The following is a 101,406-nucleotide window of genomic DNA, read 5'->3' on the forward strand; positions in this document are numbered from 1 at the left end:
CTGTTCGGCATAGATTCTATGCCGAATAGAATAGGTGGTGTAGTCCGTTTTAAATCGCCATGTATACACTTATTCCGCATAGATTGGGGTTTAACTTAGAGCAGCCGCAGTAGTTCGCAATTCCACTAAGCTCCGTCGGTACTTTTAAGCACACCGAACTTCACCGCTGTCAAGGAAAGTGGATTTATTGCCTGATTCACGTCTTTGTTATCACTCCGTAAAAATAGTCCGGTAAGCGTGTCCGGTTGCTAAGCGACGGGACATGGGTGTTTATTAATGAAGTGTCCGCGCACGTCCGAGATAACTGTAAATGAGTAGGCTACTACTAGTACTTTTGCAGGCTGAACGTTAAAATACTTCTTAACTTAGAGAGATGGCAGCTGCAGTAGTGCGCAATTGGACCTTCGAGGATTCCTGGTCACTAAGGCCCCGTTCACACGAAGCCGAAACGGGCGAAACCGTTACGGTTTCGATCTATCCGGTTTCAAAGTATCTCCGTAAAGACGAAGCCAAGCGAAACCGGGTAGATCTGTAGAAACGCTGTAGTACACATTCCAGGCCCAAAAGGGGCGCCTCTTCTGGTACAGAAATCCAGAAGAAATGAAATAAGAAGAAGAGGCGAGCATGCGCATAAAGGCTGCCCTTATGCGCATGCTCGCATGTGATTTCTGAGACTCCGCGGGCTTAAGAGCCATTTGCTAGAAGGTCGAGGGGTGGGGAAGGTCGACGTCATGGTTTGCGGTTTCAGTCGGTTTCAGGCGTACACACGAATCCAAAACGAAACCGGGTAGATTTGAAACCACCTCCGAGGGTGGTTTCAGAAGTTTGCGGTTTCGGTCAGCGGATTCGCCGGCTTCGTGTGTACGGAAGGCCGAACCGTACAAGACCTTTGCGGTTTCGCCATGAAATCGGCTTCGTGTGAACGGGGCCTAAATTCCCGTAAGACCATTCTCTCCCACCAGTCTTGGCTGCGGACTCGCATCCAAATTCCTCTTGTTTGCGGCGGAGCATAGGGTAAATATAAAGATCTGACAAGAAATTGACGTTGCTGCGCTGTCCTCCTCCTTCTTAATTGAAGGAGCAGGCAGAGAAAAGCTCTCTCCTGCTGTGCTTTCATCAAAATCAAATTTAAAATCCCCGATAGTGATAAGACATCCATTATGTCGCCGCCGGTCCAGAGACGTGTCAGGTGTGCGCGAGAGACATAACGGACACTTTTGTTACTGCCATGTATACAGTACATTCGGAACACATTTTAGGAACAGATCTATGCCGCATAGAAATCTATGCGGCATAGATCTGCCATGTAAACGCGGCTACTGTTGTTTTTCTTTTGTCGTCATGAAAAAAACCACAAGGGGTAAAGCTGTAGTTTTTTATTGGTTGTCTTGAAAAAAACATAAGGGGTAACATTGTTTTTTATCAGTCGTCATGAAAAAAACATAAGGGGTAACACTGTCGATATTTATCCATTAAAACATCGGGGGTAACACTGTCGTTTTTATCAAATGAAACATGTCGTTTTTCTTTGGTCGTCATGAAAATAACCATAAGGGGTAACACTGTTATTTTTTTTATTGTTCGTCATGAAAAAAAACATAAGGGGTAACACTGTTGTTTTTTAATTGGTCGTCATGAAAAAAAACATAAGGGGTAGCACTGGTTTTTTTTATTGGTCGTCATGAAAAAAAACATAAGTGGTAACACTGTTGTTTTTTATTGGTCGTCATGAAAAAAAACATAAGGGGTAACACTGTTGTCTTTGTCAAATAAAATATAATGGGTAACACTGTTGTTTTTTAATTGGTCGTCATGAAAAAAAACATAAGGGGTAACACTGTTGTTTTTCTTTGGTCGTCATGAAAAAAGACATAAGGGGTAACACTGTCGTTTTAATCAAATGAAGTATAGAATAGAATAGACTTTATTTGTCATTGTGCATTGGATACACAACGAAATTTGTTTGTGCAACCACTAACAAAAGTGCAGTTGTGCTGGGTGGAGGGTAGGAGTGTAGTGTGATTATTAAGTTCTGTGATGGCCCTGGGGATGAAACTGTTCTGCAGTCTGGAGGTGCGGGCTGTAGTGGCCCGGTAGCGCCTGCCAGAGGGTAGCAGGGTGAAGAGATGGTTTGCGGGGTGAGTCTCATCCTTTAAAATGCCACATGCTCGGCGGAGGCAGCGCGTCCTAAAGATGTCATCCAGGGGAGGCAGTGGAAGTCCTACTATTCTCTCAGCAGACCTTATGACCCGACTGAGGGATTTCCTGTCCTTTTCTGTGCAGTTGACGTACCATGCAGTGATACAGTAAGTGATCACACTTTCAATGCAGCAGTGGTAAAAAGTCTTAAGCAGCTCGGGAGACAGGTTGTTTTTCCTCAATATTCTCAAGAAGTAGAGCCGCTGTTGTGCTTTCCTTACTGTGGCAGTTGTGTTCATCACCCATTTCAGGTCCTCTGAGAGCATAACCCCCAGGAACTTAAAGCAGGAGGTCCTCTCTACTTCCTCACCATTGATGATGAGGGGTTGAGGGTTCGCCTTTTGCCGCCTGAAGTCGACTATGATTTCTTTTGTCTTTCTGACATTCAGGGTCAGGTTGTTTTTTTGACACCATTCTGTCAGTCTGTCAACTTCGTCTCTGTAGGCACTTTCATTCACATGGGTGATTTGTCCTACCACAGTGGTGTCATCTGCAAATTTGATCACAGTATTTGAAGGATGGGTGTTGGTGCAGTCATATGTGTATACGGAGTACAGCAGGGGACTCAATACACAGCCTTGTGGAGCTCCAGTGCTGAGGGACAGGCTCGAGGATTGGTGGGGACCCAGTCTCACTGTCTGCGGGCGATCTGTTAGGAAATCCTTAATCCACATACACAGGCTGTAGCTGAGGCCCAGATCAAGAAGTTTGGTGATCAGCCGGTTGGGGACGATGGTATTAAAAGCCGAGCTGTAATCTATAAAGAGTAGTCTTACATATGTCTCCTTCTTGTCCAGGTGTGTCAGCGTTGAATGGAGGGCTGTGACGATAGCGTCCTCAGTGGACCTGTTTTCCCTGTAAGCATACTGATGCTGGTCCAGGGAGCGAGGGAGGAAAGCCTTAACGCGCTTCGCCACCAGCCTCTCAAAGCACTTGGCGATGATGGGAGTGAGCGCCACAGGTCTATAGTCATTTAAGGTGCTGATGTTACTTTGCTTGGGCACAGGTATAATAGTGGCTGTTTTAAAACAGGTTGGTACGACCGCTTTGGCTAAAGACATATTAAAAATGTCCGTAAAGACATCTGCAAGCTGGTATACGCATTCTTTGAGCACTCTTCCTGGAATGCCATCTGGTCCCTCTGCCTTCCTTGTGTTCACAGACCTGAGGATGAGTCTTACCTCCTCTGCTGTTACCATGGCTGTGTGGTCTGTGCCAGCAGGTGGGGGAGCAGCTCCATTATCTAGCCCAGGTGTCTCGAAGCGGGCATAGAAGTGGTTGAGCTCCTCTGCTAAGGAGGCATTGATGTTTGTCGGTGGGTTGCGGCTTCCCCTGTAGTTCGTGATCTGTTGTATGCCTTGCCACACTTGTGTTGGGTCTCTGTTGGTGAAGTGGCCCTCAATCTTCTCCCTGTAAATGGCTTTGGCCTGCTTGATGCCTTTTTTCAGGTTGTGCCTGGCTATGCTGTACTGTGCTCTGTCACCTGATTTGAAAGCTGCGTTGCGCTCCCTCAGAAGGGCCTGTACCTCCCCAGTCATCCAGGGTTTCCTGTTAGGGGGAATCCTGCTGCGGGTGATGGTGGTGATATTTTCAATGCAGGTCCTGATGTAACAGAGGACAGCGAAGGCATACTCATTTACATCCTGATTAAAAAACAAGGTCCAGTTTGTTCTTTCAAAGCAGTCCTGGAGCTGTAGAGATGCATCTTCAGGCCACTTCCTAAACGTTTTAATGGTAGCTTCTTGTTTTTTAATGATGGGGCGATATGCGGGAATCAGGGATAGTGACAGGTGATCAGACTGGCCCAGGTGTGCGAGGGGTGAGGCCCTGTATCCCTTTCTAATATTTGAATACACACAGTCCAGAATATTTTTTCCTCAAGTTGCGCACTTTACGTGTTGATCAAAGCAAGGCAGCACCGTCTTGAGGTTGACATGGTTAAAGTCACCAGCCACGATAAAAACGCCCTCTGGATAAGTGGTCTGCTGTTTGTTTATAGCTGCTAGTAGATAGCCAAGTGCTGCATTAACGTTGGCATCTGGTGTGATGTATACAGCGGTTACCACGGTAACGGAGAATTCGCGTGGTAAATAAAATGGTCTGCATTTGACTGCTAGCATCTCTAGATCAGGTGAACAATGCTGATCAATGACAGTGGAGTTTGTACACCAGTCCTTATTTACATATGTACATAGTCCTCCTCCACGGCTTTTACCAGAAGCCTCTGTTCTATCGCTGCGATGAAGTGAGCGACCTGCCAGCTCCACTGCTGCATCTGAGATCCCCGAGTGTAGCCAGCTTTCCGTGATAACGATGATGGAGCTGTCTCGTATGGTTGACCGCGTCGATATATCTAGATGAAGCTCGTCCATCTTATTTCCTAGAGACCTGACATTTGCGACGTAAAGACTGGGCAGTGGTGGTCTGTTTGGAGCCCTTTTTAGCCTAGCCAAGTCGCCAGACTGCAACCCCGCTTCTGTTTACGTTCCCTCCTCCGTCTTCGGGGTATGCCGCTCGGTGTATCTATCCATGGAGACGCCGGTGTTCTAGCTATTCCCGGAGGAATCCCATGCGAGTGTTGAAAGGCACTCGTTATCGGAATTTGGCATTTTCTACCGAAGTGAAATAAATCCTCTCTGTTGTAGACAATATTTGACGATTGATTTGGTTTCATTTGACTGATTTCACTGCATTGTTTTTGCATTGTTTTTGGGAGCACTGAGCCGCTGCGACTATGCGCGCCGCCATGGCAACGAAGATGACATGTATGAGGGGTAACACTGTCGTTTTTATCAAAAAAAACATATGGGGTAACACTGTTGTTTTTCTTTGGTCGTCATGAAAAAAACCACAAGGGGTAAAGCTGTCGTTTTTTATTGGCTGTCTTGAAAAAAAACATGAGGGGTAACACTGTTGTTTTTCTTTGGTCGTCATGAAAGAAAACATAAGGGGTAACATTGTTTTTTATCGGTCGTCATGAAAAAAACATAAGGGGTAACACTGTCGATATTTATCCATTAAAACATCGGGGGTAACACTGTCGTTTTTATCAAATGAAACATGAGGGGTGACACTGTCGTTTTTCTTTGGTCGTCATGAAAATAACCATAAGGGGTAACACTGTTATTTTTTTTATTGGTCGTCATGAAAAAAAACATAAGGCGTAACGCTGTTGTTTTTTAATTGGTCGTCATGAAAAAAAACATAAGGGGTAGCACTGGTTTTTTTTATTGGTCGTCATGAAAAAAAACATAAGGGGTAACACTGTTGTTTTTTATTGGTCGTCATGAAAAAAAATATAAGGGAAAAACATAAGGGGTAACACTGTTGTTTTTCTTTGGTCGTAATGAAAAAGACATAAGGGGTAACACTGTTGTTTTTGAATTGGTCGTCATGAAAAAAAACATAAGGGGTAGCACTGTTTTTTTTTATTGGTTGTCATGAAAAAAAACATAAGGGGAAACACTGTTGTTTTTTATTGGTCGTCATGAAAAAAAACATAAGGGGTAACACTGTTGTCTTTGTCAAATAAAATATAATGTGTAACACTGTTGTTTTTTAATTGGTCGTCATGAAAAAAAACATAGGGGGTAACACTGTCGTTTTTCTTTGGTCGTCATAAAAAAAGACATAAGGGGTAACACTGTCGTTTTAATCAAATGAAGTATGAGGGGTAACACTGTCGTTTTTATAAAAAAAAACACAAGGGGTAACACTGTTGTCTTTGTCAAATGAAACATGAGGGGTAACACTGTCGTTTTTATCAAAAAAAACATAAGGGGTAACACTGTTGTTTTTCTTTGGTCGTCATGAAAAAAACTGCAAGGGGTAAAGCTGTAGTTTTTTATTGGTTGTCTTGAAAAAAACATAAGGGGTAACATTGTTTTTTATCGGTCGTCATGAAAAAAACATAAGGGATAACACTGTCGATATTTATCCATTAAAACATCGGGGGTAACACTGTCGTTTTTATCAAATGAAACATGTCGTTTTTCTTTGGTTGTCATGAAAATAACCATAAGGGGTAACACTGTTATTTTTTTTATTGGTCGTCATGAAAAAAAACATAAGGGGTAACACTGTTGTTTTTTAATTGGTCGTCATGAAAAAAACCACAAGGGGTAAAGCTGTCGTTTTTTATTGGTTGTCTTGAAAAAAAACATGAGGGGTAACACTGTTGTTTTTCTTTGGTCGTCATGAAAAAAACTTAAGGGGTAACATTGTTTTTTATCGGTCGTCATGAAAAAAACATAAGGGGTAACACTGTCGATATTTATCCATTAAAACATCGGGGGTAACACTGTCGTTTTTATCAAATGAAACATGAGGGGTGACACTGTCGTTTTTCTTTGGTCGTCATGAAAATAACCATAAGGGGTAACACTGTTATTTTTTTTATTGGTCGTCATGAAAAAAAACATAAGGCGTAACGCTGTTGTTTTTTAATTGGTCGTCATGAAAAAAAACATAAGGGGTAGCACTGGTTTTTTTTATTGGTCGTCATGAAAAAAAACATAAGGGGTAACACTGTTGTTTTTTATTGGTCGTCATAAAAATAACCATAAGGGGTAACACTGTTATTTTTTTTATTGGTCGTCATGAAAAAAAACATAAGGGAAAAACATAAGGGGTAACACTGTTGTTTTTCTTTGGTCGTCATGAAAAAGACATAAGGGGTAACATTGTTGTTTTTTATCGGTCGTCATGAAAAAAACATGACGACCGATAAAATGTTCAGCCTCCACTGTTGTTTTTTATTTGGTCGTCATGAAAAAAAACATAAGGGGTAGCACTGTTTTTTTTTATTGGTCGTCATGAAAAAAAACATAAGGGGTAACACTGTTGTTTTTTATTGGTCGGCTCTGAAAAAAAACATAGGGGGTAACACTGTTGTCTGTGTCAAATAAAATATAATGGGTAACACTGTTGTTTTTTAATTGGTCGTCATGAAAAAAAACATGAGGGGTAACACTGTTGTTTTTTATTGGTCGTCATGAAAAAAAACAGAGGGGTTAACACTGTTGTTTTTTGGTCGTCATGAAAAAAACCACAAGGTGTCGTTTTTTATTGGTTTTCATGAAAAAAAACATAAGGGGTAACACTGTCGATATTTATCCATTAAAACATAGGGGGTAACACTGTCGTTTTTATCAAATGAAAAATGAGGGTTGACACTGTCGTTTTTCTTTGGTCGTCATGAAAATAACCATAAGGGGTAACACTGTTGATTTTTTTATTGGTTGTCATGAAAAAAAGCATAAGGGGTAACACTGTTGTTTTTGAATTGGTCGTCATGAAAAAAAACATAAGGGGTAGCACTTTTTTTTTTTATTGGTCGTCATGAAAAAAAACATAAGGGGTAACACTGTTGTTTTTCATCAGTCATCATGGGAAAAAAACATAAGGGGTAACACTGTCGTTTTTTATCTGTCGTCATGAAAAACCCATAAGGGGTGACACTGTCGAAATATATTGAATAAAACATAATTGTTTATAAACTATTAATAAACAATTAATAAACAATTATCATTACGAATTAAATCAACAAAAATACATAGCGTTTATCCTTGATTAATTGTGTGATAAACCCATAAGGGGTGAGACTGTCGAAATATATTGAATAAAACATAATTGTTTATAAACTATTAATAAACAATTAATAAACAATTATCATTACGAATTAAATCAACAAAAATACATAGCCCCTCTTGCCCCTCCAGACGACTCAGCCGGAAGAAGCAAGCCAGGGTCGACTAAAAATTAAATAAAAGCGCCGAACTTATTATTTTATAGTACTTTCTGGGGAGATTATTTTTTTAAAGATAAAATATATATTATATTTTTGATATATATTTTTTTTCCATTTTCATTTTCTTTTCTTTTTTTCTTGTGAGAAGGTGGGGCCGAGCCCCACTTGCCCCTAATGACCAGTCGCCACTGATGAATAGTAGTTCTCCACCCTTCAGATGAACAGTGTTATTCAGCTTCCCTGATGATGTTAAGAAACATGAAAATAAACCCTTTCCTTTACAAAAATAAAGGGATTTGATGGGAAAGGGATTCTCTTTCAACCGCTGCTTTGAATATTTGACTCTGCGTAGTCTCAGAAGAAACGCAGGAGCTTGCAGCCTCTTCAGTCTGCTGTGTATTTGCATTAATCAGAGACTAAGGTGTAGGCCTACCAAATTGAAGGGTGAACATCTTCTTTAAACCGCAGTCTTTTAAACACTAGTGAGCACAGCCCCCGTTTGGCGTTGGAAAGGCCGTGAAATATTCAGATAACTTTGTTTCGTCCTTCAGAAAGAACACATTAACCGTGGCCTGTTGCCATCCCTCAAGACCGTGTCCAAAGTCTGAGTTAATTAAAAATGTTTTCCGGTTGCTGCAGCCTCCTATGTTCAGCGGTGTTCTGTCATGGCTTTCTATCTTTCTCCCATTCCTCGCTCTTCTGCTCTCAGTCTGTCTGTCACACTCATCCTCCCGCTCACCTTCTATTTCTCCCTCTCATTTGCTCCCTCTTTTTGCCCAATGTGTTTTATCGCCACCTTTCTCTGTCTCTGTCGCTCATTCTAGCACATATAATCTCTGTCTCTCTGGATCACACACACACACACACACACACAAACAAGCATGCACACAGTCACACACACACACACACAAGCTTGCAAACAGTCACAATCACACACACACATACACACACACACACACACAAATAAGTGCACAATCTCTGCCTCAATCACTGCTCTCTCACCCCATCTCTATTTCTATCCATCATTCCTTCCCTCTCTATCTCTATCCATCTCAATCTGTCTCAATCTGTCTCTATCTGTCTCTATCTGTCTCTATCTGTCTCTTTACACACAACCGCATGCCACAACCACATGAGTCACACATGATCTGTCTCTATTCGGCTCCTTCTCCCGCTGAACCAGGCATAGAGACAAAGAAACAGACAGACACACAGAGTCACGCACAAACTGTCTGAACCACTGTCTCTCCCTATATAACTCTCTCTCAATCAATGGCTTTCTATCTCGTATGTCTCTGGCTCACTTTCTTTCAAACACACACACACACACACACACACACGGCATTCTCTGAGGAAGCAGTGAGCAATTTAGGGTCTCCAATTAGCTTGACCTGTCGTGACCTTTGTCGGAGGGAAAGCATAGCAGCGTTGGTCGGCGAAGTAGCGGGAACAGACAGTCTAGCGGTGCCTGACACGGACGTTACACCCAATTAGACGGCTGCGCCTGGAGCCTCTGCCCCCAGGGCCCCGTCTTACTTCCTGGTCTTATAGCCGCGGCCGACGCTACGCCATCCGGTCATTATGCCGACGCTCACGTTTATGGTTCAAAAGTTGCCAGAAGCCAATCAATGGCGTGAGCTCCTCAACTGAACGTTTTTCCAGGAGAGACGGGCGTACCCTACGGCGACGTCCTCCGATGGCCCCGGGGGTGATGGTGGAGACCCACAGTGCCCCTAGGGGTGCTGTTCGACACAGAGGTATCATTAGGCTTTGAAGGCCTGATGAAAGGTACAACCAAATCTGTTGTGGCGTGTTTTGACTGCCGTCCAACATGAGGCGATTTGGACGGAGCATAATATAGTCAGTGTGATGTATGGGCTGTTTGATTCACGAGTCGCCGTGGGAAGGGACAGGCCCAAGAGGGAAACGGCCCCGATCGTCCAAGAGGTGTTGTTGAACAATCGGAAGCAGCGCTACAATGGGGGAAAAGTTTGAATGCGGTTTGCCATTTTGTGTCGGCCAAAATAGCCACCTTCAATTTTTTTCAAGTGTATAGGAACATTGTCTGTGTTTATGTTTCTTGCTCAATGTAATATCACCCTGGATGTTTAATGAGACAGGGATTGGTAAATATTTGACTCTTTGTTTCAATGGATTTCAAATAAAGTGATTTGAGTCAACAGCTCCTGTGTTATCACTCTGCAATTAAATGACGACCAAGGTGCCTGAAAGCAAGATTGTTTTGTGTTCTTTAAGGAAGACACCTTCCTCACCTCTCGTAGTACAGAAAAAAGATTGTTTGTTTGGCATCAGAGGGGAAGATGACACTAACAATATGTAGATGTTTGTCTACTTTCCCCTCTCTTACTGTGAGACGAATTTGTGAAAATAACGAACCAAAACAAAACATATATATTATTTGTTGTTCAGCGTGATGGGAAAGCCTTGTGCACAGGGAACTGCTCGACGAGAAGAACATGGGTCAGTGGCTCGATTACCGTTGATTCCCACCCATGCTGAGGGAACGATTAACTCACGGTGTATTGAGACAATTTGTAAAAAAGCGACCTCTAAATGGCGTACATTATGTTATTTCTAAAAAGGATTTCTACAGATGGCATTATTTTGTCAGCGATGGATCTGCTTCTGTCTCCGGAGCCAGCCTCATGCTTCGGGTGGAAGGTTTTATTTTCTCTATGCGTTTGATTTTAATCACCCTTTTTATCTCACCAGCTTCTCTGGTTTTGTGAAAGGCACTCCAAATGATAGTTGTCATAGTTAGTGCTTTGTGTTCGGAGCACATACTAATGAATTTTCACTTTTGTGCAACCTGGGAAATCTGATCGTCCCCCATTTCAAAATGCATGAATCACAAGATTACACTATTACATACAAACAAATTTCCCACGTCGTTACCATAACAAACTCTGTGCATCTTAGAGCAGATACAGTAGGACAGAATCCACCTGCTAAAACCAGTTGTATTTATCACCTAATACTTATTTAATTATAATGTAAATCTCCTAATAATGTCAGAACAACGATTGTTACCTCTACTGTCAATAATCGTAACATTTACATTATGCATTTTCTACTGCTCATATTTTTTGTGATTCTTTACATATTCTTATTTTGTTTACAGACACCTGAATTCCCATCTGGTATTCATAAAGTTGATGCTTATCCCAACAACACTATACACAATACAACACAATACATTTGCTAAATCCCTAAAACCGCCTCTTTATCGCTAAGCACCTCCAAGTGACCGGAGGAGGTCTAGCCAAGCCCGACGCCTCCCAGCGCTGTTGGAACCCATCCTCCTCTCTGGCAGGGTTTGAGGTAATTAGGCATCCTCCGAAAAGCAACGCCACGAAGCGTTGTGTGGTGTTCTGGTGGGCGCCCGGGAAAGAGAGCGAGAGAATCAAACATGTAATTAATAGGACTGTTTTCTCAGCCTCAGCGGATATCTGGCAGAGAGAGGCGGTGGGGGGAGACTGCAGAGCTGTGGACGCGTCTGCCGGGGTACCCCGAGGAGGACTGAGGTTCAGTTTAGAGCAGAGAACCCGACGGACAAGGGGAGAGGAAGTTAAGCTTGGTTGTTTTCATTCTCATGGAATGGAAGAGGTTTTTTTGGTTGAAGAGCAATGCAGGAATGAAGGTGGAGATGTGGAGATCCAGCTGTCCATCCTTCATGCATCCATCCTTTAATCAGTTATGCACCCATCCATCGTTCATCCATCAATCATCATCCATCTGTAATCCATTCATCCATCAGTCCATTATGAACCCATCCATCCATCCACCCATCCATCTGACATCCATCCATCCAGACACTTATCCATCCATCTGGCCATGAACAATCAAAATAATGTATGTAATACGGATTAAATACAATCCCTTCATTACGTTCTCTTTTGTCCTCCACACCGTCCATAGCTTTATGTACATCAGCATGTATTTTCTTAAACAGTTTGCTGAAAGGAGACCTCATTCTTCTTTCAGCAAACAAAATAAGAATATGTAAAGAATCACTCTTTCTTTGCCGCAGCGGCTTTTCAAATCCTATTCAGGTAAACATCGGAGTAGCACCACTACATTTTGTAAATGTTGTATAAAGGAATTTGTGTGCAGTGAAATTATATTTATCAGCACAATAGTACAACCATGGAACTTGCTGGAACAGATAACACAAAAGGTGAGATTGCTTGCCACAAACAAAAATGTTCTACACATAAACTCTGGCGATGACAGCTTTAATGGAACCTGAACGCCCTTGTGGTCGGACACTCTTAGGTGCATTTGTGTGGTAATGAAGGGATAAAGGAAGAGTGGATAGTCTTGTTTTCCCTTCGGAAATCCGGCCTTCTAATTGCCAGCAGCATGTTCTTCGTCATTAGTTTTCCCTCCCAAGGTATTCACACCAACGAGGCTACAACAGACAACAACCTGGAACCGCAGACCCAATCTGAACGTCAGCTTGTATTCTGCCCTCTAAATTTGTTTATTTATTGAAACTTTATTTATTTAGAATGTGCCGTTGAGTTCAGGAATGTCTTTTGCAGAAAGACCTGGGAGCAGCAGAGTCGCATGAAACCTTGAGTCGCATGCGACTCAAGGTCGGCCTTCGTATTTGAAGGCCTTCAAATAAAGATGAAGGCCTTCAAGGCTATTCATTATTACTTTGTGTCTTCAAAATAAATAATAGCAATAATAATAATAGTGGGTGAAAGGTCTGTAAGTGTCTACCCGTGTCCCCGTAGGCTCTGCGTATCCAGCTCTTTCTGGCCATGCATTTATGTATTAACCTATTTTGTCTGTCTTTCCCCATGTTGGTGTCTGTAAGTAGGTCCATCTGTGTCATAGATTGTGTGTGCCTAGGCATCACGGTGAAATTAACGGGGCCTCGGGACATTTTCTTTTTAACTTAAAAATTCCCCTCTAAATTGGGATGACCAGGCTTTTAAACATCTTTATTTGTCTTATTCGTAAAGCGTGTCATGGTGGACTGTCATGCAACACAAAACAATCCAAGGTATTTCCCATCATATGATCAAATTTCCCTGGGAAATAAGAACGAAACGTGTAACAAGTATGGCATATAACTTCCATGTAAAAGGGAAGTTAATTTCCTTCCCTGATGTGCATACCTGTGTGCTGTATTCTGGAAAAGGGTTTTGTCATGTCCCTTCATGCACATTTAAAGAGTCTCCATGTCTCTGTCGCCTCATGTTTACCGTGTTTTACCAGACCCAGTGCTGACTTTCTTATCCTCTATGACTCTATGACTAGAGAATGAGGAGAATGAAGTGGAATGTAGACTTTGGAGACTGATTCTCTTTAGAGAGGCTTGGGAGGGAACACAGCAACAGGAAAACACACTTAGATCACAGACAGAAGCCTCGTCCAGTTTCTTGAAACAGCTTCATCGTAAAGTAAATGAAGATTTATCTGACAGCAGAGAATGGGGTTCACATTGAGTCTGTTCTGTAACCCTTTGTGTAGTTTAACAGGCCGTTTAAAGTCCCTCCTTAAATCCCCATGTTGACGAACATGGTGTGGACAGCTCATTTTACTTATGATGTTTAGGAATAGGCAAACCTTGACCTTAATGATGTAGTTAGCTTGAATGTAGAAAGCCACATGTCTTGTCGCTTTTGAGGAGCATTGAGATTGTACAATCAGATAAACAGAGGCCGTTCCTATTTGCTCCATCAGAGAGTGAAATACTCGATTAAATAGTTAAAGAATGAGAACAAGCTTCCTGTCTGGTATCCCTGGATACCAATACCCAACATGTCGAGTCTTTAGTGCTAGATCTTCAGAGGAAAGGATCAGGACAACCTCTGTCCCCTCCTGAATGGCTACCTTGACTTCAACCTTTCACAATCTTTCTTTAATTGCAGAGATTTTTTTTAAAATCTGATGTACACTTGATTCAGTTTAGTTTAAATGCATTTTATAAGCACCATGCTCGCTTCAATGAGACTTGGGTTATCAGTCTTCCACTTCCGCTGTGTCTGGAGAGCAGACTTAGAGACTTAGGGCCCTATTTGAAAGGTCTGAAACGCAAGTGAGAAGTGCCAAACGCAAGTAGCTTTGTGGGCAGTTCTATGGCGATGTTGCTGTTATGCCGCCGGGTAAATGACTTTTGCGCCCGACGCAAATCTAAAAATGGTTGCCCTGAAATAGCCTATTTACCCGCTGTAGGCGTAACTTGCAATAAACCAATGAGAGTGCCATCTCCCATCCCCTTTAAGAGCCATGAGCGCATTTGAACCTGACGAGTTGACAAATTGTTGACAAATTGCTCCTTTTATGGCCAAATAATATGGCCTAACACATGGAATAGTGTTTTCTTCTGCAACTTCAAAAGTAATGAGTCGTAATTTAAATTTCGGCAAAGAAAACTTAACACAAACAGTATTGCCAAGCGGTCCTTTGGCCGCAACTGTGAGTATATTTAATGATATGCAGAAATACATTAACAAACATCGTTTCTTACAAGTATTGTATACATTATCGTCATTGACTTTTGTTCCTAATATGCATGCCCCCCGTTAATATACATTGCAATGAACAATTGTTTGATTAATGTTTTGGTCACCTGTCCCAAATGGTCTAGGCGAGGCTCTCTGCCGGTCTCCACTGGCGCTTGTTCAAATCCTTGCAGTAGAAGTCATCAGACCTTCTGGGTAAGTAATTTTGCAGGGGTGAGTAGGAAAGGATCCTCTGGTTCTGTACACAATAGTGTTAGAGGTCTTCAATTCACAAAGGTCCACTGCTCAAGCTTTGTTGATCTCCTTATCTGTTGGACTCGGTTATTCCCAAAGACAGACCTCCGCAGCCCAATGTCGCATTGCTATCTGTGAGGAAGTGGATGTTGTCGAGGTGGATATATAATTCAACAGTGATGAGCTTTGTAAGTTCACAGCCAACGCAGCAACACACTCCTCATCTGGTCGGGGGAGCTTACTTGTTTTTTCCTAGAATTAAGCTTTTGTGTCTACTTACATCTGCTTCTAGGATCTTCAGATAAGCCACCACCCCTTTCTCTGTGTGGGCTTACTCTACAGCCCTGCACAGGCTGTAGAGTAACCCTAACCCTAACCCTAACCCAGTGCAAAGGGATAGAGCTTTGACTGGAGAGTGTGATGGCCCTTACACACCCAAAGACTTCATCGACATCAAAACGTCATCAACGTAGAATTCTCTCTACACAAAGCTCCTCATCGTGTCCTTCCTTTTGTGCATTCAGACCTGCTGAGGATCAGCTTTCTTGTTGTTTCATTGAAAACAACAAGAAAGCTGTTGTTTATGGCAGTTTCCTCCTTAAAGCAACACGCCTGACCAAGATGTTCAGGACAACTCGTTTTACACTTAGAACACACCTAATAATGTGTATAATATACATATAATACACTTAGAATACACCTAATAATACCCATTAATACCTATAATATACGTATAATGCACTTAGGATACACCTATAATTATTTCCATAAATTGATATGATATACTTATAATACATAATAATACCTGTTAATACATATAACATACCTAAAATATGTTTAGAATAAATAATAATACCTGCTCATACCCATGGTGAGAGAAAAATAGATGCGTATTCATTATAAATCATAAGGGGATTACCACCAGAAGAGCATTCAAACTTATTAGATGGTGAAAGAAATAAAGAAAATTCAAATCCATAAAAAAACCATACTGAATTCCCACTGAATTCTATCCTGCTACAACCTCCCTACATAAACATAGTGTGTTGTCTCCATGCTGTAATGGAAGATATTGAAGATGGATGGTGTATGTCGTAATAATGCAAGGCATGCAGCCAAGGTTCATTACAATAGAACAAGTGTCCGCCTGTGATAGAGGACAAAAACATTTCATCATTTACAAAACCTCTTCTTTTTTTCCCACACTCGCGACGTATTTGATCCACAGCGTCATGACGACAGCTTAGCGTTCACGATCATTAAGCTAACTCACACGCTCATCCTACGCTGTACGATTCCGATGTTCAAAAAAATCGTATTACCTTTTTTCTTCTACCTGTTTTCCTGAATGAATATAAAGGGCGGGTCAGCTGGTCGGGCGTTGGACGCTACGTCATCCAGAACACTTCCTGTAGGGAGGAGGGGCCCGAGCCGAGGTCAGGTTCTAGAACCCTCCCTCACGCCTCAGGTCCCTCCCCCCTACATCAATGTACTTCCTGTAGGGAGGAGGAGGGGCCTGAGCCGAGCTTGGCTTCTAGAACCCTCCCTCTCGAACCCTCCCTCAGCACCCCTTCCTCTCCCTCCCACCCTGAAGGTAACTGTGTAGAGGAGGGGTTCCAAATCAACGGTGCATGTTCCCTAGTGGGGTAGCTTTAGCTTTTTATGCCTTTAAAACAACAAACATGACTCTAGTTTGAATGTCGTTGATTGTTGCTGAACCAAGTTTTGCGTAGCCGCCGCCATTTGAAACGCCTCTGGGCCAAAACAGTTGTAATAATGAGGCTGAATGATAATAGCATAGTATTAATTCGAAGTTCACAGGGCACTTCAGCATTTATACTGGTGCTAATGATAATAGTATAATAGTAGCTCCTAGGGCCCTAAAGTAATTTATACTGGTGCTATAATAACATTAGTAAGTATGACAACTTTTGTGGATGGGTGGTGTCAATGAAGAGGTTTTTGAAGAGTGCACAAGACTAGACAGGTCGGGAACAAAACACTGTGGCATAGAAGAGAGAAATGTAGAAGAGTGATTTACTGCCACCCCCGCTTGCACGCTCATATGCAAATTAACCTCCCCCCTTGATTACATAAACGTTGCTGAATTCCGAAGGTTTTTTTCCCTTTCTTCTCCAGAATCGTTCTTGTTACACGGCGACCGAGATTGGAGAAATGAGCCCTGGAGATTAAGGAAGACAGTTGTGGGTTTATTTATATTCACATGTTTGCTTTTATTTATTTTTTGCATTTCAATTCCACTTGTTTAAGTTGTTGTGTAAGTTAATTACAAATTAAGGATGTACACAAAGGACAGAGTCATTTGTGTGTGATATAGCACATTTGCGGTGAGACGTGAAGGCATTTGAATGAAGAGATGTTTTTCTCTGTACCCAAACGACAAAACAGGATAAAAAACAAACCCCTTTCAGGCACACAGTCTGTGATTGATTTAAAACCAAATTAACAAGTCTTTGCCACTTCAATAAAACCACACATTCTTCATATCCTATTCATGTTAGAGTCCAGCCCAAGTCCCCCGGAGTTTAGTCTTATACTGGAATTTACATAAAGGTTTGAACTGTAGCATATGGAATAACTGATGTTGATAACCAAAACAATTACAACAATAGCGCCAACAATGGGGGTCTTTCCACGAAAACGTCAAAAGAATTATCATAAAAAAAATATTCTGGCAGGTAGTTATTTGGAGACAGAGAGGGCTCTGTTTATTAATTATATGTCATGAAGAAGTGCAGGACAGTGTCAGGCTGGGTTAAGGGCTTGGCCTCCAAGCTGAATGGCACTGGGTTTGATCCCCAGGGTTTTAGCCTACCAGTAGGAATCGCTGTGTAAAATGTCCTAAGACCTACATCTTTATAATGACATCTGGATTCAATGCGGCTGTGATGAAAATGCCTGCTAAATAACAAATAAACTAGTTGTACAAGTTATGTGTTTAATCAATGGTGTCAAGTGAATATTCACTGCTCCAACTATGATTCTGTGTTTTGATTTCTAATCCGTTCTGTCAGTGTTGTTTTGTCTCAGCTCATCCAGTAGGCCTACTGAAAACGATTTGCTTAATTGTGTGCAAAACTTTTTAATCAAGAAAGTGATTAGAATTTTTGAAATAGAATGTTAAAGTTACAGTTAAAATAGTACATTCAAAACATATTTTCATGTTGGATGATTTTATAACATTTAATTCATAAAAATAACCAAAATAACCAGACACTTTGTAACCAAAACGACATAAAATAAATATATAAATCAGTCCACTTATCATATTAAGGATCCTAACCCTGTCATTTTATCCCTTAGCAACAATTGAGTGACATTTATGAATTTACTTTGTAGCTTAAACTGCTCTTTCAGTGAGTGAGTAGTGTATTTTTTTCCTTTCAGTTCACAGCTCTCCGGGGATGACCTGGGAAAGTGGGGACTGTCTGAACCTTTTATTTAACACAGACATTGAAGAAATATTCGCCCTCGCCCCATATATAACTTGGCTGTTTGCTGCTTTGTTTTGTTTTATGGGCCAGTTCAGAGCTAGCGCTGGCAGCTGCATAGCAGACTGCTAATTCTCAAACCGGCAGCATCCAGGCTGAGTTTGTGAAACACTACATTTTGTGTTGAGTAAGTTGCACTTATTTTTTGGTTAAATTATTATTAAATGAATTTGATACATTGCTGCTCTTTCTATAACAAATCGTAATGGTATATATTGTATCGTGCGTCTTTATTTGGCTTGCCCGTATATGTTCTTACTTTATGTTATTTTATGTTATTTATGTTATTCCTGACGCCGTTCCTTCTCTGTTATCATTTCTTGCCATCATACTTTGGTCAAAGTACTCAAAGTTCACTTCATGGTTTCCTCAAAGCGAGTATGTTCTGGTGCTGTCAATAATTCAAAGTGTCCTCGAGGTTCACAGTACAAATGAAAATCTAGACATAAATCCAATCCAGGGAGAAAACCACGAGACATGTTATGAGTCTTGTCAAAGGATTTTCAACAACCATTGTAAGTATGTTCATCAGAAAATCCAATTATTTCAGCTTTCACCAGAAAGAACCTTGAAATGCCATAGTCTGTTATTTTCTGTGTTTAGTTCCTCCGTGTGGCCACCGGATGTTCTCAGGCTTTTCCCCTACGTCACGTATCCTGCCAGACCCATGCAGTCCTTCTCAATCCACCCCCCCCCCAACCCTGCACCTAATTTCCCCATTAGGTTCTCCCCATACAAACACAAGTTCACTTCCTTTGTCATGTCCCATTGTCCTTGTGGTTCTCTTGTTTCGGGTGTTTTTCTGCCTTTTCTGAGTGTTTTTCTGGGATTTTTGCGTTTCTTTGTTAAAAGCCTTTTTATCCAGTTTTCTCAGTACTTGTCTCGTTAGGATCGTATCCATTTGTTCCTGCTACCCCGCCAGCACAGGTAAAAAAAGCAGTACAAAAATCAAAATATCATTGCGGAGAACCTAGAAAATGTGTATCCAATCTTGATGTATTACCTTTAACAAATCATGTTTGTTTTCTGTTTACTCTGCACCAGAATGTCATGAATCCATTGATCTGTAATGTGTAGGCCTACTTGATTGTTTGAAATGAATGCATTTCTGAGTAAAAATGGAAATGTCTGGGGTTCTCAGCTGTGTTGTGGCTGCTTGATCTCCCAATGGGATGCAGAACACCCACAGAGGTAACATTTAATCTTATCCTGTGACAGTATTTCCCTGAAAATAAAACGGATGAATGTCACGGACACTGTTTTGTTTTTTCTTTCCCGCCAGCTTAATTGTAACCTGTTTTACTGTGATGTTCTATCACACACATCTAGCGTTATGAGACTGTACACACAACAAATCCTTGTTGATTTGGGTCTTTCCACTCAAAACCACGGTCACAGCAACACACACGCGCACACACACACCAACGCCGTTGTCAATTTTCAATTCAAACTAGATTGGGGTTCAGCGCTTTGCCCAAGGGCATCTTAAAACAAGGAACCGGCAACCGCATTTCCAAATTGCTCCTACTGCCACCTTGCTAGCACGCTAACCTTCGGGTTGTTTTGTTTAACATTGAAATGCTTGGCTTGTCAGAGAACAATGAAAAATGAAGCATGCAGATGTGGATAATGCATCCCTATAGGTTCAGAAGACCTGACGAGTTTCCCTAGGTTAAAAACTGCCTTCATTTATAACTGCATTCAGACATTTTTCTAAAATATACTCTATTAAAGTTTGCCACTAGCGATTTGAAAAGGACAGTTTGACATGTTTGGATTTCTATCTTTTATTTATTTCACTTTACATTGTTCCCTTCGTCTAGCTTTATGTGAGGGAACACCGAAGATGTTGTCAAAGTTAAGACAGAATAGCGACATAACGAATACAATGGCATGAAAATAATATTACACCTTCTGTTATCTTCGAAGGAAAGCTCCCCCTCTCCATCTCGCTGGAATTTTTACTTGGACAGCGATGTGCCTTGTCTGCATTTTTCTTGATTTAGGCATAGCTTATCACAAGCTTATGGAGATGTCAGCAAAAGTCCCATTTTAATAGCACACGGGGCCTTAATTCATTACCAAATGTAAACTTTGCTGCAGCGGAGAGGGGATTCTACTCTGCTAATGCCTCATTATTCAGTTTTCTCCAGAGAAAGGGGACCAAAAAATACACTACACCATTCATTAAATCCATCCAAGTCACAGTGTGTAGTTCCACTAAATATTTCTAATACCATTTAGTAAATCATGTTTCCTTTAAAGCTGAAAGACATTTTTTGCTCCTTGCTTCTGTCCGTAAAAAAGCAGCGTAGTTATTCTTAAAAGAAAATATAGAAAATAGTAGGTGAAAAACAGCCAGAGGAAGAGCAAACTTATTACGCTGTGTGACACAAATATGAATTGGCCATTATGATGGCCATGATGAACAGGCACACATGAGGCAGTTTAATGCTGCAGGAGCCCTGCTGCTGGTGTTATGATCGCAGATGTCGATGCCTACGGGAAATGCCATGCAAGCATTACTGCAATAACTAGAGGCGACCATCTTGGTTCTAAATACTAGCTAAGTGGAGGGAACAGAATGCTGAAATCTGCATGCAGCTCCCCCACCCGGTAAGCATTAAGAACCAAGATGGCTGCTACGGGAATAAGGCCTATACTTGTGATACAAAGCCACTGCGAACAGTGTGACAAACTGTCGCCGCATGAGTATCTAACTGCTGGTGGAAGTGTCGTTTAAAACACTCCTCCCTTTATTAAATCTATCCAAGTCACCTTGTAATTCACTTTAATATTTCTAACACCATTAAAGGGGTAGTTCGGAATTTTGGACATAGGGCCTGATTCCCAAGTGAGCATTGGTATTCTAACATTGGAGACAGTTTTCAACACCTTTCATTCAGTCCTTCTAGTTACAGAGTTCGCTCGTGCTAGGCTAGCGCACGTCAACGGGCAATGCTAGCCTGCTATTAAAAACAGTGTTACCCACTCCACAGTACACCCGAGGTAAATCAATTATAACGACAGACTATAAATTTAAATGTCTGTTTATAGAATAATGTTAGAAATAAAACCAACCTTGCATTGCATTGCATTTTGAGGGAATTGCTGGGTCACAGCAGCAGTGTTATATTCCTGGTAGTACGCTACGGAAGCGGCGGACTGATACCTAGGTTACCGGCTCTAGTTTGTTTACCTGCCGCTGTCATTGCTACAAACGCAGAGTACAATGAACGAAGGAATTCTATTAGCGTATTCAATTAACAAGATATGGCCACGTTTGGAGGACTTAGCGATGCATCTGCTTTTGAAGACGATTATGAGGAATTTGTTGTATTCAACGAACAGTACATGTACGAGCCGGTGTTTTGATGTCCAAGCCAGCAGCAACAAGCCACAGTTGAGTCCTTTCTGGATCTCGCACTGGAAATTGGTGGAAACTTTGTGGTGCCCCTCTGTAGCGTATATTTCTACAATTTCTAAAAGCACACTGAACCACCATGTTGCCTAGTCGTTCAATTGCGCTTCTGTCCCACGCTTCTCTGTTTACGTTCTTCTGTCGTGATTCGGTTACAAAATTAACCGGCGCATAGTAAAATTCCGCTTCTGCTGAGCAAGTAGTCCCTCGATGATTCATGCGATGCAAGGTTAGTTTTATTTATAACATTATTCTATCAACACAGACATTTATATCTATAGTCTGGCGTTATAATTGATTTACCTCGGGTGTACTGTGGAGTGGGTAAGACTGTTTTTAATAGCAGGCTAGCATTGCCCGTTGCCGTGCGCTAGCCTAGCACGAGCGAACTCAGCAACTAGAAGGACTGAATGAAATGTGTTGAAAACTGTCTCCAATGATAAAGAATACCAATGCTCACTGGGGAATCAGGCCCTATGTCCAAAATTCCGAACTACCCCTTTAAGCTAATTATATTTCATTTAAGCTTAAAGACACATTTTTCCTTGCTTCCGTCAATCAAAGGAATGTCCATAGAGGTCAAGGTGGGCGAGTGTTGTGCACACTTATTGTTTTAAATGTGCGCCTATACAGCTGTATAGGCGCACATTTGCATTGATTTTGATTGCAATCATGAAAAATAATTCAGATGAAATTTCCTCTCTAAAGTGCAGACGTGTAGGCTGGAGTATGTAAAAAAAACAAAAACATTTCTTGATGTCTCTTTCTCTTGTGGGATGACTTACTGAGAGGAAAGAATATTTCTAGGTAGACCACGACGTCCTTGGCTGTTCAATTATCCCTGTCCCTCCTCACTAACATCAACATCGTCGTCATCCTCCTACTCATCACTGTTCCATGTGCTCCGGATGAACCTGTGTCTAATTACCTAACACAAGCAGGCTGTGTTCGGCCTTTCAGGCCTTTCAGGTCGAACTGCCATGTTGTGTGCGCACAGTGTTTTATCAGTGTGTTTATTTGTTTTAAACACACTGATAAAACAAATGTGTGTAATAAATGAGTGGGATTTAATGTATCAATGGCGTTTTTATCCTATTTTGGTGTATCTGCAAATTGTAAAACTTGGGATTCATAAATGTGTCGTCATATGTACAAATCATGGCACATTGATTCAAATCGCAATTCACAAGACGAAAGTTAACTTTTACAAGACCCAGGTTGACTCCTATTAGTATTAATAATCATGAGACGAATCTCTCCCTATACAGCCTTGACCTTTCAATGTCTAGAGGTGGTTTGATATTGCATCGATAGATGAGGGAGTACGCTGATGTGTGAAAGTGATTTAACCTCTAATCATGAATGATTTGAAGTCCCAGCTAAAATCCCTGTGATGCAATGCTTGAGTTATAGGAGATGCATACAGCAACTTTAAAAGCTCTCGTTGTTGGCTTTTTAGCCTCATAGATTCATAGGAAATATTGTAGGTTAAAAAATCTTTCCTTTGGAAATTTGCAATCTATAAATTAAAAGATATTTTGCTGCACTCATCTTAAATACTGTCTCTCAAGGCAGTGGCTATCCGATCCCTTTCATACAGGCAGATACTTTCAAAACACACATAATTGGAATCTTCGTTCTTACCAAAAATAAGTGCCCCTGTGACACAGTGGCAAACTATGGTTTTGAAATCCCTTCAGTAGAATTTCGGCAAATTGATTTCTACTCTTCTTCCTGCCATTACTTAATGGCGGGAAGAAGAGTAGGGGGACCATCAGGTTCTGCTCTTTACTCCATAAACTCTGTGCAAAATGCCGCATACGCATCTCTTCAGACCACATCTGTGTCAGCCTCTTTTTATGGATGTAGTGTTTCTTTCTATCGTGTATTTCATAGGGTATTAATCACCTTTACATGCTGTGTCTCGAGTAATGAGTACCGTGCTTGTTTGGGGAAGCCTTTGGTGAGGGGAGCACTACAGGGAATGCCCTGATTCTCCAAGAAGACCCTAATCCTTACAAAACACCAGTAGCTGTGTCTTAAACGCTGAGATTTTAAAACCCCCAATCTTGGGTCCAGCCTTCAGCTAAGACTGGAGCCCTCTCCAGTTATAGTGTCAAATATTATGGATTCCAACCCCGCTTCCATAGCGTCACATATGCGTAGAATGAACACTAAAAGGCTGGATCAACACAGCTTAACATGTCATTTATCACTATGTGGAGAATGTGCTGTAGCGATTGTGAGATTAGTACTGGTGGAACTGTGAGTACCAACAATACGCCCAACATTGTTCTTTCTATCTAAGTGTATTTCATAGGGTATTAATCACCTTTAAATGCTGTGTCTCGAGCAATGAGTACCGTGCTTTTTGGAGAAGCCTTTGGTGAGGGGAGCACAACACCTCACAGAGTTAAATTAGCAATGGGCACAAACTCGACCCTGACCTGGATTATGACATATGACTGTAGGTTCAGAAACAGACCATCCCTCCACAACATATCATCAGCCTTCTCATTATCAAGAAACACAGCCACAAGAACCTCCCTATTGTGGACCGACCCCTATGGATCACACTCTGGTACTCCCCTTCCATCAAGACAATGAGTGAGTCTATCATTTACCATCCTCTCCATAGTTTACGGCCTGTCGATGGTTAGAGGCATCTTTCCAAAGGCAGAACCTCCATTAACTTTCTTTTATCCAAGTGGCTCATGTTTTGCCATAGGCCAGTGGTTAACCAACTTTGACTTCAGGTGTAATTCGCGGACCACCCTGCTTAAAAGAGTTCCAGCCCTCCCTTTGTACAAAATTATTTTATTATATTATTATATTATAAGGTCATAGCGTGTGGGAAAAAATGTCAGCAACGATGCTTATGCTCCCACTGTGTTCAAACACATAAAACATAAAAATAAAAAAGGAAAACATATTTTGGAATAAACAAAACATTATTTTTTGCAATAATAACAAGCCATAATACCATAATTACTTAACAATAAGTAGAATATATTTGATTCAATTCTCTTATCATTATTTCAATTATGGTACATAATTAAGAATGAAATCCAACATACCACCTGCAGTACCGTCTTGTACCAGCAGGGGTATGTGGAGCAACAGGGCAATAGCCGCCGCCGTTGCATATGACATCCAATCCCCAGCCACCCCACGCGGCCCTTCCTGGGCGTCTTGAAGGGGTCCAGGAGTCTTACAAGCTGCATGTGACCCGGAGACCCCAAAACGTGTGGCAAACCACAATTGCAAGAAGTAGCAGAACCAGCCTCTACAGCCCCCCCCCCCCCCCCCCCCCCTCGCCCTACAGCCACCACATGACCAAAACAATAACAATTCTGACACCTCATCTGGGGCAGGACATCTGGCTAACCAGGTAAGCCCTAGTACCCCCAACCCACCAGGCTAGGAAGATAAGAACCATCACACAAACTGTCACCTTTCTTAATGAATTTTCACGTTGTTCTGCCCACTGACACAAAACGAATATTGAGCCGCTTGCCAGTGCTTTTACATTAAGCACACATCCTACTGCATGCTTCATGGATGAAGACCTATTTATATGGGTCAAACCTCACCACTGTGCTTGAACTTTCCATGGGCAAAATCCTCATGGCATCTATTTTCGCCTGGTTCCTACTGCCCTCTCCTTCACCTTCGCTACCTTATCGTCCTTCGCTTCCTCGCTAGCAACCACTTCTCTCCAGTCTATTCCGTCTCCCATGAGACTCTGAAATTGGGTAAACCACTGCTACCCGCTGTCCAATTACCCCAGCGAGCACAGCTGCTGATGCAGAATGTACAAAAAAACACACGCTGACGACACTGGCACAAGGTTCATGATCGGCGAAGGTTCAAACAAAATATCAACAAGTCTGTGTTAATAATTTAGCCATGTGTGGGAAAACACTTCATTGGATACATAAGCCTCATGACTGAGGAGTCCAGGAAGCTTTTAAAGACAGTGTGAGGTCTTTAACGAGTCATGGAGGCTTTTATAGACAGTGTTGTGTCTTTAAGGAGTCAGATAGGCTTTTAAAGGCAGTGTCACGTCTTTAAGGAGTCTAGGGGGCTTTCAAAGGCAGTGTGGCGTCTTTAAGGACGCCACACTGTCAGGCATTTAAAGACAGTTTGTCGTCTTTAAGTAGTCTAGGAGGCTTTTAAAGAGAGTGCAGTGTCTTTAAGGAGTCAGGGAGGATTTTAAAGACAGTGTGGTGTCTTTAAGGAGTCAGGGAAACTTTTAAAGCCATCCAGGTGGCCTTAAAAGAGAGAACAAAACTATTATCTTCAAGTATAATTATTTATAATTTCAACACAAATGAAATGAACTAAGGAGTATATTAACTTAGAGGAGTCCAGGTTGCTTTTAAAGACAGTGTGGTGGCCATCAGGCTCCTGACTTGCGCTGACCAATCTTCGGCACGGACAGGTAAACCAAAATCTACAAGGAGGCAAAACAGTTCGGCTGCCACCCAGAGGCCCGCAGGAAAACCCCCGTTACTGGAGACGTGGAAATCAGTCAAAATCTGAGTTGTGAGTGAAATCTTCAGCTCTGATTTTCATCTATGGAGGCAGGATAACGCATCATTTATAAAAAAAAATGCTCAAGAAGAACAAACCTTAAGGTCTTAAACACGCAAGCACAGAGGATTTGAACCTGATTTCCCACTGCTACACTGGTAAGAATTCTAGCAATCTATTATAAAACATTTAGACTGCCATAAATACATTTAACACAGGCTATCTTTCTTAAAAGGGATTTAGGAAAGACCAAAGCAGACATGAAATATCAGAGAAACGAATATACCAAGGGCTTAGGATCAAACATTCACAGAATCACAAAGACGTGTGAACATAAATACTAACAACAAAGCATTCTACTTATAGCAGTAGAGGGGTTATCAACAACAGCAGCAGAGCGAGTAGAATCACGAGAACAAGTTCACACATTTCCCAACACAATTTTAATCTCTTGTGGACAGTGATTGATCGTTAGATTGTTTGGAAATCTCAATTTGTATGGCAAACACTGTCCTGGCCGTCCATTCATCCCCTACATACATCCATCATCAAGCCCTTCATCTGTCAAACCAACCATCCATCCATCCATCTGTACATCCATTTGTCTATCATCCATCCATCTGTACATCCATCTATCCATCCATCCAAACATGATTGAATTAGATAGATGGATCGGATGGGACGTAATCTATGCATCCCATCCGATCCATCTATCGGATGGAAATTCTGTATTCAAATATCCAGAATTCAATATATATGTATCATCATTATCATTATTATGCATAATGTATCCCTCCCACATCCATACATCCATTGTTCGAAGATTTTGTCTGCTGTTATTGCCTTAACAGTTTGTTAATTAAGTACCCTCATCATAAACCATTTGTATTTGGTTATAAGCATACGTTTCATTCAGCTTTGAAACTCAGGGAACATAATCTGTTTATGCGAAATTGAACAGCAGTCCTTTATCGATCAACAGTCAATGCAAAGAATTTTAACGATCTGAATGAATGAACGATTAATTCATTAATTATTAAGCTTTGAGAACTGCCATCAAAAGACATACAAACATACAAAGAAATGTCTGCACACCACTGAAAGACATACCATAAAGTAGACCAGCCTGTTGATTACAGGTTGTTTGTTCTACCGTGAAAGCACAACAATATCAAACAAACAAAAAACTAAAGTTTAAATATTCAATCAGACACCGGCTCTGATAATGCTTGCTTGGTATTTGGAATTCATAATGGTAATTCCAGACAAATGACAGTTGAACAAAAGGTCAGATTGAACAATTGGTTTCCGTAATCATTATGGATGAACGCCCCGGTGACAGATTGGTGTGAATGAGACGCCTCTTATATCACGTCTTCATCGTTCCTTCATGCCTGCTCATACCTACTCTGCCCCCTTCCTCCCTACCCCCATTCAGACACACACACACACACACACACACACACACACACACACACACAAAAAAAAGTATAAAGATACACACGTATCTTTATACGATTCATCATGCATTAAGTACATGCATGTTCATACATACATACATACAAACAAACCCCCCCCCACACACACATGTACATGCACACATACACACATACACACATACACACATACATACATACATACATGCACACATGCATAAATATATTCAAACACACAAACACATACCTCATTATTTCTGGTGACTTTAATCTTGGATCTCCAACCTCCAAAACTCTTCCCACATTAACTCAATATGTTATCTGCTATACCCGAGACAATAAAATACTGGATTTATTGAATGCCAACACCAAGGAGGCCTATAACTCATCACCCCTCCCTCCCCTGGGACTACCCCCTGCCCTTCCTGCCTGTGCACTAAGCTCTCCTACTCAGACAGGCAATAGCCCCTCGTAATGTGAAAGGTGGTCCGACAAGGCTGATGAGGCTCTGAAGGACGGTTCCGAAGACAACTGGGTGGGGAGTAACTGCGTGACGAACATGGGGGGCACATTGGCCGCCTCACACACTGTAGAATGGATCATATCAACTTCTGGGTGGAAGTTATATTGAACCCGCCAGAACTGTGTGTCGCAAAAAACAAACCACAGATTACTTCGGGGCGGATGGGCTCTCCTCAAGGTTGGAAAAGGGGGGCCTTTCAGGTCCGGAAATAAGGGTGAGCTGAAGAATGTTCAGAAGGAGCTTAGGGGGAGGATCAGGGAGGGGAGAAACCGCGACGGGAAGAGCAGGGCGGATCAGCTGAGGCAGAACAACGCCAGTGGAGTCTGGAGGGCCGTTAAAACCGTCTCTGGTTAACGAAACCCAACTCCCCGGCTATAGGGGACCGAAAGTCGGAGAATGACCGGTTTTCTTCTAAAGAAACTTTTACTTCAAAAGAGTGGATCATTCATCTATATCTGTTTCAGAGGTCCTGCCTGATGAATCCCCCGTTGTCGTCTGCTCCCCCTGTTCACCCTCACCTCCACACCCCTTACCTCAACCCAGCACATCCACTGCATTTCCTGTCTCAAACTCATACCCTACCAGCATAAACAGACCCCCGGCCTACAATCTGAAACCCCCCAGAAACCAGGTGAGGAGGAAACAGTCAGGGGGAACAGAGCCGCAGGTCTGGAGGGCTTCAGTCCAGCACGTTTTCTACCTGTGCCTGAAGCTTGGGATAGGGCCTCAGCTATGGATCTGACACAAATCTGTTGGTCTGGTCCATGTCCCTCTGTGGCCCCTGAGGACCCGCTTCAATGGACCCGCTGCAGCGCGCCTATCAACCCGGCTTTGGGTAGGATGACGCTCTCATCGACCTCCTGCATCAGATCCCCCTCTCTCACCTGGGTGTAGCCGGGAGGACTGTGAGAACCAGCTTTTGAGTTTTCCACTGCTTACAGAACCATACAGCCCACGCTTCTGAGGGGCAAGTTGGGGCGCACGGGGGCAGACAACCGCCGCCCAGCGTGGGTCCTGGTGTACCTCACCAACCGACCACGGCATTTGAGGATGCGGAGCTGTGAGTCCAACATGGTTGTCTGCAGCGTTGGGGCCCAGTAGGGAACAGTCCTGGCAGTTTGACCGGCATCCACCATCTTCTATGGTGTGTTCTGCAAGGGAGCAGCAGCATCTCGACCGCTGGCAGGAACAGACTCAACAGACCGGGTCAGCAGGCCAACTCCGTGGTGGGACGCCCCCCCTCGACCGGGTGGAGGTGGTGGGGGGGGGAAAGGAAAATGATGGGGAAGCTGTCCTCCCTGATGGAGAATGAACCCCACCCCGACCCTCTGTCAGCACTGGGCAGCTCCTTCAGGGACAGGCTGCTCAACCCGCGGGGTGTGAGGGAGAGATACCGCCACAGCTTCCCTCCTGCTGCTGTCAGAGTCTACAACAAGGCACTGCTGCCAGCGGGCCTCACACACCAGCACTGACTCACTCACTACGTCTCATGTGGAAAATGTGCTAAATATCAATGTACACTAAACTGTGCAATTTCAATATTTCCTGTATGCGCAATCATATAAAAAATGAGAAGTCAATCGTATTGACTTTACTTTTCATTATAGCTTGCTCTTTTAATGCTGCTTTCTGCTTTCTATTGCTCTATAACCTTTCGATACTGTAACACTGCACTCCACTTTGATGTATACATAGCATACATACACGCCGTACGGCATATTTCCGTACGTACCTATGTATGCAGGTTCAAACATGCAAGCATACATTACACAAATGCATAACTACCATAACAGTTATACATCCATTACGATCATTCATACATACATACAAACATACATACATTCATACAGGCATACAATACATCCATTCAATTACAGACAGGATAATGAGTCATATATACACATACTACATAAATGAATACATTACATAGAGGGAAATATATAAACTACATATATACATAAGAGTGTAAGAGTAATATAGGCATTATGATAAATACATAATGTGTGCATGCATACATTACATTATAGACAGACAGAATGATGAAACATACACACATACATACGTATAAACATATACATGCATACATACATGCATACATACATACATACATACATACATACATACATACATACATACATACATACATACATACATACATATAGATGTATTTATATACATTTTTGTATTACTTTTTATCCTAAAAAGTAATTCAAAAAGGATACCCAAAGTAATCCCAAAAAGCATGATTGTGTGGGTATTTAACCATTGACCAAACACTTTAGCCATTTTACCCTCCTGGAATTGGTTTATCATTTTTGTGTCGTTAAAGCAAGTGCAGCATTGCACTGAGACCCCGTTCAATTCCCTACTGTGAGGCATCAATGTACAGCATTACACCAGCAGCACATTGGGGGAGACATTCCATTTGGTTATCCAAAATCAATATGGTTTACAAGATATGTGAGAACAAGGAATTTACCCAGCGAAACTCAAAGCAACAACTTCACTTGATATTGCGTGGCCTCAGTGAACTATTGCACCACCAGGAACACCATCGGGAACTTTTTACATGGTTTGTCTGGATGAAAGGTTGTCAAGGAATGTGAAAACAAGAAAAAGAATCCTCATACCTAATGCAACAATCCTCCCACCGCAAGGTATCACAGCTAACCATTTCGCCATCAAGACCCGGTTTCCTGCATTTTTGATCACATATTCGGAATTTTCTCTTCAACCCTCAATATCATAAAAGCTAATGATTTCACCAGCGTGGCCATCATGATTTTGCTTTACAAGGGCCCTGTTGCCATAGTAATGTAGTCCATATGGTTCATTAATTTTTAATCTAAGCATAAAGGATTACATTATTGGTCTACATTTCAGGGGAACAAATCTTTAGATTTCATTTTTCATTTGTGACAAAATGCTTTTGGAAGTAGCAGGTGACAGTCGCTGTAGTTTAAACTACAACCTTCTCGGGGTGAATGCCACAGCATTCAGAAGTCGCCTACTTCTGTTACCTCGCTCTGCAACTGAAAGGTGCTGGTATCTTTTGTCATTTTAAAAGGCCCTTATATGAGTGGAGCAGGTACTCTTACCTACAATTACATCACAGGGGCCTCAGAAGTGATTTGAAACCAGGAGAGCAGTGGAAGGCGGGGGTGGGTGATGCAGAAGAGGAAAAGTGAGGCAGTTCTTCTCAATGGCTGACATCTACTTACTCCATTTATGGATTTATGAATTATGAATGATGGTAATTGTATGGATTGCTTTTAAGGATTATCTTCTTTGAATAATTTGTATTATTACTTTTATACATTACATTTCAGGATTACATTTGAGAGACATCAGTTCAAACCGTTAACCCAACTTGACCTGAATGGGTTTGCCTCACAAACGCCTCTACATCTACAAAGTCTTCCATTATATTCATACCTGTATCCATCAGTTAAATCTTAGGCATCGTTATTCTGCTTCCCAGCCCATTAGTTTTACCACCCTCTATAGAAAAAGTAACATCACATCCTGGCGTCAAAGGCAATTAGACGGCAGGAATCCACAGAAGAAAGCAGTTGAAGTTGTTATTCTTGAATTATTTGTCTGAGCATAAAGTGTGACAGCCAAAATTAATGGGAAATGTGTTCCTCCTTGGTGCCAACTTGGGCCTTTCATTAATTCAATAGACTTCTTTGCATCAATGTGAAAGTAAAATAAATTAATAAAACATCTTCAAGATCTATTCCATAAAGTGAGTGAGGAAAGCAGTATTTTGTTTGTTACCAATGACAGAGCAGATGCTTGGGAAGGAAATTTGCAGGAGCTGTTAAGATAGAGGAACTAGCATCGGCTAATCATGGCTGATGACATGAAATGCAAACACATCAGACTGCGCGGGCAGCGACACCTTATTAGCCAAATCCACTTGCATCTCATCGTACCTCATTCAGTGAGTGTACTGTGCACGAAAAGAACCACGCTCGGAGAGAGGGAAGAAAAATGATTGAAGTGGAACAGAAAAAGATTGAGTAGAAAATAAATACGCAAGATGGTGGGGGGGAGGGGGGGGGGATTGGGGAGAACAGCGCATTCATTCTGAAAAAGATGTGAGGCAGTTTTCGCTAAGGAGAAAATGAACAGGGTCCTACGTAACGAGGAGACCTTGAAGCCGTTTGGTGAGAGACAAAGCAGGATGGAGTGATTGAGACTCACCCAGAGAGAGAGAGAGAGAGAGAGAGAGAGAGAGAGAGAGAGAGAGAGAGAGAGAGAGAGAGAGAGAGAGAGAGAGAGAGAGAGAGAGAGAGAGAGAGAGAGAGAGAGAGATTCTCCCTCTCTCTCCATCCCTTTCTCTGTGTGTGATTCTCAATCACACACAGAGAGAGAGGCAGAGGCCAGGTACAGAAAGAGGGAGGGAAGGGAAGCGATGGAGAAAGGGAGGGGGAGGAAGAAAGAATGAGAGATTGAGGCAGGTGGTCAGGTAACTATACTGAGAGATGGAGAGACCGGTGAGATTGGTAGAGGGGGCAGAGAAAGGGAGACAGGGAGAAGAGATAAAGGAACCAGAAAGTGATTAGAGGAAGAGGAGAGAAAGGAACAAGAGTGTGTGGAAGAGAGTGAGTGAGAGGAGAGAGAGAGACTGGGGCCAGATAAAGGGAAAGAGGGGGACGGGAGGGAGAGAAAGGAACAAAGGAACAGGTGAGAGAGAGACCCGAGCTCAGATAATGACCAGCAGAACTGGCTATTAATATTTTATTATGTAACTGTTTTATTACGTTTTTACACAAACACAATCCAGTAGGTCTAGCATTGCCTTTTCATAAAACCGATTGGATTGGATTGCTGTTCTCCGAAATCATCCAACGTCCCAATAAAATACATCATAAAGGTTCAACCTTCAATCATCGTGATGAATTCCAAGGCCAGAAAATACACTTACATTAAAGCTGCAGTGTGTAGGATTTAGTGGCATCTAGCGCTGAGGTTGCAGTTTGCAACCAACTGAATACCCCCCCCCCCCCTCCCCCCCTCCCACCTCTCCCTCTCCACCAACTTGGGAGAGGCTACGGTGGCCTCAAATGGCTTGAAGGTGCCAATTGTCCAAATTGACGTCATTGACGTCATCTTCTAGTCTGGCGTCAAGTAATGAGGTTTCTTGAACCAGCTCGCCATGTAGATACATCATTCTCAGGTAATGAAAGAGGATTCTTACCATCATGAGATCACACACTGATTAAAACACACTTAGGAATATTATATTATATTTCTGCCAAGTCCGTCCAACTAGAAGCCCTTGCACCTTATGTGCTTAGTTAGAGGTTTAAAATTGTAGCTATTTAATCGTTACTAAGAGATTACATTTTTGTACTCGATATGTATGCGGTGGAAAACATAACATACATTCTTAATGCATTTGAATAACGTTCCACACCTTTCAGTTGTGTTAACCGTTTTTTTTTTTACTAATATAAACCAATTTGGCAAGACTAACTGAACACCATCTCATGGGACCTTATGAGAGTGTTTTTGGAGCCAAAGCAGACATCAACGCCTACGATGCCAGCCAGAGTGCGATGGTCCTTGGTTGGCAGCCAGAACAAGTTACAGGGTACATTAAATACCTTCCCAGCCATTCCCCTGAAGATCTATGGTCCTAGCTAGTTAAGCACCTAGAGTTTTTTTCTCTCCTCTGCACAGGTTCCTGTTTGAAAGGCAGCCGAATAGAAGGGAATGGTTATAGAGAAGCCATCAGATATGAGTGGTCTAATCATCCGTGCACATACAGATGTATGCCAAAAATGTTTTTAACAGATCATTTGACATTTCCCTTTTCTGTCACACCTCTCCCTGGCCTTCATTGAAGAATTTGAATTAATTTTCATTTTTTTGTGCTTTTCTAAGTTATTCAGAAAAGCACTTCCCGCGAAGAATGCTTTAATTACGTGTCATTGATTCAGGTCACATTCACACAATCATAAAAAATCTGGGGGGTTCATTTCGATCAAAATAATAGTTGTTATTGGAGCTATAGTAGTTAGCCTTTATCGCTATATATATATATATATATATAAGTCTTATCTTATAAATGATTCATGGTCAGTCGCATTCTATAATTGGTCCTACCTAGCTCTACTTTTGTTCAGTGAGCAGGTCAGACAGACATGCCTAGGTCTGGATGTTGGGTTGATCTCGGCTGGCAGACACACAAAGCGCTCAGCATGAGCGTTACACCAACATTGGGAAAATGTACGATTCATTTTACATAGTGTTTATGATTATAAATGGCAAAATGGTATTAACTTTACGATTACGACTTTTTGCACTATTTATAATGTATCTTTGTTATGTACTTGTTTATGTACTTGTTTATGTTATGTATTTGTGAAATATCTAACAACATACATTATATTGTTAGATATTTCAGGGTGACATGGTGAGCATAGTGACCTGCTAAATGAGCCTGAATGGGGCTGTGATCATGGTGACTACCCTGTACAAATAGTCAGTCCCCTAACAGGCGGCAAAGGAAATGCTTGATTCAAAGTCACTGCCAAGCTGACACAGTAAATACAATGCAGAGTTGCGATCGAAACGCTATGTGATAAAATACATGAGAGGTGGTTCAAACCCACCGTTTAAGTGCTTTTTGATATCAACTGACAACATACTCATATATAAAACCATTTAAATAAAGCAGAAGTAACCAATATTTCCCCTCCTATAACTGTGTATTGCAAAATAAAAAATAATTCTGGACATCTTGCTTGAGTTTTAATGAAAATACTTTGACATTATTATTTTTTACCCAAAGGATTTAATTTGAAGAAAGGCAATTTGGAGATATCAGCCACTCCCCCACAAAAATGACTAGCCTAGAAAAGCCTTGTGGAAGACTCCAGTCATGCACAATGAGCAGACAAGCAGAGTGCGTGGTTAAGGAAGGTAGGTAGACAGACAGCCATCATGTCATTCTGGTGAATGAAATGATGATGGCCAGGGACACTAAAAGATATCTTATTTTATCCTTTGTTGTCAGAGCACAACATTCATTGATTGCGGAAGAGATTTTCCCATTAATATGATGAAAATGCTTCTAAAGAAATCGACTACCTAGCTTTAATATTATTTAATTGAATAGGCGGCGTTGACAAAATTGGCATTGGTGTGACAGCTGGTAATACATATGTTAGTCTTTATGAGAAAGAAAATTTAATCTTGATATCATTTAGTTGCGATATAAAGATGTAAGTGGAAAAAATATGTTATTTTGATGCTTTACATTAAGAAAATATGTTTTGACAGTAAATAAATAAGTGTAGACACCTGGGAAAAAAAGGGAGGAAGCAGCCTCACAGATGAAACATACAAAATGTATTTTTCGGTTAGAACTTCGCATTTATTTTTGGTAAACTCTCAATAAACAGATAGCCTACAAATTGGGACTTGCGCTTGAAAGAACATTTAGACAGGGGACATATTTAATTTACAGGAAAAAGGGAAGCAACAATTTAGAAAAAACAGCCATATAAATCAACAAATAAAAATATTAAAATAAACATGATATAAAAACAGAAAATTATATGCAATAAGTGTCCTTCATTTCACCGTTTACCAAACATCTATGTAAAATTAGACTATTGTTCAATTTATCATCCCTTAACTGGGGACAGTTACTTGCTGGGATTTTGAAAGCTATTGAAAATAGTCTGAGAAACAGTTTTTCAACACAGCTCATCAGACTCCCAGATGGTTTGTAATGAAAGATATGAATACACTTTCCTCCAAATATCATGGAAAGTTACCAGAGAGGGACTCAATTTTGATGGCGTCCACTTTGATCCTGGCTTGGATCCTGGATATTTATTTTAACTGTTTACACAAGAAGACATCAAATTATATTTGGAAAAAATAAACACAATTTCCATTCTAGGATTAGTAAACTACATCTTATCCCGCGGGAAACATTTATAGCACCAGGAGTGGTGCTCACTTCCACCTGAATGTTAACTCAAGAATATGAATGCCGAATCTCATATATACTATATTTTGTAAAGCTGAAAAGTAATAGAGCCCTATTGTCCTAAGACAAAAGAGTTTAAGAGTTATGTTTCCATCTTTCCAACATTTATTTTTTAACATTCATCACAGTCCTGTATAGTAAGCAAGCAAAATACAATCTCTAGATGTTTTATATATATTTCATAAATATTATTTATTTTATAAAAAAGTACAGATATTGTTTTATATAGTGTCATATACAAGGTCTTCAAACCTCAATGTATTATATATATATTTTCACTCCTTAGATTCACAGACATTAGTTTCCAAAGTCAAATGTCGTCCTATCACGTTGCCATGGAAACCAGTGCTCTGTATTGATTAAGGGATTTGTCAAGGACAAAAGATAATCACACTATCACTACTTGCAATCAACTGTGAATATGTTTGAAATTATAGGAATAGGAAAACTTGTAAAAAAAGAACAGCCTTTCTCACCTTGACTCAATCCATTGTCTCCTCTCAAATCTTGTGTGTAAGTTTCATGATTGGACGTGCCATTGCTCCGAGCTGGAAACACACTCACTTCCTCAACATATTTATCACACCTAATATTTGTCATTATATACGTCATGTTGGTCATTCTATGTAGAGATTCTGCTTATTAATAAACCTCAAGGATTTATACACATAATGCTCAGAGTGACATATCATCTCTGTTCTGAACTGCTGGCTATGCAAATGGACTTTTTCAATCAATTAATTCTCAGCTGACAACAACAATAATGTTTTTATGGTAATATGGATGATAATCACGCTTCATTTTCCGGCTGACAGACGACAGTAGCTTGGTCCTCAGGAAAGGACGTTTTCCTGTCATTGAGTCTCATGATTGCACATCACCACAGAAGTACACACCAAACAGCAAGGTACGCACCATATCCACAGAGGAAGTCTGGGACAACTATCGCAGAGAATGTTTGCTTTATGTTTCCACCTCCAAAAAAAGTTTTAAACGTTTTATTTTTCCGTACACTTGCCTCCCACTGTAAAAAAGCTCTATCGCCAGTGTTAAGCAAAGAGAACATTTTAGCTGCTTTGCTCTTTGTTCTCTTGTTTTCCATACATCAGTATTTTGAAACACAAAATGTTTTATAAGACAGAACTCCATTAAGTATTGAGCCGTGTCTGCTATGCCTAAAGAACCAGACTCTGGGAATATTGTCTTTTTTTTTCATCACTAATGGATCGAGGGCCCATTATTGGACGTTCTGTCCATTAATGAAACAGTCCTGCTGTTATATTTATAAGAATCTCCACCAAAGAAAAACATGAACTTGAACATGAAACTTATAAATTAATAGCAAGCCTCTGAAATTACCATATTATTGTTTGAATGTCTTTTATATATATATATATATATATATATATATATATATATATATATATATATATATATATATATATAGTCCACCGTAGTTAAGGAATGCAAAATCAGCAAAACAAAATCAGCCCAACACAATATAACAATCATTCCTCCTAAATCCAAGACTCCTCAATGATTTATGGCTTCTACACTTAATACAAAGTAGAGTATTACAGTATACAGTATTTTGGTCCACGGTGGTTACAAACATCCAAATCAAAGTCATCATCTCCCTTAATAGTATATATACATTCATCTCATCATCAACATCATCATCATCTAACGTCCCCTTGGGTGTGCACATCTAAGCCGGTGGGTAAAGGTGTGGTGTACTCATACAGTCACGGAGTCATAGAGAGGGAGGGTGGGAGCTGGGGTTGAAGTCAGAACAGCACCGTCTCCATCTCTACCTGAGGGGAGCGTCGGTTGGTGCCGCAGCCCCGGAGCAAGGCAGCCTGACTGCAGTCTGCCAGGGAGCACGCCTGCACGCTCACAAGGCTACAGCGGGACAGGGACACGCCTTTCAGCACCTCCTCGGACACACCCGGGTCTGAGGAGGAGGAGGTGGTGGGAGAGGAGGAGGGAGGAGGAAGAGGAAGAGGAGGAGGAGGGAGAGGAGGAGCAGTAGGAGGGGGAGGAAGAGGAGGAGGGGGGGGGAGGAGGAAGGGGAGGAGGAGGGAGAGGAGGAGCAGTAGGAGGGGGAGGAAGAGGAGGAGTGGGGGGGAAAGAGAATGGAGAGGTTGTAGCAAAAGAAGCAGAGGAGAAGGATGAGGAGGAGGGGAAGTGGGAGTTTTAATCTCGGAATGCGCTAGACCAGATGTGATGACATCATATGCCAACAGACCTGCTCTCTTTCTCTCACTTATGGATGATTCATTTTCTTACTGATGTTCATAAAACTTCATATAATTAACTTAATACTAAAGATATACGAAGAATATATTTATATCTGTGCATGTGTGTAAGTTCAAATTGTGTGTGTGCCTGTAAATTCACATTGTTTCTGTATGTGTGTACGTTCAGACTGTGTGTGTGTGTGTGTGTGTGTGTGTGTGTGTGTGTGTGTGTGTGTGTGTGTGTGTGTGTTCAGACTATGCGTGTGTGTGTGTGTGTGTGTACGTTCAGACTGTGCGTGTTTGTGTGAGTTTAGATTACGTGTTTGTGTCTGCGTTAAGACAGTGTGTGTACTTTCACATTGTGCCTGTGTGTGTGTGTGTGTGAGTACGTTCAGACCGTGTGTGTGTTTACACATCAATATGTGAATCAGTAGGGCTGATGTCAACACTTAAACAGAGTTGTTGTTGTTTTGTTTATATTTTCCCTATGGCTCGCCGCAAAGTTAACAAATAAAGGGCACAAAGTTGGTTTGATTTCCAGGAGAGGAGACGAACCTTGAAACTGTCGTGTTTCGGGCTGCGATGTGTCTTCATCCCACTCGTAGCTCTCGTCAACCGAGGCTTTTCTACTGGAAGGTAAACAAAACATGTTTACAGCTTCTCAGAGTACTTGCCAAGACAGAGAGCAGATAAGGTGACTGCGCCCCATGATGCATACTGCTCGTACGCAAAGGAAATGGGTTGAATTAATCAGAAACTGTTGTTTTATATTTTCCCTTCACTACAAGCAGGCCACTAAAATGCCCATCGTAAAATGGTGTTTTCATCATAATAGTATGGTACAGCTAAACTGACGGCTCTGTCATCTAACTAAGATTATGGAAGGCCTGTCTTTAGCTTAACTATATATATTTTTTTGAATATTTGTGTGGCACTGTGACAAAATTGTATCTACAGTATATTATTGACGAAATAAAAAGCTATATCCCAAGGCCCTATCCCACTGTGGAAAAGGTTTTGCATCGTGTCAGTACCTTCTCCGGGCCTCGTCCAGGCCGGGGCCGAGGTCCTCAGCGTACTCCTCCACCTCGTCGGGGGCCTTGGAGAGGGTCGGCGACAGGCACACCGACATCCGGCCGTTCCCCGTCTCCATGCTCCCCCGCCCGCTGCTGGCGTAGCTGCTGAAGCTGCCCCGGGTCGCCGACCCCTGGACCACCACGTAGCCCCTCACATCGTCCACCTCGCTGCCGGGGGGCCCCCCCGCCTGCCCGTCGGCCTTCTCATCGTCTCGTTTGGCCCCGTCACCGTTGGAGAGAGGGGGTGGGGCCCGGTCCGCCGTGGGCCAGCTCTGTCCCCTGTGCAGAGGTCTGGGGAAGCCGGGGTCCTCTCCTCTGTCTGTGGGGCCCCTGGCTCGGCTCAGGGTCCGTGAGCCTCCGGAGGGTTCCTTCAAGGCCTCCGGCCGGGGCCCCGACCCCCAGGACTCACTGTTGGCGGGCCATCGGAGCGCGTCCATGGACAGGATGCTCCACTCTCTCTTGGGCTCGTCCCGCTGGGCCGGCGGCGCGGGTTCTGGGCTGCGGGCCGGCGGGCCCCTCCTCAGCGAGGGGGCCTCCCCGCTGGGGGTCTGGGCGGAGAAGACGGAGGAGGAGGAGGAGGAGCGCTCGTGCGAGGAAGGGGTCTCCGGCGGCTGGGCGGGCGGCCAGTGGGGACCCAGGGGGCCGTGAGCGTCGGCTCCGGGGGTCTGCGGGGCTGGGGGGCCCCGCGGCGTGGAGCAGTTCTCCTGGCTGAGCGAGTCCACCCAGTCGTCCGGGGTCAGGAACCTGGCCCGCTGGCGTCTGCGGTGGTCCAGGCTGAGGCTGCGCTGGGGGTAGTCGTACGCGTCCGGGGCCCCCAGGCTCGTGGTCTTCCACAGGTGACGGCCGGGGGTCATTTCAAAGCGGTGCCCGGGTAAGGGGGTCGTGCCCCCGGGGCCCCTGCCGCGCTCGCCCTTGTGCGGCCGGCGGAGCGACGAAGACGCGTCGGAGCGCTCGACCCGGCTCCTCTGGCCGGCCGGCGTCGCCTCCAGGTCGGGCCCGTCCACGCTCATCTCCACGCACGTGTCATCCACGCGCGTCGGGGGCGGCTTGGGAACGGCCGGGCGGGCTTTGGGATGTCGTGGCAGGCTGCCGACGGCGGCGGCGGCGTCGAAGTGTTCCGCGTATTGATCGTCCCGGGCGGGCGAGGGCGTGGACAGGTTCCTCCTCCTCTTCTCCTCGGTGGACGCGTGGTTGCGTTGCCTCGTGCCGCGCGGGACTCGGAGGGAGCTATGGCGCTCCGGTCCTGTCTCGCCTGCGGGGGGCCACTGGCGCTCTGCCGACAGGTGCGGGAGGGTGAGTCTGTCGGTGGGCCGGCGCTCCGCCGCCGCGTCCCGATGCTTCGCGGGCGAGACGAGGGGGAACTGGGCGTGGGAGCCCCGGAAGGAGCTCCCACGCGGGGCCCTTTGGAAGGGGTACAGCCCCGGGGACGAGGCCGACATGGGGCTGAGCCGGGGGGGGAGAGGGGGAGGAGTGGGAGCCCCCCAATTGGAGTAGACAGGCGACGCGAGATCCCAGCTCGCCCTGCTGTCCCGGTGGAGGCGGGGCAAGTAGCCGCCGCCGCCGCCGCCGCCGCCAACGCCGCCGACGTACCTCTCCTGCAAGACCCGCCCCTCGAGGCCTCCGTCCACACCGTCGCCGCCGTCTTCGGCGCCGTCCCCCCTCTCCAGCGTGTACTTGCGTAGCTCCCACTGCAGCGCCTCCCTCTCGTGGGCCAGCTGCAGGCAGCGGCTCAGGTTCCCCCGCTCCCTCTCGTGCTCCATCTGCAGCACCAGGCTGCTGGCCGTGGTGCGGGGCGCGACCCCCCCCGGGTACGGGGGGACGCCGGGCTCCGCCCCGCTCGCCGCGGTGACCGAGCTGCGGGCCGAGCTGCGCAGGGAGCCCCTCCAGTCGGAGCCGCCGTCCGCGCCGTCCCACAGGCTGTGCCCCGGCAGGGCCAGCAGGTGCTGCTCCGTCATGGAGCGCGCGCCGCGCCTGCCGTCGGGGCCCGGGGCGCGGCGCGGCGCCGGAGGGAGCTCCACGGAGAGGACGCACGGGGCCCGCCGCCCCGCCTCCCCGCCCCGCCGGGAGGGCAGGGACGCCGAGCGCTGGAAGGCGGAGGAGCGGGACGAGCGCCGGCCCCCCCGCCCGGGGCCCTTCTTCTCGTCGTCGAGGGCGGAGGACAGCGACTGGCCGTCGCCGGGGGCCGCGAAGCGTCCGTCGGGGCCCCTGGTGATGAGCTCCAGGTGGGAGGAGAGGAGGGAGGACGAGGCCCTGCTGAGCGATTTGGTTCTGCGCTGGGGGGTGGGGGGGGTGGGGAGGAGGTACTGGTGCTGGTGGTGCTGGTGGTGCTGGGGTTGGAGGTGGTGGGGGTGGGGGTGGAGGGAGCCAGGCAGCAGCAGCTCCATGTGCTGCCCCTCACTATGGGGCGGGCTGCCTTTGCTGAAGTTACCGCTGTGGGACTGAGAGGAGGACGAGGAGGACGAAGAGGAAGAGGAGGTGGAGGAGGAGGTGGCGGGGTAGAGATTATGCGCGTGGAGGAGGCTTTTCTTCAGCACACTGTCTGGACTGCCGCCGCCTGCCGTCCGCCTGACGGAGGCAGAGGGGGGGGGGGGGGGGGGAGGGGGGGAGGAGCGGGGGAGAGGGGGGGGAGGGAGAGAGGAGATATTAAAAGAGGCAGAGGCAGTTATGTAAGGAGGGATGGAGGAACATCAGCGCAGAGCATTAGAGGGAGAGACAGAGCGAGGACAGAACACCGCACCACACGTAACTGAGGCGGCAGCGAGGTACGATCAACGTGGAAATATTCAGAATTCAAAGGAAGAATTCTTGGCAAAGGCCGTTCTTTTGTCGTTGGTGGCCTCACCCGTCTGTGGAATGCAGGAAATGGAATGAGGAAGTGGGTACTCACATGGAGGAGGGTTTATAGATGGAGCGCACGAGATCTGGAGAGGGGGGAGGGGAGGGAATATGGTGAGTGAGTTGGAGAGATGGCGTATGCATGACTCACAATGGATAGTAGCCTGTGCTGACCGAGACATGTAAGAACCTTATCATCCCTAATAAGAAGCAATTAGCGAGGAGCGCCGCGGACAACAAGCTAACACTCCCTCTATCGGGGCGATGACAAATTACCCTAATTAGCGGGCGAACGCAAATGACATCAATAATGTTTCCCACGGATTGTCTGGGTGGTGGTGATGATGGCAGAGACGGGTGGGGGGGGGGGGGGGGGGGGGGTGTAATATTCACTCTGAACTCGAGCTATGATTAATGCAACGGAAGCAAACCACCCCCCATCCCGCACCCCCACCCACCCACCGGCGAGTTAATGATGACATCCCAGACGGGGGTGGTGTTCCTTCGTTCGTTCGTCGACGGCTGCTGCTGCCGTGAAGGACCGCGGTTGTGAGGGGGGAGGGGGGAGGGTGGAAGGGGAGAAGGGGTGGGGGGGGGGGGGGGGGGGGGGGGGGGGGGGTGGGCTTACCGTCTTTGTTCTGCTGCTTCCGCCGCCGCCTATCCCTCCGTCGGGCGACGAAGCAGGTGGCGGCCAGCAGCAGGAAGAGGACCAGCGCCATGAACAGCACGCCGCCCAGGACGCCGGCCAGCAAGGGCTGGGGGACGAGCTCGGAGAGCTGGGACGGCGCCGCGGCCCTCCCCAGGCCTGGAGGGGGCATCGGGTTACCGTTAGTATCATTAGTGTTATCATCATGCTCCACGTGCAGGTGGTGTGTGGGTTTAGCGCAATAACAAAGGGCGGACGGGGTCTTAGACCTCGTCATTCGGGGTTGTGTGTGTGCCAGCCTTGAGGAAATGGATGATTGAAAAAAGACTAGAAGCAGACTCTGGCCCTGTGCGGGCTTACAGTTCAATCATTTTCCAGCTGAATAGAAGCGAATCGTTTGTATCCACGCTGGTCATTCAATTTCACTAACTCACTGTGAGAGACGCTCACACAGAGTTGCTTTACCGAGCGGTGGGTTCTGTCCTCGAAATGAGTTCCTGTCACTTATAATCCTGCATCTAGCATGTGCTTCTGTCTGGTGGCTGAAGTTGGCCTTAGGCGGTCAAAGCACTCGGCCATGGACCGTGCACTGGGAAAAGTCTGTTGTAGAGATTAAAAGTGTTATTCTACCACATATTACTGTCAACTTGTGTGTATAAGAACATGGATCAACCTGCTATCAGTTTGGCCAGTGGACTGTTCACTGGGGAAAGTCTGTTGTGTAGATCTAACAGGTTATCCTACCACATGTGAGTGCACCAATATGTATAACGACATCGATGAACCTGCTATCAGTTCACCCAGTGGACTGTGCCAATCGGTGTTGCGGATCGATCCAAAATACATCTGGGTTGACGCTCCCACTTGATGTCACAAGGGGGAAGCTTTTTGTCAAAATAAAATTCAAACCTGGTTGTTCGACAGGGGCCCTTCGATCAAACCCGTGATCAACTTAATTTCCCTGGGGAGCAGAAGCACTTCGGTGATGATGCTAATGACGATGTCGACGTGTTTACGCAGGCCATAACACACAGCTGGCGAGTGCGTTCGCTCGCCAACTTTTGCACGCTCCGACCAAATCCTCCCGAGGGGCTAAACATATCTCTCCAACCGCATCTCATCCCGAGCTAATTATCTGTTCCGCTCGGAAACAAATCCTACTCGCCGGAATTCAACGCTGTAACTGGAGATTATAGCGATCAAACTATGGATGAACATTATAAGGGTCAAAAATACATTTCACAGATGATTTGATAAGGGAATATGACTATATGAGAAAATTTATCTCTGCACTTAAACAAAGTAAAGTACATTTCCCACATTAGGCTACTTTTTGCAGCAGAACTTTTGAAATATAACTACAACTACAAGACTACACAAACTGGAACAATCAATTTACTTATCTTTTGCGTCAAAAATAATATGAAATGAAAGTGCCAATCTGGGGCTACTTGGCCAGCACGTGGAGAATATTCTAGGAATCCAAGAAATATATCAATTTATGTTTCAAAAGCACAAAGCAATGAACAATTATGTTCAAATAACTATATATTATTAACATCAAACACGTTTCTAGGTCAATACTTCAAGCTTGTGTGTGTGTGTGTGTGTTTGAGTGTGTGTGCTGGTGTTAATTTAAAATGAGGACATCTTGTAAGTCTACAACGTCTCTAATGAACACTCTAAGTGACGGTGTTCACTCCCAGATCACAGAGATCATGTAATATAACATCATACATTAATGCAGTATTATAGAAAGTCTGTCTCCCATTCTTTTGAGACTTTCGTGGCGGGGATACCATCATCATTATCTCTACTAATGGCCAGAACCACCCTGGGGACCTGCTCCAAATATAGTCCACCTCAACACAGCAGAGAGAGAGAGAGAGAGAGAGAGAGAGAGAGAGAGAGAGAGAGAGAGAGAGAGAGAGAGAGAGAGAGAGAGAGAGAGAGAGAGAGAGAGAGAGAGAGAGAGAGAGAGAGAGAGAGAGAGAGAGAGAGAGAGAGAGAGAGAGAGAGAGAGAGAGACGCGAGGAGAACTGAGAAGACACGGTGTGAAAAGAAGGAGACACGAATACAAGCAGAGGCTGGCGGGGAGAGCAGGTACAGGAGGGGGGTGGGGTGGAGGTAGGGATGGTGGGGGGGGTGGAGGTGGTGTGAGGGACGGTAGCAGAGGGGGGCCGTGTGGGGGCAGGTAGCGGGAGAACACCTACCCAGGGTGGAGACGTTGACGGATGGACTGGGCTCACTCAGCACCTCCCCGCGCCGAGACAGCAGCCGCAGCTCGTACACACTGTCCTGAGACACGCACACACACAACCCGTCAGATACACACACACACACACACACACATCAGGATGCATACAAATTCAGATACACATATACATGAACACACGCACACACACACACACACACACACACACACACACACACACACACACACGAACGCACGCAGATGCACACACACACATACACCACAGATGGGTGCACACACACACACACACACACACACACCATAAGATGCAGACACACACCCAAACACACAGACACACGCGCACGCACGCGCATACACAGCAGGGGGGGACAGGGGATGAAACCCCACTTTGTCAACACAAGGCCGTGCCTGAAATGCTAATGAGCTTCATTTGAATGCATGTAGGGCCTGTGGAAGGGAGGGAGGGGGAGGGGGGGAGGGAGGGGAGAGGAGGGAGGTAGGGAGGGAGGGGAGAGGAGGGAGGGGGGGAGGGGAGAGGAGGGAGGGGGGGGAGGGAGGGGGCGAGAGGAGGGAGGGGGGAGGGAGGGGAGAGGAGGAGAGGAGGGAGGGGGGGGAGGGAGGGCCTGTGGAAGGGAGGGAGGGGGAGAGGGAGGGGGGGGAGAGGGAGGGGGGGAGGGAGGGGGAGGAGACGGGGGGAGGAGTGCGACAGGACGGCTGAGCAGAACACAGCGGTGGACAGTCGGAGGGGGGGGGGGGGGGGGGGGGGGGATAACACGCTGGAGACTCCTGCCGCGCACACTGGGAATAATTGACATATCAAAGGGGGAAATTGCCGGGGTAGAACCCAGATAAAAATCAACTCCGCCCTGTGCACGACACGCATAAAAAGGCCCCTCTCCCCCTCACCCCTCTCCCCCTCACCCCTCCCCCCTCCCTGTGAGACGCCCGGTCGCTGAGGGGGTGCGGGCTGTGTGCATAGCGCCGGTTCTCTGGCGCCACACTGCTACGTGACAAAGGGGGCTCGACCCGGCAACCCCAGGGCTGAAAGACAGCAGCCTTCTGGCAACGGGCCGTCGGGTTGTTCATAGCATTCTCACAATGAGAGGCCAGTTCGCTGGGTGAGCAATGAGTGGCTTATTCAGAACGAGTGCCAGCCACAACAAAACAACCCTATTTCGGCGCTGTAATAATTAGGCTACCTGCGATCTAATCACAGTGCCGGAAATAGTGCTTAATTATCTGTGTGTTTGTAGACAAAATATATTCTTGTTGCGTTGTCACTGGCACTCGTTTTGAATGAGTTTGCTAGTTGGAACTCCCTCTGGACGCACAATGATGAATTGAGAATTGAACAACACGTCTGAATCTGGAAGACCGGCAATTGCAGATTGACAGACATCTTGGTTTTTCCCTTCAAGGCATGGGGAGTGAGTATTTCCCTGGATGACAGTTGTCACTCCTCTCCTGCACTCAACAATCCTCACAGAATCTGGGCCAAAGCGCGGAACCGGGCTATTAAACGCTCAATCCCCCCCGAAGCCAGGGTTTGACCTGGCAACCCCCAGGATTGAAAGACAACCGCTCTAAATGCCAAGCAGAATGACTGGAGGCCTCGTGAGGTTTTCTTGCCTGAACCGCGGCGTCTTTTCAGATTCTAAACTGGAATGTATTATGCCAAAATGACAATGAGTGTACTGTACACGAGTGTGTCCTATTCGGTTCACCACCATTGAGGAGCTTTAGCTGATGGTGAAAATGTTTCACATGCGTGCCGGGGGGGGGGGGGTTTGTCATTACCTTTCGCAGGCCGGGGACGGCGAACTCGATGGCGGCGGCGTTGATGTCCCGATCCAGGGTCAGCCATTCGCCGTTTGCGCCTCGAGACTGCAGAACCAGGGCTGTGATTGGTGGACGGTTGCTTGGGGGCGGGGCCCAATGCAGGATGACCCCCGTGGAGGTGCGGTTGACGGACAGGGCCCCCGGGGGACTCAAAGTGGCCCTTCTTGGAATCGGAGCATCTGAGGAGACGGAGAGAAATCTTTCAGTCTGATACCCCTCTAGACGGGGGGTTCCCCAAACGTTTCATCTCTGTTCAAAAGGAAAAGTCTTTGTGGGACTGGGAACCCCAGACTCTGAGCTCTGAGCACATCAAGAAAGTGGATATTTTTGTTTTCTCAGGGTTATTTGCGACCTCAAAGCAGCCTGAATAGAGTCTAGACAAGCATTGATTGGCACTATGGCCATTCGAAGACCACCAAGACACGCACAACATGTCGCCGACCGGTCTACATTCATCGAGAAGATACCGAGACTTCATAGAGAGCGGAGAGGAGCTCATGGCCAGCTTTAGATTGTCACATGTGAAGAGAGCAAGGGTCGTCCGTCTGGAGTGAAACCCAGAGGTGCAGAGAACTGTGCGGTGTGTCCGCACAGGTCCAGTATTACTCATCGTCAGAGGATCGATGAGTGAATCAAAACACACGCTGTCAACTCATCTCGCCCGATCTGACAGAGGGAGGATCGTGCGACGGCCACGAAGCTATTGATTGTTTTATAAAAAAAAAATATATATATATCCATGGGTGATGAGATCTTATCGATGGCTTGGCGTCCCATGTTGTGAGTGCGTACAGGCAGCTGCTGACGCTCTGATGCAGGGAGGCGCTCAGAGGAGAGCCGGAACCGTCTCAGCGGTTAGGGCCGAGCGGATGAGCTGAACCCCAATGTCCGCAGGGCCTATCTGTAGGCATCCCTGAGCAAGAGGCCTTCACCCCTACCGGCAGCTTAAAGAGCCAGGGAGCCCACTGCTTCAGAAGGAGTCTGACATCTCCTAAATAACGCTACCTGTGTTCACAGCAGAGCGGTACATTCACAGTGTTTTAGGGAAAAAGTCGAAAACATAGGATTTTACCCCTTTTTTCTCTAAATTGGGGACTTATTTCCGTAACAGTGATAAAATGGCATATTTATTTCTATGATTAGGATCATATAAGACAAATGCTCATGTTTAAAACAAAAATTGGTTTTGGGTTCAATGACATGTGTCGGTATTCGGTGGGAGCCACTTTGGATATGAACATTCGTGACTGAACAAGTAGGGTTCGGTCGTTGGCGACTTGCTCAGGGTCACCTCCCCCTTACCGAGGAGGCGCTAGCGGCGATCGAACCAGCAACCTTCCGGACAGTCCAAAAGAGTACAGACGACTAACCCCGAGCCCCGCCTGAAGCCATGTCTCCCGACACGACTCAACCATAACGTGGATATTAACCATAAGGAGGGGGATGAGAAGGCCACCCACCCAGGGTGCGCACGGTGACCAGCTCGCTGAAGGGCCCGGCCCCGGCGGCGTTCTGGGCCAGCACGCTGAACTGGTAGTGGGTGGCGGGGGCCAGCCCGGTCACCTGGTGGCGGGCCCCCGAGGCGGGGGGGACCGACACGTTGAACCAACCCTGGTGCTGCCGCTTCGTCCCCTGCTCCTCGGAGCTGAGGTTGTCCCGCCGGGGGCTGCCGTTGAGAGGGGAGACCTGCTTGAACCTGCAGAGACAGAGAGGGTGAGAGTGAGAGTGAGAGTGAGACATGAGGAGTGAGTAAGCGAGAAGAAGGAGGAGGGCGAGGGAGAGAGACAAAGAAAGAGAAAGAGAGAAATTATACAGAAGGGCGAGGGGGAGATAAAAGGTAGATATAAGGGATAAAGGAGGGAGATGAAGGGAGATAGGAGTAAACATAGAGATGGGAAGCATGACTGAAAGAGATAGAGGGGGAGATAGGAAAATACACACAGAGAGAGAGAGAGAGAGAGAGAGAGAGAAAAAGGGCGAGCAAGGTATTCCAGGCTTATGAAAGATAGCATTGAAGATTGGTCATGAAACATTCACTCACACGCAAATGAAAGAAGAAGCAAAGCATTATGGTCCAAGACCCAGAGGACTTTAAATAAATTGTAGTAATTGTAAAAAAAAAAATACTGAAACTTCATCAAAAGTGTTCTACCCTCGGGCCTGGATCAACAAATTAAGAACCTTTTATCCTTAACATGGATTCACCCGATGCATCTGCTTCAGAGAGCGGGTTAGAGATAATAGAGCTGAACTGTAACCAGGGGAGACGCTGTTGGACTTCTATTAGCTGTGCAGACACGCTGTGAATAGCCTAGAGCATCAATTGGTGGATGCATTTATGACCATTAATATATTATATATATGAATGACATAATATTTATAGATATATTTAAAAAAATCGCTTATAGAATTTCCTAAATATATCTTGGCAGCAATTGCTACGATTTCACATGAGAAATGTGACTTGTGTTGATGTTATTGATGGCATTATATTTTGATGACTTCAATTATTTGACAGTTTTATAACTCAGTAGTCTTGTTCAAAGTTTGCATATTAGAATATAACAAAATGTATACACATAATGGTTACTGTACCCCACCAGGCTATCTCCATGGTTACTGTACCCCACCAGGCTATCGCCATGGTTACTCTACCCCACCAGGCTATCTCCATGGTAACTGTACCCCACCAGGCACCATGGTTACTGTACCCAGCCAATCGTCCACCAGACCATCATTTATTTCTCCCCTCCTGTCCTCAGAAGAGCATCAACACAAACGCCAGTAAGGTCGATGGTTGCTATGGTTACAGCTCATGTCCATATGTGTGTGTTATGTTTTATATATATATATATATATTAGTGGTGTTTGTGTGTGCGTTTGTGTGTGTGTGCGCTCACCACACTGAGTAGATCTGTGCTGATCCTCCGTCGTAGCCTGGCTCCCAGGAGACGTCAGCGACCCGGGGCCCCGGGGCCACAGACAGAGAGGTGGCAGCGTGGGGCGTGGTTCCTGTCCGAGCATCAAGACACTTCATTATTTACTGTTTAGCCATCGTTAGTGGTAGACACTGTCATCCCTAACGACTTGCAGGGGATACTTGGGCCCAATCCCATTTCTACCCCTTACCCCTTCCCCTTACCCCTCCCCCTTGTTTTGAAAGGGGTAAGGGGAAGGGGTAAGGGGTAGAAATGGGATTGGGCCTTGACATATAAATGGGTCACTAAGGACTTATCTAATGACTCAGGTAGGGGTTAGGAGCTTAGTGCTCTCGGACGCCTACAGGTGAGGCCGTGGAAAGAATGGGAATCGAACCCGGAACCATTGGCTGAGAGTCAAATTGGATTCTTAATAATATATGCATGCGATCACAGTATTGCAGGACACTCTGCATAAAGGCCTTCCCAGTAAAGCATTGGGTTTGTAAAATATGGACAAAGCCATTGTCTGTTTGACTAACAGCCAAAAGGATCCGGGTTTGATTCCCATATGCCCACAGTCTGTCATTGTATCCAAATTCTCTCTCTGATTCCTTAAATACACTAAATTAATTCACAATCTCACTCCTAACTGTTTCTTAATGAAGTGTATCCAAACAGTCTTCAGAAGGCTCTTAGCGTCTGCTAAACCATTAGTCTCAATACATCATCATCATTACATTCATATATTATAAACTCTGTGGTGGTGGGCCTAAAGAAATCAGCTAGATTCGGAAAGCATCCAAACAAAAGAAATCCATCCAAAGCGAACCCAACCAAAACACAGGACCACCCAGCTGGCTTTAACAACAGGTCCTTCTAGCCTTGTGTCAGAATCAGACTGAGATAGACAAGACAGGTAGGCCTCAACACACTGAGGCCCCGTCCACACGGAGCCCAAAACCATCCGGCTTCATTTTACGCGGTTCAGGAATATCTCCGTAAAGACGGAGATATCCTGCTACAGAAATCCAGAAAAAAGAGAAGAATAAGAGGCGAGCATGCGCATAAAGGCTGCCCGTTGTTTACAAACATACAGTCCGAGAGGAACCAGTAACACGAACAGCTCTTCTACAAAGATTGATCTAAATAGATTTGGTGTATTATTTCCGTCCGTAATCCTTTTTTGCACTTTTTGAAAATCGGCCTCTTCTGACATCACAAGTGGGCGTGTCCACCTAGATTAATGGCTAGACGAGCAACGTTTGCTTAAGTCCACAGGCTACGCTCTATCCAGCGTACATCTAGGCGGACACACCTAGATGTTTTCAAAACGGCGTGTAACGGCTTGTAACGGCTAATCACACTCACACCTGGTGGTATAATATGGGCCCTTTAAACCCCATCCCCCCCCCTCACCCAGCACCAGCACCAGGGTGGAGGCGGAGACGGACGCCACCCGGTTGGACACGCTGCACTCCCAGGCCCCTTGGTGGCCCTTGGTGAGGGGCTGCAGCAGCAGGGAGCCGTTACCGGTCACCTGGGAGCTGGGGGCCACGGGGCCCTCAATCACCTGGTGTTGTGGAAGAGACAGAGCAGGGGTCAGAGGTCATGGGGGGAGGTCATGGGGTTAATCAGGCTGATAACTAGTTATACCACAGGGAGCACAGTAGAAGAATCAATGTTCTTTATGTGGAGGAACGTGCGTGCGTGCGTGCATGCGTGTTGGGGGGAAGGAGGGGCGGGGGGTCGTTGAGACGGATCAATGAATCATGTCTGTGTTTGTGCTCAGGGAATAATGATTGTGTGTGTGTGTGTGTGTGTGTGTGTGTGTGTGTGTGTGTGTGTGTGTGTGTGTGTGTTGAGGGAGATTATTGAATGTACGTAAGTGAATTTGTGTGTGTGTGTGTGTGTGTGTGTGTGTGTGTGTGTGTGTGTGTGTGTGTGTGTGTGTGTGTGTGTGTGTGTGTGTGTGTGTGTGTGTGTGTAAATAGACTGTGCGTCTAAGTGTGACATGAATCACATTATATGCATGCACATGCAGGTGTCAACGCACATCCATTAAAGATTAGGTCATCCTCCAAAAGACAACCATAAGGATATCGCCTCACACACACACACACAAATACACACAAATACACACACACACACACACACACACACACACACACACACACACACACACACACACACACACACACACACACACACACACACACACACACACACACACACACAGATCCACCCCCAACACACACACTGATCTGTCCCTCACACACACACACACACACACAGGCACACTAACACAGCCCCCCCCACCAGGAGCCGGGACCGTCACCTTCCTCCAGGTAACCCTGGTGTCCGGACCTCCCTCTCCCTGGCAGGGGATGAGCAGAGCTCTGCCCATCTCCTGCTGGTACTGCTGCTGGGGGGGTGAGCGGAACGAAGGGGGGCCCTGGGGAGACCAGAGGGCAGGCTCAGAACAACGCAATGATAACAGTGACTCACACTCAGTGTAGCCTCCACAAGACACCCACACCCTTTATCTGTGTGTGTGTGTGTGTGTGTGTGTGTGTGTGTGTGTGTGTGTGTGTGTGTGTGTGTGTGTGTGTGTGTGTGTGTGTGTGTGTGTACAATAATTATAATGAAAATAATAAAATAATTAATTACATCTCTCTAGCCCTTTTTAAGACTCCTTAAGCACTTTACATGGTGTGTGTGTGTGTGTGTGTGTGTGTGTGTGTGTGTGTGTGTGTGTGTGTGTGTGTGTGTGTGTGTGTGTGTGTGTGTGTGTGTGTGTGTGTGTGTGTGTGTGTGTGTGTGTGTGTGTGTGTCTCTTAGGGAGGATATCCCCCCTCATCCACCACCAGTCCCCGCCCCCAGTCATGCACGGCAGCCTGTGTGACTCAGAACACCCAGCACACACTGACTAACCCCTGGGAAGGAGAGGAGTGAAAGTGCCCAATCAGAGACCAGGAGATGATTAGGGGGGGGGGGGGGGGGGGGAGTGGTCGGCATAAAGACCCAGGCTGAGGACTTGGTCAGGTTAGCCCTCCTACTCCTTGGATCTTCAGTGACCACGGGGAGTCAGGGGCCTCAGTGTTACGTCTCCTTCTAGAGCCTGATTACTGCCGCTGCTACCCCTGCCTGAGCACAAGATTACCCTAATGACGGAGGAATTAGCCGCACAATTAATTCCTCCAGCGAGGCCCCGGTGTGATAAGTCGTAAGTTGACTTTTGTTCCCGCCAAAGGGCCCACACATGGCAGCTAAAGGTCGCCGCAAATGTCAGTTTTTTTGTGTGGAGGTTTTAATTCACGGTGACAGCCGCATTTGCCGGTCGATTTAGCGAGGACTTTTAATGCGCTGGAGACAATACACTTTAACGTATAATTTACCGCCGTTTACTGGTCCGGACGCCGGTAATTTCTATAGGCTGATGCCCAGACCTGGGGCTGTTAGGTGAGTCATTCCGCGCACAATACGCCCGTTTCATATCCTTTTAGATGACTGGTAGAAGTGGGAAAACCATGGCTGATTCTTCGAAATCATGCTTCTTTAAACACGCAATGTCATCCTTGAATTTTTCATTCATGTGTCATGTGTGCATCATTTATCTTTTTTTTTGTATACATTTATGATTTATTGGGTTATGTTTTCCAGGCTAATATATGTATTATCTAATATCTGTCCTTTCTTGTAATATTTGTATTTGCTAATCCTCTGTTTTATTTGTATGCATGTATATTTGAACCGTCTATCGTGGTTGTACTGTCAGTGATCACCTCCACTGTTACAGACCAGCATCGTGGCATGCTGCCGCGCAACACTGGCTACTTTCTAAAGCGTAGCATGGAAGACCAGCTGGTTCTGGTAGAGGCATCGGAGGGCCAGTAGGGGGGGCTCATTCCAAACGCCCCAGGACAGAGACGCACACACTGTTCGGTCGAAGATCACCGTCTTTGGGATGAGATGGAACCCTAAGGACCTAACTCCCTCTGGTCACTTAAGAGACCATGTTGCTCACCGCAAGAGCAAGGCTGTTACCCCGGCGTCCTGCCCTACTTCCCGAACAGCCTCTGGTACCAACATGGCCCCCTAAGCATCACCCGCTCTCTGATTGGATAGATTCATAATTCCAGTGGTTGGTGGTGGATGAGGTGTCATACACACACTCACTGTGTAAAGCGCTTTTGGTACCTGGGAAAGCACTGTTTATATGCAATTAAATGGAAATCGATTAAAATATCGCCTCATAGCATAATCACCTAAGTCATAACTTGGCCAAATTGTGATATCTAACATAACGCTACTCTCCCAATGCTGCTGGTTCACTGCCTCATTGGCTATATCCTAAGCCAATCAGAGCGCTTTTTACATTCCATAATCACTATCTGCCGTAGTCTTAGGCATTTTTGAAGCTAAATGTAAGATGAACCCTAAAATTTGGCAGTGATGCTATGAGGCGAACAATATGCCCCCATCCCCGTTCCCAGTGAGTCCACACCTGCAGGAGGACGCGTGTGGCCCCAGAGGGGCCCATGGACCCGTAGCTGTTGGCGGGCGTGCACCTGTACACGCCCGCAGAGTCCTCGTTGACGGTCGCCATGGACAACGACCCCTCAGAGGTCATGGTCCACCCTGGGTACTATGGAAAGAAGCACAAAAGTCGATGGTTGTTTAGTAAGTGGTGATTTACACACTAAGGCGTTCAATAAGACTATCATTTTTCTAGTTCTGATTCTTCTGATTTGTGATGGATTTGTTTCTAACAAGCTAAGAGGGTAGGAAAGAAAGAGAGGACAAATCAGTGACAGAAAGAGAGAAAGAAGGAAAGAGAAAGAAAGAAGAGTGAAGAAAGAGAGAAAGAAAGAATATCATTTAAGATGGAAAGAAAGTGAGGGAAAGACAATTAATGGAAATAAAGGTAGGAGAGAGAAAGAAAAATTATATTAATTAAGATAAGAGAGATAAAGGATGAGAATGAAGAAACTGTTACTGTAACCCTAGCCCCATCTATATCATGTGATGATATAATTTTAGTTTCACACAGACTGAAAATAAAATATGATAATATAAAATGCAGGAAGGAGTCTCTTCTTGACATAATCCACCCCCTCAAATACTGGAGAGTTGTTGTGTTGTTGTTTCTACATTATGCTGCAGTTCTGTTCTACCTGGTGAGTCACCTTGACTGGTGTAAACATCCTCAACACACACACACACACACACACACACACACACACACACACACACACACACACACACACACACACACACACACACACACACACACACACACACACACACACACACACACACACACACGCACGCACACACACACATGCACGTGGTCGAACCTACAGGTCAATTACACACCCACACACACACACACAAACCCACACACGTGGTCGATATACAGGTGGTTCACCTGTGCCATCCAGTCTTAACACGATGAATGATTGATTCATTGATAGTCCTGTGAACTTATTTTTGATCGTGTAGAAACCTTCAAAGACACTTAGTCTCAGAACGTTAGTCTCTGGACAGTTCGTCTCCCCGACAGCTGCAGGAGACGTACCAGTGCTGGCCGAGTTGGTGTTTGCTGCTAGCCAGTGACACACTTACAGTCCCCGTTCTCCAGAGGGGATGGCAGGGACTGTTTGGCCTGAGCAAAATCAGGTGTAATTGCCCAGTTAACTGAAGCAGCAGATTGTTTGGTTTGACTATAAAACAGATGACACACACAGAAACACACTTCACTATGTCTCTGTCTCTGTGTGTCATCCGGACCTCGACTCGGAGGCTGCTCGTCGAGTGTGGGGTGATACTGACTTTTTGGCTTTTATGCCGTTATCTCTGCCACGTAGGTTGCTGCTTTCAAACATGGATGATTATACACACACACACACACACACACACACACACACACACACAGACAGCGGTGTGTGCTTGATGTCCACAGCTGCCACGCAGGGCAGGGGTGTGCGTGGGTGTGCGGTTGGTGAGGTCGAGTGAACAGTGAATTCAACACGTGGGCAGCTGGAGCCGTTCATTTCTTACGATGGAGACGAGATCGTGACGACCGGGCTGTTCTTTTTGCACAACGCATACAAAGAACCTCCTGAACTTCGAAGCACTAAACTTATGTTTGTGAATGCGCAGAGGTATTTGTGAATGTGTACGGGTTCTCGTTATTACTCAGCCGGATGTCGTTTCATTTGCAAAGACGCAGTGTGTCCTATCAAACCACACGGTGTTAACCTAGTCCAATCTAACCCGGTCGGGTCTAATTCAGTCGGTGTTTGTGGACTAACCAGGGTGACGTCCAGGGGAGCTCCGTCTTTGGTCCAGTCCACGTGGAGCAGCGGGGGATTGGCTAAGAAGGGACATGTGATCAGACCTCTCATCCCGGTGGGCAGGTAGGTCTCCCTGGGCATCGGCAGGGCCTGGGCCGGATCTGAGAGGAAATATCAATCATTAATACTGTATAATGTGTCATTGATTACCATCACTTAAATCAAACCAAGCTCCAAAATAATTGGATAGTTAACTTCTTAGAAATAAGTTATTAGTTGCTAATAAATCGTCACCCTACATATATACCCCAAAAGATTATACGTTTTAGAAACTATTGATATAGCTCATGAAAATTATTATTTTTTCTTTGTATTTTTTATTTGTATTTTTCAATGGCAAACAATATCCCCAGCAAAAATACAACAAAACATGCACAACAACCAGAAACAAAAAACAGAAGTCAAGAAAGACAACATTTGGACACAACAACAAAGAAAAACATCAGCATAGAGTGAGCGACTCACGCATCACTGTGAGGTCAGCTGATGCGGTGGGCGGGGCTAGCAGGCCATTGGTGGGCATACAGGTGTACTTCCCAGAATCCTCTGGGGTGAGTGTGGAGATGTGCAGAGATCCATCCACCATAATCTTCACACGGGATTTAAGAGACCTTAGAGGAAAACCACAACAACAACGACATTGCATGAATATGTATCATTAAGTCAGACCATGAACCTCTGAGGGAATAAAACATTATATTTTTGTTATTATTATTATCACGCCGATTTTGAAGTTGTTGTTTAGAGCGGAGCCAAACTGTTCCTGCAGCCATGTAGCGTAGGAGTTGTATTCTATGACTTATTCACCAGTGAAAACCAGGATGTTATGGAAATTTTTTGTTTCAACAAGATTAGGCGGAGAAGATGCACCCACACAGTTTTTAGATATCGCTGCAGTTAAGTAACAGTCGGTGAAGCCCAAGTAAGTCACACATATACCCCAGTACAGTAACAACAAACTGCATACACAGACACACACAAACCCACCTACACACACACACACGGTGTGCATGTGTAAAGTTGTGGTGCTTTTTTTTTTTTTTTTTACTTGCCCTCCTGAAGGTTTCTTATAATTGTGTTTTTGCAAACTGCCAAGCTCAGAAGTCTCTTTGAAAAAAAAAAAAAATATATATATATATTTCCATCATTTGAGTCATTGAGATGGGGCTATTTACATGTGTTTGATTTGATTATAAATGTTCAAATGCTGTAACATGATCTGACTATAGCATATTGTGTCTGTTTCTTTTCGCCTGCGTCTCATGTTACCATATCTTCTTACAACAATGTAAACTGGAAATATAGAGTATATTATAATATACTGTATGAGCTTTACTCCTACTGCTACTATATAAAGAACCTAACGCCTCAATCACTTACAAAGCACACGTTATGCGACTGAAAATGACAGCAAAGTATCAAATTGGCGTCTCATCCGACACCATAATCTCCAAGGATTACCTCTTGATTCGTCTGTGCGCGGTAAAAGGCGTGCTACATTAAAATACAGACAGGCCTCGCTGACGGGTGGTTTAACTCACTCTATATGATGGACGTTTTCCTGCCCTTTCCTCCACACGTAGGTCATGTTGGGGGGGTCAGCGATAGCCTTGCATGTAAGATCTGCGTTCTGGGACATGTTGAGGGAGGCGCTCCTGGGTGGGATGACGATCACCGGGGGACCTGGGAGAACAAAAAGTTGAATTCCCCTTGAAAGGTAAGGCAAAGTGAGTCAATTAAGACAGAGTGAGTAAGTTAAGACAAAGTGAGTAAGTTAAGGCAAAGTGAGTAAGTTCAGGCAAAGTAAGCGTCGAACACAAAGGCCATTCAGAGTGCTTTAGGGAGGCCAGAGAGGAGAATAACTCAAGGGCAATTAAAGGAATCATTTAAAGATAAAATGTAAGCATATAACAGTAAATTGTTATGAATTAAAGGTAAAATATCAAATAAGGTATAAAACAGAGAAAAACCGGTCAAAGCAGTCAATGGTCGATTCATTACAGGGTTTACGTTTCCTAATGTCTGCTTATATTATGCTATATTGCTATTTGCACCCGCTATCCTGATCTGCACTGAGTGTATGTGTTTACCTACACTACCCCTTATTTCCATCACTACCACCCTTTGTGTGACAAGCTGGTATTCACATAATGGAAAGCATTGAATATATACCATATGCTGCACTAAAACAAAGCTTACTACAATATTTGAAGGCATACAATCTGAGTTTGGGATGAAGCTGATATCTAATCCCCATGGCTTATGATACGACGAGATGTGCACACACGCTCAGATTCAATATTTATTGTGTCTACTATGGTGAGGTCATTTCCTGGCATTGTGCCAAGTTACGTTACAAGTGGAAAAACGATATAGCCCAGTAAAATACTACCCGGGCTGCTTCCATACATCATCCTTACACCATACACTTTCCACCTTGCTGAATTATCCTCATGGTCTTTTAGCAGGGAGCTAAACAGCTGCGTACAGGAATCTGTCATCTGTCAAAGCGACATCGAGAGAGAAACGGACTAACCCTATGTTCTAAATAAACACGCATCATCCAGGCATAATCATCTGTAATCACGGATGACGGTTTATGAAATTAAACGCTGGATGGATGGGCGCGGATGACGGATCGGGATTACTTTAGGCTTTTCAAAAGAGACGACTTCTGCTCTGGCGGGCCGGCGGAGCGGTCTATTAATCCCTGTCGGGGGGGGGGGTGGGGGGTGGGGGGTTGGCCTCCCCGCTAGTGAGCAGGCAGAAGGCATCACACCTCATAGCGAGGGTACGATTCAGAATACCTTCGGCCCTATGCTGCATCTCTCTCTCTCTCTCTCTCTCTCTCTCTCTCTCTCTCTCTCTCTCTCTCTCTCTCTCTCTCTCTCTCTCTCTCTCTCTCTCTCTCTCTCTCTCTCTCTCTCTCTCTCTCTCTCTCTCTCTCTCTCTCTCTCTCTCTCTCTCTCTCTCTCTCTCTCTACATATTGAAGCGTACAAGGTTCGTCATTCCGTCTCCTCACTGACTCTCCGGCACGACTCCACATTCACATCCATCAAGCCAACAAAAGTGCATTCAAATATGTTCAGAAATATTATCACTTAAGAGTCGTCCCATCTAGGTTAGCAGGCGGGAGACCTTGAGAACTACAGCAACAATAATAAGAGTGTTTCGCCCGGTCTAACCGGCTGTGCAGCTGTGTAACGTGAACTGGCGCACCTCAGCTGGCTGGGTGGCGTGAGTGGGAGGGGTTTTGTGAGTGTAGACACTCACAACAACGTGAGAAATACGGGTTGGCCAGCATTTTGTATTTGTAGAATATATCAGCGCAAGGATGCTATTGATGACATTATTGAAATCCGATCAGCATTGACCACAGATATGTCCAGGTTGCTTTAAGACATCGTTTCTCAACGGGGGCGTTCGCACAACCTAGGGGGGCGCTGGGAACGTGAATCCATTTTTTGGGGGGGGATTTTAAACTTTCATTGTTTTTATTTTTTTTGGGTGAAAAAATAGGCTACCTGAAATAAGAACCCTACTTTCATTTATTGGTTTCAAACCCCTCTAGCGTCTCAGCTACTTTTTACTGTCTATGCGCAGTGGAACAGTGGTCATACAGCGCGGTTCGGTCCTGCACACGCCCGGACTCCCGTTACATCAGCTATCGTCATGATCTCTATAGTAACGCTGATAAACATAACCCAAGTTCGCGGGTTAACAGTTCAATAACCAACACAACACAATCAAACATGGCCGATAGCAAGAAAAAAATATCAAATTTTGTTTCATAGCCCGTTTTTCCTCCTTCCTCTTGCTGTTGTTCAGTTCCAGCCGCTCTGAGCATAGTCTCCACGAAAAGACTGTTGCAGTTCAAATACAAAATAGGCCTAATTAGGCCCCTGCTCGCGATCTGTTTTTGCGCTGTCCGCGTTGCCCGGGCCGCGGTGCCCGTGGTTCCCGGGCCATTCATTCATTCGTTCACGGGGCACGGTTGGAGTCGCGGGAGTGGTCGCGGTGCCCCAGGTCAGGGTGCTCAGAGGATCAGGGTAAGGTCAGGGGGGCGTTTGCTCAAAGAAGGTTGAGAACCACTGCCTTAGGATAAGAGCTAGGCGAAATGTTACACATTGCGACACTTAATTCTTAATTCCTGCTTAATTCCTGCAGGTGCTTAAGGTGGAAAAATACAGTGCTTTACCGGATGATGTCCCAGCATCAAACACACAAATGAGGATTGAAGAGCAGGACTCGTGGAGACATAATGAACGTGCTAAAGGGAAACATAGCCATCTAAGGTTGTGGTGAAGGACTAGTCTTTAATGTAAGAGGTGTTTTTCTTTAACCGTAGGCCTCTTTGAAGCAGGCAGGGTTTTGTTATGCAGAGGGATTTTCAATACACATATCACTTTGTAGTCCATCATTTGATTAAGCCCTACTTTCAGTACGTGGGAGCATTTGTGACATCATAAATAGAGTCAACCACGGTCCAATAAATAAATGCAAATTGTGTGGCTATCTTACCTCATGGTGGAGGTGGGATGGGGCGGGGGCTGGGCTTTTTTTTTCAATTTGCATATTGAAATCTAAGCAAACACAGACACACATATACACACACTCGTACATGTGTGAGTGTGTTCAAAGCTACTCACAATTCGCATCAGCATGATGTGCGTTTACACACTCAACTGCACACAAGCTCAACTCAATATGCACATATTGAAATTGATAAGAGTCTCTCTGTCTCTGTCTCTGTCTCTGTCTCTCTCTCTCTCTCTCTCTCTCTCTCTCTCTCTCTCTCTCTCTCTCTCTCTCTCTCTCTCTCTCTCTCTCTCTCTCTCTCTCTCTCTCTCTCTCTCTCTCTCTCTCTCTCTCCCCAATCTCCTCGTACATTAGATTATATGCTGCTGTATCCATCCATTTTTTCCTTTTTGGTTTGCTTCCTCTGTATTTTGTGTATGTTTCTATGTGAAGCTATTTAAGTCTGCCTCGTGTATAAAAAAGTGCTACATGAATAAAATTGCCTTGCCTATGTAAAATGAAAGGCATTTCATTTATTTTGATCTTTCGATATTTCCTTTCCCCCTTCCCATCCTCATGACCGCGTTAGGTCTGGAACCAAGTAATGTGTGGTGCTGAACATTTTGTGCCTAATGCTTTCTGAGAGGCCTTTATGCACGGTCCCTTAGGATAAACAAGGAACAGATACATTCACCTGATGAGAGCCCTGCTCTCTCCCTTTGATGCTGAAAGGAAAAGTGCTTGAGTGGGGTCCGACATGCTCTGTAAAAATAAACGCAATAAGGCCTTCTCCGTTGCTTCCTTCCCTCCCTATCTTCCTCTCTCTGCCCCCCTGCTATCCTTTCCTCTATTCCTCTCTCTCCCTTCCCCCCCCCCCTCTCTATTGTAATTCAAAAAGAACAGAGTAAACCTCATCACTTATCCTATCAGTGCTGGTCTCTTACTAACTCCTGGATCACAGCAGTAGGGCGGAACAGGACAGGAAGTCAGGGTATGACAGAACGTAGCTGGACAGGAAGTCAGGGTGTGACCATATGCAGTGGGAGAGGAAGTCAGTGTGTGACAGGACATAGCAGGACAGAAAGTGAGTGTGTGACAGACCTCAGCAGGACAGGAAGTCAGTGTGTGATAGGACATAAAAGGACAGGAAGTCAGTGTGTGACCATATACAACAGGACAGGAAGTCAGTGTGTGATAGGACATAAAAGGACAGGAAGTCAGTGTGGGACAGGGTCTCACTCATGTGGTGATGCAACATGGAGAAACACAACCGATCAGAACAGTGGCTGAACTAGGAGGGGAGACCCCCTGCGCCCACAGTGTATGTGTGTGTGTGTGCGTCTGTGTGTTGTGTGTTGTGTGTGTGTTTGTGTGTGTGTGTGTGTGTGTGTGTGTGTGTATGTGTGTGTCTTTGTTGCAGTCCTATGCTACATGTCATCCTTGACACACTCTCCTGTCTTTCTACTGTTTAGTCCATAAAGCCATAACAAGCTGAATTAATATGCTTCTAAAATATTTTAATGTGAAGTTTTATTTGATATCGGATCGCTTTCTACTCTTGTAAAGTTTGTATTGCTGTGTAAAGTTTCTAGAGCGTTCGGAAAAGCTCTATAAAATAACAGGTTTTATTATTATAATTATAATTTAAACAACCCATAAAATATAACAATATATTTAAGTATCTATAGCAAAATAATAAAGTAAATTGGAGCACAGGGTTAAAAACCTGACACACACATACACACACACACACACACACACACACACACACACACACACACACACACACACACACACACACACACACACACACACACACACACACACACACACACACACACACATTTATGCTGAAGACCTGTGGTGTGTGTGTGGCTGTGTGTGTGTGTGTGTGTGTCTTCTATCATCATACAGACTAAATTCCATACAGAGTTAAAGACAGAGATAAAGACAGAGTTAAAGACAGAGGTAAAGACAGAGATAAAGAAAAAGTTAAAGACAGAGTTAGCAGTGGAGTTCAGCAACCTAATCCCACTGAACAGTAGTTTGACTGAGATATTCTGGTCAAGCCCGACTTAAAAGATCTCAGAAAAAGAATCGTAAACACAAAGCGAAATGAAATGCAAAAGCAGAGGAGGAGAAGGGGAAGAGAGGAGGCGCACGTTATGGAAGAACATGAAGACAACTTTTCAGTTACATTTAAGAGACCAGGGGATGAGTAAACGGCCATGTTGGTTTAAACAGCCGGGTATATTGTGTGTTTGTTCTCAGCCGCCCCTGTAATCCGTTGTGGATACAAATGGCAGCTCAATGACTACATGTAAATGTGAAGTGGGGAGTCGCTCACTGACCTTTGACCTGTAGTGTGGTCACATGGGTGATGTTTCCGTCGGGGTTGGAGGCGCGGCAGCCATATTGGCCCCTGAGCTCCGGGGTCACGGCCCTCAGGATCAGAGTCCCCCCCTGGATCTAATAACAGACGGACAGACAGGTCAGGCAGGGGGACAGAAAGGCAGACAAACGCACGCTCTCAAACACACACCCACAAACACGGATACTTTAATGAAAGTTCAATTATATCAAAGCATGTTTTTCTTCTGGTCGTCAGCGGAAATCTTAAAAAATAACTAAATGCTACCATTAGGAAATTGGACAGAAGGTGTGTGTGTGTGTGTGTGCGTGTGCGTGTGTGTGTGTCCTTCGGCGATCGTCTTCTGCTTGATTAAAGAGTACTACTTTGTTTAGTCTCAGACGTCGGGCACATGTCTTGCATCTTTGAACACATCTTCTGCTACATAATTCAAATGACACATTATGACGAAATCTTGGAGGCTATCATGATGATGATGATACAGATGACGAGTAAACAACATCATCACCCCCGCAACACATACCTCCACGGCCTGGTCCCGGAGCCCCGCCCCATCCTTCAGCCAGGTGATGGACGGGACAGGGTTGCCCTTGGCAACGCACGACAGGGACAGCCGGTTGCCGGCCAGAGCCTCCACAACAGAGGGCGGGGTCGTGGTAAAAGTGGGTGGAGCTGGGGAGCAAGGTAAACAAGGTAAAAAAATCTATAAAACATTAGGAACATTATAGTTAGTATTTAGAAACAATATTAAAGGAGGAGAATATATATAAAAAGTTATTCAAGGTTATTAATTATATGGATCAAAGCAAACACACCGTTTTGAAAGTGTTTTGTGTGCTACATTGAGCAAATATATAAGACAGACGCACATACGGACATCCACACCCACATGCATGCACCCCAGAGTTTATGCCCTCACACACACAACCAAACAAACACACTGTCACTATTCTTGAGCACCATTCTGATGTTTGTGTTTTGGGTCGGGTGACGCTGATCACCTAAAGAGCCATGGGAATTAACATCTGAGGCCCCCAAGCCTGTCACCCAGGGTAAACTCCCCTTTGACCTCCCCTCTCTTCTCCCCCCTCCCACCTACCCACACACACACACACACACACACACACACATACACACAACGCCTGACTCAGAGGTTTGATGTTCCCGCTTTGATCTGTGGCGCTAAGCTAACGTCTGTGAAGTTAGCTAAAGAGCCACAACAACAACCTCCTGTGAGTCAAATTCACGGCAGCAGTCCCCCACTTCAAAGCTAACACAAACAACCAAGCATACAACCTATATTTTATTTGCCCAATTATATTCGTAGATTCGTCTACATATAATTCAGAGCTCCCCGTACCCTTTTACCCTGGGGACCAGGGTGACAGAGACACATCAGAGACACGGAGAGCCTTTTAAAATAAAAATATACATATAGTTGGATAGAAACTTTGCTAAAAGTACGATACCCACTACTGATGCTTGAGTAGATGAGTAGCAGTTGAGTTTTAGAGTGCTTTGTGTGCTGACATTCTTAAACAAATGTGCTTGAGCTCTGTATACACACTATTGTATTATTTAATTATGATTACCACTACCTTGATTATTCATATTAACACAACCACTACTTCTTTATAAAAGCAGACTGATAATACAACACATACGATAGAAACGCACAAACGCACACAATCCAGGCTAGCCCTGGATTATGGGCGTTGATTCCGCTGGGGACGCTGGTTCATTTTGTACCCACCACTTGTAAAAAACAAAAATAACTTGAGTCATCACCACCAGTTTTCGTCACGATTCATTTTGTACCCACCCCTTGTAAAAAACAAAAATAACTTGAGTTGAATTATTATGGATTATACAATGGGGGACCTAAATCCAGCGATCTGATTGGTTCCCAACTGTTGTATAATTAGCGTATACACAACTGCTATGGCGCCCGATCATTTTGTGAAAGTATCACTCCGCGCCTTGAAGAGGAAAGCGTTACAAAGTATCGTAAGAAACTATCACACGGAGATTTAACTTGACCATGGAGGTTGTATAAAAGCAATAGCACAGTTCACAGTTCACTGAAGCCTAAAATCGGCGTAAATAAATAAATTGCCGGCGAACCGCTCTATCGGAGCCTTCTCTCGGAGGGACGCTAAAGTGTGTTGCATAGCGACCGTCGATGCATAGCGGCAGCCAGGAGGGACTACTTTTTTGTATTCTTTAATAAAAACGGCTATTTTGACTTTCTTGGTTTATTTTTAAATGGAGTGTGTCTATGACTTTCGTTTCGCCATAACAGTAACCATTGTATAAAAGCAATAGATCACGCCAGGCTGTGGTATGTGCTCATTATACCACTGTTAAGGGGCGTTGTCCGGCCCCGACGCGCTTAATTATAACACGGGTCTTCTGAATGCCGTGGAACGCTCTGTTCACTTGCATGGGCTCTTCACAACTTCCAGCGGTGAATTCTATTTGATAATTCACCGTTGCTAAGTATAATGGACCGCTGTCAAGGAAAACAAAGGACTTTTTGCCTCTAATGAGGTCTTTAGTATCACTCCGCAAGTAGTCCGATCAACACTACGAATGCTGGTAGCAAATAAATTGTAAAAAGACACACCATGTGAAGTTATTTTTTCGTTTTTGCAAGTAGCCATTACTAATAATACCAATACTCTTTGGCTGGGATAATGAGGCATCAGACAATCAAGTCATTTTAGCCTGAATACATAGGTAAATAGCACCAGAGCCGGTTGTTAGTACCAGTATCAGTATCAGAACGATGACCTGTTGGTTATCGTCGTATAGGCTACACTACGGGATGCATCTGCAGACCACTGCCACATAAATAAAGGCGCAACGCGATATTTATTGCTTAAGATTTGCTGGTGCTGTGGCGAGGTCTTTTGTGTTTTTTGCACTCAAGTGGTCAGCCGTTTTAACTTGCAATTGATAGTCGGTGGAGTCAGTCTCTTGTTGACACAAACTGACTTTGGGTCATTCTTGCTTTGCTTGAATTCTGGAATAATTGTGGGGGGAGTGCATGAGGTTTGGTCAGAATGCCTGATGTAGCCTAGATTGGGTGGAATACTTCTTGTGAATTGAGAACAGCCAGCTCATGATGTGATACAGCGTTCAGCTTTGCAACAAATATTTTTTTCTTTTTCAATCTTGACGACTTTTGTAGTGCTGTGTGTAGCCACATGTTTGCCCCATCTGAACTTAAGCACAGTTATTTTCTTTTCCTAGCTCCTCTTGTTTATGTTGATAGCTTATCCATGTCATGTCACGTTGTCAACATTGGATGCATGGAGCAGAACATAGTGGGTCATATGTCCGATGCATTTTGGAAACGTGACAGACAGATTTTGTCCAAATGCGTCTCTGTCCCCAGCACATTTCAAACCAAACTGATGCCCATGTGTGTTCTCCACCTGATGGCAATGCTGATGACCGGGTTATTTCCTTGTTTGTGTGTTTCATATTCGTTTTGACTACAGTTGTGAAACAAATGAGCCCCTCAGGGACACAACTCGCTCTACTCTCTCAACTCCGAGGTGCTAAACCAGCGACATGCGACCCCCAACTTCTCACACGCTGGTCCATCTGCTTCCCCCCACGCATCGGTTCAACCCAGCCAGCGCCCGTAACATCAACGTCCCACTGAACGTATGCACTCCCTGCCAAGAAGTTACCAGTGGCTACGAATAATTAGTCTGTCAAACCTTTTCATTTATTTACTGTCCTTTTCAAAAGTATCATCAAATATTAATCTATTCAATTCATAACTCAGCCAACAACCTCGCAACCCCAATTTGCAAATAAGGTGACCCTGAGTGCTGTCCCGTGCCAGAGGTTGAGCACCCCTGTGTTCACTGTGCCGTTAACCTCGGTCCAGGGCTTCCAATCTCACAACGAAAACTAAACGCTTGGAGCCGGAGGGGCTGCGAGCGAACGTTATCGGCAAGACTACTTAGCATGCTTTGGAGGGAGCCATATTCGCCTCGATAACACGGGTTAGGAGAGACGAGAGACGAGAGAGAGGGAGGGACTTCTGATAAAGGGACATTTAATCTGCTTGTCTTTGCTGGTCTTTGAACAGAGAGGTCGTGGGGCCGGAGGGTTAGACCAGGGGAACCCTCTGTGTCGGGAGCCTCTCTCTCAGCCTACCGTACCGGTGACAGAGAGCTGCGTCCAGTTGCCGCTGCGGGACACGTTGGTGACGTGGTCCAGGAGGAAGAGTTGACACTCGTACGCCCCCTCGTCCTCCACCATCAGCCGCGCCACCCTCAGGGAGGTGCTGCGGACCAAGCTCACTCGCCCTGGGAGAGAGAGGGGGGGGGGGGGGAGAGGACGATGGGCGTAATAGAGAGGTGATGAGAAAAAAGAAAGGGGATAAGAAAGAGAATGAGCAAATAGATGAGGCAGACAGACGGAGACAGAAAAGGCGAGAGGAATTAATTAAATACAAATACAATCAAATTGCTCATTTCATGTCCAAGGTGAAAAGTTCCAGAAACTGTTTGATGAGGACCCATTGAGAAAAGTTAACAAAACCCTAAAAGTCACTACACACAGGCGCGCATGAACACACGCACACACTCACACACCTAAACAAAACGGGTGAAATGTGATCTCCTGGTTGCCAGGTGACAGCTCCCTAGGCAACCACCACGGTGCTTGCTCATCTCTCCCCTTCCCCCTCTAACTCCAACGCTCATTTCTATCTCCTCTTCTCTCTCTAACTATATCCCTCATGTCTCTCTCCTTCTCGGTTCTCTCCCTCAAACTATATTTCTCATGTCTCTCTCTTTCTCCTTCTCTTTCTCTCTCTCTAACGCTATTGCTCATCTCTCCCCTCCTCCTCTCTTGACATCACCGAACCTTTGTTAAAGAAAGGTGTCAAATTGTTCTGCATACAAAAGGTCACAAACGCTCAAACTTTACAGAACAACACCGGACTCTCACTGCCTAAAAAGAAAAAGAAAACCAAACAGCAAAGAATCACCAAGTCAACAGACACGCTGGCTGGATCCCACACACACTGCAGTGCGGTAGTCTCAGCAACACAGGGACGCGAGCGTTGCCGTGGCAATTGTCGTTCGCTGGTTTTGTTGAGTTTCCGCTGAGCGGCTGATCGATGACCGCTTAGTCCTGAATTGATCACAGTGACTGATTTGAGATACCGATCCTTAATGGGCAGGCGAGGGTGAGCGAATCTTGCTCAAGGATGCCTGCAGGTGGGACGCAAACACAGGGGTTCAAACCCGGAATCTTGTAGATGGAAGTCAAACTCATTAGCCACTGGACTCCCCTGCCTGAGTGACGATATGGAGCTACGAGAGCAAGTGCAACTCCCAGCTCTGAACGGTGACCATCCCGTCCTGCCACGACCCAGGAAGTGGACCAGGAAGTGGCAGAGACCCAGGGAGGGGCATTTGGGTGTTGTGCCAGCGACAGTGCGGTCCGTTTTAACTTTCCCAGTCCGCCAGAGGGGACTGAATCCACACAGATGGGAAGGGAGGGGAGGGGAGGGGAGGAGAGGAAGGGGAAGCTGGACAAAAAACACACAGCGTGTTGTTTCACAGGGGGATTAAGGTGGGTCCAGAGCGGTGAACTTTGACCCCGCCGGGGTGTTTTTTTCCCATGTTCAGTGTTTGCTTTATTCCAGCTCATTGGCAAGGCGGGCTCGCTGGCGATGGTGTGGCTGTGTCACGATATCACCTCAGGAAACACCAAAAGCCTTAAAGCGCAGGGAGTGCGATTTTCGGTTCATATTTGTCGCTCAACCAAAAATAGAAAAAGGAATCATATTGTATTAATGGAGCAGAGGCACACCAAGCGTGAATGTAGCGGGATGAACTTTTTTCGCTCACTTCGGATAGGTCTCAAGAATGAGAGATGGGAAAGAAAGAGAGTTTCCTTGAAGGTGGCTCTAAAAAACTGTTGGGATTACTTTTGACACAACATTTTCTCCAAAAGATGAATTTGTGTCTGTACTCAGATGTGTCCTGACACAGCTTCGGGCTTAAGAGGATTATGCTTGAATTTCGATCTATATATAGTTGTATATTATCATTAGAGCTGTCAGTTAAACGCGTTATTGACGGCGTTAACGCAAACCAATTTTAACGGCGTTAAAAAAATATCGCGCAATTAACGCAATTATTTTATTTAAAAAAAAAAAATAAAAAAAATAAAAAAACTTTGGCTCAAAACAAAGAAGCAGTAGCCTGACTGCTATGTTCAAATGACATTTGTTCAAAGCAGTCGTTTAATTGCACTATAGGCTCTTTTTTTGTATCGTCCTGTTTTGATCAGTATATGCCAATGTTGTTATCAGTAAAAAATCATTTGCACAAGGCAAGCCGATGCACTTCACCATGTTGATAAGAGAATTAAAATGAGAAGAATTATGAGACAAAAAAATCAAGGGATATTTAGCATAGAAAAAGAATTTGCGATTAATCGCGATTAATCGTGAGTTAACTATGACATTAATGCGATTAATCACGATTAAATATTTTAATCGCTTGACAGCGCTAATTATCATACATGTTCCAGGCACTGCAGCCAATCACATGGCTTTACAGGTAACGTGGTACCTGCCTTGCTCAAAGGCATGATCTTGCCATGAGGAACCAAGGATCAAACAGAAGACCGTCTCAACGTGTTAATCATTCAGCAGAGGCCCGACAGTGAATACAGATACATGACATTGAACAGATAGGGGTTAGGAGGCATATTGTTCTAGGAGGCCTCTTGTTTAGGATGTGAGAATAGGAAATTGGGGATCCAACCCAGAACATTATGGCTATGAGTAACCAGAGAGCGGGCGAAAGAGACAGAGAGAGGGAATGGGAGAGGACAGAGGGAGAAGGGACCAGCCCAATCCAAAGACGGTGATGTAATCGTACACATGCATTAAGGCCGGAGGAGGATTTGAATGGGAGGTAAATTCAGAGGGTTACTCAGACCGAACAAACAAAAGAGGAGAGAGAGAGAGAGGTGGAGAGAGGAGGGAGGTTGGTGGACAGAGAGACGGAGGAAAAGAGAAAAGGAGAAAGAGAAGGGGAAATGGAGCCAGAGTCAACGTAGCAAGGGACAATGTAGAAAGGTCACCAAAAGTTGGAGACAGAAGAGGGAAAACTAAAATAATGACCAAAGTTAGATACCCTCTGTGAATCCCCATATGTATGTTTGTCGATATATGTGTGCGTTTTTTACCGCAGTTTGTGCGTGCCATTGATTCACACTACTCTTCATCGTCCTACTGTGTGTGTGTTTGTGTGTGTGTGTGTGTGTGTGTGTGTGTGTGTGTGTGTGTGTGTATGTGTGTGTGTGTGTGTTTGTGTGAGTAGGTGTGTGTGTACGTGTGTGTGTGTGTGTGCTTACACTTCGAGAATAACATTAACAGATCAAGCCTAATGGGTTTAGAAAAGCTTAGCATTTTTAGTTTGTCATTGTCGTTGTAAATACAAATGCCGCTCTAGCTCCCTCTCAAAAGGAGAGGTGAAACCAAACAAAACCCTTTTCAACGCGGATATTACATTACCTACGCTTTTAATCAGTTAAAGCAAATTGTTGGGGAATTGCATTCTAATTGCTTTTGTCTCCTGATACATCGATACATGTGGTTAAACAGAACCGGTTGCTGAAAATGATCCCTATGCCCGCCTCCACCACTTACAAAGTTTTGACAAAAGAGCACTCAATTTCCACTCCACCTCCTCCTCCCCTACCTCTACCTCCTCCTCTTCCTCCTCCTGCTCTCATCCGATCCGCCTCTGTGGGTTACCTCTCCATTAAATTACCTGCCTCTCACAAAGGCAGTACTATCTCTCTAGAGCAGGCCGGTTCTGTTCTGTTCGTTAAATATCCAAATAACTTGAAGGCACCGCAAGAACACCAAACGGCACCTCGAGTTCTGAGCTACACGCTCTGAAGACTTCCTCCTGACGTCCTCGACGTGCGTCTAAAAGAGAACAGTCCGTTCTTCAGTCGCCAAACTCTATGAATTTCGGATTGTTTTGATCTTTAGCGATATTTACTTAATTACCTATAATGGCTGATGCAAATGTGGCACTTTGCCCCTGAATTTCCCTTTGGCAGAATTCACTTATGCACACTCGAACGCACACACAGCAACACACACACGCACACCATAACACACACAAACGCACGCACAACTGATGTCGGCAGCTTACCTGGTGTGCATGATGAGATGCTCTAACCCTCCCTGCTACGTCTCCACTACATCGTGTCAAAGTGACAGAACTACATTGAACCAAACAGCTGCACTCATAGAAAATAAACAGGCATTCGTAATAATCCACAATCATTCGTGTTTTTTTTCGAGTTGCATGTCAATGAAACCGCCTACAGTGGGGGCGGACACATAATAACCCTATGTCTATAAATGTCTGAACATAAAAAAAATTCATATTCAAATAATAATCACTGGTTGTCTGTCAAATGAAGCAGCACACTGCTGGCTGACACAACGCTATATCTATAAATGTCTGACCATTTAAAAACAAACTATTCAAATAATAATATCAACGGAAAGTAACTTCTGATGTCTATTTACTTTGTTCAGTTTCAACATATTTCATCATTGATAAATATTATCTCACATTGCACATTTCCTTCAGCTATTTCTTACAACATGTATTAATGCATTTATGTATTCAGACCAAAGGCCTGAACTGATTACATATCGAACTCGCTGCAGACGCATAATGATTGCTTGTTTGAGAGAATTCAAAAAACGTATCGCAACACAATACAGTTTCATATTTTTCAGAAAGACGCCTTCGTTCGCTCGCCTGAAGGCTAAGGCACATCAACGCCTCCTCCGTTGTTAAATGTCTACAGCGCTGGGTTTCAGTCGAGTGACAAAAGAGGACCGGAGCAGATAAGGTTTCAGTCTTCGTCGTTCGTTGGTCCACTCGGCTCGATCACGCGTGATGGTTTGAAATAGGAACCATCCCGGCTAGCTCAAGAGACCGAGAGCAAGGTCTCTATTGTCATGACAGAACAAGCTGCCACTGTGGCAAACAGCGGCAGCTTGGGGTGGGGGGGGTCTCTTGCGCAAACAAGAGACCCTCCTGCAAACTTTTCAAGCTAATCCACAGCACAAATAAGAAGACACACTAACTATGCAGGTTAACTGTGGATGTGTGGTGTCAACCACCACACATCTGAGGATTTGTATGGTACCAAGCTAGCTAGCTAACAAGGGGATTTATCCAGCTGTATTTGTCTTGTTTACTCGTCACAAGCTGTGTGTACTGAACCCACCAGGGAGACAGACAGAGAGAGAGAGAGCCGATGCTAACCTCTCTGATCTTTTTTTAACCCCATTAAAGAAAAGCAGACACACAGAAAAAGGCCAATCCTTTCCACAGGGCAGGGCATAGTGTGTGTAGGGAGTGTGCGTTTGAATACATAGTCCACACAGTGCGGCAGAAACTGGTGTCGCATCCAGAATGGCAAAGGAAGTGTTTGTCGTTGTTGTTGCCAGCAGAAGTGACACTTTCATTAGTTTACGCAAACACACACATGTACAAACAAACACACACACCAGACAAATATACACATATAGACGCCCACCCACACACTTAAATACAAGTCAATATACATACACATACACACACACACACACACGCACACACACACACACACACACACACGAGTATAAATAAACCCACACACATAAATACAATTACACACACCTTTGTTTGACTACAAGCCTAATCGCCCCAATCAGAGGCTTCAGCATTTGGCGAGCAGCTCGAATGGAATTCCTAAGTAAGCGTTAATAACAGGTTAGCAACAGGTGGACACCAGGACAGAACCCTGACGCAGGACCTGTGGGGCTGAGGGCTCAGCCAAGCTTGAAGATAACCGAACACATCCACGGCCCGAGGAAGTGAAACCCACACCGGTCTCCGCCGAGCCCACCACACATCCTTTGTATCCCATGATGCACCTGTCCCTCCTTATTCAACAGCTCCTACCTGTGAGAACGCTTGCGGGGCCGTACAATAGCTGCTTTGTCCACCGTTGCTGGTTAGTAAGAAAGTGGCGGTTGGGTTTGTCAAGGCGTGTATTGTTACTTGAAAGCCTTGAAAAGCCTTGAAAGCCAAGATAATTCATAAGCATTCCGTCTCTTTTATGTACAAGAAAGACGCATGTGTATCTTTGGTGATTGTCTTTTAGTTTGTACATTTTAGACATTTTTGTTTGTCGCTGGCATGTCTGGTGTCCAAAGTGACCGTCACATGCTTAACTTGTGAACTTCAGCCACCAACTGCTGTCACGTCTTATCGCGGAAGCAATAAAGTGTTGTTTCACTATCTTGAAAAGTGGCTTGAGAGGTGACATCATTCTCTCTGTCAACAAGCAGTCTTTACGAGCTCAGGGCCGTCATCAGAGTACACCTGGCCCTGTACAGCCCGGTTGCCAAGGTTTTACACCCATTTTATAGCCATGTAAATGTACTGTATCATATTTCCTTGTCTGGGTGGTAAGGGTGTGGCAGAGGTTCGTGGTGATACTGTCTATCTGTGTGTGTGTGAGTGAGTGATCGGTGAGTAAGTTTGTATATGTGTGTGTTTGGTGAGTGTGTGTGTGTGTGTGTGTGTGTGTGTGTGTGTGTGTGTGTGTGTGTGTGTGTGTGTGTGTGTGTGTGTGTGTGTGTGTGTGTGTGTGTGTGTGTGTGTGTGTAAGTGTGATTGCCAGTGCAGGCAGAGAGGTGAATGCAGCTTTCCTCCAATGGTAAACAAATATGAAAGCCAAGTCAAGGGGTGGAACCGGGCTTCACCAAAAGCCGAGCAGCTTTGATATGAGGCATTTGGGAAGGCCGTGGTGAACAGGTACTCTGCTTACTGTGGGTTGAACAGGCCTCCAAGAGACAGGAGCTGCCCAGCTTTCTGACAGAAGATTTATAGCACAGACTTATTTTTATCCACGTGCATCCGATGAAACTGATCGCCCAAGGACCCAGAAATATATCCTGGCAATGGACTCAAGGCATAATCTAAAACGATATTCCACAAATAAACCCTCAAACACCGTTCTCCTCTAGAAAGACCATTTGAAGCATTGCATCATTAACGTATTCTTCTTCTTCTTCTTCTTTTTCTTTGATTTTCCCATTCAAAATCGAAGTGCACTAGCAGAACCCCAACAGAGGATTCGGAAAGTCCCGGCACATTGGTGCTCGATCGTTGTTGTTTTTCTTTATTTTCTGGGTGGCCGGCTAATCGTAAAAAAGAGGGAGGGGAAAATAGGGGGTTGAGACTCAAGCCACACAAGGCCTGTTCCACCTTTGTCCGCATTGCCCCCATTGTTCTTCCAACGTTAAAGAACAACTGCGGTGAAACAAAGGGTATTCCCGACCACAGAGGCTCGCTCTCGGCTCCCCGCAGAACCGGGCGATGAACAATGGACGCCAGCGCAACAATGGAGGGTGATGAAACCCAAGAGATGCCAGAGGGCCCGCGCGGCCTTGTGAGAGCCGCACCCTCCGAGTAGGCTCTCGAGACGAGACACCCAGGATAAAGGAGACCATGGGTGTAACCATGGGAACTGGACTCCCCTATGTTCCCTAACGTAATGCAAAATGTTAAAGTTGCAAGGATTTCACTAGGTCAGAGTCGAAGCTTTGAAGTCCGTTAATTTACGAGGTGTTACTGACACCTAGGATATACTTCTATGGAGAATGAGCAACAGCGACGATAAAGACCATTGAGGAGGACGTCAGGGGGCCATGAGTAGCTCACGAGTATGGTCACAAGTAGGCTTCAGACATTGTGTATGAAACCCAGAAGAACCACTTGGGCTGAGTCGTGAAGCCCATAACCATGCAAGAGTTTGCCTTTCCACAGTTCTCGCTGGCACCCGGATCTTTAATCCTGGAAACGATAGTTACTTTGTTTCGTAATCCGTTAAATATAACCTCTGAACTGCTGGGGAAAGCCTCCTTTATATATTCTTCTGAGAATGGCTTTCCGTGTTTAGCAATTCACTGAGTGACTTCATAGCTACCTTCTCTAGCTTGTTTTTTGGCAGCTCATAAGGTGGTACACACTGCTATGCTCCTGGTACTGGACCACTGCCTTCGTTTATTGATTCAATCCATCCGCCTCACATTCAAAATTCTTCTTGTGTCTTGTTTCAGAAGGACGTCATACACCGGAAGTTTAGACAGTCAACAACTTTACAGCAAAGTACGCACACAACTCCTGTCCTTTTGTGGAATAAATCCAAATGAGCTTGTCCAAGTTATTACACAACCTACTTTTTCATGTACTGTCTTTATCAACTTAGATATAATAAAACAACAAAGATAGCTATCAAACTAGTGGTATCAGCTCCCGCGCGGTAGAACCATTATAAACCTTTGTGTTGTTTGAGACTAGTTCATTAGTTTAGTATTGTTTCAAAACTAATAATAATTTTGTTAACCATTATACATTGTCCCTGTTTGTGCTTACTCCATAGATATATTTTCAAATGGCTCCTCCGGGCAGTGTAAGGCCCAATCCCATTTGTACCCCTTCCCCTTACCCCTTCAAAACAAGTGTGAGGGGTAAGGGGAAGGGGTAAGGGCTAGAAATGGGATTGGGCCTAAATGTCCTCGCGGGCCCGTTATGGCACGCGTACCATAGGTTGCCGACCCCTGCACGAGATTATCTTGGCGCCATATATACATTAATTAAAAAAAAAGAAGAGTGAGCAAGCTTTACCTTCATACTCGGGGTGCACGCGAGAGGCGTGCGCTCCAAAGCTCATCAGAACAGGGGTGTCGTACCCCCGCCGGACCCACTCCACCATCCGGGGGGAGGCTGACCCGGGGCTGCTGGGGCCAGACGGCAGGCTGCAGTCAAGCTCCACTACCCCCCCCTCCCGTCCATGGACCGCTGGGCTCCAGCCCCGACTCACGTCTGGAACAGAGGGGCAGAGAAACATCGACCTGTGAGTCCGGTTCTGTACCTGAGCCGAACCCATGTGGTTGCATAGACCAGGAAGCACTTTTTATTCTGGTGGACAGAATATACAACAATAGGACACGAACGGAGATGAATATCTTCTCTGCGCGATAAAGATGAATAACGACACAGGATTTGTAGGTCATATGCCTGATGGCATTTTAACTAGACCCTACACATTATCATTATTGTTTGAACGCTTTTGTGTGTATTATTCATGGTATAACCCTGGTCATGATGGAATTCAAGACCCCGCTACGAAAGATACATTCCATCAATTCGATCAAAGAAGCCTCTGTGGGTAGTAGTATTATGCACACAGTATTATGCGTGTACACATCTGTATGTATACGTATGTATGCACATAATGTGAACTGCATGGGAAATATAGCTATCTTATCGAGTGTGGCTGCAAGCTTTGTAAATCAGAGGCGCCGATGTGATTGATACTCACAGAACATGCAGAACAACGTGACCAGTGTGAGCGTGGGTTGGTCTGGCTGTGCCATCTCCGTCTCTTGTCAGATCTCATATGATTGGCAGCATGTCCAATCTGTCAGTCAGAGAGACAAAACACATTCATTCCCCTGTGCGATGCACACTATTCCTCAGGGCGAGATAGACTAGAGTAGCGGCGAGGGTCTTTGAATCCCAGATGAGAAGTACTGGGATTAAACCCGATGGTCCGCAGGATATATTACCTCTTACCTGTGTGATGATGACATGAGTCTGATATCGCAAAAGGTACTTGTTTAGATTCTGAATTTCAAAACTTTAAATATTGGTATCCCTGAGCAAGTTGGCCTAATACTACCTGCTCCTTGATGACCGTTTGTATTGTCTAGCCCCTACCTCATCCTCAATTACATTTCTGTACACAATCTGACAATAACAACGATCTACCTTCTCCTTAATGACCTGTCAATGTATTCACTGTCGTACCCCTACCTTCTCCTTAATGACTTGTCTCTGTTTTCACTATCTAACCCCTATACCTGCTCCTTAATGACAGGACACTGTATTCACTGTTTTACACATGTCTTCCCCTTATTGACCCGTTTCTGTTTTCAGTGTCTAACTCCTACCTGCACCTTAAAGAGCGGTCTCTGTACTCACTGACACCCCCAAACTGCTCGATAATGACCTCTGACTCACAGAATGTTCTGTCGCTTTGGATAAAATGGCTGAACAGGTAAACAAGGGCACCTGGGATGATACATCTGCAAAAATCTCACACTGCCGCTCCTGCTGAAAAATGAAAAGCAAAGAAGCCCCATTCTGCAATTCCAGCTATCTCCAATAGCTGGAATTGATCCCATGTCATTACAGTAATGGGCCAGTGCCTTCCCTGCCAGAACCCCCCCTGCCAGAACCCCCCATCCCTCCGGTCTCACCGCCGGCCGGGTGGCCTTTTATGGGCCCAAATTTCGGAAATGTCATATAAATCTGGAAGGAGTTGCACATAGCGGAGTGAGATATAAACCAGGGTTGTTCGGGGACCATCGATGCAGTCATGAAACAGGCTACCCACGCCCAGCAGAAGGTGAGCAGATAAGATGGAGGAGTGTGGAGAAGAGTATTGTAGTCCACAGTCAAGACCTGGTTGGGAGCTCTGGAAATGTGTGGCCCTCCTGAACGTTAGACATCTGAAGGAGTCTGTGTAGCAAGAGCTCTTTAGGTAGCAGATGCCTCCATGCCATGCCATGTTTTTAAGGCGGTAACACCTCAGTCATATTCATGCATATTTAGACAGCATTTTGAACGCCGCACAGATTAAAGAGGTAAGTTAGTTACGTTTACACATTTTTTATGCAAATAATTATTGTTTTTAGTCTTTGGGTATTTTCTATTTTTTCTTGAGGAAGACTGGATTGATGCATCTCATTGCCTGTAGTGACTGCTTGTATTTCCATTAATGTTTGCATGACAATAAATGTGAAACTTGGGAGGCATCGTGCAGACATTTGGGGATCATACACGATATCTTTCTACCTAGAAACTACCTACCTAGCAAGTACGCTATCCCGAAGTACAACTACAACTCTAGGAGAGGCATTTTTTAAACCACCCCAACAAGGATATGTATTCTGCGTCAGAGAATGGCTTCCGATCAGGCTGGGAGTGGACAGGAAGTGTGATAAACCCTTCATCCTCAGCCAAAGCCTGTGCTAGCATTAGCTCACAACGGCACTGCTGTAGCAGCCTCATTAAGCTAACTTAATTACACACGCTGAAGAGCTAAAGCTAGCGCCAGAGAGCGGGAGGAACGCCAGCGACCAAATCCTTGGAGCACGTGTCAGGTCATGTATGTGCACATGTGGAAGGGTGACAGAGGATATATGCTTGAAGTAATGGATAGGCCTGGTGCTTTGTGACTCCATATGTGTGTGTGACTGTGTGTCCGTTTGTGTTGGATAGAGGGGGGGGGGGGGGAGGTTAGTGTGCCTAATCATAACCAACTTCCTGAAGCAACAGATCAAGAAATATGTCCTTGGTAAGCGCGATTGTATCTCAGCTAACACAACTGTCTCTCAGCTAACACGGCCTCTCAGCTGACACTATTGTTCCTCAGCTAACACAACTGTCCCCAGCTAACACAACTGTCTCTCAGCTAACACGGCCTCTCAGCTGACACTATTGTTCCTCAGCTAACACAACTGTCCCCAGCTAACACAACTGTCTCTCCGCTAACACAACTCTCCCCCAGCTTACACAACTGTCTCTCCGCTGACACAACTGTGTCTCAACTAACACTAGTGTATCTCAGTTTACACAACTGTCTCTAAGCCAACACCTCTCAGCTAATACTGGTGTACAATGATCCAAACAGCTTGAAACCCCAGTATAGAGCACTGTACCACCCAATACTGGTCCATCATAAATATAAAAAGCCTGTGAGCAGCACTAGCCCAAGGCTAGTCACATAGTTTATGTTTGACTTCCAATGGAATAGACTGCAATCTGGACACAGAAATGCAGTTCTACTGCTGCTGCTGTATCGGGAGAGTCTGTGTTGAAACAAACTCAGGGTTTTGTCGGTTCAGACTTTGCACCTGCCATGGAATAACAAAAAGGCCATAAACCTATATGATTAGGGTGGAGAGAAATGAATGCTGCACGTAATGCAATGTAATAAAAACATTGCAACATTTCCTTGTGTCAGGAATGAAAGGTAATGCAATACAATTATTAGGATTCTCACATGATTATTAACTGCCGGGTGAGTTAACAAGGTTGTCAAAGCGCAATTCAAATGCCCTGCCTTTTCTTTAACTGGTTGAAAACCCGATGGTTGGACAGAATTGCATTCGACACAAGGTTGGTTATATCAACAGCAGCATGAAAAACTGACTGGATTTTTTTTTTTTGTGGCTGTTAGAAAGGACACTGTTGGGAGTCCAGTGAGCTGTCAAAGCACTGGAGTGTATCAGAGCTGATGAGAGAGAGAGAGAGAGAGAGAGAGAGAGAGAGAGAGAGAGAGAGAGAGAGAGAGAGAGAGAGAGAGAGAGAGAGAGAGAGAGAGAGAGAGAGAGAGAGAGAGAGAGAGAGAGAGAGAGAGAGAGAGAGAGAGAGAGAGAGAGAGTTGGGGAGGGAGAGACAGAGGAGTGGAGGAGATAGGGAGAGAGAGAATGGTGGAGATATAGAGTAGGGGAGGAAGAGACAGAGAGAGTGGGGGGAGAGAGAGAGAGTTTGTATTTTTAAGTTGATTTTACAAACTCTTATTAATAGATTTGAATGCAATATTTCAATGTTAAACACAGCTTTTTACACATGTACTTCATTCTTCAACATCATTAATTGTACGTACAGTATTATGAAACATATGTTTCCCTTGCCAATAAAGGCCCATTGAATTGAACTTGTTTTAACTTAATTTAAAGAGAATACTAGAGAAAGTAGGAGAGAGGCAAAGTATGACAGAGAGACACAGAAAGAAGAGAGAGGTGGAAAGACTGAGTGACTGAGAGACACGGAGAGTAAAGGAAAGGTATAAAGAAAGTAGTGAGGGAGAGTGGGAGAGAGATGCAGCAGCAAAAAGGGTAGACAGGTGAAAAATACATAACAGAGTAAGAACAAGAGATGAAACTATGAGAGGAGACAGGCGTATCTGGAAGGGAAAAATAACCAGGAAGGGAAAAATAACACATTGTTAAAGCCCCGGGTAGAATTTATGTTTTCTCTTTCAATCAAACTCAACTCTCACTCAAATAGGTTCCACAAACACACACTACAATTGATTCAGCCCAGCCATGGTAACACACGGTCCCTAGACAGATCCCCCTGCCTGAGACTCACACACAATAACATGCAGTGGCACTAGCTTTAAGTGATCATGTAATAACAGCAGAGGCTATGATACACTGCTAAGTAACACAAGAGACTGTTCTCGCCGTAAATATGAAATAGAAACATGCCAACATACGGTTTCAGGTCTGCTGGAGGGGAATTCAGAGGGAATTTAGTGCTACCAGGTAACTCAACTATTCACAAACCACTGCTGCCCTTGCCAAATCCTTTACACTTGTGTTTTAAAGCTTCAGTTTCCCAATCTTTGTATTTTTATTTGGCTGCTTTCATTAAATACAAATGGTACTCGAGTATGGCGAGACCATTGAGGTGTTTTTAAATAGTCCTTAATTAAAAAGATTTCTTACTGGGGGAAATTTTACGATGTCCTTGGATTAAATTCTGTTTAATATGTAATTTAAAATGGAATTAGGCCAGGGACTTAAAACAATGTATTGCAGGCCACATTCAAATTTTTTTAATCTAACTCAGTAAAACATAGAATATTGATCATCTCAGAAAACAAGTTGATCAAAGCAAGCAAGAAATGCTCCAAAAATCAGGAAAGATATCATCCTCCACAGGGGAATTGATTGTGTTTTCTACTCCGCTTTTTACTGATCCAACGCTAATTAGACATCGAACAGTCTATGTCATCGCACAGATCCTATCTGCCACCAGTAAACAAGATTAAAAAAATCGCCAGTGTAAATTCAAAATCGATACAGGATAGGTATTTCCACCTGTAAGAACAGGTACGCCTGACATTTACTTCAAGAAAGATGCATGCAAGTGAAAAAATACATTCAGAAACACATTTCAAAGGAAATAGTCAGGAAAAAACGTACAGGACACCTGTAGGCCTACTAATATCCAGTGACTCAAACCCTAGCCCGTAAAACGAGGGGCTAATTCTTAGCACATTTAATTCAATGCGGCTCTCCACAACAGTATCGATTAAGAGCGCCCAGTAGAACCATGCAGCTTCGTGCATGGCCTTCCTTACCCACTGGCGGTCTAATTAAATGGTGGAGAGGGGTTTTAAATAGCCTGCAGTACGAGAATTTCATTATAAAGTCTATGACTACTTGAAACTAATTCAAACTGAAGGGTAGGCTTTGTGTCTTCGGTTGAAATTTTATCGTTCAAAACTCTGGGAACTTCAATTTAACGTCCTTAGTACTCGGCGGTTACAACGCATCCCTTCTACACGTCCTTCCTACTTCTATTACACACCCGTCTCTCAATAATAAATACACCGAGGACGCTTAGATCTTAGTATATCTGTGTTAGAGCAACTTCCACGCCAAACTTTTTTCAAAAACAATCAACAGGTAATAGCCCAGCCCTTACATATTAAATAAATAAAATAGTTTCCAGTGAGTGACTTACTTGCTTTGCGCTCCGCTGGGTGACTTACTTTGCGCTTTGCTCCATCGCTCACCACCTCCGCCCCCATCCACATCCACCCCCAATCCTGCTCGACCAATCAGGAGTCGCCTTTCCCCCTCAACTCAGTTGGACTTCGAACACATACAAACCCTTCTTGTATTGGGGAGTTGTGTTACCTTTGACTGATAACAGGTTCAACGTATTTAGTCCTTGCACTCTAACCAGCATCACTTCCCACATTGAAGGGAGATTTATTTTTGCATGCGGCATAATTCATGGTCGTAGGTTGGCATAAAAGTTCCCTGACATAGAAATGTGTTTTTGTCCTTGTAACCGCAAGAGGGCCTCCTTAATCTCAATAAAATCTATTGGGGGAAAAAATCCTCTTGTAAAGGAAACGACTCACTGAACTTTCAAATATCTATTTAATTCAAAAGAAATTGGTGTTCTTCGAAAAGTACAAATATTCTGAGGAATATATTACTCAGTCAGTCAAATCTTGTATAACAATTCAAATACAATCATTGCATCAAAGTATTTCTTCAAGCTTTTTCTACAAGCATACTCAACCTCTATTGTATACCAACACTATTGTATGCCTAATAAACACTTCAAATACATAAGATGTTGCGGATCTAAATCCCTGAGGATGGGATATCCGTGGCCTAAGTAGCATCAAGCACATCGTAGCAGTGCATGGTACCATGCAATGCACACTAAAGCCAATATTGCCCTTTTGGGTCAGAGAGCAGCTGATGGTAAACTGCTGTAGGCACGTCGGGTCTCTACCAAGCGTTGCAAACTAAGTGAAGTCTGGGATCTCCAAGATGTGAAGATGATGTGTAGTACAAATTAAAAGATATGCAAACTTGGTCAACTTGTCTGTCATAGCATTAAAGACACGGGCAGGCTGTCAGTTGCCGTTGTTATTGTTAAACCTTTGGAGAGGTGTACGCAATATAAAGCAAAGGCCTCTGTGGACTAGGTACCTACACCCTATGCGTCTATGCAGTAGTATCATTTGGCCATCATATAATATAATATATATTTATATATATATATAGTGCATAACTGAAGCTACCATTTACATCAAATATTTAAATAACAACAGCGAGACTCCCGTGAGTCTGGAATACAGCATTGGTTTTGACGGCCTGAGGGTGGAGGTCAGTTCAAGCCTTGCTACATAATCTGCAACATCTGTAAACTGCACACACGTCACAAAATAACTAGCAGTCTACCAGAGAAACTCCAACGCACCGCACGGTAAGGCGGTACGACACACCAACCAGGGTTTCCTATAGCAAAAGGCTGCCTTGAAACAGAGTAGTCCGAAACAGCCGTATGTGAAATGATCAAGTCAAAGAGGCGCCAAGCCGCGCGGTGCATAGGTTTGGCCAGAGGATTAGCATTAGCATTAGCATGGCATCAGGACATCTACACGACGCTAACACTGCTCTCAATCCCCAAAGTCAGGGATGTCGTCGTAGGAGTAACCACGGTAGCCCTTGGACGCGTAGTAGGCGATCCTCAGGTGGTAGAACCCGGGCAGGAACACCAGCACCCCTATGATGAGGACGGGAATGGTACGGTCCGGATGCTGAAAAGGGGAGGCGGAAGATTGGGGTTTATGTATTGTGATGTTCAGAAAAAAATTGAATATATAATAAGCCGATTTTTATTATTTTATCTTTTGGTCTTCTGTATGTTGATAGAAATGAGTGTCTATGTCACCCCACAAAATAATGGTATTGAAACACTTGCCAAAGAGGAATACTATGCGACTAAGTAGCCTAAAATGGCTCATCCTCTTCTATTTCTATTGATATCGTAGTGGACTGAATCAGGCTGTGATCGACTCTAATGCTAGAACAAGATTTTTGATGGAGAAAGCATTATTGAAACTTATAACTAAGTAAAGATTTCCATTTCCTACTCCAGTGCCTGGTTCTCATGTAATCATTTGAAATGAATGTGTAAGAGGCAAGAGTGTTTACTCCTACCTCAACCTTTATGTATTTTGCAAGCAGAAGGGACCCGATGATGATCAACAAGGCCCCTACTACGAAGAGAAAGGTTGCAAGTGCGATCGCCTTGTAGGGAACTTTAGGAGGGCTCCTCTTGAACTGAACACAAGACACAGAAAGCAATTCAACTTTAGCCATCTACCAAATAACGAAATATTTAAGTTATTTAATATATTTAAAAACACTCCCGTAAGCATATGCATACGTGTTTGAGAAGTCGAAATCATGCAACCAAATCACAAATCAAATCAGCATTTATTATTCTGGTCCGTCCTTAAAGTCATAGTTTGTATTGAATGTCATATCAATTGTCATGATCGATCCAGTAAACAAACTCTCCCTCCATGTCTGACTCGGATTGGAAGTGTTCAACTCATGGCTCAACTACACCATCTGTTGGAGTGTTGGAGCAGTGAATGTGGAGGTGTCACGTCATCAACAAACAAAGATGGAGCGACTTTGAAGGATTAGTTCTGGTTGATTTAGCTTTATTATTCCCACTTGCCCTATTTCCAACACATTTTAATCCAGAGCTATTAGCAGCGTTTCCCAGAATTCAGAAGTGACGCACCAATACATTTTGAGCCAAAAGTAAGTAATATTGCCGAATGGATAGGTATTGAGTCATCTCTGTAAAGAGCAGTGGTTGTTGATTTTATTTTGGTCACATGACCATTTATAGATATAAAAAAAATAGAATTTCAGTACCCAGTGAATCGCCACACTTCAAAGGCTGTTCATATAAAGGACTTTTGAAACCTTAAAACCTTAAAGTGGAAAGGAAGCAATCAAATAAAACATGTCTATAGCACTAGTTAAATATTTAAATATACCATAAATACAAATAAAGTCGGAAATATGTCCCGTTATTCAGAATGAAGCACAAACACGTTGCATTAATTACAATGTTTTCAGCCTGTGCGCCGCCATCTCTGTTTTCAGAATACGATGACGTCACGAGAATGGTTGGTATTAACATTCTATGTTGTTTACATAGCGGCTCATAGCCTCACAGGTAGCTTACTGCCTCAACAAAATGGATATGGACGAATGGGATAGACCCACCAATGAGGGCAGGCATCCAATTGCCTATGCTTTTGAGCCAGTAAGAGAAGTCGGAGTTTTAGTGCCCCCAACAGAGCCTGACTATGGAGGAGAAATAGATGAAGGAGAGAGAGATGTATCTGAGCGCACAGGAAACAATCGGTGGTGCTTGTGTAGGGTTTGTGTCCCTATGTCCACTGACATGGAGAGTGTCTGCTGCCATGAAATGAACCTGTAGTAATGCAGTGTAAGATATGTATATATATTGCACATTATATATTATTACATTATTATATTTTTTATATATATATATAATAATTATTATAATATAATAAGATAAGAAAAGTAAAGTACACGGGTGCAGCAGCTGGGCTCCACGCTGCCTTACAGTTCGTTAATTTCATGATACAAGTAATTGTCGTGCCATTTGGGTGTGCACGTGAATATGCGAAAATAGTGCAACCGACGGTGTTTGCAAATGGATTATTTCCGATAACAATGGATTATCTTGGCGATGGATTAGAAATTATCAAGAGCATGGAGCGAGCTAGTCTGCAAACAAGACAATCTTCAAACAGTGAGTGTACTTGTACTAATTTATCTGTTTCTCTAGTAGTAGAAGCTAAGTGTACCTCTCGTTCCTCTGCCTGGCAAGCACGTTTCTGCGCTCTTTCGCTGCGCATAAGAGCAGCGCCCGGGTCCGATCTGACGGGTATGTCCGTGTCTCCAGCACTATATCCACTTAAATTAAAAATAGTTGGCACAGCATCTGGCTTCAGGCGATTGGTGGGACGGCGAACAAATCTCCCATCTTCAGAAAAAGCTCCCTCTTCGATGTAATCAGCCTCTATAAAGTGGTCGCTACATACTCTCTGCCCTGGTCCCATTGGGGGGCTGAGGCGTTTCAATGCAGCTAACCATCTTCGGAGCACTTCAGGCTTCTTGACGGGAATTACATGGAAATGAACTATTCTACCGCTCTCCTTTAACCGATAAAATTCGTTTGAACAGCCAGGGGCAATACAAAAGGACCCCCCTGTTCTTCTTCCAATATCCGACATGTTTATTTTAAAGAGCCAACCATTCTGATGACGTAGCGCCTGCGTTTTTAAAACATGGCTGCGCCCTAGAGCCGAAAGTCGTTATAAACATGTCATTTTACGGTGAAACTACTTGAATTTCAGTATTGATGAAAATCCATGTGTTTCCAAAAATGAAAAAACAAACAAAAAATTGACACAGTTCTCAGTGCTTCATTTCCACTTTAAAAAAACCTTAAAAATAAATAAAAGCTAAGGAGGCAATTCTGTGCGACTCCAAATGCATATCAGGCAACCCCAAGGGTGGGAAACACTGATATGATATATATAAAACCACAAGTGCCTAGCATTTTAATACACCATTTCATGACATGCATTTTTATTCGTATGCAGTTGACTGCAGACTTCAAAATGTATTTAATTTAAGTTTCTCACCTGTAAGTCTATGTAGCCGTCTTCATCTGCAGCCAACCTGGAATACTTGACCTTGTTGTTGGACGAGCCCCCTCCAAGTACTGCTCTGCTAGGCATCATGGTGGACACACAGCTGAATGGGAAAGAGCATTTCTTCGTAGGCCACCTTCACTTTTTGACATTTGAATGCATTTGCCAATGCAATTTTATTTACAAGCGCCCTGCTTATGGCTGGGAACGAGGTTACTTAACAGCCTATGGAAATACACAGAGTTCTCCACCGGTTGAAGTATTGCATCCTCCCTCTCGCCATCATTGTTAAGTCAACATTAGAAAGTTGACATTTGAGGATCACTGCCATACAACTCAACAACAGTAGGCCTACATTCTCTGGTTTAAGACTAGCAGTTCACTAAATGAGTAACATGACACAATATATAAGACACAACAACCAACATGTGGAGTCAACATAACTACCACAATCGCCAAAAAGGCGAACCACCAAGGTTTATTCTAAGAGCATCAATGTATGCAAATGCAAGCGCCTAACATCAACGGTATGCACAGAAGAACAACCTACCTTTTACAATACCAACAATATAAGGAAACGTGATGACCCTCTGGGGTCTTTGGTGTTAGTTTCTCGGAGTGAAGTGCTGTTCACATGTTCCAGTGTTGTCATTATAGTGTTCATGAGTGTTTGTTGCAGTCTGCGAAGTCGCTGCTGCACAACTTCCTTGTCGCCTGTACACGGCGCATGCGCATATTCACTGAACGTTCACTGCTTTGTCGCTGTTGTATAGTAGGGTCCATTGATTCAATGCATATGAGCATATCCTATATAGCATATTATGCATCATAAAAGCACTCAGGCATCGCATTATCCCGACTGAAAGCAATAACAATGCTGCCATTAAAGCATGTTTTTTTTACCCCTAAAACAATGTATTTAAATATGTGCTCCAGCAGAGGACGCCAAAGTCACATATTCTACTGCGATAAAAAAAGAAAATCACAGAAATCAGATAAAACCATAGGTTTTGCAATCGTTAGAACTAGTTTGCATGATGAACGTCCCTATAAAGCCATATGGATATGGGATTAGTTAATTCGAGATGTCCAACAGAAACCAGGTCTACTCACTAATTGACACTACACCTCGTTCACAGAACTTCATGCATATCTATAATAAATAAAAAAAGTCTTGAAGGACCTGGAGGTTCTCGTGATGTTTCAATGATTTATCATCCATAGACTACTCCGTATATTTCGTCATTCGGATTCGTGGTGGGCGTTGTTGTTGTTGTTGTTTTAACCGGCAGGGGGCGACCTTGACCTGATTTAGCCATGACTCACTTGGAGGCACATCAGAGTGCAATCCGTTTGGGATGAATACCTTGGCTTCGGTCAACATGCTCGGGAATAGTGAAACTGCAAGGTTGGACCACTGAACAAGAACCAAATTCAACATAATGTTCCTCAAATAGGCTTACAAAACTTGAGACACTTTCTGTTTTAATAAAGTGTAAATGTACCACATTTAGGCCTACATACATTCACATAACTTACAATAAAACACACTCACAAATGACTTACAAATACAGATACAAATCTGGTTTCACAACAAATGTATAGGAGGCTAAGTATAGGCCTAAATATCCTGGCAAAGCTTTTTATACAGTAGCCTATATATATTTTTCGAATTCATCTACAGTTTCTTTGAGTACGTTGATACAGGAACTCGGCACAAGTAGTCCGCCTAATACCTCTGACACCCACGCACACGCTATATCACCTGCAAACACATAAATGCAGAGAGGTTTGTGTTTAAATGAGGTGACCAGAATATATTTCCTGCTCCTCTGTCAGGCTTCAGGTAATATCGCTGCCCTGGAGACATGGAAGAGCGTGACCACCAATAGGATATATTCATTTTAGGAAGCATTACTAGATTTCTAGAATTTGCTAACAAGGAAAAACTAGCACTGTCATAAACTGAGTTTGACCAAAAGGAAACTTATTAAGGATGGGAAGGATAGGGTGTGGTCGCAGTAAACAAAATACAGTCTGCAAATCACAAATTCAGATGTTTTGGACAACCGTCTTTTTTCATTCATTATTAGTATTTTCCAGATTCAACAGGCCTACAGATGATTAAGGGCTGTGATTACTGTTGATGGATTGAAATGTCTATATGAGAAAGAAGACATTTTGATCCAGTTGAGGTTAAAATCCTATATTACATAATGTTTATTGCAATAGCATAACAATGAGGTTTAACATTTTGCATGATATTTTGCATACAGTCAACATATCATCTGAAAGAATCAGAACTTAAAGAAAAATATTGAAGATGTACAACTGTCGCACATCTGATGTATATTAAGAACTAATGACCTTATTCAACTAATACATGGACCTCTTGTTCTCAAAGCCATCCATCCTCTGATCTGATGCGGAGCCGGGAATGCCAAGTGAACAAACTGTTCTTTAGGGCCTCCATTGCTTCATTTCGGGGGTAGCTGCACCGAACCCAGGAACTATAAGTCTCAGTAATGGAAACAGTCCTGCTCTGCCTCCACGCTATGAATATTTCAGCATCAGTTCACTGGAGGCGGATCATAATAAGACCATCGCTTTTCACACTCAGTGGTGTTTTCATTGTGTATTACTTTTGACGATGTGTAATAATAGCCTTGGTAATGTGGACTCTGTGAAGGGAGAAAACCGGGAGGGAGAAAGATGGTGTTGTGGTGCTGAATTTATTAGTTCTAGCAATTTAGCACAGTGGCGTTCAATCTGTGGGGTGTGACCCATAAGTTGGTCCCAGTGGGGGACCAAAAACGCCGCAGGTTTTCATTTGTATTTCAACCATGTTTGAAGAAGGAAAATGGGAATACTGTCTGTAGTGAATTACAATAGAAAGAAATGAGATGAGAATTGCTTTATATTGATAATATCTCATGAGAATGAGAAGGCATGTTACTGCATAAAATCTAACAAGCGTACACCATAACGTGTCCTCTTGAAATATGTGACTTTAATTGGGCTTTTAGGGCAGCCATAATTTCACCAAACACATAATATTGTCTGTAGGATAATGTACAAGGGATTAAACAATGAAAATAAAATTGCTGAAAATACCACCTTTACTCAATGTATCATGGTCATGCCTTTATAAATATTACAAAGATGTAGGCTATGGTTGACCTCTCAGATATGTTGGCTACTCAGAGTTTAAAGACTCTACAGCGCCATCTAGTGGCATCTTCATCTTAACTCCAAACGGCTAATTTTAACCAAAATATATTCCTCTCATTTTGTATTATTAGGCTAACTCTTGCACACATACACTTATTCTGATCAAATGTCCATCTTAGAATGAATAATTCATAATTTGAAAGCATTCATTTATTATAGCTCAAATGAATGTTTATAGAGGCAAAACCTCCTACATCACATCGATTAACGATTCGATTCAAAGTAGGCATATTCCTCTCGTTCATCAACTTACTTCGTTGATTTCTAGGATGCCGCGTAAAGAGTTATCAGCAGTTTTCTAAGCGAACTCAGGACCATTGAACATCCCATGAACTTGAAGAGCACAGTGCGTTTCCTTCACGGTGTATTGCGGAGGGCGTTCCTGATGCCTACGCGCCATACGGGGATCCATAAAGTAACTTAAGGTGAGGCGGTCGGCAGTCAATATGCTTCTGTCAAAGTCGGTGTGAGAAGGAGAAGAAGAAAAGAAGAAGAAAGATATTTATCGTCCCCTCTCGCCCTGTCTTGAACGCCGTTTCACGGGAATGGCTGGGGTCTGGGGGAGTGGATACCAGACTGTTGCACTCTTGATAAAGGTAAGGCACCTGATTCTTTGAACTCTTTGAAGTAATGGATCTGCTCTCTTCGACTTAAAGACTATCGGCGGTCATCGTTCCTCGTTTAACTGTTAGAAAACAAAAAGGTTTTAGGTTAGGTTAGGTTTTAATCTTTTCATAAAGCTAAGTGTCAGCTTAGCTTTATGAAAAGTTTTTGTATTTTTTTTGTAATGGGTTTTATATTTATTTCCTTAAAAAAAATTGGTATAATGTATGTAGGCCTAAATGTAATTCATGAAAAACGAACGACGCTTAGCTCACTAATAGATAACTTAAAAGGATGCAACTAATTGAACACACATTTATCTTCAGCGGGTGAAGGTAAATTATCCTGATTTGAGGAACTTCTGAGGAACTGTAACCTATTCCATCTTAAAATGGCTATCTGAAAAATGTCTCCATAATTTGCTACGAAAGACAAAAGGATTAATAATTATAATAATTCATTGAATTTATTTAGCGCTTTTCTAGACACCCAAAGACGCCTACAGTGAAGGGGGGGGGGGGGACCTCACTAACCACCACCAGTATGTAGCACCCATTTGGGTGATGCACGGCAGCCAATCGGCGCCAGAACGCTCACCACACACCAGCTTGAGGTGGAGAGTGAGGGATGAGGTGCAGAGTGAGGGATGAGGTGGAGAGAGAGGGAAAAGAACATTTAACACTACTATGGACCACATGTAAACCCTATCGACCACATGTAAACCCTATCGACCATATTTAAATACTATCGACCAAATTTAAACATGTAAACCCTATCGACCACATTGAAACATGTAAACCCTATCAACCACATTTAAACCCTATGGTTTAAATTAACTATCAATAGTATGTCTTCCAAGTTGATCTCTCACCCCTTTAATCTCGCTCTGTAGAACAAGTACACACCTGTACCTAAACAACATCTTTAGGTACAGAGCCTCCTAATGATTCACAGTATCCTGGCCAACACATCCTTTCACTTTAGGTCTATTGGCATTTTAATGACATACAGCCAAGAAAATCCACTGCTGACCTCTATATTGTTACTTGATATTTTATTCCAACCCTTTTTTTTTAAGAACATTATACTGATGACTGAATCTGCAAATATAGTCCGGAGGAGCGAGTGTATTTCCTGTCCAACAAAGACAGTTATCAGTTTGACAGTTACTTGGCCGAAGGCCTTACTTACAGTTGCTACAGTGGAAGTGACGTAGTCACACAGGTTCATAAGGATGGAAAGAGAAGAGAGTAATGTATTTTAAAGTTTTGCATCATGGCTTGAATAGATGCAGCTGGGACAGTCCAAGCCATACATGCAAGAGCCTCTATAATTTTGAGTTGAATTATGTGAATTGATGGTGTCTTCGAATTCTGTCTAAAAGAGAAAGTCACGCTGTAGCAGCACACTTAAGAAGCACTTCTCCCCACCAGACACCCAGCTATAGAGATATAGCTGAAACGGATTCCTAAGTAGCCCTACACGCTGGTAGTTCATTAAAAGGACTAATAAACATCGTTCTCATGAGCGTATGACAGAAACAAACCAAAAACAAGAGGGTTGATAAACTAAATAATACAATTGATCAGTATTCCAGAAGCGTACACCAAACGGCTCTTGCCAAGGCGGAATGTTCTTTCGTTGCCACAGGACCATCATCAAAAAGGCACTTGTCTTCTGGCGCTTTTCAAGGACGTCGATGGTTAAGCATGTTGGATGTGCAACAAGGCACCAAGGGTTCTTGTTCTCTTGTTATCCAAAGAATGAATGTATTTACATACAACGTTCAGTATTTATTCTGGGAAATATAGCTCAACCATAATTGGTTGACAGATATTTGACATGACGTAACGATAGATGGCTTGCTTTTCTAGTTTCTAGCTTTTGGGGTTGCAAGATATGCATTCTATCAATCTATCAATATTAAATATTATGTAAAACAATTATTTGATCTCTCTAAATTGCCCTGCATGAATGAAATATCAATAAATATATATTTGAAAGCGTAAGATGTAGCTACAACGCCCCCATATCTACTATTAAAACTTGTTTTAGCAGATATTAACTCTTTAAAAAGTTTTTTATTGAAGGTACATTTTTCACCAGCACATAAAGATACACCCTCATCCTTGGACATTTCCGGGAAAGACAATTCTCAATACCAAAGCCTATTTGAATAAAACAACTTTGGAAATGGACAATGTTTGTTATCAGCCAAACAATTATATCCCCTTTTGCCGTTTGTTACTGGACACAAAGCTAGTAGTGTCACTGGGGGGATATGGGGGGGAGGGGAGGGCTTGTAAAGTATAATGCAGATGGATCTTAAAAGTAACATGTGATAAGCAGACAGAACATCCTGCATGTCTGTATCTCTGCTCCTCTGTTGGTACTGAGCCAATATTTATCATCCTCCGTGACATGTGGGATCTACCAACACGTCCTCCGAGAGGGGGCCTATCAGAGCCAGCCTCAGACCAAAGGGAGAGCAGGCCCCGCCGTTTACCCCCCGCTGAACTGTTACTGCTGAACTCCAATCACAACTGCACTTTCACTCATCTCTGTGCACCTCAAAACTATTTTATCACGATTGTCCAACCTGTGCGTCAGTGACGAGTCTGTGTTGTCCACCATCAACAAGGCTTTTTTAGAATGTCCAACAAAGTGGTTATAACTGCCCTGATGTGATCCAAAGCGATAATCAGTAGTGGAAATTGCACCCTTAACCCCCAAGAGTGAGCAAAAGGGTGCAAAGCCCCCTCAGTTAAAATATTATATCCCGTTAGTTTTGTATCCATATTTCCTTTTACACAATCTTCCTCCTCTGTCATTCTCAGCCGATTTGTTGTGTCACAGCGCTTCATTCAGCCGGCTCTATTGCACATATGGCCGTCAAAGTTAGACATTTTACCAGCTGAAAGAAATATTTTGATTGTCCTTCCCGATTGAAGTGTGGGTTGAATTTGAACGTTTAGGTTTACTTTCAAAGTTATGTACTACAAAAACGAAAAACTTTCACTGAGCAGCTGAAACAAATATCTGAATCACAACTCTTTTGAATAAGGGTAAGAAGAATTCTCAAAACAAAAGTATTTTCTTCAAGTATAATTATTTACAATTTCAAACAACTTAAACAACTTAAATTGTTCAAATTTAAGTTGAACAAGGTATTGTGTACATCACTTCAATGTTCGGCTTGGTTGGGCTTGTATTATTTTGTAGCTTTTTGGAAACACGTGGAAATAATCAGTTAAGAAATCAGTGTAAGCTTAGACATTATTTCATAATTTCCATTGCTGCCCAGAAGGGGATGTGATAATGTTTTATATGCTAGAATAGCTAATTGCTTTGCACTACTTCGATGAGGGTTGGCAGATCTTGACCAATATTGACCTGGACCCTATCGTTGTCATTAGCAGCTTATTAGGGCACGCATGTGGCAAGAGAGCTCGATAGTGAATTGTCCATGTCTTTAAAGCGGTGCAGTAGCCTGTATTCTTTTTGAAGCCCACCTGCCGCCTGTTTTTTCCAGAGAAGGTTAAGATATGGATGAAGTATCCGTGACATCACCCATTGGTTTATGCACCACCATTATGAGGGTGTAGAGCTCACATTTATGGAGTGTCACCTATTTGGGAGGTTCTGGCAACAAGCAATGGAAACTTTCCATATTTTGCACATTGATGCCATAACATGAAAATGACAAGCCCCTGAGATCCTAAACAAGGTAAAAAAGGTATTGGCTTTCCAAAGAATGTGGACAGGTCCGTCTTTGTGCCTCCACCGCAGGCCGCATGACGACAGTCAGCAGAAGTAAATGCTAGATCTTTCCACCCGATAGCAGGAGGCAAAATGGGCAGAGGCTTTCCCCCTCAATAGCCACCTGTTCATTCTTCCCCCCGCCTCCTGCTGCTTTAATAAAGGGTTGGTTTCAGGAGCTGTCTGGCCATCGCTGAGCTCACAGATATCACACCTTCAAGGGACTGATGCTGGGCGTCTGCTTCAATATGTCTGCTGTTTATTTACGCCCTGAGAGGAAGCCAGCTATTGTTTGAAGAGTCTTGCCGCTCTCCCAGCTCCCGTGGCGGTCTGCGGTCTGCAACTTCCATCTGCTGACGTCTTAAGAAAAGAGCTCAGAGTGTCTCCTTCTGTCCAATGTTTTCCGGCACACTCCCTCTCTTGTTGTCCTGGGTTTATTTCGTCATTATCCATTTTGAGTAACACATTTATCTTGCCAATATTGTGTTGGTCCTAGAAAAAAACAAATTCTTCTCCAGTCTCTCCGAAAAAAAGAATGACCAGGACAACCAGAAAATGTTCTTCCCTTGTTGTGCTGTATGAACAGTAAACTGCTGAAAATGTTTGCAACCTATCGAGCCGACATACCAATCTTTAAATGTGCATATGTGCTGACTGTGCCTTTTTGTGTTTTCATAGGTAAAGCCAGAGTTAACGTAGTAGAGGTCAAGGAGATCCACTCCATCTTCAGTTATGACCCTCGCATTCCCCTGACCACAACCCTGTTTCATCTTGTTTATCCTCAAACCAAGGATCAAAATGGTTCCTACAGATGAAAACACCACTATCTTCTCCATCATGGAGAACTGCACCAATTACACCAGCTCCACCAACTCCACCAACTCCACCAACTCAACCAACTCCGCCGATGCCGATCTAGAGATGGACACGACCAAGACGGTGGCTCTGTCCATAGTGCTGACGGCCTTCCTCTTCTGCGGCGTCCTGGGCAACATCCTGGTCATCCTGTCCGTGGTGTGCCACCGCAACCTGCGCTCCGTCACACACTTCTTCATCGCCAACCTCGCCGCCGCAGACCTGCTGCTCAGCTCCGCCGTGGTGCCGTTCAGCGCCGTCTCCGAGGTCCTCGGCAAGTGGGTGTTCGGCCGGGCCTTCTGCACCGCCTGGGCGGCGCTGGACGTCCTCTGCTGCACCGCCTCCATCCTCAGCCTGTGCGTCATCTCCGTCGACCGCTGCCTGGCCGTCACCTACCCCCTGCGCTACCCGGCCATGGCCACCGAGAAGCGGGGTCTGGCCGCTGTGGTGGTGCTGTGGGTGGTGTCGGCGGGTCTGTCGGTGGTGCCGCTGTTCGGCTGGAAGGAGAGCGACCCGGAGGACGAGACGGTGTGCCTCATCACCGAGGAGCCGGGCTACGCCTTGTTCTCCAGCCTGGTGTCCTTCTACGTCCCGCTGGCCGTCATCCTGGCCATGTACTGCCGCGTGTACGTGGTGGCAAAGCGCAAGTCCCGCCGGAACCAGGGCGGCCCGGCCGGCGAGGGGCTGGCGCTCCGGATCCACCGCGGGAAGGCCCACGCGGCGGAGAAGGAGGCGGAGGAGAAGGCCGCCGAGACGGAGACGTCGACGTGCGAGCGGCGCGTGCTGGCGCTGAAGAAGTTCCTGACGTTCTCCCGGGAGAAGCGGGCAGCGAAGACCCTGGGAATCGTCGTCGGTTGCTTCATCGCCTGCTGGCTACCCTTCTTCCTGGTCTTGAGCATCGGTAGATATTCTGTCCCTATGTCTGCAGAGCACAATTGGTGTACTCTAAAATGGAATGTTTAGATTTAGCCGCTGAAGATATAAAAGACAACAGCAAGACATGGATAATCTTACAAAAGTCATTGTTTAGTTGATGTACAGCCACTGTAGATGAAGTTCAAATGGATAATTTGAGATGTAAGAGCGAACATAACCAAAGTGACTATTTACCAAAAGGTAGCATTGCATTCTTCACCCCCAATACAGAGTTAATTCTCAGATCCCCCCAAAATACTAGCTTTATATATTATCTGTAGTCGTTTAGGCATTCACTAGTATTAAAAGGGGCCCATTTTACCACCAGGTGAGAGTGTGATTAGACATTCAAATCAGTTTCAATATCTGCCCTGACATAATGAGATCAGGATTGGGAGCTAAATAGATCAGTCGCAAGGGCAGAGCTGATTTAGAAACAGCTTGTACTGCCTAATTGTATTCACACCTGGTGGTAAAATAGGGGCCCTTTAATGCAAACAGTTTTACATAATCAACTCTTCACACTCTCCCGGCAGAATCTATGATTGACTTCAGGGATTTAAACCACTGGCAGCAGAACAGGGTGAACACAACTCACAGGAGGAGGATTTGTTTTTGAGGACAGACTAAACTACTGCCTGGCCTTTCACATGAGGAAGGCTGCTATACATAATCAGAATAACCAGACCTTGTATGTGCTTTGGCTAGCATTCGCCCATGCTAAACCTCCTTTAGTGCCTGAAGGCTGGAATCCATCGTCAGGGGACCATTTAAGCATTCAGATTTATACAAATCTCTTGGCCGCCCAACAATGACAAAACAAAAAGGCTCTCAAGTCTCACGCATTGGGCGTGAGACACACGCATTTCAGCCGATGCACACTCTCACACGTCACACTTCGTATTTCTCACACCCACCAGCTTGTGCCGCTATTTAACAGTGGAACAGGTAGGAATCAAATGGGTTCGCCGTACGTAGGGTGACCAGACATCCTCTTTTGCCCGGACTTCCCTCTTTTTGAGACCCTTTTAAAAAAATGTGTCCGGGAGTTCCGGACACAATTCCGGATTTTATTAAGGCCTCATACATGTTCACATTCAATTTGCGTTGCGTTTCTCTGGGTTGTTCCAAAAACGAGAGCTATGCCCTTCCCTACTCCGTTCTGTTCTCTTTGCGTTGGTGGAAGTGACTTCAGGGTTACCGTCATTTTTAACATTATTGTTTTATAGTGACAAACATTAACAAATTTATCCTACAGGGGATTCATAAAGTTGTTTCTATTGAACAGAAATATTTATTTATTTTTGCACGTTTGCAACATTTGCAAGTTCAGGGGAAAGTATTTGCCTCTACTGGTGTTGCTTAGGCCAATAGCCTTTTGAGGCAGTGATGTTTCTTAATATTAGTGTTAAGGGCCAATAATGCTTATTATCATACATTAGTCACCATGTCCTTATGGCACCACATTTGTATGCAGTCACATTTTAATATACAACCCCCCCTCTCTTCTGCTCTCCCTGCTTCGCTCCTCTCATCTCATCTTGTCTCCTCTCTGTTCTCCTCCCCTGCTCCTCTCATCTCCTCTCCTTACCTCCCCACCTCTCCTCTCTTCCCCTGTTCCTCTCCTCTCCTTCCTCGCCATGTCTCCTCTCCTCCGTCCCCCCTGTTCTTCTCCTCTTCTAACTTCCCAACATCTCTTTCCTGCTGCTCTTGTCATCATCTATTTACTGCCTTCAAATTTTATTTTGCTGGAAAAGGATTTTCCTTTCTAATGAGCCTATTGTATTCATGCACCCAACCCCCCCCCCCCCCCCCCCCCCCCGCCATGCACACGCTCACACGCCACACTTCGTATTTCTCACACGGAGAAATTACCAGGATAGCGCCTAGCACCTTAAACAGTGGAAAAGGTAGGAATCAAATGGGTTCTCTGTACGTAGGGTGACCAGACGTCCTCTTTTGCCCAGAATTGCCCTCTTTTTGAGACAATTTTAAAAAAATGTGATGCTATCAACGGGAAAACAAAGAGGGAAAACTTGGCTGGGCAGTTTTCTTCAAAAGAATCAAACTAGTGTATTCTCCTTTTATTTGTTTTATGTTTTTACTAAACATGTATAAACACATGCAGCTGGTCTGTTGGTCAGTGGGCGGTAGGTTCCATTAGGACGATTTCCAAAAAAAAAGATGCAAGAAGTTATCTCTAGTATCCACAAAAAGCCTCCTATTTGGAAAAGGGTTGACATTCAAATACAAATATTGCAGAACCAGTCTGGGCAACATTACGGTAGTATGCTTTTTTTGTTTCCTTTTTCCAAGGGTCCTTCTTCCCATCATGCAAGCCGTCTGACACAGTGTTCAAAGTGTGCTTTTGGCTGGGCTACCTCAACAGCTGCATCAACCCCATGATCTACCCCTGCTTCAGCCAGGAGTTCAAGAAGGCCTTCCAGAATGTTCTGTGCTGCCGCTGCTTCCGCCGCAGGCGGAGGCCCACCCTTGGCCACTCCAAGAAGGGCAGTGGTCCCAAGGCGGGCCACATGATGGTGTTAAACACTCGGGGGTGCTCCCCTTGCTGCCGCCAGGGCCGGTCCACTTCGTCCGCTAGCGGAGGAAAGTGTGCTCGGTCACTTAAGGCCTGGTGCTTCTCTGCACACGACAGCAGCGGGACGCCCCAAAACGACCACACCACCACAACCAAGGGACAGGCGGAAAAAACCATGCAAGCCTCCCTGGAAGAGGCCGGTGATGCAGTGTGATCTAGAGGTCACTCTCTTTGTACAGCCTAGTGACCAATGACATTATTCTGCATTGTTTCATGCCTTGTCAAATTTGCACTCTTCTGTGGTTAGAACTGCAACATTCCAGTGTTCAACCTTAAACCGTCGCCATTCCAGCGTGTGTTAACCAGACGGCACTGGATTTCATGTTGCAGCAGCCAAAACCTGTCGAAGTGATTAGAGATCAGCCAAAGTCCGCAAAGTGAATCGACAGTGTACAGTTCTCAATTGTGTATATAATGTCCCCTTTTTAGCGTTGTTGACATAGGCCTAACTCTGCTAATCTGTTGAAGTGGCTGAATAGCCTGCAGCAGAGTAATTGATGATCATGTGTTTTAGTGCGTTCCTATATTGAGTCGATGGACATCAATGATCAATCGACTTCTTACATTAGGTAAAAACACTGACTGAGAAATATTGTAACAGACTCTTATTGATTTCATAATGATACATTAAATGATATATCGATCATCCTGGGTTGATAGCTTAGTTAAGAGATGCCATTGGAAAGAGTAATCTCTGTTCACCGGTTCATGTAAACGACAGCGAAGCCCCTGGCCGGAAACTAACCAAGATCTGACCTCGTACATATTCTCCTTGTCCTTCTGTGAACACTAAACAACTCCACTGATTGGTCTCAAGGTGAACAACATTGTGTTTTTCTCTAGTCTTATGTTGCGTCAGCAGTGTGAAGACAAGAGCTCTGTAACTCGTTTGGATAATGTGTTGCTCCTGTGTGACTCACTCACGTTCCACTGATGAGGTGGCTCTCCATCTGAAGTGCCGAGAGAGACGTTTTTTATTTTGGCGTGGTGTAATGAGGAAACAGAAGAAATGCATTGACATCAGTTGATGTAAAAGTGACTGACAGGCCTCAATATCAGAACAGTAGCCTCTGATGTCCAGCGTTGCCATGACGATATATAATTTCATCCACAAACAAACTATATTCGTCTCATACAATTTATCGTCACATTAAATTGACGACCAATATTATCATATGTCAGGGCATGTTTGGTATGTTATGGATAGGAAATTATTAACAAAGAGTTTGCAAGTGGAGGAACTTACGCTGGGAAAAGAGCCGGAACGCCCATCACACCCAGGGCCTGTTTCTCTGTGAAGGCATCGCGCTTTACCTATTGCTCAGTCTTGATGTGGTCTTTAACATTCTAGGTGCACTGTATAATAGCCACACTGCTGATTGTTGCTTGAAAGCTTTTGTATTGATTGTTGTACAAGTGCTATATCCAATAACTAAAGATAGAATCAACATTTTTACATTGTTTCCTTATTCTTCTTTGTTTCCTTATTCTAAATTCTAAATTATTCCTTATTCTTATTCACTTTTAGTATTTTCCTGTTTGTTTTTTGTTAAGTGTATCTACACTGTGTAATAAGATGATACAAGTTTGACTTTCACTACTTTGCAAGTTAAGGAATTTGTCTGGTTTGTTCAGACCCCAGGTTAAATGTTGAAATTGTCTAGTCCAAGTTTGTCATTTGGAATATAATGGACGTCAATGGCTCGCCATTATAGCAGTCAAAATATTTCTTTTTCAAAGTTGAATGATTTAACACCATATGAAGATCTCAAAAGGTAATCATGTACTACAATGTGCTAAACTTTGTTCGTAAAAAAAGAATGACAAATAATTGTGTTACAATTGACAAAATACCTTTGTAAATGGTAAATTATAGCCACATTATAATTTACACTTTATACTTTACACTTTTATAATTTATAATTTATGCTTTTTATACCATCTTTTTTGTTTGCCGAATTGGTTTTTGTTGTTGTGTTTGTCTGGTCTTCTCCTTACTTTTAGCATTTCGTTTAGAATTTACCATAGCATAGTATTTATATAGTGTCTACTTTTGTTTCTATTAGTACTTTGTCTAATTGTATTGTAAATAAATGTAAAAATAATAATAATTGTGTTAAAATAAAAGGTGAAGGTAAATTAGCAATGTTTAATCTTGAAACAGTTTATGTAAATATACAGCTCTTTCCATGATCGTATTGATTAAGAAAAATGCTTGTTTCATTAATATAATAAAATAATAAACCTTAAATCCATGAAGAAGAAAGAAGTTGATGAATTTTTTACATTATATATTTGGTCTCAGTCAAAAAATCTATTAATCTGAGAATAGGAAAGAGAAGAAATCAATGTAATCATGTTACATTATACTTGCATTAGGCTTCACATTAGACAACACTAAATAATATGTGAGAAAGCCAAACAGTTATAGATAACTATGACCTTTCTCAAGTGGTTGACGACTTTAACACATGTTGTTTTGTTATTGCTCATATAAACCACAGTTAGCTGCATAATTTTGAACATGCTGACACAAGTACTTATACTGAAATACTTATGCTATAAACAGATGCCAGTCCCTCCAATACTTACGTGTTGTTGTCTTCGTGGGGAAAAGCAATCTTAATATTTAGTTACTGAGTTGCTATAACCTTAAATATTTAGAAGGGATATATTGCTGATGATGTACCATTGCTCAGAGCTCATCAGGCCTGTACACGTTAGCTGGTAAAACGGGGTGTGGCTATTCATATGATAGCATCAGACTTGCCTAATATTAGTCCAAATAGAATTTTTTTCAAGAACTTATTTTCAGGAGGAAACAATCAGTGTACTGTTCTAGGTAAACATTCAAATTACACACAAAATAGCACTAATATACATATAAATATATATAACATATACTGTATAATAGCCACACTGCTGAAAATCAAACGATAACTTTCTGAGGGAAAACAATAAATCTAATGGCAGTAAATAAGAAATATATTATCTTGGTGGCAAAAAAACAATTTGTTTCTTTTTTTTTAACGACAACTAACTATGTGTTAAGGTCGTCAACCGC

General features: G+C 44.2%; 3 protein-coding genes across 4 annotated transcripts; 1 reads left to right on the forward strand and 2 right to left on the reverse strand.

The window, feature by feature from the left end:
- Nucleotides 1-37,526: 37,526 nt before the first annotated feature.
- Nucleotides 37,527-81,907, reverse strand: LOC115532067 (uncharacterized). 2 transcript variants are annotated; one of them, XM_030341547.1, is made up of 21 exons: nt 81,826-81,907; nt 76,601-76,699; nt 75,904-76,101; nt 67,324-67,470; nt 63,666-63,814; nt 63,123-63,240; nt 57,794-57,935; nt 56,718-56,863; nt 56,211-56,353; nt 54,401-54,541; nt 52,232-52,348; nt 51,313-51,466; nt 49,876-49,987; nt 48,436-48,671; nt 46,934-47,154; nt 45,135-45,219; nt 42,904-43,080; nt 42,328-42,361; nt 39,399-42,005; nt 38,920-38,990; nt 37,527-38,078 (listed from the first exon to the last, which is right to left on the reverse strand). In XM_030341547.1, exons 2-21 carry the CDS (start codon nt 76,653-76,655, stop codon nt 37,912-37,914), a joined length of 5,220 nt encoding a protein of 1,739 aa, XP_030197407.1. In that variant the 5' UTR covers nt 76,656-76,699; nt 81,826-81,907; the 3' UTR covers nt 37,527-37,911. The 2 variants fall into 2 exon arrangements, with proteins under 2 accessions (XP_030197407.1, XP_030197406.1); XM_030341546.1 differs by having other exon boundaries at nt 38,920-38,993.
- A 324-nt stretch (nt 81,908-82,231) lies between these two features.
- LOC115532068 (transmembrane protein 230) lies at nt 82,232-87,111 on the reverse strand. Its single transcript, XM_030341548.1, has 4 exons — nt 86,931-87,111; nt 86,372-86,483; nt 83,829-83,951; nt 82,232-83,425 (listed from the first exon to the last, which is right to left on the reverse strand). The coding sequence occupies exons 2-4, from the start codon at nt 86,468-86,470 to the stop codon at nt 83,285-83,287; spliced, it is 363 nt and encodes a 120-aa protein (XP_030197408.1). The 5' UTR covers nt 86,471-86,483; nt 86,931-87,111; the 3' UTR covers nt 82,232-83,284.
- Nucleotides 87,112-89,998: 2,887 nt separating this feature from the next.
- LOC115531856 (alpha-1A adrenergic receptor) lies at nt 89,999-100,484 on the forward strand. The gene is made up of 3 exons (XM_030341178.1): nt 89,999-90,207; nt 94,652-95,729; nt 98,060-100,484. Exons 2-3 carry the CDS (start codon nt 94,772-94,774, stop codon nt 98,494-98,496), a joined length of 1,395 nt encoding a protein of 464 aa, XP_030197038.1. The 5' UTR covers nt 89,999-90,207; nt 94,652-94,771; the 3' UTR covers nt 98,497-100,484.
- Nucleotides 100,485-101,406: the final 922 nt, after the last annotated feature.

Source organism: Gadus morhua, chromosome 19 (genome assembly GCF_902167405.1).
Source record: "Gadus morhua chromosome 19, gadMor3.0, whole genome shotgun sequence".
NCBI lineage: Eukaryota > Metazoa > Chordata > Actinopteri > Gadiformes > Gadidae > Gadus > Gadus morhua.

Bases quoted from the DNA above. Each gene is read 5' to 3' on its own strand.
- LOC115532067 (XM_030341546.1), bottom strand. From the start codon at position 76,655: ATGGCACAGCCAGACCAACCCACGCTCACACTGGTCACGTTGTTCTGC. The intron at 54,542-56,210 runs GTTAGTCCACAA...TTCTTTCCATAG, and splicing joins CTCCCCTGGACGTCACCCTG to TACCCAGGGTGGACCATGAC. The intron at 49,988-51,312 runs GTGAGGGGGGGG...ATGCTCGGACAG, and splicing joins CACCCTGGTGCTGGTGCTGG to GAACCACGCCCCACGCTGCC.
- LOC115531856 (XM_030341178.1), top strand. From the start codon at position 94,772: ATGGTTCCTACAGATGAAAACACCACTATCTTCTCCATCATGGAGAAC. The intron at 95,730-98,059 runs GTAGATATTCTG...CCTTTTTCCAAG, and splicing joins CTTCCTGGTCTTGAGCATCG to GGTCCTTCTTCCCATCATGC.
- LOC115532068 (XM_030341548.1), bottom strand. From the start codon at position 86,470: ATGATGCCTAGCAGAGCAGTACTTGGAGGGGGCTCGTCCAACAACAAG. The intron at 83,952-86,371 runs GTGAGAAACTTA...TCTTGTGTTCAG, and splicing joins ACGGCTACATAGACTTACAG to TTCAAGAGGAGCCCTCCTAA. The intron at 83,426-83,828 runs GTAGGAGTAAAC...TCCCCTTTTCAG, and splicing joins CAAAATACATAAAGGTTGAG to CATCCGGACCGTACCATTCC.